Below are 122,230 nucleotides of genomic sequence, written 5' to 3' on the forward strand. Positions count from 1 at the left end.
CTACACTTATAAAATGCAATTCAATGCGGAAGTAATCCAAGTATTCAGAATACGTTACTCAGATTGCGTAACGTAACGGAATACGTTACAAATTACATTTTTGGGCATGTATTCTGTATTCTGTAACAGAATACGTTTTGAAAGTAACCTTCCCAACACTGTGCGCTGGAGTGCCCTAAAAGTAGGGGTGTGACTTTCGAAACCGACGTCTCGAATCAGTGTCGAGGCTTCGAAGCACAAGTGTTTCGAAACACTGCTTTGAAACGTGGTTCAAAACAGCCATGTCATGTGACCACTGCTTCAAAACATCGTTCAAAATCCCCATGTCATGTGACCAAAGTTAAGTGAACCTTCGGTGCATTTCACCGGTGTCTGCAGGCGTGCCCGCGCGTTCAATTAACAGTGTAGCTTTCTTTTAGGCAATAACCATGATGGTGTAGTGGTTAGTGAGGGTGTTTTTTGCCCAGGCTGCTCAAATGTGTTTCGATCCCCGTTTGATTTGTAAGGTATTGTTTCAGATCGTATCTGTTTATGTTTTCTTACTTCACCATTAACCACACAGTTTCCACCAAACTCTCAGAATGGTCAAAAATCGAGAGTTTTTATAAGAAGAAAGTGATTTAGAGAACACATAGTGGCAGCAATAAGATTCTCTTTATTGTGACTTCATGTGGTCTCCCATCCAGTAATTGACCAAGGGCATGCTGCTTAGCTTTTGACAAAAACTGAACACAGGTAACACAGCGAGCCACAAACTTTAAAGACTACATCTCCAATACGAAGCATTTGACAGATTTGTTTCACCCTAAACAGCTATGAGGTGTCGGAATTGTTTCAAAGCTTCGGAACAATTCGGCACAATTGCTTCGAACGTTTCAGTGTTTCATAAAGCCTCGCTTTGCCCATCCCTACCTAAAAGTCATTTAAAAGTCTAACCAAAGTTAATTTAATAACTGCACACAATTAAGACAATATAAACTCCCATTATATTATATTATATTATATTATATTGTGTTATATATTATATTATATTATATTATATTATATTATATTACATTACATTACAGGAAGGACACCCAAGAGATTTTTTTTCATTACAATTGTTTCATTACATTGAGTTATTGTTTGTATTTGTCGGAATTTAACCTTTGAGAGGGGACACTGTTCTATACATTTTAAACCTGCAATCACACACCAACACCCCGCCCCCAATACACACACACACACACAAAGTTTGCCTTTTGACCCTGTTGTGCATCACAGGCCAAAAGAATCTGTCTGGGTTTTTTTTGACCAAAGCAAGATGACTCAGAGGTGACACAGCTTCCTGAAACTTCCTGGAAAACCTCCACGTCTTTTGTGTAGTCTAGTGGGTAGTATAAGGACAAAAAAATGACCCATGGTTCTTCACTCATTTCCCTTCCTCGAGCTGAGAAAACAATCCATGTAACGGTGCCATCATCCCTCAACGCTCACCCTGCCTCTGCCCGAGGAGAAGCAGTGAAGGACAACCACTGTTTAGAAATGGAGAGAGAGGAAGAGAGACAGAAAGAGAGAAAATGAAAGAGAGAGAGAGAGCATTCTCTGTGTCATCCGCTCTAATCCCATTACGGATGAACTGCTCCCAGGACCAGGCCCCCTATCAGACAATTAGATACCAATGGCTCCCCTAATGGGTTTACCACGATGTATTACCTGGCATTGGCTCCTTACCTGGGGCCTGAGCTTGCACTGAAGAGAGGTCAGATACTATATGACTCTGACATGCGGCTCTAAACGTGTGGCCAGACGGACATAGAAGAGCTCTAATTGTAGATATTTAGTGCTGATTGTTGGTCAATCCTATAATGATCTAAAGATGTTAAGGTTTTCATTAAAGCCAAGGATGTGTGTGTGTGTGTGCGCGTGTGTGTGTTTAATAAACTGTCATTTACACTGTATACAATCCACATGATAAGGAATTCAAAGTGCAACGTGCAACATTGATTTTAGCTATATGTCCATAAATATCTCAGACTTTTCCCATATTGCAGGGCTTCCTGCAAGTCATTTGGCAGCGCTTCTAATAGCTTCCTCAAACCATTTAGTCATTTTATGAGTCATTTTACACTCGTACAAGACTGTAGTAGAGTCCCCTATGTGTGTATGTGTGTGTATGTGTGCGTGTGTCTGTGTGCATGTGTGTGAATGTATGTGTGTGTGTGTGTGTTTATACAATTGCAGGCTAGTCAGCACGTACCTGTCGGTGTGAGTCTGGGAGCTGGTACGGGGTTAACAGAGGGTGTTGTTACGACTCTTTGATTCTGCCAGGCAGCAGAAACCACAGTAAGATAAATGTTCTTCCTCCGAGCCCCTGTCACTTTGCATCCCTCCTGCCGTTCGCCGAGCCCACCGAGCAGTCCTGCTTTGGAAAGATGAGGGGTGTGATTTTATTTAACAGCTCATTTAACATTCCTGTTGAGGACATTTACCTCTGAAGTCTAATAGTGTGAGGTATGTGCAGCATAGCTCCTGCTGCTTCCAGCTAAAGGCAAGAGAATGGGGGGGGGGGGGCGGTATTTCTGTAGCAACAAGCTTAAATAAAAGACATTTTTCAGTTGCAATTGCTTTAATTGTGTGTGTGTGTGTTTCTGTTTGTATTTCAAAGAGAAGTGTTTCAATTAGGCTTTTCATTGCACATTCATGGTCCCATAATGGAAATCTGTAATGCGTTGGAATGAAATAATCAGAATTTATCAGACAATAGAAACCGAATGAAATACAGATCTTCAGGCTTTATTCAAAATCACATTAACCCCAGGGTTAACCAATTACATTCATGTTTCTCTTCGCCTACGACCACTGACTATTTGCACTTCTCAAGGCAGTGAAAGGAAGTGGTTTATTTGTCAATTTTATGCACTTTGCACCAGGTTGCACTGGGTCATTTTGGTAACCTCCCTCGACATACCAGAGCAATGGCGTGTGTGCTTCTCACACCCCCATCAAAGCCCCAAATATGGTGCTCAGGAAGATGGCTCTGTGCACAGCTGACAGAACAACCACCATTTTAAAGTCATCTGCATTATCCATCCGCTCTAAGAAATAAGCCTTTTGTTTCTCTTTTACCTCAACGTCTCTCTCTCTCTCCATTCCCTATCTCTCTCACCCTCGCTCTCTCACTCTTTCATCCTCTCTCTGCCTTCCTCTCTTTCTCATTCTTTCTTTGTTTTTACTCCTTCTCAGGAGGGGCCTGGTCTGGACAAGCTGCCTTAGCTTTGGCCTTGCTTCTTCCAACCGAGGCATTCTTTTATTTGCTTCCCCCCCCTCCTCTCCCTCTCCCTCTCAGCCGCTGCCTGCCTGCCCGGCCTGCCTGCCAATTTTCCTGCCAAACGAAGCAGAATTTGCCGGGGAACAAAAGAAGGGGAGTGGAGCACTGGAAAAGCAGCGTAGTCAGCCCCGGCGCTCGCTAACGACCCCACTCACCCTCGCGCCACTCCCAGCCGGCCCCTCCTCGGACGCTGCCGCCGCCGCGTCTTTTATCATCCATGATCCTCTTGCCCCAGTCTGGGGAGAGTCAGCGCGGCGAATACTTATTACATTAGGTCAGAGCGCGTCGGAGTGGAGCGGGGGGGTGGGGGGGGGGGGGGCCTGCTGGCCCTGTCATCATCACCACAGGGCAAGAGGGGAGGGAGAGCGGAGCCCAGTACAAACAGGGGGATACTCTGCAGACATACTCCCAGACAAAAGGCAGAGAGAGAGATACAGAGAGAGTGAGATGGAGACAATGAGAAAGGGAGATAAGAGAGTAAGAGAGAAGGCAGGAAAGAGAGAGAGAAAGATAGAGAGCATAGAATGTGTAGGAGAGAGTTAGGAGGAGGTATTTTGGGGGGTAAACTTGATTTCAAAGCTATTACAGTCTTTAGCACACACCATTTATTTGACTTTATGTGATTTGGAAACATCAGCAATTATCCGCATCTCCCGCCCACGCAGTCTACTCCCATCAGATTTCATTTCCTCTCATTGTCTCTGCAGGCCGTTCACGCCCTGCAACTAACTGCAAGATGGTCATTTTGTATGCTATACCTGTGTTTTTTTTCTGCATGTGTGTGTGTGTGAGAGAGAGTTTGTGTGTGTGTGAGACAGAGGGAGAATCTTTTGACATCAAGGTCACACATTTAGTTTCCTCATATGACACAGGGCATAGAATAAGCCATTGCATAGATAATTTGTGCATCATGATAATGTTCTTTTTTATGATAATGTTCCATGATTCTGTTCCTCCAAATAGTCATCCACTCCCAAGAAATGAGCTCATAAATAGTCTGCCTAATCAGGCATCGCGCCATGGAGCAGCACAGCTCTCAATAAACACCCAGAGTCTCCTCTACAATCTGGGATTGACATACGTAATCATTACAAAACAGTATTTTTTGTCCTCTCAGCTGTGTGGTCATAGTGTTCATGTTGTAGAAATTCTTACAAATATATCTATATATTTTTTTCAGAAATGAAAAAGACCTTCCTCCATGAATGTTCTGCAGTTCAGATATTCATACATTCAGTGTCATTACCAAAATCTGCCAAAACCATCTGAAAAGCCAGATTTACACATCATTCAGGAGGAAATGTTTGGCACCAAAGGAAAACAAAGCTCCCCTTTCACGTTGTAATGGATCAATGTAGTCCTCAGGACAAATGGCTAGTGTTTATCTTGGGGATGTTGCCAGCCTTTTCACAGGGAAACAATGGAAGTTTTCTTTAAAAGTAAAAGTATATGTGTTTTGTTGGCACATTATTTAATTCTGCCTTCAGGAGTCCCAGACATGCAGTTTCTCAGTGGAACTAGTCAGAACACTTTGTTCTCATTCATTTTAACTCTGGATTTTTGCTTTTGCACCCAATCCCTAGACTCACGCCGTTGGTCCACGTTACCCACACAGCAGATCTGAGGTCAGCACTAAAAATCCTCCAGGCACCTCCAGTCCAGAACAGGGGACTCAGGCTCCCCCTAGAGATACAGCTGCGACCTAAAAGGATGTATGGGGCCTTTGTGCTCCAATCAGAAGCTGTCTTTCCCTTAACAGGCAAGCAGATTCTGTGGACGCCATTTCACCCACTATGATAAAAGAGCAATCACTTGGGTTCGATGACAAGAACCAAGAGGCTCTAGTGCTTTATTTACGCCAAAACCTATGACCTCAGATTTCATCACGTATCAAGACACAGGATGAACTGCTTTCACTTGACACATCACTCGCTGCCTCGTGAGCGGGGGGGGGTTGGGGGGAGTCATTCCCCAGGCACCTAGAGCACCATTGCTGACAGAACCTAACGGCTGTACACAGCCTTGGCCCCAGCAGACACTGTCTTTAGGGATCAGCACTGCTGTTTCTCACCCCCCCCCCCCCAGCTGGTCTTGCCTGATCAGCAGAGAAAGTCTGGGAATGGTGCACTCCAAATCTGCACCAAAAGTGTTGATCAAGGCCATTAGAAATGTTCAAAGTGTAACGGGTGGAAGTGCTGAGCCAGCAGTTATTCAGGACTTGTTAAGAGGGTGAGAATGTTGATCAGATGTTCAGTTATTTATTTATTTGTGCATTTGGAACATAGATAGGCATTAATTCTGCTATTTTAAGTGTAGATGAATTGACAGTGTGCTTTTCACAAAATACATAATCAAATACATGCATTCCTGAGCATTTCAGGTGTACCCCCAAATGTTAGAGAGAAAATAATCTTTCTAAAAGTAACAAAGTATTCTAAAAGTATCCTCTCTCTCTCTCTCTCTCTCTCTCTCTCTCTCTCTCTCTCTCTCTCTATATATATATATATATATATATATATATATATATATATATATATATATATAGAGGCTCCATCTGCTGGTAGAGTTGGAAACTCCCCTCAACTTACGATATCTCAACACACCTGACACTGATCAGTGCCTGATGAGCTGAAGGGCCTTTTAAGGCTCAGAGACACGGTTAGTGGCAGAGTGGGGTTTGGGAGACAAGCGCCAAGTTGTGTTCTCCCTGGAGGTACAGGCTGTCAATGTGGATTACCTGAACATTGGAATACTTACCGCTGGATTGGCCACGGGCTGCAGCGCTAACTAAAAGTAAGGCTAAAGACTGTTTTCAAGAAGACACTTACCCGAGGAAATCGGGATTATTATTTCACAGTTGAAGAGACATTGTTTAAGTTGAAGACCAACCTTCTCCTTAGTTACCCTTTTGACGTACCTTTTCTGTCAATTCCCAAGAACTGTATTAAAATCTGGATTAAAAAATTAAAATATTCGAACACTGTGTCCTTGCACTGCTTGAACTGTCCCACTGAGAACCGTGTAGCCTCTCATGGTATCACATATGGTGGAGAATGCGGGCAGTCTTCAAGCGCTAATAGTGCATGTCAGAGGAGGACACCGAACATTTGATCTCCCAGTTTTCCACATTGGCCGTAGGGCCCCCACAAAACAAAATGGAAGCAATTTTGAAAGCCCTGGTGGCTGGCCAGCAAGCCCAGACGCAAGCGAACGTGGCTATCTTGGAGCAAAAGAGAGCCAATCTTCTGAAGACAGGAACTGCAATTGCAAAAACAATTGGCTGTCCGTAATGTCCGCCCAATAAGAGCGATTGATTTTATATCCAAGATGGGGGGCCACAGATGACGTTGAGGCGTACCTGCACACCTTTGAAGCTACAGCCACTAGGGAAGACTAATCCTGAGAATACGCAAGTACAACCCTCAGAACCACTGACTCCAGCCTGTCCTCTTGCAGGGATGGCAGGTGCCCAGGCTGATTCAGAGACTGGTCCAGACACTGGGGAAGAGAACATGGTCCCAGGGAGTGCTTCAATCTCCAGCGAGGAAGACGTCCAAGGCACCAAAGACACCCCCCCCCCCCCCACAGGCCAGTATGGTACAGCCCAGTTACAATATCCCACTCTTGCAAATCCTTTAAGAAATGTGCAGGTGATAGAGGGAGTGGTGCTAGGGGATAGGACAAGCCCTACCTACCCCCATTTTGCAGTAAACCGGGGGTTAATGTATCAGGTAGTACAGAAAAATGGTGAAGTGCATGAACAGCTCCTCGTACCCCACTAGGGCAGTGGTTCTCAAACTTTTTCTTTCATTCCCCACTTTAATCAAGGGGGCATTCTCGAGCCCCACCTGTCCCTCATCGCTCTAAGAAAGTTGTAGGTCAAGCTTAAAATTGTCAAATTTATTGAAATAATGACAAATTCTAAATATCCTCTTCAACAGAGTTAAAATCAGCTGGTGCTGCAGATATAATAATAAATAAATACATAACACACATTTCTGTTTTCCAGCAACATATTAGAAAGCATAGGCCATTTTACAACATTGTACAATATATTCAATGAAATACCAACATGCTGCATTAAATGGATCCATAATCCAGTCATACTGAGCACTGCTGGTTGGGAAATATTTTTGGAAATAAACTTTGCAGGAATGTGATGTAGGCCTACTGTTTAATACATGGGATCACAAGAGTGCCTCCCAATCAGACGTTTCAGCAATTTCGCTCAGAAATCTCAAAGGCATAATACTGTCGCGATCGAGTCGCCTGTCCCATACTCAGGTTTTTTTGGTGAATGCAGTAATCTTATTTGCTAGGTGAGGTAGGTGCTTGTCTTTGCCTTGTAACTGGACATTTAACTCAAATGTATCGTTAAGATATATCAAATATATTGCTAAGATAGGCCAGCTTCGTCAAGAAATGTTCATTAGTGAGCGTGCTTGCAGATTCAAACATGCGCTCTTCCTCCAAGAAGAGGCGACTCGGAGCTCAAACACGTGCGACAGCACTTTACCTCGGGAAAGCCACCTTGCCTCACTGTGAAACAGTACAGCCTTTTGGTCAGCTACCATCTCTTCGCAAAGTGCAGAGAATAGACGCGCTTTTAAGGGCCGGGTTTTGATGAAATTCACCACTCTCACAACAACGTTCAAAATCTCATGTAGGTCGGGACTAACTAAGCTGCCTTGACATGAGCGCTTCCCTGTGAATAACACAGTGCGTCCATTGCGCATCGGGTGCTACCTGGGCCCAGGCTACAGATAAAAAAATAAATTAAAAAACTCTCGTCAGTTTTTTCATGTCAGTTCGCGCCCCACCTGGCATGAGCCACAGTTTGAGAAACGCTGCGCTAGGGGCTCACCTAGGGGTAGAGAAGACGAAAGAAATAATCTTGCAACGCTTCTTTTGGCCAGGAGTACACAAAGAGATAGAGAACTACTGTCGGGGTTGCCCTGAGTGTCAGCGGGTGGCACCAAAGCCCACATATAGAAACCCGCTCATTCCCTTGCCCATTATCGAAACCCCGTTTGAGAGGATTGGACTGGACATCGTTGGGCCCTTACCGAAAAGTTCCAGGGGACATCAGTACATTCTGGTCATCCTGGACTATGCAACCCGATATCCTGAGGCCATCCCGCTGAGGAAGGCTATGTCCAAACAAATCGCCAAGGAGTTGTTCCTTCTCTCAACTAGTCTGGGGCTCCCGAAGGAGATATTGACAGACCAAGGGAGTCCATTCATGTCCAAGGTGATGAAAGAACTCTGTGCTCTGCTGAAGATCAAACAGCTGAGAACGTCAGTCTACCACCCCCAGACAGACAGGCTCGTCGAACGTTTTAACAAAACCCTAAATTCCATGCTGCGGAAGGCGATCGCGGAAGATGGGTGCAACTGGGATCAGCTGCTACCGTACCTACTGTTTGCTGTGAGAGAAGTACCTCAGTCGTCTACTGGTTTTTCACCCTTTGAGCTCTTGCTTTCTTACAGACCCCGAGGACTGCTGGACATCGCCAAGGAGGCCTGGGAGGAGCAACCGTGCCGACAGCGGACCCTGATCGCATGTCGGGGCCATGAGAAAGAGAATGAAGGCTGTCTATCCCATGATGCGTGAACATATGGAGACTGCTCAACGGCAACAGCAAGCCTCCTACAACAGATCTGCTCAACCCAGAGAGTTTAAGCCCGGGGACAGAGCGCTGGTCCTGGTGCAAACCGTTGAGTGCAAATTCCTGGCAACCTGGCAAGGGCCGTATGAGGTCATTGAACGTGTGGGAGAGGTAAACTACAAGGTGAGGCAACCTGATAAAAGAAAGCCTGAGCAGATCTATCATATTAACCTTTTAAAGAAGTGGCACGCCAGGGAGGCGTTGTTCAGCTGTCTACCCCCCACAGAGTCCAAGAAACCGGGGAGAGAAGAGGTTCAGGTGGGTCCAAGCCTGTCCCCACATCAACGGCAGATGGCCCTGGAGTTGGTGGATCGCAACCGAGATGTCTTGTCCTCCCTACCTGGGCACACGGGGGTGGTCCAACATGAGATCTGCACTGTGCCTGGCCAAACAGTAAACCAGCGCCCTTACTGCGTGCCGGAGGCTCGTAAAGGGGTTATTCAGGAGGAGGTAAGGAAGATGCTGGAGCTGGGGGTAATCAAAGAGTCCCAAAGTGCCTGGGCAAGTCCCATCCCATTGTACTGGTTCCCAAACCAGACGGGTCGGTACGATTTTGTAATGACTATCAGAAGATGAAGTGTCTGAGTTTGATGCATACCCAATGCCTCGATGACTTGATAGACTCCTTGGGGCATGCTCGCTTCCTAACCACTCTTGACCTCACCAAAGGCTACTGGCATGTGCCCCTGACCCCAGCGTCGAAGCCCGGAGTCGAAGGAGAAGACGGCCTTTGCCACACCAGAGGGGCTCTACCAGTATACCTGGCTCCCGTATGGTCTCCACGGGGCGCCTGCCACGTTCCAGCACTTGATGGATCGCGTCCTCGCTCCCCACAAGAGGTACACGGCGGCATATTTGGATGATGTGGTCATACAAAGTCCAGATTGGGCCAGCCACTTACCCCGAGTACAGGCTGTGATTGATTCACTCAGGGAAGCAGGGCTCACAGCAAACCCAAAGAAGTGTAGGCTGGCCTTCAGCGAGACAAACTACCTGGGGTACACCATTGGGCGGGGGTTGGTCAAGCCTCAGGAAGCCAAGTTGCGGGCCGTACAGGACTGGCCACAGCCCATCACCAAGAAACAGGTGAGGTCATTTTTGGGCCTAGCCGGCTACTACAGACGTTTTATTACTTTCCTGTTGTCCACAGGGCTGGCAAGCGCCATGGCAATGCGGACGGCCTCTCCCGGCGCGACGCTGCCTTCGCCTCCTTCACCCCGACGTCGGTCTCGAGGGGGGGGATGTGTGATGTCACGAGAGGCTGCGTCCTGGAGGGGCGCTACATTCCCCTGAGATGGCTGCAGTCAGACAGCTTTGGCTCCATCTGCTGGTAGAGTTGGAAACTCCCCTCAACGTACGATATCCCAACACACCTGACACTGATCAGTGCCTGATGAGCTGAAGGGCTTTTTAAGGCTCAGAGACACGGTTAGTGGCAGAGTGGGGTTTGGGAGACAAGCAAGTTGTGTTCTCCCTGGAGGTACAGGCTGTCAATGTGGATTACCTGAACATTGGAATACTTACCTGAAGGTTGGAATACTTACCGCTGGATTGGCCACGGGCTGCAGCACTAACTAAAAGTAAGGATAAAGGCCCCAGCCGTGGCACAACTGGCTGGGGCACCTGCACCGTAGGCCGGCGACCCGGGTTCGATTCCCGCCCCGTGGTCCTTTCCAGATCCCACCCCGACTCTCTCTTCCACTCACTTCCTGTCATTCTCCACTATCCTATCCTATCTGCAATAAAGGCATAAAAGCCCCCAAAAAAATGTACTTTAAAAAAAAAAAAAAAGTAAGGATAAAGACTGTTTTCAAGAGGACACTTACCCGAGGGAATCGGGATTATTATTTCACAGTTGAAGAGACATTGTTTAAGTTGAAGACCAACCTTCTTAGTTACCCTTTTGACATACCTTTTCTGTTAATTCCCAAGAACTGTATTAAAATCCTTCATTGTATTCCAACACTGTCCTTGCACTGCTTGAACTGTCCCGCTGAGAACCGTGTAGCCTCTCATGGTATCACAATAGTCTTTACCTCTCCATCCTTCACATCTCTATATCTACAGTATATCTTAAGCCCCGAATCTTTTTTCAAAAGCCCCAAATCTTTTTTTAGTGTTTTAAATTCCCGGCAACTCTTATTTCCAATATAACTTCCCCTCGGTTTCTCTATAAATGTCACAAAATGCTCTATTACTGAGGAAATATATCCCTTATTTTCAAAGCCCAATATTGAAAAATAATTTGACTTGCTACACGATCTATGCCAGGTCTCTGGGCTATCCGCTATGGTGATTTCAATGGTTAGATTGATTTGTTTAGATCCAGTGACAATGCTGCCTTGACAACGCTACGTCATGGCTTCGGTGTTCCAAAAAGCCTCTGTCAGAAGTCTGTCACTTTTACAGTCTGTGATAAAACACTTTGTGTACATGTTGTTGAAACGTTATGGATATTAGAGTTTTTCAAAAGACCATCCAGCTCCGTTCAAGCAACAGCATCGCCCAGTGAACTGACGGATGGTGTTGTTTCAGGTTGGTGAATTCACGTTAAGAGCTTTCAGTTAGTTAGGCAGGCTAACGTTAGGCTACTTGGCTAGCTCCCTAAATGCTTAACGTTAACGTTAAATGTCCTCGTTCGTCGGCGGAAAAGGCAAATTCAGTACTCTCATAGGCTAGCTAAGCCTACTGCAGAATAAGAAAGTTTTGTAATACATTAGGCTACACTGTTTTGAAATGTCAGAAAAACCCATTAACAGTCTGCCCATGTCAACTTTTCAGTGTCATATGTTGCACAAAAGAATGTTAACTGTTAGCCTACCTTAAAACCTTGTTGATATCCTATCCACCACCACAGATCTTATAATCCAAGAGTCCACATAAATATAAAAGTCATGTTCTGTTGTTTTGGCTGCCTAACTAATTATTAACTAAAAAAAAAAAAACATTACAATGATATATTGAGAGGAAAGGGCCCTTTCCATAAGTGTGTTAATCAAGCACCATGCAGTCTGCATTCATAATCTAGGTGCTTGATTTTATGCACCTGTGTAAAGGGACCTGATGAAACCTATAAATAATCTTGCTAAATTACAAAATTAATATAATTTAGAAACGCCTATGTCAAGATGATAATGCATTCCTTCTAAAATACCCTTGTATCATGATGACTGGCCATACTGTAATTATATCATAATATTATGTATATTATAGTATAAGATATTCTATATATTTGTCACACAGATGAGATCAGGGAAGAGGAAGAAGGAGAATAGCAATAATAAACAATAATGTCATATCAAACAATAGCCTAATGAAAATAAACAAATACTATAATATACAAACCATAAGAAACGCTTAATTAACTAAGTACATGCTAAACAGATATGAACAGATATTGCCTCTTGAAAGACCCAAAACTATAATTTTACACAGTGTGCCAGTCAGATACCTTGAATCTGTTGAATGTTAGTTTCACATTTTTTAAGTCTCAATGTGTCCATTAGTTTACACAAAATTCACTAAAAGTCATTATTTAAGGGGTTATTTAAAAAATAAATTAAATGGGCTAAGCCCCGAATGTTTACAATGTCTGGCTCCGCCCCTGGGGGGGGGGGGGAGGTAGATCACCAGCTTAGTTCACCTGAGGCCCACAATTAGTGCACAGCAGCTGCTGCTGCTCTCCACACACGCCACGGACCGCGCCTGCATGGCCGACAGTGTGGAAGCGGTGGAGGCACCCAGACAGAAATGACTCCTGAGATCTGAATGTTTCCCATTCCTTCTCCCATGCATTTGTGTTACCTGTCCAAGGGTGAGGCAAATCTGCATGCATCAGTGCAGAGGCGTCTGATGGACTGTGTGTGTGTGTGTGTGTGTGTGTGTGTGTGTGTGTGAGTACATGCGTACGTATGGCTGGAGGTACGTGTGTGTATTTTCATAATCACCATGTTCCACTGGCTCTCAGACAATTTCCCATTTGCTTTGTTATTCCTTAGTGTCTCGTATAATTCCAACCTTGCTGCTTCATATCGGCCTATTGCCTTCCCCACTTTGAGGCCGAGACCCACTGCACATGTAGTCGTTAATGAGATACAAGCAGCATGTGTGCTCTGAATCATGCAAGCCCCCTTCGACTCTCAACCGGGCCGGCTCCTTTTTTAATGGTTATTAAAGCAGTCAGAAGTGGCTGTGCAGATGGCTTCTCTGAGGGTAATCCCTAATAGGAGTATTATTGTCACGTGTTATGATGTAACTCAAACGACGCGCTTCCACCAACCACTTCCTCTGTGAGTTGTCAGAGGAGTCTGTTAAAAGCTACAATTTTGGTTTCAAAGAAAGTCATAGTGTTTAGTCTGTTTCTGCGATGCTAAAAACAACTCTGATTTGGTCTGTGGGTTTGTTTTAATGGGATAAGTCTAAAACAAACCACACTAGACATTTGAGGTATAGTTTAATATGAAGCCCTTTAATGCATTATGGTATGGTGTATGTTCACATTTTATGCTGACAAGACAATATTGAACCTATTATGTATGTTAACAATGTAATGTGGGAAAGAACACACTTCAAAACAGTTTGTGACTAATTACAAGGGTGGAGTGACACATTTGATTATAGAGTAAAAAATGAAAAACAACCATAAACAAAAGATGAGATTCACTCTTCACACCCTCAGCTTCTGGTCCACGTCCCATCTCATCAAAGAGCCTTTCACATCGAGACACATCTGCAGCTGGCAGGAATGAAGCATTGACTTTCTCTTGTCTTTAGCGTCTGAGGTTGCAGTGAGACCTTGAAAGAGCATCTGTATGCTGAACCTTGTGTGATTCCAACACGACCCAAGGGCCCCTGCTGCTTTGGTGGGTGTCTTTGTGTGACAGAGGCGTAGGGTCTGGAATTAATGAGATTAACACGATTATTCACGAGTTTTTAGTTGGGATTCCAAGTGGCGAAGCGGAAGGCTTTGTTCCTGTGCGCACAGGACTGGTAACTATGTCCCATTGCCATTAAAACGACATCTTTAGTCAGAAGCACTCAATAATAAAAATCAAATTGAGTTCCCCAAGAGTGAACAGGACCTGAATTGATGTCTGATGAAGAGTCTTTCTCACAATTCAAGAGTATAAAGTGTCATCTTTTCCTAAATTGCAGTGCGACCTTTAACTGAGTTTTGTTCTCTTTAACTATAGCCTACACTTACAGTTCAGCTCCAACTGCTCTCTCCTCACATCTGTCACATACCGTGCACCATCTTGTGTTTTTAAAATATGCACAGCTGTGGATAGCATTACATCCAGCTGAAATCAATCTCCATATGAATTTTTCTGTGCTCTAGTAGGGAAAAATGGTGAATTAAAGTCCAACCATGCTTATGGAGTTAGTATCTTTCAGAATCCCTTTTGGTCTCTCTCTCTCTCTCTCCTCCATTCTCCATGTTCAATAACAAAACAAAAAAACTGTCTTTCGAGGAAGTGAAGGTATGCATAATTTCAAAAGAAGTGTTTCAACTGTACCAAAACAAACCGGATCAATCTCACCGGCAGACACTGTGATTCAGAGAAAAACAGCCCAGGGCCACTCTGCGTTTCTGTTCTGGGCCTTAATCAAGCAGGCTTTTGTAGGTGATGTGTCATACTTGAACTGTGCAGACACAGGAGACTGTAAAGCATTGATCTTGGGGGTGGGGATGACATTTGTGAAGTGAGATGGCATTTATTCGCTTATTACCAGCTAAGCGCAATAGTTGCTTTGTGAGTTTTCCAAAGTGCACTGACAAAGGGACATGCTGTTTCTAAATCACTCTGTAGGTCACTGCACTATATCCTTAGTAAATTCAAGGTCATTCTCCATCGACTATTTATTTAAGTGTTTATGGTGAAATGCAAGGTCTGATCCATACAGGCTTGCAATAATTGACGTCTGCTTTCTTTCAGAAATTCTGTGTGTACTTTCACCTTCAGAAAGAAACAGGCTGAGACCATCAAGGTTATATTACCATGGATTCCAAATATAATCCTCCAGGTAACAAAACAGACAGACCCGTATTAAATAGACCTTGGATTTCTTCCCTGTGCCTTGTGGCTCGAGCAGAACCTATGTTTACAACATGTCTGCCCTACTCAGCCCACCCAAGCCTTCCACTGGAGAGGTGGGGCCCCGCACTGATCTATTTTTGGCCAGGCCCCTACCTCGGCCATGTTACAGGCTAGTACCAAAAGAGTCAGCAATCTGCCCTCTTTATCTCTCTGCCTTCCCCTGGCCCTTAACAGTCTGTGCTTATCAGCAAATAGATTACACAAGCATTGCCCACTCACAATGTCAGCATTACACATTTCTTTGAGAAGTGGAATGAGTCATTCGAAATACCTTGCCATTACCCCCGACTTCCGTCAGCATGGACAGTATTTTAAGTAGATACACCTATTATTTATGACTATTTTAAGTGTGTTACCATTATTTTAGATAAACGATTCTGTTCCGGAACATAAAATTTTTTAAAGTTTCTGGTTTTCGTTTTCGTTCCGTAAACCGGTTCAAAGTCTTGATTTTAAGTCTGATAATAGTTTGTGTACACTAATAATAGGATAGCACTACACTCTCGCGATATTAAACAGAGTTTGTCATGTATTTAAAAACACCCAAGGAGTCTTTTAAGCTGAAGCTAAGATCCTTCCTGAAAACCTCTGGGGGGATTGAGAGGTCTGTGAAATATCACTGCTTTTCTTCAGATGATTCTAGGAAGCTCTTAGTGTAGGAGTCACCCTGGTTTGGGCTACATCCTGCAAAAACAACTTTCATCGCTGCTTAATTGAAGAAAAAGGTCCCTGCAACTGACTTAGCAGGACACAGTTTGAAATGCAGGGCTTAACCGAAGCTGAAGTCTTGATCTGCGTGGATTAATCTGTCCCAGATAAAGACAACTTTCTAATGCAGTGGAGTCCCCTTTCTCTGCTTTGAGCCCCAGGAGGCTGTGGGAGACCAGTGATCTGACCATGACATTCAACAAAAAAAAAACAACCTCTCCACTCCTTCACTCTCAAACCTCTCCATTCTCTCTCTCCCACTCCCTCTCTCTCTCTCTCTCAAACTAACTCAAGGTTGATGAAAAATTGCTCTATTCTTTTTGATCAAGGCCTCCTTAAAGGTTTACATGAAGGCCCTTGTTGTTTTGAGGTTTTGCTTAACATCAGCACGATCAAAGATTTAAAGCAAGCAACATGATCATAAAAACTCAAATGAATGTTGGGCACGCAGAAGAAAGAAGGAGAGGCACATCTGGCGAGCAGACCCGGGCAGGTTAAGGTAAACAGCATCTCCTTTTATGGACATGAGCATGCCCTCTGCAGATTCAGAGGTATTGCATGGAACACCTTCAAAAGAACGTGAGGCTACCACATCTTGTTTCGATTTATCCCGAACCAGACTGCCTCTCACTGTCTCTGACTGGCTTTTTGGCACGCCAGTACGACCCTGCAAACACGGTGCCCATTACACACACACACACAGACACACACACACATTCACTCACATGCTCTTACACATACAGTTATACAGTACATGGTCACGCACATAAACTCTCTCTCTCTCTGTCTCACACAGACACTCTCTCTCTAACAGACACACTCTCTCTCTCTCACAAACTCACACACACACAGACACTCTCTCTATATAACATACACACTTTCTCACACTCACAGACACAAACTCACACACACACAGACACTCTCTCTATATAACATACACACTTTCTCACAGACACAAATTCACACACACACAGAGTAAGCACACGTTTCCGAGTGACCTTCTGGGGAACCATTAGGTGGGAGTAGATTAATTAGTTTGTACATGGCTTTGAAACCGAGGAGCAGCCTAAACCCACACGCCAGCCCGCCACACATCTGGTGCGGGGCATCTGGTGCCATACATCAAGCTCTCTCTCCCCTCGCCGCAGACAGCCGCACAGGAAATGTTGCTTTATCAAACCGGCCTTTTAAGATAATGTTATTTTTGCAGCCGATAGCCGGGCGTGGAGATGCAGTGTCCAGAGCAGAGGGTGTGGGGGGAGTGAGGGGGTGCACCCCCCCCCCCCCTGTCGTCGTGCGCAGGGGTGAGGGGTGAGCTGGAGCAGGCGCAGTGCTACACGTGCCAGTGGGAAAGGGAGGCAGAGTGGAGCGGAGGAGAGGAGAGGGGAGGATAGGGGAGGAGAGGCGAATGGAGGGGAGGGGAGAATGCAATCCTGAGGCCAAAGTGGCACGCCAAAGACTGAGCCCTAACAGGCAGTTGCCCCACTTTCCCAGGACTTTTTGTAAGTGCGGAGGGGGTGTTTGAGCTCTTTTTTTTTTTTTTTGGTCACTGCCTCTCTCTGCTGTCTGGATGACACTGACAAGAGTGGGAATGTGGAAGCAAGCGAGCAGGCAAGCGAAGCGAATTTATCTAAATCACAGAGGGGAGTCAACTTTTCATGTAATTAGCTCAGGCTTTCCTTTTACTTTATTTTGACTGTATAGAAACTCAGTGAAACTTCACTCATACTCACAAAGCATCTGTACTTTCCAGATTTTTAAACCTAAACTCAAATGCCAAACTGAATACTAAAGCACGTATACCACAGCGTGACCACCATTAAAACACAACAGATGCAACAAACATAGCACACCATTAGGTACATCACATGAAAACATTGCATTCCCGTTATTCGTTATTTCGAGCTGTTCCAAACCATTAACTGATGTGCGTCATGGAATCCTCTCCAGGCCAGCCTGTTGCAGTAGACCTTCAGCGTTAGCTGTTGTTGAAGCTAACCTGTCACCCTGCTGATAGGATCAACTATCCTGGTGAATCAGTATGAGCACAGCAATAAAGCAGCCCACTCAGGCTGTTCCCAGGGCTATAGGTCTGCCTATTAGCAGCGCTGCTTTATCATCCCTCATTAGCTCACAGTTGTACTTTACTGTGTTCACTGTGCTGGGATTTGGGTATATTTGCATTCGAATTGTACACTGTACCTTAGGAGACAGAGGTTTTACCTGCTGTTTGTGAACATAATTGTGATGGATTAAAAGGGTTTAACAGTAGATTTGTAAATTATATATTTTTGGTGCGTGTGGTGAGAATTAGAGGACATAATGAGGAGACATGGTTTATTAAGGTGATGCCACGTACCTATAACAGAGTGTTCATGGGTATGATGACGTGTTAAGTGTCAACACTATCTTAGTGTCAAACGTGACAAATTGATAAAATGGCAGAAAAGGAAATTCATTAGCCGCTTATTTTTCCGTAAGTGCTGTGAAAGGAATTGGCTCGTGAAGAACTCTCACCTGATTATTCTGATGCATTCTTTCAAGACAGTGGGGGTGTGAAGATTGAACGAGACAGAGAGAGAGAGAGAGAAAGAAACAAAGAAAGCTTCATTCTTTAGGATTAAGGTGGGCAGGGGGTGGTGTACATTTATGAACATGTAGGTGGGGGCTCTTTCTGTCTATCTGGTTTTTGTTATGTGAGCATGGGTAGAGGGGAGGGGAGGGGAGGGGAAGAGGGGTATTGTAAGGAAAAGCTATGAATCCCTTCCCTACCAATCCCCTTGTAATCCTAATAATCCTTGCCTGCATTCTCCGTCCTCTGTAATGCGTGCCAGATGCTGATAGTCCAGATAAACAGCCAACCTGAGTTTTTTTATCCAAGCTAAATAAGGCTTGGGAGCCGCAGGAATTCACCCCGCTGCGCCGCGAGTATGTGAATACATGCACGCCCGCACACACACACACACACACACACACACACACAGGAGGGCGATCAAAAGCACACAGCGCACAACGCTCGACTGTCTGACAAACACCTCCACCTCTGTACATGTGCCACATCCTGTTCACACGCACTCTGCGCTCCGCACTCACAAGTGCAAAAGATGCAGATGCTGTACAGTAACACACATGCACGTGGCAGTTGTGAAATATGCTTCATATTTCATAACACACACACACACACACACAAAAAATGAATAAAAAATGAAGCACCAAACAGACACAAACATGAATCCACCGTCGGCGTTGACTCCCCCTTGTCTTCTCGGCTGTTCTCCCCTATCTGCCTGTACAGTATATCCTTGTATTTCTGCTTCCAGGTGGTAGTGGTGCGCTCTGTTTGTGTTTGCTGTCCCCCCCCTCGTCTCTTTCTCTCTTCTCCTTCCCTGAGGGCCTGAGAGGAATGCTGGGTAGGAAGGAGCAGCAGTGGTGTATTGTATTGTTAAACCTGTATCCTCAGGGCTTTGAGCTGCATTGATTGCCTTCGCCATTCTCTAGTGAGGCAATATACGGGTGGAAATAGAGAGCAGTGATGAAGTGCCGTGCCACAAAGCTCAAGTGAGAGGGTATTGGCCAACCAATAATATGGAGGATCTGGCCGGGGATGAACCATTGGACCCACCTCGCCCCCATGATGCCAGTTGTTACAGTCATCTTCTGGGACCCGTGCTTATAACTTGGGGGGCGTGTGTGTGTGTGGGGGGTGTCATATGTGTTTTGTGACACCTAATTCCACTGGATTTAAAGCATTGTGACATCTTGCTGAAGTCAAAACCATTTAATGAGGCATGTTCTCAGAAGTGCTAAGAACACCTGCAAGTGTCGCATTGTTATTCAGTCGTGAAAAACACATAGCAAAAGAATCACAACATCAAAAAAAAGGATGGAATCAACACATAGCCTAAAGTGGTGTCAGTGAGTGCACGGCTGCTGTTAGTTTACTTGGTAACACTTTATAATAACTACACACAATTCATCATTTATTAAGCCTTTGTTACTTATTAGTTAATGGTTTGTTCATCATTAGTAATTTCTAATTTATCATCAGTAAAGCATTTGTTCACTCAGTTATAAATAGTTTGTTCATAGTAAATAAGCCTATGGGCTCTATTTTAACGGTCTGAAACGGAAGTGTCTTTGCGCAAAACGCAAGTCACTTTGTGGGCGGATCTTGGGGCTGATGCTATTTTACCGGCGGGATATTTGACTGTTGCGCCCGACGCAAATCTAAAATGGGGTGGTCTGAAGTATAGCTACATTAATCATGGGTGTGATTTGGGCGTAACGTGCAATAAACCAATCAGGGCGTCATCTCACATTCCCTTTAACAACAGGCACGCTTGTTCCATAGCTGATTGCTATTATGGTGGCGTATTTGCCAGGCGCAGCCAGGAGCGTTCACAGCGCTATAATTTTACTGTTCAGTTAGGAACGGTCAGCTATTGATTTTTCCTCTTGACATACTTTCCGATGTTTTGGGATCACTCTCACTGAATCACGAGATCATGAATGCTTGGTGATATTTTTGCTATGAACAATGTAATCTAACATTACCTCTCTATAGACAAGGCATATCTTCTGTCAGTTAATCTCTTCTCTCCCATGCTGCCGCTGGGGCATTTGGGTTAAATGGCATCGGCATGCAATTCAACATCACGTCTCCTTAAGTCATCTAATATTTCCTATTTTATGTCATCAACACATCCATGATTCGTGAAAATGTGTACGCTAGATTTATGCCTATTTTTTTCACATCTTAATGGACACCACACTGATTTCCCTCGAGTGGTAATATTATGTATGGTTTACCGAAATGGGAACTACGTAGATGAGTGGAGCGAAGTGTGCGTTGCGCAGCACAGGTGGCCTATGAGAAACAGTTTCCAAGTTGACCTAACTTTCAACTCTGCACAGTATCCCATTAACTGCATGACAATAGGCTATTTACAATATTTTCTGTTAAGTAGAGTTTGTAAACACTTTATCATCAACTTAATGCCCGCACAAAATTCGTTTGAGCAGGAGAGAGAATAACAATGAATGGGTGCAGCAACTACAGAAATTGTAGCCATACTTGCTGCTTTCTTGTACTATTTGCTGGTTAACAGCACATAAAAGCTGATTTAAGCTAATTCACTAACTCAAGACTTTAAGGCCATCATGGATATAAAACGTTTTTTGAAAATAACGAAAGGATGGAGGGAACATAACAACTTGGAGTTATTTCAGATGGGCTACAACAAAGTAGGCAAAATTGTGGTGCTTAAAACCTTAGCGCAGCTGGAATAATGCTTAGGCTGCACGCAATGTTTAAAGCCATACACAATGGTAAATTGGAACAAAACTAAAGGTAACTTCAGCCTTTATAGGGCTGTATAAAGTTGTCCAAATTAATAGGTCATAATTAGGCGTTGTAAAGATATTGCATGTAGATGTTGTACTATATAGGCTACTAAATTTTTAGGTCAAAAATGCACGAACAAAACCGGGAAATGGACAAATATTATCAAGGCTTTGAATGTTTCCGTCTGTGCACGGGGGTGTCTGTAGATTGGTGTGCAACGCATTCATTCATGCAGGCCTGTGGTCATGCATGCGCCCTTAAAATAGCATCTGCATTTGCGCCACAGACTTTAGACCAGGGAGTTCCTGGTCTGTGGCGGAATTGTTTTCTGAAACTGCAAAATATCAACAGTGAGCGCAATCGAATTCCCTAATTTACAGGCACTTACCTGTGGAGGGAAAATTCCAATATGCGCTGACTGCAAAATAGGAAAGACAAAAGCGCGAGTATACAAAGTCAATTGCGCTGGGACGCACGATAGAGCCTATCTAAATATATATTTTATATATATGTTATGTAAACATATCTAAAATATGTTTATACATTATTGTTAATACTTAATAAATGATGCAATCATTTGTTTATATGTTTTTGATGAAGTAATATTTCCATTATTTAACAGTTGTTACATACACATGCACTAATGATTAGTAAGGGTGAGGATACATATTTTATAAACCACTTTCTAATACTATATTAATTCATAATTAACTCAGGAGTTACAAGTGGTTAGTTAATTATATTTTGTGAGCACATCTAAAGTGAGGACATTTTATGCCTTGCAACACATTTACAAATGAGTTATAAAGTTTACACTTGCATTTATTAATTTAGCCGACACTTTCACCCAAAGCGACTTACACATGTCAATTAAATTAAAGGGCAAGGCCAAATTGGTGGACGCCGGGGTTTGAATCCCCAACTTTATTAGTTACTGCATGTTAACCCGGCTCCCTATCCACTACACTACCTCTGCCCAGTGGTATTACAGTCATTAACAGTCAATTCAAAAATAAAATATAGATATGTGTGTTTACTATGAACAAATCATTTTTAACTGTGTGTAAACATGATTTACAGATGTCAGTGTGTAGTAGAAGAAAACAGAAACTCTTGCATAGTTGTGGGGGTTTCTATCCAGGCCAAGGTAGTGTAGTGTATAAGGAGCTGGACCAGCATGCAGTAGCCTGAAAAGTTGGGGGTTCGATTCCTGGATTTCCCTGTTATGTCAATGTGTATGTAGCTTGTCTGCTAAATGAATGAATGTGAATGTAATCTTTACAACTCATTTGAAAATGTGTTGCAAGGCATAGAAAGTCCTCACTTTAGATAAACTCACAAAATATCATTAACTAACCACTTGTAACTCCTGAGTTAATCATGAATTATAGTATTAGGAAGTGGTTTATAAAATATGTTTCCTCACCCTAACTAATCATTAGTGCATGTGTATGTAACAACTGTTAAATACTAAAAATATTACTTCATCAACAAAAGATTATTGCATAATTTATTAAGTATTAACAATAATTCATAAACATATTTTAGATATAGGCTTATTTACTATGAGCAAACCATTTATAACTGTGTGTACAAATACTTTATTTATGAGAATTAACATAGGAACAATGCTTTACAAATGATGAACAAAGCATTTTGTAATAGTTTGCAATTGGTTTATAATAAGAAAATGATTTCATTATAAGTGGTTGTTTCATTACTTATTAAGTATAAATCATGTACTTACAAACATATTTTTTGAATAGGCGTATTTACTATGAATAAACCATTTATAATTTTGTGAACAAATGCTTTACTGATGATAAATTATGTATGAACAAGAAATTACTAATGATAAACAAACCATTAACTAATAAGTAACAAAGGCTTAATAAATGATGAATTTTGTGTAGTTATTATAAAGTGTTACTGTTTACTTTTTAATCACCTATTATGCAATTCTCAGGTATTAAAGAGCATCAAGGTCACGACTCTATCTTACTGTTCTCCATGCACACTCCAGATTCTGGATCATCTAATGAGTGAAATTAGGCAGAAAAAAGCAAACACCAAGGCTGAATATGCAGAGTGGTTATGGGAAATCGTGATGCCGATGATAATAAGGGCACGCTGGTATTGATCACAGTAATGACCGCACTCTGCAGGGACCAGCTCGGGGAGCAGATGGCGGATCCACCCATTTGAGATACAGACCCCTCCATCATTTCTGGCAGCCTCTGAAACGTGGCCCTAATGTCGCGCATTAGTCTTGATCACTTTTGCCAATCTGGAGGACGGTGCTGTCTTTCAGGGGTGACTCCACATGTCACCTCATCAGATGACATTGTCTCAGCGCTCCACTCCGTGCTCTTCCTATATTGGTGGGGAGAAACTCCAACAATGGTCTAAAAATGTGAAGTGCCAGATGGAGAAGATTAAGGGTGTTGCTTTACAATTCAGAGTAGACATGTGCATGTCAATCAAGGAATGTCTGTATGCAGCATGTATATTTCACAGCACACCGTAGCTCATACCAACTCAGTTGTATGCAGCAAGATTACGGGAGATGAAATGATCATGTCCTGGGGATAACTTAAAGATGCATGCTCGCCTTAACCTGCCCTGGCTCAGGGCTAAGATTGGCATTACCCCCCTATGAATGCACAAGTGGGAGATGTTTGTTGCTTCGCCTTAGCCTGAGAGTCTCCTTAGCCCTGGGCCAGCGGAGCTTTTAGCCTCGGGCTGAAATTGGAAAATAGAGAATGAAAAATAGTGTGTGAAAAGCTGCAAAGAATTCCTTTCCACGATTCATGGAACAATGCACACACAGTCAATTATGAAAACGTCATACAGTGGTCGCATTAATGTATTGTGAAATAATCAATGATTTGTCAAATCTACGAGGCATCAGATGCATTGAATGTCCTGGGCAAAGATATTAATCACCTTCTTGAAGTAACATACAGTACAACCAAACTGAACAGGACATGAAACTAAAGTCTTTGTGCCACAGACAAATGGATTTCTTAAGATCACAATACAGTATAACAAGTACAGTCCTGTAATAAACCATTGAGTTAATTGGCCATTGACCAGCTGTTGATATTTTTGATAACCCAAGACAGGTGCCCACAAAAAGCTTGTGTGGAATGAAATTAATGAGCATGCCCTCAGGCCAACCCAGGTCTGTGCTGACCACAGTGTAAGTGTAATTGACTCCAGGGTATGCATTTCTAGAAAGGGTACTCAATTTGCAGGTGTGATATGCTTATGTGTTAGACATTATTATGACCGCCGCGCAGCGAAGCGGCGGTCATATAGGTTTAGTCAGATTTTTTTTCTTTTTTTCTTTTTTTTTTCTTTTTCGCATGTCCAAATTTCCGTCAATGAGTCCCGGGACACTGAAAGACCGGGGTAGACGAAACTTGGTGGGCATGTAACCCCATATGGATAGCATGGAACCATCGTTTTTCGTTTTGATCTGTAGCCCCCCCGCTGGACTGCACCCCCCGAAAGGAGGGTAGGGCAGACACAGTTTTCTGTGAATATCTCGAGAACCGTAAGGTTTAGGAGGACCATTTTTTTTTGTAAGTTGATCTCAAGGGGCCATGTCAACCCATTCCATAACCACTCATTTCATGTATAGCGCCACCTAGTTAAACACAAAAAAGTAAAAATGAGGTGTTGTAATCGCAGGTATCTGTGACCTAACATAGTCAAAACTGCACGAAATTGGAAGTGTAGGATCATTATGACACCCTCTGAATGCACGCCAAGTTTCGTGGAATTCCGTTCATGGGGGGCCACACAATAAATTAATTTATGTTACTATACACCAACTGGCCTGTAGGTGGCCGGAGACAGTTTTCTGTGAATATCTCGAGAACCGTAGGGCCTAGGAGGTCCACCTTTTTTTTGTATGTTGATCTCAAGGGGCCATGTCAACCCATCCCATTACCACTTATTTCATGTATAGCGCCACCTAGTTAAAAATGAAAAAGCAAAAATGTAGGTGTTTTCATCACAATATCTCTGGCTGACATGGTCAAAACTGCACGAAATTGAAGGTGTAGGATCATTATGACACCCTCCGAATGCATGCCAAGTTTTGTGTACTTTCGTTCATGGGGGGCCTTACAATAAAATAATTTATGTGTACATTTAGTGACGTACACCAACAAGGATTCCCGGGACACTGAAAGACCGGGGTACACAAAACTTGGTGGGCATGTACCCCCATATGGATAGCATGGAACCGTCATTTTTCGTTTTGATCTGTAGCCCCCCCGCTGGACTGGACCCCCCGAAAGGAGGTTAGGCCAGACACAGTTCTCTGTGAATATCTTGAGAACTGTAGGGCCTAGGATGACCATTTTTTTTCCGTATATTTGCCTCCAGGGGTCATGTTAACCCATTTCATGTGCACACATGTGCACAAACAGATACACACGCACACACACACATTCACAGTAATCATACGTATGACATATACTCACACAGTAGACATATGTACGCTTCCATGCACAGGCACATACGCAGGCACACACACAAGCACGCACACACACACACACTCACACACACACACACCCACACACATAACATAAACATATCACAAACAATCAAGAATTTCTCAGAATTATGAACAGGCAAGATGGAGGTGGGGTTGTATAAAATGAATTTTACATGTGAAATCTATGAACTAATCATGTTTTGGGACTTGTTGTCTAGCAGATACCAGTGAGAATTGAGTGTGCATAATGCAATTTAGTGAGACAGTTAGAATCATATAGGCCTTTCAGCGTGATTTCTTTTTGTGGAAAAAATGTGCTGGACTGGGCGGCGGTCATATTTTGTACCGCTCTGCGGTACATCTAGTTTTATAGTAAGTGCAGGTCCTGTTGTAGATTATGACCTTTATTTAAAAAAGGCACCAGTGTCGATTGCCACCACCAAGGTCTCTCTTTCGTCAGTCTCATTCAGTTGAATCGTATGTCCAAGGAGCTTGACAGTGTTTCTTTCTTTCCACCCACTTCCACCATTGTGATTTTTAGACAGGGCTCACACATGCACAGTCTACAGAGAGCAGAGGTTCAGGTCAAGGAGAGTAATGACTCTCTCTCCCTCTCTCTTTCTCCCTCCCTCCTTCCATCCCTCTCTCCTGCCTGTGGCCTGGTCAGGCAGGCAAATACTGGGTCAGGGAGGTTGGATTCTCCTGGAATGTTGAGTGTTCAATCACAGAGCTGCTCACTATCAGGCAGAACAAGGTCTCTCTGACGCCAAAGGTCCACACAACGGTCCCTGTGGTATCACGCTGGTTGGATATGGTAGCTGCCCCAGCCCTCCACGCAGACGCAAACCTCATGTGTGAGAACATGACTCACAGGGTCAAGTTTAAATTCGCTGTTAAAGGGTGCCCCCTCGTCTCCGCGGTGACTTCAGCTCGCAGACATCTGCTGTGGATTAGGTCCGGAACATTCCCTCAAAAAAAAAAAGCCCACTGGTACCTACCACCTACCGTGTTGACACAACCAAGATAAATTGAAAGCGTGAAACCATCAGTCACTTCATTGTTAAACAGCCACGGGACATGAGAACGGGGCTGCCTTAACCATTTTGTGTGTTGGCTGTCTGTTCTAGATTCACACTTGTTCTTTGTCATTCTTTTGAAATGAAGACGAGGCCCCCTTCAGTGTTGGGGGCAGAGGTGCAGGTGTTGGCTGTTCTGTCCTGTTCCACTGCGTCATTCCGCCTGTCCCACCACTGGACGCCTTGGGCAGGCTGCCAGCGCTCTCCCTCACCGGCTTATTTTTAGGACACAGCCTCTCCACGTTGCACCGCTCTGCCTCTCCCCCTGTGAAGAAGAATTATCTCAAGTGGACAGCATCATTTAGTGTGTGTGGTGTGTGTGTATGAGAGAAAAAGAGAGAGAAAGAATGAGAGAAAGTGAGAGAGAGAGACAGAGAGAGATAGAGAGAGTGTTACATTACAGGCATCATGTTTCATGTATAACACATTGTTCTTTGCTGAACACCTCATGAGGTAAACTCATTCGGACAAAACAAACTCACACATGGCTTAAGCTCTCACAACTGACTATGCAGACATAACAGGAGCTTTTTGTTTTTGGTCCCATTTAACAGGTCCATGTCAAATCAGTGCTCCCTTTATGTGTAAGGACGAAATCTGAAGGAACCTTTAAGCTGTGTCAAAAGCTGTCCCAGAATATCTTGCCCTCTAAATAGAATTTTGTCTCATCTCAGATTTAAGACCTCAGATTTAAGGCCTCAGACCTAGCGATGTTATTTTGAATACTTGTATATGTTGTATTTATTTAGATTATTATCAAATAATAGTAGCTTGGCAATGTGTTTGTTTTTAACATGTTCAAGATTGAAGTGATAGGAGTATCACCTATGTAGTGGTTTGCAAAAATGTATAGGCTCCTTGTTGTGGAACTGCATATAGAGTTTCAGCACTGTGCTAAGGCTTGGATTTTCTTATTTGCTTTTTGGGTGTCGCAACACTGGAATTTCCATGTTTAAGATTGGTTACGAACAAACTATTTGTTCAACACACCTTTGTATTTGTGTTCCAATTCAGTCAACCCTTTTGTGCAAGATGCACAGGTACAAAAACAGCTACTGTATTCTCTCGGTCACGCTCCTCGACTTGTGATAAGACTGTGACAGCACTTGCACCTTGCATCAAAAACGAAGGTGAAAATATTCTGTGAAGGTGAAAGGTGAAATATTATTTGTCTGTGTCTGTAATCAGGATTAGGCCAGTTTTCACCACAGGGGGTAGCATGCATGTGCTGAGGAAGAGCTACACTTCAGAGCATGTCTGAATTGCAGGATGGAATCACAAATGATTTGTCTCTTTTGTTCAGATTGTGACATGGCCATGACAGTGCCTTGGAGTGCTGCTTCTGGTTCTTGTTTTTCTGTGAATGCCCATTATTGAGAAAACAAACAAATATATACAGTACTCTGTTCAATTAGGATACAGTGGTCATACATAACATGATACAATGCATGAGCTTGAAAAAAGAATGTATCAACTTTCCTTCAGACCACCCGGCCAATTAATGATTTCCAGAAGTAGTCAAACCTCAAGTGTGTGTATACACAATATGGGAAACTGCTTGTAGACTAGCTACAGTGGCTAAAACGCTGCCAGGAGGAAAAAGAGAAATTATGTGGGAACCCTTGCATATGCCATAAAGTAAAACTACATATAATAGCTCTGGTTTTGCATTCATTATAGTTCCAGACTTTTTTTCACTAATCTGGGAACAAATGCTTCAAAGGCTTTCCAAAAACTTAATGGGTCCCAATTTGAGTACTGAATTACTACCTATTCAAAACATCAAATTGAAAGGTTATTTTTAAAGGTAATGTTCTTATCCACTGGTTGAATAGAATCCAATATCTGAGAGGGTGCTTCACATTTTGAATGTTTGATTTTGTTTTCATTAGCTTTCCACATCTGTCAACTTTCCCATTTTGATATCATTCTGTTGAGGTTTGTTTTTCCTGTGTCAGGTTTTCTGTAAAAGTCTAAACATATGTATCCAGCGAAATATTGCAAAACAGCTCATCAGGCATAAAAAGCCTCTGTTTTGTGTCACTGTGAGAAATGGCAGTCTGCTGCTGCTAGGCATTCCCTCTTATGACTGGAGAACTCTCCAATGAATGTCTCCATTAATCAATGGAAATCCACTGCCAGATGGGTGTTCACAGGACCACAGACTGTCCAGGATTTATGCTATAGCTGAAGAGGAGTGGGAAAAATGCTGGAATCCCCAAGTCAATTAATAAACAGAATCTTTGATCTCTCCGTCTGACCCATCCATATCCTCCTGGTGTCTGACTTGAGCGTAACTGCTGGTGGACGCTTCCAGTCCAGGGTCAGGAGGTGAGGACTAAGAGCACCCCCTTCTCTTCAGTTCTAAATCAGAGACATGCTGTAAGGAGGATTTGTAACTTACTTTTCTGAGAGAGTAATTAAAATACTCACAGCCCCCTGACTGAGAGGAAGATTAATCTCCTGTGACACATCTCCATCTGTGGTATGGGTTGCCTGATGCTCCAACGCACGCACACACACACACACGCACAAACATACACACCTCCATCAGGACCCAGCCTCCTCTACACTTCACTGCTCACTTCATAAGAGTTTGGAGGGTAAAGTGTGTGTGAGTGTGTCTCTCTGTGTGTGTACATCCTGCATGCTGTGCTTTTAACTGGTCCAATAAGACCTGGAACGGCAGCCATATCCAGAAAGGTTCACATCAACCATCAGCTCATTTTCATCCAAACACTGCTACCCAGGGACAACCAGGGTGTCTATGTGTCTGTGTGCTACAGAGAAAGAGAGAGCACTTGTGTGCATGCTATGTGTGCATGTTCTGTGTGTGTGTGTGTGTGTGTGCCTGTGTTCATATCTGGGTAAATCTGTGTCCGATGCGACCTGGAGGGGCAGTCATTCTCATCACACTTGAGCTCATTTTCTACTGTCATTTAGGCCTCATTTTCATTTCATCCAAATTCCCACTCTGCAGGGGGACAGCTAGCTGATGCTAACCACATTCAGAGTGTTGGGGCTGGCAAGAGAGGGATGCATTCGGGAGTCGTGCAGACTACCCTGCTGGAGTTGTCAGCCTGTTTTCCCTGAGCAGCCCCCTCGTGGAGCCTGGAAAGCTTGCGTGGAACGCCTGTCTGCCTCCACTGGCTCCAGGCTGTCTGCTGGATGCACTGCACAGGTGCTGTTCACCCAAAGCACAGAGGAATAACACAACACCTCCCCCAGACCCCAAACACAGCCCCACCGTCATCAGCCCCACACACACACACACACACACAGACAAATATGGATACTGTCAGGATGCAGAGATGAAGTCACTCATCATAGCCGCTTGGAAAAGAGGAAAGACAAAAGTGTTGCTTCAGACTGAGATAAGTATGTAGATTGGCACTGACAGTTTGAATCTATTATACAAAATATGTGATTGATATGATTCATGGAAGCTCAGGCAGCAGTTACTTGTTACTTGTTATTCATTCGGTCATGGCTTCAGACTGATAACATGTACACTCCGGTTTCCATATAACCAAATAACAATATATGTGTTGCTGCTTGCAGTGCACCTTCTCCCACCGTCCCTGTTTGATCCCTGTCCTGCTGTCCAAGGAGTAGGCTCCACCACTGCAGCCTCAATCCGGAGGATGGGCAAGGTTGACCCTGCACTATATACAATAATCTGGACTATGGATGGAGCCTACTTGCTTCTTACCGTTCAGATCTTCTTTGTGAATTGAATTGTCAGATCCATTCACCTTTCATGAGTCTTTCTGGTAGAAATGGAAGTTTATCAAGTCAATGCCCTCTTCCTCTAGTCTAGTCTACAGCATTAGGTAAACATTAAAAATAATTTAATATAACCCAGACTCTTCTCACTACCTCAGAGCTCAAGAATGTTTTGACATAATTCTGGTCACACTGATTTGAATTGAACCCTTCTCTGTCATGCTGTTGATGGTTGGAGTACTACGACATGTTCCCCAGAGGTCATCTCTCTCCTGAGTTCAGCGCTACAGTGGCAGAGATCTGGCTGATCCAATTTGGGCCGCATTCAATCAAGCTAATTCTGCAGGGGGATGTGAAGGCGCGAGACGCTGTGCTGTGCTGTGCTGTGCTGTGCTGTGCGTGGTGTGCTGGAGTGCAGCGTTTGCAGCAGTGGCGGATCTTCTCGGCGAAGCATGTTTTAAAGGTCATGTTCTCACTGCATCGCTCTAGCCCGCAGCTTTCGCCGTGAAGAGGCCACAGCCCAGAAATGGGCTATGTAAAAATCATCTCCGAAGTCAGCAGTGATTTATTTTCCGAAGCCAGATGCCCTTGCACACACTTTAGACGCGGAGGTGGGGGTGTATGCTGCTACAAGCTGTTTTCTGTGGTAACGCTTGTTGTCAGGAGTAGGGACTGAGGTTGGCAATAAGTGATATATTATACATACAAGTTTAGGGCTACAGCTTACAAACACAGTTCTCAGTAGTATATATTTTGTGAAGGTACTGTATATATTCTGTCTATATTCTATAAGTATGTTGTTCATAAAATTCACCACCAATTATTCAATTGGTTATGCATTGTATTTAATTTTTTTTACAAGATTTATGTCATGTAACACCCTTACCCAGAATGACTTAGAGAGACACAAAACGAGGTTAAGAGCCATGCTCAGGAACACAACTGTGGCTGGGGATTGAACCCATGACTTCCTGTCTTCCACTCAGAAAAGTTTCCGAGCCAACAAACCCCACGATATGAGCATACCAAAGACATATCATTTTCTATAATCGTAGAGTGAAACTTGTTTCTAAGTTGACTACTTCATATTTAGATTTTCTGAAGTAGCTTACTTCATCCATATGCTACTTGTGTAGAGTGCAGTGAGACGCTAACTCTGTGAATTTCTGAAACTAATTATATAATCAGCATGAAGCCTCTGCTTGACATTGTGATGGCACAATGTAAGAAGAGACACTTTCCCATACGGCACTGCTGTGTTCATCTACTATGGCCGTCTGTGTGTGCGTGTGTATGCATGCGTGTGCATCCGTGCGTGTGTGTGCGTGTGGCGTGTGTGTACGTGTGTGTCTAAATATATATGTGAAGGTGTATTTGGCAAGAGGGCGGCAACAATAATACATTTAGACCTTCCATTAACATGACGGAGCTCAAGTGATAAAAAAGCTTTCACATCTCAATCAAGATTAACTCAGTTGTGAGGAACATCTTGAACATCTGAAGTTTTTTTTTTTTTATGTTTTTAACATTTGCATGTTATGTGGCATTTTAAAGGTATAATTCACATCCAATTGAGCTAAGAGATGGATGAGAAAGTGTGAGTATAAGCACACTAAAAGAGAAGCTACATCATGAAAGTATAAGTATATATGCTCTTTTGATCTCGTAAGGGAAATGTCTCTGCATTTACACACACAGTGATGTGAAGCACACACTAATCCCGGCGCAGTGAGCTGCCTGCAACAACAGCAGCGCTCGGGGAGCAGTGAGGGGTTAGGTGTCTTGCTCAAGGGTACTTCAGCTGGTCGGGGTTCGAACCGGCAACCCTCCGGTTACAAGTCCGAAGTGCTAACCAGTAGGCCACAGCTGCCCCCGTGAAAGTGAATATCAATATCCTTGTGGGATGGTAGCATCTGAGGCAGAAAAATGCAATGTGGAATTAACGCATTTCACAATTTCCGGGTTTCCGGTTTAGCTGAGACCTAAGGTTAATGGCACCTTGGAAGGATAAAACACTTACCTGTTCTTGTTGTCCTGTAGACTGTGCTGTAGAAGAGTGACTTTCTACAACTCTGTGTACTAAGGTTGGCAACCGTCCCGAATTGTCTGGGACATCACGTATTTTAGGTGATTTTGATTTGTCCCGTTAGGGACAGCTCCAGTTCAATCACAGCCTCATCGGCCTTGTCAAGCTGTCAATGGCCAATAGTAGGCTACTTTGTGGGTGTAGATTAGCCCCGTTAAAACCAGACTCTTCTCATTCGTAACTGAGAGTGGGTCTGGGGAAGGTTCGTTCACAGCCCATTTCCAAAGGGCGTTCCCATACAGACGCCGATCAAAATGCCTCGGACGCAATAGGAGAGGCCAAAAACCAATCAGAGCAACGAAAGAGACAGAGTGACGGAAACAGGAAGAATTAACCACTTTTTAATTAAACGTAGGCTAATGTACAAAGACATCGTGCCACACTGAAAGCTAATATTTTGTCATTTTACATCTGCCCTCTGTCAAACACAATTGCATTTTCAGCTCTGAACAAAACAGTTCACATTCAAACGAGCATTTTGTTTCATTCGTCCTTTCTGGCTGACCGGGACATATAAAGCAGGAATGGGAGACGAGAGACTGAAACATTCAAAGCAATTATGCCGGAATTGTTTCAAGGCAAACACTGAAGTGTAGCATTCGAGTTATGCTCGCATAGCACACCAATTCAAAAGTAGCCTATGTGTTTTCTGTCGGCTACGTGTCCAGTTACTATAGTCCTATAAATTAACAGAATATCAAACCGTTTTCAGTAGCCTACCACTGTTGCAGATATCACATAGGTATCCCTACAGCTACATGTTTGTACAATGTTGCATATTCCAACGTAAGGAAGCAGAAACGTCTAACTCCCTGTCTTAAACCAATGTGATATCAGCTTCAAACAAGCGGCAGCAGCCATGGTTGATGTTTTTTTTTTTTTTTTAAATCCCGGCTTCTTCAACAGGGTGTGCTATCGTCATCGTGTAAAGCCCGCCTCAAGGGTTCTGATTGGTGCCTCGATCTAGGAAAATTGGAAATGGCTAAGAATGGGTTCTTGGCCAGACGGACTTTCAGAGCGAATCTCGAATTTGCCGGAAGTACGTCTGGGTTTTTCCCAGGCTAGGTGTAGATACTAATCTGAGAAGTAGTGAGAGATAGAGTTCTTAGTTTTTTTGGAAAGTCATAATGGTTAAATCATTGTTTGCGCTGGTTGCACAAATTCTACCTTGCCGGGGCATCATATGCACCGTTTTCCTAACCAGAAACTTTATGTTTTATAGGGGTTTTCAACCTGCAAGTTGATCTTTAAAATACTGAAGGATTTATGTATGTGTCAAAGTTGAATAAAGAGTTGCCCTGTTGGGCATTTAAAGTATTAAGTTTCACGAGAGTGAACACGAAAGAGTGAACACGAAAGTAGCAGAATATAACAGAAGATGCCATTAGGACCCTCCCATTCAATTTCTATGAACTCTACCAAACGTTTGAAGTGCCTATTTATGGTAAAAGTCAGTTATCTGACTTTGGCATGAGATTATTGTGTTTTACTGAAAGAAAACAGTTTTTCCCCAAAATTATTATTATCTTGTAGGCCTGGTCCCAGAGTCCCAAGAGAAATCATGTTAACAAGAAATAAACTCATTCCTGTACCTGCATACCACTTAAGTACATTTACCATTGAAATGAATGGTATTCTATGGATTTAGGTGAAGAACGTGTACACATAAAACATTTTGGTCTGTACCATGAAGAGAAAACTGATTCAACTATATAAACCATATATTATCTGAAAGCTTAGACCCTCAGGATGTGATCTAACATGACATGAGACATGTCCCACCCTCCTCAATAGTATGCAGCCCATGCATAACACATTGGGTATTGGTAAATCGGGTATATGGCTGATACCTTTGGGTCTATGCTATTTAGGAAAAACTGGTTCAACTATATAAACCATATATTTTCTTAAAGCTTAGACCCTCAGGATGTGATCTAACATGACAGATCTAACATGTCCCACCCTCCTCATTAGTATGCTGCCCCATGCATTGGGTATTGGTAAATTAAGCGTATGGCTGATACATTTTGGGCTGTACCATGGAGGAAAAACGAATTAAACCACCACCATACATTGTCTGAAAGCATATACTCTCAAGATGACATGAAACTGACATGGGTTTTGACATTTGTCACCCTCCTCATGACATGATAGCCCAAAAACGGTATTAGCCATACACTTTTTACCAATACCCAATGTATTATGCTTGGGCAGCATACTAATGAGGAGGGTGGGACATGTCTCATGTCATGTTAGATTACATCCTGAGGGTCTAAGCTTTCAGAAAATATATGGTTTATATAGTTGAATCAGTTTCCACTTCAAGGTACAGACCAAAATGTATTGAATTGCATTAAATTAGCAAATAAGCCTATTTACATTACATTAAGCAGACACTTCTTGACCAAAGTGACTTACATATGTCAGCTATATTACAAGGGATCACATTGTCCCCGGAGCAACTTGGGGTTAAGTGCCTTGCTCAAGGGCACAACAGTGGAAGCCGGGAATTGAACCGACAACTTTCAGGCTACTGCACGCTAGCCCAGCTCCTTAACCACTACACTACCACCGCCCCATATATTTTATATATTTCATGCGTATGCATGCTTTTTAAACATATATATGCTGTGTTTACAGTAGTAGTATACATTTGAAAACAGTATATAATGGTTAATATGATTAATTCATAAACTTCACGTTTTCTAGAATTATCTATACGGACCTGACTTTTACCATAAACTGGCACTTCAACCAATTGGTTGAGCATGTTTTCAAAAAATTATTTCACCATGAAAATATGTATATATTTTTAATGTAAGTTAATACATGTGTTATTGTTTCATATGTTCATTTTAACATAATAATGAAGAAAAAAAAGTCTTACTTTTGAAAACTTGGTAGATGTGCCTCCACAAAATATGGCCGAAATCGCGTAAATTAATTTTCTTAAATCGCGTATGATGAGAAGGTGTGGCCTTCGACATTACAGAGGTACTGAGCAAATATTTTGTGCTTAACATGTAGTACTCAAGTGGTAGTAGGGCTGGGCGATAAAACGATAGACATGTAATCGATATCAATAAAAAATGCGTTCGATAGAACATTCGATAATTAAAAGCAACACACACCTCCCGCCTTACGTTGTCCATAAATAAATAGGCTAAATATATCTTGCATTGTAGCTAGTATGTGCAACTCTACCAGAGTAGACGATAGAAGTAGGCCTACCTCAACACAGCCTCTCAATGACTCCTTGCCCCGTGCGCGCGCGCTCTCTCTCTCTCTCTAGGTGCATCCCTCCTCAGCATGCGCATGTAATCCAAACATTCACAATCGTGCAAGACGACTGAATTGCTATTAAATCCGGTTAGCATCATTAGCACGCTGCACGAATTTGTTCAAAACTGTTGGATTCAAATTGACTGCTAAATTCTAATCAACTCAATCCCGATGCAAATGGAAAAGTATTTTCCAAGACTCAAACGGGCCTGTCCCAAGGAGAAAAAGTATTAATTTGAAACTTAAACACACGTGGGGAAACTGAACAGTCTAACCAGTAGACTTACTATATGATAAACTAGCAAATTACTTTGTTTTTCATGATTGTGTTGCTATTTCTTTTCCCTGTTTGCTTTGATTGATAACTGAGGTGATTCAAATCAGAGGAAGGTTAAGTTTAAAATAAAAGTGTTTAAAAGTGTTTAAATTGAACTTTTTTCCCTTCTGGTCCTTATCTGAAATAGATTTTTAAAAAATCAATAATTATCGATATCGACCGATATGAAATACTTATATCGTGATACAGTTTTCAGCTAGCCTGGCGGGCCATCCTATATCATTGACATGTATAGTCTGGCATCGAATCATTCACCTCACTTAATCCAAGGGGCGGGCAGAGAATTGTCTTTCAAACTGCCTAGGCATGCAATAGGCCAGCGCTACGACCATATCCGTATCCGGTCGGCAAAACGGCAAATACATCCTTCTTCGAAAGGAATGACTTAAGTGCATTGTGTTGATCTACTTTCAAAGAAAAGCACTTCCAAAGCAAAGTCCAACTCCTCCAAAGTTGACGCCAACGCCGATTCAAACAACCGCTCTTCGTTTGCCATAGCCACCTTCCTTGTTGTTCACCGTCGCAGGACGTCGTTATCCTGTTAAGCCCGCCTTAAGACTCTCTAACGAAATAGAGCGCTGTGATTGGCCGTCATCCACGGTGTTAAGCCAATAGAAATTCCTATGGTTCGATACTAGACGTACAAGCTGAGCAAATTAATTTGCCGCCGCTAGGGTGCGTCTAGATTCTAGGCTAGTTTTCAGCCATATCGCCCAGCCCTAAGTGGTAGATATGGCTCCATATGTTTAAACTCAAAACAATTGGATTTTTTGGTAAGATATGGTGTCTTAAAGTGTGCTCTAACAAACGGTTGAGCAGGCAGTTATTAATGGCCTGATAATACACAGACAATACTCAATACAGATGTGTGCCCAGAAAGACTGGTATTGCAGAATGTAATGTTGTAGCTTTGTTGTTCCAACCAGGAACATGACCCTTATCACTACATTGAAAATGGAAAGAAAATAGAATTCCTACATTGAGCTACTGTAACCATTTGTATGCATCAGGTTATTATGATTGCAGACACTCTAACCATCCTTTGTCTGATGTAAATATGTTGCTCTGCATTCAATTTCTGATTATGAGTATTGTACTTCATGTTTAAGATCATAACTTTCACTTTTCGTACATTGTTTTTACCTTGAATGTTCTGTCTGTTGACAGAACATTCATGAATACCAACATCAACCACTGTCTGCAGGAACTATGGGAGTAATGACTGATAATAAGCTAGCAATCACTAGGCGTGTGGCATATTTTCCCCTGTATAACATCAGGAACATCCAGGAATGTCAGGCCCTACCTGGCTGAAAACACTCATTACCGGCTCTGGTCTGTGCAATTCCCTTCTTTCAAGCCTGTCAGAATGTATTGTGAATCCTCTGCAAATGGATCAGACGGGTCTGGCTCGTCTTCAATCAGCCCAAAGGGCACATATCACTCTGCTTCTCTGTTCTCTCCAATGCTTCCCCATAGCTGCGCACATTGCATTCTGTTCAGTAATGCTTACTTATATGGACACGACCAGATCATCATCGACCAGACAACTGAGGGTGTTGCATGCATAAACAAGAGTTAATGATAGCCTATGCATAAATGGGAGGATGATATGACTGAAATGGCAGAAATTGTGTAAAATGCAGGTTAATGTCTGCAGTGTAGTGCTAGTTGACTAGTTTTGTTTACTCATGGCAACTGTTGATATGGACGGAAAACTCATGCTTTTAGCAGAGAACTTTAGCTTTCTCCCCTCTGGTAAAATTACATGTCCACTTTGGTTCGCAGGAAAAAACAACTATTTTTGTTGGTTCAAACTCTGAAACAGTGCCACATTCCGAACCGCTTTTTGTTTGGTCAAATGTTAGTTTGCGAATTGGAACAGAACCGGTTCTTTGTCAGTGGAAAAGGGCTATAAGTGAAACCATAGTTTGAACTATGGTGGTGCAACTCACATAGCCCAATAGATAGTTAAAGGCCCCCTATGCAACATTTTCAACTTAATAAAACAGTTTAGAAATCATTGTGATGGTTAAATCACCTGTTGTGGCGAGAATAACAGCTTTCCCTGCTCCCCCTACCGTCTCCTATAGTGGGAAAACCAGCCTTGCAAGATCTGCACTAGCGTCCCGAAGTGTCTGAATCAGGAAGTCCTGTAAGAAGCGAAAACGAGCTAGAAACACAAAATGCTTAAAATTCTTTGGACATACACACGTCCCCCTCAAGCACCAGTTAGCCATAATATGGCTTCATTTTTTAGATGTTCATCATGGCAGAGCCAGCGAAAATACCAAAGAGATGGTTGTGAAATATGCACCTCAAAGCTGTAGGGGGAGTTCCGTAGAGAAAATTCTGACAACAAAAGTGAGAAATTGGCGATGAAATGTTACAGAACGGCCCTTTAAACAACACTGGTGTTTCCCAAAACCATAGTTCCTACGAACCAACGAACGTTGAGAAAGACTTACAAGCTGGATTAAAACTTAATGGCTACTACTGTATCATGCCATTTCCAGAGTAAACGAGGAGGTGGGCATTAGCACACAGAACCACACCTAAATAACAATACACACTAGAGAACTGTTTCTGTACTGTATAAGACAAAAGTTAATTCAAAGCAGTCAATAACTTATGTCAGCCTATATGAACTTTAGGCCAGAAGCCACATGGCCCTAGAGAGAGAAAGAGAGAGAGAGAATGTTAATTTTAGCACAGTTTGTCGCTTCTGTTTACTCTTTGCTGTAAATATTTAACACACTGTCAAATGTGTCAAACTGAGACTGATAATGGGTTTTAACTAAAGAGATCTCCCATGACCTACCAGATGTGGGAAAAAAACACCTTATGCTCTGAATATTAGACCCATTTACACTTCTTTGAAAACCTTCGCAGCTCTATATATTTTAGTCCTTACGAAGACTTACACTGGTTAAAAATGGAGCTCTTTTGAAATGGTTTTATTTGAGCACCATAAGAAAATCGGGACAAAAATGGTTCTCATCCTTTATGTGCTTGGGTTTGTACTCCCAGTCAGTCTTGGACTGCTTGGAAATGAAACATATCAAATGCTTCTTTTATATACGTCTATTCATTTTTTGTTGCTATCAGCTACTTTTACTGTACCCAACTGGGTGTTAACAGTGTGGTGAAGGCATTGGCACGTTTATTTGCAATATGGGGAAGTAAATAGATTTGCATGAACACAAGCAAAAGGATCTTTTCTCAAGCACATCCAGAATACTTTGCATTGTGACAGAGATGTCCACTCTCTCCTTTCAGCCAAGAGACAAGTAAAGTTGAAAGACTTTGGCATCCTTTTTGCTTTCTGTGAAGGGAGTTATGTGCCTTCTTCCTTGCTGCTTGAATGGGGAAAAAACAGCAGTTGTCCAGGGCTACATGATAAACACGAGAGTGAAAGAGAGCGGCCTGTGTTTGTATGTCTGGTTTCACACGCAGCATAATGTTACGGTTCTGTTTCTGTCTTCATTATTATTATTTTCTTCTTGCATAGGAGGGTTTTCTGAAACCTGAACAGGTAGACAAGGAAAATATCTAGATTTTGTTTTTCCTTCGCATTTCTTTTTTGGGTTTTGCTTCCCTAGGCTTTCTTCACTTGTAGAATCCAGAGAAAGACATTTGTCAGACTCAAGATGAATGCTACATTCTGTACTGTATGTACATCATGAGGAGTCAGTCAAAATGGAATCTGTAGTTTCGATGCATACTGAAGGCATCTTTCTGTCATCTCTTACATCTTATAGCACCCCTTAATGTGCACAGAGAGAGAGAGAGAGAGAGAGAGAGAGAGAGAGAGACTCCCTCCCCACAATATGGTTCTAATTATATAATAATGTCTAGGAGAGTTCTAAAGGAAGTCAGGACATCTGGGGATATCAAACATTAAAAACTGCATAAATGGGAGCTACGGGTGCACACTTTCACATTTTTTTGTCAGTCTTCATAGGGCCAATTAAAATAAAGTAACTCCATCTACTGCAGAGGACAGAGGGACCCAAGACAAAAAGTGAGGATTTGACTTAACTATTTTCAACCATGCCACAATAATCTGTCCTTTCCATTAAATGTATTGATTCCTTTATGATTGGACAAGGCAGGGAAACTCCAGAGATAAAGTTATATGCACTAGGTTTTTTTTTTATCTGCACTCTAAGGTATACATGAAAATGTGTTCATAATGAGGGTGGATTCAGAGCTTAAAGAAAGATGAGGATGTCCATGACACCTGCCATGGAAAGTGCAAAAAGAAGTATTTTCATTGTTATGCTGATTCACAAATAGTTACACAAATATGTTTTTTTTTACATACTTCAGCAAAAACTCAGCTGAAAATTCAGAGTCCTTTCTTAAAGATGCAGTGACACTCTGATTAACCTGATTGACTGAAGCGTTTAATGTGGCACAGCCAATATATATACCTCAGGAAATACAATTTAGCATCACTTGAAAATGGAATTAAACTTAGTTTTAACCTCAGATGTATCAGGATCAAACTCCATTCTCTTAAACCTAAAAAGACAGATGCATTTACAACAAGCTAGCCATTGAGGCTTTAAGCCTCCACACTAATAAACCCAACTCCCAAGCCAAAGCGAGAAGAAAAAAATGTGATATTCTATGTCAGGTACTAATCTTGGTTTCATTTTCTCAACCACCCACTCCAACAAATGAACCATGGATAATGGATATGTGTGTTGTTTCTCAGTAGTTCTATGGATTATCACCTCCTCTTACCTAGAGATTCAAGTTTTCCACTCAGATTTCAGATTAAAATTGACTTGATTTATTTAAACAGTTTTAAATTATACATCAGTTCTGAGACAAGGTGCTGAGGGCTGTTAAAGCTTAAAACGCCCTCAGGCCTTAGTGCATGCTAGTGCACTTCAATAAGATCATATGTCCCATAAAATAAGGCACCAGCTCACCACAGATAGGTATTTATTTACAAAGTCCATTCATGAAGACATACTGTACCGTACATAGTCTTGTCCAAACCAGGAAGACATGCCTCTGAAGAATGGGGATATATGTGTGCATGAATGTGTGTATGGATCAGTGTGTGTGTGTGTGTGTGTGCGCGTGCGCGTGCACGCGATTTGTGATGTGTGGGTGATAATTAAGTGTTTAATTAATCCACACCTTCCTGAAATGTAATCTCTGTCGGAAGTTTCTCTCTCTCCATACCAGAGTTTCCGCTAGAAAAAAATGGTGCCGGTCAAAGTGACCGGCAGAGGTTTCGTTTTCCGGACATTTTGATGATATGCCGGTCAAATATCCTATTATCCCTTCTTAATTAGTCAAACTGAGGAAAACTGGAGACAGGCTATATATGTAGCTTAAAGAATTACATAATCTGTATAGAATGCAACATGTTCATTAGACTAACCTAACATGCCTAACAAGATCTAGCCAGTATCTTTTCATGGACAGCAAAAGTCCGCTTCGTTCGTTGTTTTAAAAAGGCTACATTGTTTGTTGCTGCTACCAGTGGTGACTGTTTAACTTGCACAGATGTGCACAAGAATGAGCGCTCACACCACTACCCCCCAATGCTATGCCTCTTTATTTTCTAACAATGAATTAAGAAATGTTTCCTATTCTGGGAAATGTTTAGTTTCTTTTTCTTTCGGCAGCGGTTCAATGATACCGTTTAATTGTGCCAGAAATTATCCGCGGACCAGTAATCGCCTCGTCGAGGAGGCCCTAACCCTGCAGATCATAGACAGAGAACGCATAAACCTACTGTATGCTTTGGGTAAAGAACACTTTGCATGTCCAATGTAAATATAATGCATATAATTCTACACGGAGAATGACAGTGTCTTGGAGCGGCCGCACCCCCCGCAACTCCACTTCCAATGTCACTGATTCCGACAGATACGCCCGACACTTCTGCTTTTTATCTGGTGGTGGTGGAGTTGACCGGACATCTGAGGCTTCAGACGTTACCAATTTATCATCATCCATCGCGTCTGGCCTCTGAAAAAACGTTTAAGGCTAGTCTGCCTGGGCCTGGCCATGTTTGAACCGCCTCTCATTTGTTCGTTGTTTAACATGGACGTTTTAAGCGCGCGCTTACTATTTGAAATGCAGCATAGGTTATGCGTGTTGTTTAATAACGTTCAAATGGTAGAGCCTGTTCATTTAAAAACATAGCAAGAGGACGTATAATATAGGTTTAGGCCTACATATTAAGGCTTATTCTCAAATTCAGATTGCGTTAGGGGACGGGATTATTAGCCAATTTCAATCGGACAATTTGACCGGAGAGATTTAATTTTGTCGGACATTTCATTTTTTTTCCGGCCAATGTCCGGTAATTACCGGACAACGGAAACCCTGCTCCATACTATAATGCCACCTGCTCTGCGCCATACTATAATGCCACCTGCTCTGAGCGGCTCTGCCACTCAGTAGGTTATAGGTTTCCAATTAAAGAGCTGTACAGTTTTTCAATGTAATTTGTTACCATATAATAACAGCTTCAAACTCATTTTGATGCTACACTGATTTAAGTCTCAGATATTGCTGATGTGCGCCCGAAATTCCTGGTATTGCACTATGTAACACATGTTTTCAAGGGTAGGAGCATTACCCTTTTTATCGGCTTGAGATTAATTAGGCGCTCCTGTAGCACTAATTTGGTAACCAGTATGTTGAAATTTAACAAAAAGAGGAATTTCTACATTGCCTTAATTGAAATACTAGTGTTTTTTATCTTTATATATCTGCACTTATCTGTTCTAGGACCGACTTTGGATCTGATTGTGGGTAATCCAGTTTCCTACTTCCTCTATAATACACACACATACCTTCTTCCCACTGTCATCAACTCAGAGGGTGTGTGTGAGAGGTCTTAATTACCAACAAAAACAAAAACAAACTCCCTGCACAGGGAGTCCAATTTTCCTTCACACAAATTACATGTCTAGTGCAATGGGTTGTCCTTTCTTTCCAAATTACAAGCACTTTTCCTCTTCTCTGAAGTTCAATCTTAATGGGTTTGCTGCCTTCAGATAATGGGGATTCTAGGTGGATTGGTTGCATTAACTTGACGAGGAGGAAGAGGAGGAGGAAAACATACTACCAGTGTTGGTAGAGCAGCAGTAGCCATGCAGTCCCAGACTATTCAGGACCTCCTTGAGGAGTGAAGCATGCTGTATCTGGATGTAGTTATAATTCCGAGTTACAAATGAGCCAGGAGTTATCATCAGTAGTTATATATGGCACACCATATATATTTACAACACAGGTTTTTTTTTTTTAGAACTGGTCATGCACAGAGCTCTAGTTTGTCTTATGTTTTATTCACAGTACTAATAAATGGTGGTTCTATACCAGCAGTTTATAGCCATACGTTCGTGTGTGTTTGTGTGTGTGTGTGTGTGTGTGTGTGTGTTGAGGAGGGAGTCTATTGATGCAGCTCAAATTTTATTGTTTCTTGAAAATTACCTGCTGCATAAAATGGAGATGGGTTGGGGGTGGGGCAAACAACGGAGTAAGAGATAAGGACAAATGAGAAAGAGCTGCTTGAAAGTGTGCATCACCAGGGTGTATTTGCGGTGTGAAATTGCAATTATCTGGACAAGCGGCGAGGTCCTGGCGTCCGGAGGGGGCAACACAAATGTGTGGCTGGCATGTAATTAACAGATAAAACTGTTGGTTCATTAAATGCCTGTGCGGTGTCATGGCTCTGTGGCGGCGCTATCGATTGGCGGTGCTGCTTCAGTGCTCCGCCCACGGCCCAGGAGTTCTGACACTACATCCATCACAGCCTCCCGACCACCAGCATATTTGCAGAATTTTAATTAGCTCTACGCTAAATCCAACATTGTTAGGGTTTTTTTCTACCTTTCTCATTTACTTGCATTTACTTTTTTACTTTTTGGAATAAGACAACACATAATGCTAATGGTTTTAAGGAGAGTGCAATGCGGAAGGGAGACAGGTGACGATATGAAGAAAAGAAGAAAAATTAGCACTTAATGGGGAGAGATGAATCATGCACGGCAACAGTGGCACAATGTCACCTTGATGAAAGTGGAATAAAAAACAAACCCATGCTGTGGTCATGGTCATGCATGGTAATAGTTCAACCTACAGTATTTATGGACCTCTGCATACAATACCTGTTCATGTAGACACAACAAAACCATTCAATGGTGTTACGTTTTTACCATTTGTAATGTGTTTAGTTTTGCTTTTGCAAATTCATCTTCCTCTAAATATTTTGCCATTTTTTATAAACCCTGCAGCAGTTCTTTTCTCCTGAGTGAATGCATTCTCCCCATCCCATCTCCCTCAGAGTACCAACTACTGACTGCTCTTTTGAGCGACCAGAGGAAATTAATATGTGGCTTGACATATTCCATTACTTAAAACTGAGAAAAAAAGTCACATCACACATCTACTGGCTGTTAACACTGCATTGACAAGGAAAACTAGGTCCTGTTACTCTTTGCTAGACATGTAATATCTGTGAAAAGCTGTGTGTGAAGTGCGGAGGAGGCCATATGAACAGTGGTAGCCATTTTACTTGTTCCTGCAATGTGAGTTCGCCCTGTACAGCTTCTTTATCAAAGGGACAGTCCAGAGTGAACTGGCAGCTGGTGTCCAAGGACCTCAGGTATTATATAAGATAATGAGAACCTGTGGGGTGAGGACCGTAGCTGTGCAAAACCTGATGGCACCTCTGAGACAGGTTTAAGCGGACGACAGGCACCACTCGACATCTTTTATTTAGATGGTCCCTGGTTGGATGTGGAACGTGATTTACATATCCATTGGCTCCTGACTTCTCATTCCACACATCCAACCCTGTTGGGGCTCTTTGTGATGGTATCATCTTCATCGGCAGCCTTGGCACATGCTCTTTTAAAGGCTACTACAGCTCTGTCGTGTCCAATCCACTGCGCACAAGAATTTGGCCATTCGTTATGTCCTTATCGCAGAGTGTATGTGCATAAGAACTGATTGGTATCATTTATTTAAGAAGATGGAGTTGGACTTGCTGGCTAAGCCATTCTGCCTCTGAAACAGGCTGAAACAGGATTTCTTGCATAGCTGTTTAAAGAAGAGCTGAAATATGGATGTGACTCACTCAACTTCTCCCACATTCCCTGATGGAATAATGCCTTTTTAAGGCATATCTATCACTGTATTCATGCAATCCAATGCATGGAAATTCAAAAATCCAGTATTGTGCAGAAGATCTGCACATATGTTTTGTCAGATATACATTTGTTCTGAAATAACATCCAAAATGTCATGCTTAGGCTTAGTTTGTGAAAACTTGAAACTCACCTCATACATTACAGGATGAACTGTGATTATCTGAGTAGTTTATCTTTATAAGACATTGTGTCATTTCACAGAACTAATGGCCATTTCAGCCAGGACCACTTCAGTCAAGAGAGAATGTTTATTTCAATTTGCACTAAGCTATCTATGGCTCTGGTCCGACCGTGTTGACCTCCCTGCCCTTCCATGTGCATACATGGAAAGCCTGAGGTGAGCAAGTAGAGACAAGACCCCCACCCCCCATAGGTACAGAACAGAGCAGGCGTCAATGACAACATACATTGATCAAGTCAGACAGGAAAGAAAGAGTTGGGATGGAGGTGAGTCTCAAAGTGGCTTGCAGTGGCATGAAGTAATGCAGCTTAAATAAGGTGCCCAAAACAGATGTAGCCAATCGTAGGCATAGCAGGGGATCAGCTGAGCTGTCAGCTGACTGTGCGGCCTGCTTCAACTGACGCTATGCTTAATTTGTGAAGTGATTGCTTGTTACTAAAGGCCAAACTGATTGTTTGGATAATATGCTCATGTTAATATAGAGCTGTGCTTCATCAGCTTCATCATTTGTATGTGCATGTGTGGAGAAACGATATCATTGGTACAAATTGCTCTAACAATATTTTCATTCTGATAATTGCCTTACTCTCCCTGAGGACTCTCACTCAATCTCTCTGTCTCTCTTTCACAAACACACACTCTCTCAAACACACACACACACACACACACACACACACACACACAAACATATCTGAAGGTGACCAAATTAAGCTGTGATGTAGGACTTAATTACTTGTGACCTTCGACTGATGTTGCCTTATTGTTCCACAGCACTGCATGCAGCTTGTGGACTTAATCACTTTGGCCTTGGTCTGTGGTTGCCAGGTAACCAACTCATTTAACTCCTCAGTAATCCCCATTTAGAAATTCCTGCACCATCCATCCCGCAAGCCCTTATTTACTGTAGCCTAGAGAGTGAGGCAAATTCACATTGTGCAGTGAGCACCATGGCACTACAGTACAGAAAATCTGTGCAGCAGACCCTTCTGACACTGTCAGGAGAAGGTCATCTGTACAGGTCAATCACTGAATCCAATTAAGGAGTATTACATTACACTGCATAATATAAAAGGAGAAGAGGAAAAAATGAGATTATGAGAAGGGGAAAAAACAGGGGTGACTTGAGTGAACTCTAAAAGGTGACGTGTCTGTGTCAAAAGGCAGGGCTTGAGTTGTATTATGTAGCTATCAGATTCAGAGTGTGATTAATGACTAGCTTTGCAATTATCCTAGAGATGTCTGCCTGCATAGTGCATACTATGGTGTCTGAAAAACGCTTGGTATGCATGGACGTCTTCATCACAACTCATTCTTCTCCTTGCCTGACAGATGTCAGTATGATGCTTATTTTATTTGGAAATACACATGATCCATTGGCCCATTTGTTTCTGATTAATTACCAAATTGTTTTTATACACAGTGAAAAAGAATGCAGTACTCTGAATCTCTTCAGAAAAACCAGATCAACACTCACATGGTAGCTGGCACACTAAGATCTGCTTGAACTGTTCTATTCTACGTGAGTCGTTATTGCTGCACTAACATCCTAGTGGCACTGTAGCCTACCTTTATTGCACCTTTATTGTACCTTGATTGTTGTAAGTCTCTTTGGATAAAAGCATCAGCTAAATTACTAAAATGTAAAATGTCTTATTGGCAGCGAGAAGTACAGCGGTGAAACGCTGTTGAAGTCATATTCTCACCGCATTTAGCAACTGGTGAGGCTGGGAGAGATGAAACCAAAGGTGGTGAATCAGAGGTTCAAATGAGGAATGCAGCGCATGTCACCTGTCCCAGAGCAAAGACAGACGAACCTGTGACAGAGTAGATAAGGGGAAACAAGGAGCCTGGGGCACAGCCCTCGCTCTTCTGAAAATCTAGCCTATATTTCCAAAAATCTGCTCCTGTCGGTAAATGATGGGTGCAACTTACACCATATTCTGTGTACGTTTTATCCACCTAATGGTCTCTAGTGTCTTAATTCCTGCTCTCCTCCAGTGCAGCCCAGTGGCTGTGTTATGTGCCTGATGATAAAGTGGAAAAGCTAATTAGGATTGTGTGCGTATAACAAAACTATCGATACCAATGTCCTTGATGGTGACCTATTTCACATTCCACATTAACATCACAAACTTTTCATTTTGGGACATTCTGGAAGGATCTGAAGGTTCAAAATTACAGTCAAAATAAAGAAACAGTTTGGTTTCAAAATCACATTTTCTGCAACCATGAGCTTGGAAAGAAAAAAATGTGCATTTGAGCATTTGAGTTGTGATTTCATGAGTAAACTGGCACTTTGTTTCGATATCTGTTGGTTTATTTTCACTCATTAAGACTACGTTTTCCTCAGGGATATGTCATGTTTAAATTGACATGTCAAATGAACTCATCAGAAATATGCTCGGCACTGATGATCCTGACAGTAACATAATGAAGCAATGGGTTAAGCAAAATATTACTTGCGGAAGATAATGCCTCCAACTATACTGAATGCAATTAGTCTTTCCCAAATAGTTGTTACAACACTGCAGCATTTACAGAGTTGCATCATTTATCCAATGATTATTTTCTGTGCATTTCTCTTTGAAGACCTAAAATGTGGAAGAATACAGCAATATACTCGTTTGAGCTCATTTAATCTAGTTAGTTTCTTACAGACTGCTCTGTCATCATATTCCAAGACACTGTAGGCCTACCTTTCAGTTTAATAACTACTGGATTAGCTAGTCTCAATGCACTGATATTAAAGTGGAATAGGCTAATCATTGAAAGTTGGATCTAGGCCTACTACTCGGTTTACCAAAGTTTTGATCTTAGATATACAAACAGTGTGATGTAACTGTCCATTCAGCCTGGCTCCTGTCCTCTTGCATGTGCACTCTGGTTTGCTGACTACAAAGTGAGATGCTCTGTGTGTACCAATGGGAGTTCTGCTTCTGTAAGTGGTGTGGCAGCACTAGATGAGCATTGCCTTGTCTTTCTTCCGTCTTTAGCTGAAGTTTTGTCTCAGTTTCATGTATTTGCCTACTAGGTCAAATGTTATCCAGCCCCACAGACATAATTTATTTTTCCCGATTACTGATCTAAATACTACTCGTAGACTTCCCTTGGAATTGCTCTCAGAATAATGACTAACACTGACGAGTTTTCATCCCCATGTGCTTTCCTGTCTTAAGGGGTAAGACTGACCCCTAGTGTTGATAAAAGATTTAAAAAATTGGTTATAGGAGTAAACTGGGTTAGACCTTGCACACAGCGTTAAAAATAAGAGACATGTTATGCATTTATCTCTTCATGTTTGAATAATCATTTCCTTCTAAAAAAAATATTTAATTTGTAAAAGGTCTGTAATAAATGAATGAGTGAATATATTGAGTGATAAAGGCATCCTTTTTCCCACTCTCCCTCCTCATGTTTTTTTCTTTGTTCTTTGGCATCTCCCAGACACCAGGACAAATTAAGCCCCATTTGCTATAATGTTCTACAGTAAAATGGGGAAGTTATCAGTGGTAGCTCCACTAGATTAATTTCACGGTTGTGCTTTTGGAGTTAATTATTTCTGGAAATAATAAGACTCTCTGAAATTATTCCTTTAAGTTGCCATTAATACTCATACTGTACCTCTGCAATTAGCGGTGGGGTATTTTGGTCACATACAGCATATTCAACACACTGCATTGTGTGATTTATCATGGGTCTTGCAGATTTTAATCTTTTCTTCTGGTAGCTTCTCTAAAAAGGAATTATATAAAGTGCCCTACAGCTACCAACATGACTACATTAAAACACTGTATAGACGGAACATGGTTCTTTATTGGCTCTGGGAAATCTAAATGTCCAGCAAAGGATCTTTCCTACATAAAGAATCCTTGGTTCTAAAAGGCTGTGAAGCTGACAGCTAAAGATCCCCTGATCATCCCAGGTCTCAAAGTGCTACCCTCAGGGACTTTTCTGTTGAGCCAACCCATTGAACCCTGGAAGCAAGCCTTACAAAGACACTTTTTTGCGAAAGAGACTTTTAGTTATCAGGGTGGAGTTACAATTCCATTCCCTTGATTAGGAACATTAAGTAAGTGGAGGGCTTCGTGCCTGTGACCTCACTGACTTCATTCTTCCAGATCACCCTCGCGTGAGGTTGAGGCGCATTCCTTTGGAGGCGGGTGGTACATTTCACACCGGACCCAGATTTACCGGAATAGAGCCTGCGTACTTCAGCACTCAATTAGAGACCACACTCATCACAAAACCTGCCTGACTAATCTCTCTGGTTTGCTATACATGAATGTGAGTTTCCAGTGTGTGTAAAATGGCAGAACCTTGAATGTATAATATGAGCATATGAAGAGGGAATGTCTAATTACAAGTAATGTTGTAAAGAATGCGCAAATCAGTAAGCTAAAAAATAAATAATTCTCTGCCAGTGACAGGCAGTTCAGTTGAGTGTCACTCACACTCCTCAGTTGTATTGAAATACTTCACTGACAGGCCTTGTTTGATGCAGCCACACAGAACAGGAACAGGATATTTTCATGTTTTTTTTTTTCTTTTTTGGAGGGTGCGGTGATGGTTTTGGGGGTATTTGCGGCCTGAGGTTAAAGAGCTGCATTCTGCACAAGTTGCTCTTTCTTTGTTGGCTCCACAAAGGAGAGAGAGAGGGAGAGTCGTCACTTTGGTGGATATTCAAAATAGAGCCTAGTAACTTCTTCAAGATGGCACTAATTGGCCCCGCTGGGAATTTGGAGTTGGAAATCCTTCATGTGACTTGTGCACTGCTCTCAAACATAAGCTCTTGTGTCGCAGATGAAAAGACACTCTCCACTGCACGATCTTCTGATTACGATGAGAGTAATTGTGATCTAACAAGATATCATAGTGGGATTCTTTTAATACACTAAAACATTTGATCATTACAACAAGCCAGAGACTATTTCCTTTCCAAGTCCTTGTCCACAGGAGGTTAAGATATGCATGTGTAGCAGAATCTCACCCATCTAATTATGTCTTCTGAGCCAACATCAGAGTTTGGGTCTATATTAATCCTACTGATCAGCAACCCTGTTTGCCTTTAAAGATTATTCATTGCTCATCAATATTAATTTCAGACGGTGGTTCTTAATTTGGATACCACTTCAATATAAAGCAATGTTGGAATACAGAATATTTAAAGTGGTAATTGTTTCAACCTTTCCATTCACTGAACAAGCAGATGGATGAGTGAAACATCATAAAAATGAAAAAAAAAAAACACAGATATGCCTAAGAACCACATGCCATGTTCATGAGTGAACTACTATACCTGCAGTAAGTTAGTCACATGTGCAGTCAGTGATGTACAGTATGCTTGCTATGCCATGCACGCAGTGCAACAAAGACACCAGCAGAGGGCTTTGGAAAGAGCAAAAACATTCACCCGGAAGCCGACAATCCCTACTCTCATGATGTCACTCGCTTGAGCAACATGGTGAGCCACACCTAGTTAATCATCAACTCCTCAGTGCTAAAACCAAAATGAGCCACAGCCTGCTGTTCTGACACACACACACAAGAGGAAACATTTATTTAACAAACAGGTATATAAAATTGAGAACTTTACAACAAACTGCATATACGTACATATTTACCCATTCTGACACCAAACCAAAGGTAAACTCCTTCTGACTCTTGCTATGAAACTGTGTTATATTTAACACATGTGACACATCATAAACTCTCTTCAAAGTATTTAAAAAGGAGAATTCCAAATGAAATTGGCCATTAAGAAATTTTTGGAGTACCAGTTTACAGCACTGTGTCACGATACCCCCAGTGCAAATATAGAACTTGTATTAAGTGCAAAAAGCTTTGAAGAAAAACAAAACATTCTGAAAGTACTCACTTCATCCATTAGAGGTCTACGACATTATGAAGAGTTAAAGATCAGCAGCACTTACACAACACAAACACATACAGTAAACTTGTCATCAAACCAATACTTGTTTGCAATGATGTCTCTCCATCCGGAATGAATACCTCATTCTTGAGTGCTTATACTGTAATCCTGACAATAAATCTATAATACAGCAGCACTCAGAGGTGGAGTCAACACTGAGTTTAGAAAGTAAAAGTCCTTCTATGTATTTCTTCTGCCTGTGCACGTAACACAGGTGATCACTAATTAGCTGACCTACTTGACTGAAGAGATGTGCTAATTTTGATCAGCTGATTTACTAAATCTTTGGAAAAATAATTTGGCAGGATTTTTACTTTCTGAACCCGGGATGAAAGTAGAATATATAAACTGATTCACCATATCATTTTCGGTTTTAAGTACAGATATGAGTTGGATTTACCATCCTCTCATCTTTCTACACCTTTACAGCTATGATATGACTATGAGGTTGTTCAGTTCTTAAACAGTTGTGACTCAAGGTGTATATAACTTTAACAACATTAGTTTCAATTTCCTATGTAACTATTTGAAAATTACCCTTGCGTTGTGTAGTGGTGAAAAATAAAACATGCCATCATGTTTTGTGCACTGTCATCATTTTTTGTTGCAAACCTCTGCCAGTGTTCTGAACTTTGGACCGAGGGTGTTCAGGAAGTCCAGATTGTCATTGGGGTTCTGGTCGCTACAGCAACCCACTGAGCCAGCCACAGAGCCCTCCCCCTCAAAGCCGTACGAGTGAAGAATGTCATCTGCGTATCTACCATCCTCACCTGTGCGCAGGTAATTCAGCTTCTGCAAATGCACAGCAGGACTGGGATTAGCACTGAATGCCCATAGGACTTACAGCAACCACAATGAAACTATGTCAACTCAAGAGCATAACCAGATAACCACATAACCAGCATAACTACAAAAACATGTTTATGTTAATGTTTAGGATACATAAGTCTTCTGTATTGTCAGAATGTGTTTATAATTCTCTCACAGGAACTACAGGTCATTACTATAGCTAAAAGCCTGACAAGTGACAATAGGTGCTCACCATGTCTAAATAGATGCCATTTGTTCTCCATGTTTGAAGAGTGGCTTCGTCCCTCTGGTTAAGAAGGAACACATTGTTCTCTGACCTGAAGTCATGCTGGCTGTTCATGTCCAACATGTCTGAGGGCTGCTGCAGGAAGGGCTGCTGGGAGTCCTGCCAGGCTCCTGCCATGGAGCTGGCGTTCATGACTCCCATGGAGGTGGCGTTCATGACTCCCATGGAGTTCATGGTGTCAAACATGCCTTTGTCCACTGCAGCACCTTTCACTGACTGATCTATGCCCGATGTGGGCACAATAAGAATGTTGGAAACCTAAAGCGTGTGAAACAAAAACAAACATGTTAATGGAGGCCATCAGACTTTCCTGAGATAAATATGACATCGTAACTGAAAAGAAAATCACATTTCCAATGCAAAGGAGGTCAGAAATACAATCTGGCATAATTTTTTAAAGTATGTTGCTTTCAACATATCAATTGTTAGCTATGTAAATTAGCATGGATTATTTTCAGGCCAACGTAACAGTCAATCAAGAAAAAAACTTGCACACCATTATTTGCCGTTGAAAAATAAATAAACAAAGTGTTTAATCCAGGGGTCTCAAACTCAAATGAGCTGGGGGCCACTTCTGCCAACGTCATTTGATTGGAGGGCCGCGTCAGTGTTAAAGAATAATACAAAAAAGAATGGCAAATACCTAAAATGCAATGTTTTTTTTTTTTCAAATACTGTATTTTCAAATACAAAACTGCAAACAGAAAGTGCAAGTCTTTTTATCTATTTTTAGACACATTTGCTATAAAATAATGATAAAATAAATATATATATACAAATTATGAAAAGAAACAAAAAAGCATAAAAACAGGTATGTGTGTGTTTCACACCAAATAAAAATATTTTCCTCTTATAACTTATTTAAACCTGGCATATCAAAATTTCAAAAGGCCATGGCTTGAATAAAATAGCCTGGTTAAATCAGTTCCTATCGTGGCTGACTTTGTAGTTCTTCAGAGCTGCCTGTACCATATCCATTACGGACACTATCATCACCATTACCACTGCCACCTCGAGCTATTTTGGGCAAAGGGTCAAAATAAGCATTGTATGCTTAGTGGACACCGTCGTACGCAAAGACGCACCTCCATTCACAGACGCACTATGACTATCACTGTCAATAGACGATCGATCATAATATAATCTCCAAAAGGCAGATATTCTCCTTCAGAATCAGAATAGGTGAATAGCATAGCCTACCCAAGACTTCATCACACGTGAACGTTTTTTCAACATTTGGTGTAGGCCTATTTCTGCTTCAATTTGTGCGAAACTATGGCCTGCATCGCTTCTGCGTCATTACAAACAAATGCACGTCATCATGTTTCTCGCGTGTAGGCTAATACACTGTATTTCCTGAAAACTGTGTGCAGCGATTTTGGGCTTGAATTAACCTCTGGGTGTCTAGCAACTAGTGGAGGAGAGTACAAATGAGATTTGTTACTGTACGTCTATTTTAATCAGTGTCGTTGTTTATTGTAGAGTTTAATGTTGTTACATTATTATTTTGAAATAGGCCGCGGGCCTATTCAGGCCAATGCATAAATGTATGAACAGATGCAGTGCTTACCTCCTCACCCGGTCCTTCAGTGTTGGATTTCAGCAGCATTCCGCCACTCCCATGTGCATCAACATGCTTTGGCGTGTCTTTCCCCGTCACACAAAAGAAAGCAGCTAGGACACCTTAGAGTGTGAAAAAAAAAACCACGAGTCACATATGACGAATCGCTTGTGCAACAGTGATGGGATAGTGAAAGTGATTTCAACATGCACCACTCTGTGCAGTCCGTTATTTCTGCAAGTAAGTAAGAGTGTGTGTGCTAGTGGGTGTGTATGCTTGCTTGTGTACACCTGCTTGTCACTGTGGGTTGTACTCACAAAGCAGCAGGAGCAGGGCCAGGCCCAGCAGCATGGCCAGTATGCCTCCGACCCCCAGCGCAGTGGACGTCTGGCTGGCTACACACTGATTGAGTTGACAGCGGCAGATCTTCACTTTGACCGTCTGTGTGTCTCCCTCACCCTGTAGGTCTTTGACCAGCACAGGGATTGTGTACGTCGCCCCCGTGGGAAGCTCGCCTGCCTGCTGCAAAGTGGCTGCCGTGTCTAAGAAAACACAGGTCAGTTATATGTTATTTGACCGTGCATTTGGGGACTGAGGTAAAACCATTGCAATTAGGAGCAAAACTGAAGATGTTTAAACACTAACAACCCTGTCAGCCCCAACCCACTGCCACACTGTTCAATCTCACGATCACACATCACCTCATTTTATGTACAGTTAGAAATTAGCATATTAATTTTTATGGAGCCTAGAAGTGGCCATTGCAACACATTTTTACATTGGAAACTGATATTTTACTGGAACTGTAAATTCATTTGACTTAATATGTCTCTTGTTTTAATTAAACAAGAATACATTGTGGGAATTAAATAATTATAATGACTGCATGATATGATTAAAACAACAGCCCGATTTAGTAAAACCTTCACTCAGAATGGCCACTCCTGGGCTCCGTTTTTTCCCCCATCCTTTACTGTATGTTACTATTGTAATTGTGTGCACGTTTAATGCACTCCTGATTCTTGCCATAGGCTGATCTTACTAGGAATGATGGTTGTGATCATCATAACACAATTGCTCTCATTATCATCTTAAACCTTACCATTGAGTTTACTCAGTGTCCATTCGCCTTCATAAGGCTTTCTCAGTTCAAACAGGAAGGGGGAGGAATATGGCATCTTGTCCTTGTCCTCTGCCACCAACACCACAGAGCCCAGCTCCCCCTCCTTCTCACACACAATCAGTTCGTGGGTCGGGAGAAGTGGAATGTTGTCATTCACATCCTCAACAATGATGAAAACGGTTCCTGTTCCTGTTTTAGCACCTGACAGAACAAAGCAATACATATTTGACTGAATAGGATTTAGTGTTCTCTGGTACCTATGCATCATTATCAATCCAGCTGGCTCTGTGTAATGGCACCTGGTTTTGTATGTGTCACTTGGTGGGGCAGGATTATTCAGATTGCCTGAAGGATTTTGATCCACCAGTACATGTGAAATAGAGGTCATCAGACTCCCAGATATGACTGACAAGTGGTAACCACACCCAGGCTTCAGGGGCGTGTGGGTCTGTGGTTCAGACTATGACTAATGTGCTGTCTGTTGTTGGTGTCAGCAAGATAATCCTCATGCAGTCATGGTTTACTCACTGGCATCAACTGCTTTCACGGTGATGTTGTACATGTCATTCTTGACTAAGTGAGACTCCCTGTCCACAGTGTTGGTGATCTTCAATTCGCCAGTGCTCTCATCCACTTCAATCCAGGAAGCTGGGTCTGAGATCTCATAATACCTGCAAGACAACCATACAATATCATAGGAGCAGTTCACTGATCATGTTTGATGAGGATCTTCCTGGCATCACAGAGAGCTTGGTAAACATGTCAAATTCAAATTCGAGTAAATTTATAGCCACTGTAACTGATTAAGATGAAAGTCCTACTAAGGGATGGGTAGGCCATATCAACAGACAGTGTTTGTACACAGACACGATAATAAAGTTCACATGCTTCTGTTACAATGAGTCATTTACACACAAGACATAGCAAAGGTGTGCCTCCGCTGTTGAATCTGTTACCATAGCAACAGTTATATTATAGCCTATGTAATGCAAGACGGAGTATATGTAAGTAAAAAAAAACACATATTACAAGCATAACAGGCTTACCTGATTCCTGTGCTACTACTGGTCTCTGGGTCTTTTGCTATGTATTTGCCAATGACTGTACCATTCGGCAGGCCCTCTTTGATTCTCAGTGTCAAGTTTGCGGGCATGAACTCTGGTCCCTCGTCCTCATCCTCCACATTCACGTCTATGGGGATGGAGGCCCAGCTGGCCTGGGTGCCACTCAACTTTGCTTCGTTCCGAGCCTGAACCTCAAGCTTCACAGCTTTGTTCTTTTCATAGTCCAAGGGCTGGAATACAGACGATGAGGAATGTTGAGTATTTAGTAGAGCTAAATCCAGGGTAACACTTTATTCAGGTAGTCCACTTAGAGAGACTTGACAGATGTTTCTAGAAATTCAGTCAGTTCAATGAAGTTCAGTCTTTCAAAGAAATACTGAAAATCACCTTAACCAATCCTAACCCCTAACCCCAACCTTATTTTGTTGTTAACAGTATCAACAGACATAATAGACCATCCAAGTAAAGCCAGTAAATTCAGCAAAACTAGATGAACCACACATACTGCTTTCCTATGAGTGCTAAGTTAAGAATATCTTGTCCACACTGTTATCAGCTATAATGATCAGATTAGACTTGTATGTTCACACTATTAATTCCTTGCATTCCATATCTACATGGGAACATGCTTGCTATGCAGAATTGCAATTTATCTTACTTGTGTTTATTCCATTGTGAGATTTTTTAAATGTTTTGTATAGTTAGAAGTTAGAAAGTAGAAGTGTGTGTTTCTGTAATTAGATGTCAAAACACCAATGAAAAATGATTTGTTATAATTATTTTAAAAGTTATTATAAAAGTATTAAAAGTTTTTATAAAATTATTTGTGTGTAATTATTATAAAAGTATTTGAATGATATACTTTCAAATCCTCAGTCAAGGCTTAACATGTAGGAATTCCTGTCAGCATTTTATGAATCAGGTACATCAGGAAAATCACCTTTGTCAGGTACAAAAGTCCCTCATTTGTGTCTGGGTCGGTCTCAATCCTGAAAAGGCCAGCGTCATTGCCCTTGGTAATGGCAAACACAGACTTCCAGTTGGGTGTTTTTGTCAGGTCTTTATCTTCCACTGGGATTCTGAGTAGAAGAGTTTTTCCCTCTACATTTTCTTTGACATTTACACTAAGCTGTGAGGGAAACAGAGAGTTTGAGAACAGTGTACATCTACAGTAGCTAATTCATAGAATTCACAGGTGCGTTAGGTATTATTCCTAATTACTAATGTTTTGCATGGATGTGCGCTGGTGCGCTTTCATGGAGGATAGAAGGATGGTGCGTTGTGCACCCGCCAATATGACTGTTGACAATGCTCTCTTAAAATAACATATAAACAACTCACCATAGACTTCCGACCAGGTTTCTCTTGGTCAGTGGCGTAATGCGTTTTAGGTGGTGTACAATAGTGATTTTTAGACAATGCGCTAGGCCACTCCCTAGGTTGTTAATTACCACACCCCTGGGCGCATTGTTTAAAAAATAGACATGCAAAATAAGAAAATAAACTTTGCACCAGGTGGAAAACGAGTTTTACTCCATGCGCCAGTGTGCAAAATAGGGGCCATCATCTAAAATATCACTATTTATCATATTTAAAAAAGTGAAATGTATTGACTTAGTATTTAACTAGATATTAACATATTATCTCATTAGACCAGAGTTTATCTTTAACTTATTAGACTGGAGTTTCCCTTTAACTAAAAGACCATATTTGAACCAGCCATAGCATTAATCATTTTGTTTTCCTTGCCTATAAGTGTGGATACTTACAGAGGTCTTTGAGAAAACTGGTGGGTTGTCATTGATGTCTTCCAAAAGAATCGTGGCTGTGGCTGTGTTGAACAAACCATTTGGTGCTCCATTCATGTCTCTTATCTCCATGGTGATGAAATGCTTATCTTTCACCTGCATAAAGGAGATAGTGAAAGGGTTTATCACAAAAGGGTTTTCACACATACATTCACGTAGTTGCAGATTTGTAAAAAGTTCATTAGTTAATATTTAGACTTTTCTTTTCCTGAGATAAAAAGTTGCTTTGAATGATGGAGTCTCAGGTTACCTCTCGATCCAGTGTGGCAGTTTGTGTCTTAATGACACCTGTCTGAGCATCAATAGAGAACAGGTTGTTGCCATCCAAAAGAGTGTACTTAATCTTGGTGTGCTCTGTGCCAGCTTCATCTCGGTCTGTTGCATTAACGTACCCAACTACAACACCTGAACAAGGGATCAATAAAGAATATTTGAGTCATTAAATTGTTATAAAATAGACTGATTGACTTTTGGTGTTGCTATATAACCTATAAATATTTTTTCCGAACAACTAGGTATAGATTTGAAGGTTTTGAAATCTATTGATGTCACAAACAAGAAATTATTGATTTCAGTACTAATTCCTTTCTAAAAACCCTTTGAAAATACATGAATTTGGGTGGTGGGTTGTGAATGATCAGATGATAAGTAAAGATAATTCTGAACATGTCATAGTTTAAACAGAAATACCATCTTCCAAAACACTTTTTAGGTCTTACCTGCACTCTGTTCCAAAACAGAGAATTTGAGTGACCCAGTGAATGTTGGGGCATTATCGTTCACGTCGGTCACTTGGACTGTGAGAGGCAGAGGTAGGTCAGTCTCCTTATTAGTAAACCTATCATAGACCTGGACCACAATCTTAAGTGACAAAAACAACAAAAAAAAGGACAAAAAATGAAGAGCAACTGTTACTATAATGAACACTGACAATCTGACAATCCAATAATTATGCTAATTATGACAATCCAATAATTATGCTAATTATAACTCCTAAATAAACTCTGAAATGAGATGTTATTATCATTGAGATATCAAAGGTATACAAAAAATGCAGATTGTAGCTCACTGCAGCCGACTATTAGGTTAAGTTTATAATGTGGCTGGCCACCAAGCGTCTTCTGCCCCACGGCTGTGCGCGCTATCTAGTTTTGTTGGTAAACACCTTTTTTTTTTTCTCTTACTTGAAATTGAGGCCATTCCTCACGGTCAACAGCACTGTGGGCCCTCAGCATCCCAGAGAACTTGTTCACAGTAAATACCCCCACTGGATCCTTGTCCACTCCAGGACCAGAAATGACATAGTACACAGGATGGCTGGCAGATGAATCGGATCCAACCTGCACAAAAAAGACAGTTGATATATCTCATAATGTCAATGACAAGCAAATATGGCTAAATAAGCAGCACCACAAGCTAAATTTTTGTTCGAGCACTCTGCTAGAATTACAGTTTTTCTCAGTCATGATTCAGTAGATTTTTCAAATCATCATTAACGTTTGCACGACAGTAACTGCTTTTCTCAAAACATTTTGTGCAAACAGCAACACATAGTGGATTACCTGCAAATGCATGTAAATTGCTCAAAATGCTTACTTTATGTCTCAAAAGCAAATATTCATGCCAATCAACATGGCAGTCCCATCATAATGACACCTTCCTCTCACTGTCATGAACAAGATAGTCAAAATGCGTAGCCATGTCACTATTGTGGTTTACCCAGTGAACCTTCTTATGAAAATGCACAAGGCTGCTTTTTCCTGTTTGCCATTATCAATTTCAAATGACAAATTACTGTATGTGGGAGATTGTAGGAAAGAATCACATTTTGAGAATTTCAATTTTGTGCCTCATTTCCAGAAATACACTTGACTCCATAAACATAAAACATTACAAAGCATCTTACCAGCTCAATATCCTTTGGAAGCCCTGAATTGTCATTTTCAACAATGCTGATGGGAGGAGGGCTCCATCTTCTTTTGAAGCGTCTTAGAATTCCAGTCTTTGGGGGCTACAATGTATGACACACACTCATGAGACACTACATATGAATTTGAAAAACATTAAATGTCCTTTAGTCCAGAGCCACCATACCAGTCAACACTACTGACATTAGTTGAGTGTAGATCTACCTGAGTTGACTTCTGGGAGATGTAGACATCCATTTTACTTTGCCTCCCATCAGTGTCCTGGGCCCACACTGAGAAGTGCCTCCCAGTGGAGGGCACCTCGGTGCTGTGGAGAGCAACAATGGTGCCATCTAGGTGTATGGCAAAGTCAGGGTCACTTGTTTCAACACGCTTTAGTTGGGAAGCACAGCCAACTACATGAACTGAGAAGGGTAGGAAAATCAGATGTTAACATGGTGGAGAAATTCTTTGCTTGTAGCTATTATGTGGATCATTGAGAAAGAGAGAGACAGAGAGAGAGAGACAGAGAGTGTGTGTGTGTGAGAGAGAGAGAGAGAGAGAGAGAGAGAGAGAGAGAGAGAGAGAGAGAGAGAGAGAGAGAGGGAGAGAGAGATTAATGGTATCCATAAATGAATGCTTCTAAATGCCTCTTATTCTCACCTTTTGACAGAACATGACCCGCAATTATTTCTTGGGGAGCCGTAGCATAAAAAGAAGGAGGAAAACAAGACTTGCCACATGCACAGAAAATAATCTGAAATACAACAATATGGCACTGTATAAGACTGATGACTTTACCATCTTCAGCATCAACAGATAACAATGTAGACTTCAGTGTTTTTATGGAATTATCTTTTTCTTTACACAACTATGTAGAATCCATCAAAGATTAACATCAAACACGTTTTTGTCTCTTAAAAGGGTATTTCTCAGTCACTAAAAGAAGTAGTTGTTACTTACCTCTACACTGAAGCAAATCCACAATATCATGTGATGAGACATGCTACCAACTTCTTGACTCTTCATGGTCAAAACAACAATGATTCACTGAAAAAGTAAAAACAGGATATAAGGGTATATACTGTAGGTGTTTTTGGGTGTGTATGGGCGTGGGTGGGTGGAGTGCATCTGCTCTGTTTTTTCCCATACCTTCATCTGGTTGAGTAGCAACACGCTACACACACACCTGTTTTGAACACTCACGGCATAAACTCTAGCTTGTGTTTGTTCTAGTGACGTACACCAGTTTCGCCCGACTCCACCCTTGTAATCTGGGAAAGTGAAAGAACTTCCGGCCCGGCGGGCACCAACATGTTGCGTTAGCACTGTGGCGGTGTAGCTTTGGGCTACAGGCAGGCGCGCCTGCAGGTGTACGTCCGTACGCACTGTGCGTACCATCAGGCTACTCAACAAGAGAACATTTCCTGTGTGTGTGTGTTTTGGCCGACCATACCTTCCCAACTATGGACAGTATCCCATTAGCTGCATGCCATCATGCTACAATTTACAATTTTCTATTGAAGTTAGTGAACACGGGTGTGCGTACCATAGCATTAATTCCTGCAGGCGCCCCTGCAGGGATGTCACCAAGGGGTGACCATGGGTAGCTGCGCCCACCACAACATAAACTCTGGCCACCCCTGGCTATGTCACACCCATTATTCTCTGTTGAATTACTCAAGGAGTACTTATCACACATAAATCACACAGATATCACGTGAAAGAGCAGAACCTGAGCTTTCCAATTATATTAGCGGCTGTTGTGATAAACGGTTCGCCAGAAAATTAACGTTGGATATACATGGCATTTAATCATATTTCCATTGTGCACACAGCTATCTCCACAACCTCTCGGTGATATCTTACAAGCACTTTGGTCAAAACAAACCATATATCAAAATAAACAGCAGACCTTACCGAACACTAGGATAGGCATAGGATAATAATTCCTCGGTACAGTAAGTGGATCCCGAGTAGGCCTAATCCGGTTTTGAAATTGCAGCAAAATTCTACATGTTATCCAACTTTGGGCTGAAATTCTAATAGCAGCCCAAAATAATGAACTTGCTTTGCAAATCAAAGAATCATAAGTTGATCATGGCATGCACAGATCTGTGCTTTTGAAATAGATCTTTCTACCAGCATGCTTCAGGTGGCATGGATGCAGACACAAAGTATTTTTCCCTAATATAAAGGCTGATCTAAGATATATGCAAGTATGATCACATCATACTTTCCCAGATAGGCCTATGGGTAGGCTAGACTTGAAAACGGATATAGCCTAGCATATGAAGAGCTCTTTTCCAAAACGCTATAAATCCATTTTTGTCAACATTAATAAGTCATGTTATTTAATTGTGTTTTTCAGGTCATATCAATAAAAGTGCAGTTGTGTTGTTTTAAAAAATGATTTATGAAAATGCATTAAAATGGAGGATATAGCGAAATGGAGAAAAGGAAATGGAGCCAAACTCTTCCTATGTGATAGGCCTATGTGATATATTACTATTAATTTAAATACCCCCCCCCTCCCCGTTTTGGCGTGCCACCCCAAGATTGTGTGGTTTATGTACAGTGTTAGTGCCTGCAGCGAAGGTGTAGCCTAAGACTTCATCAGAAATATAATGGAAATTATTCATTTATTGGTTGATCTTTCTTAATAAAATTGCAAAATGAGCACTGGTTGTGACGGAGATGGGTAAAAGGCAGATAATAAATTCCCACCCACTGGAATGTATTATCTGTGAACACACATACACACTAGGTGCAGTGAGCACACACACACACACACACACACACACACACACACACTGGGAGCAGTATGAAATACCAAATAGCAACATGATATTTGTGTTCCAGTTTCTTAGAGTATTTACAGTATTCTCAGAGTCAGACTATGGTTACTAAGCAACCAAAAGAGCCTTTTCCCCATCTGCCCTGTATTTACTCTGTGGTGTTTCTGCTCCAATGTGGACATGTGACTTCTCATCTAAGTGCTGTGGAATGTGACTGGGAAAGGAGCTCAAGTGGGAGAGGCTTGAGTCAGGCAGATGAACTCGCGGTGTCACCCTGAGCAGACTGATAAGAGAGCCACATTTGGAGACCGCAGCCAAAGCTTTTGGGTTGGCTGAGTGCACAGCACAGAGAAGCAATTCCTTTCAGAGAAAGTCATATTAAAGGAACAGCATGATGTATCTCTAAAGCTGTCTCTGGTTTCATTACTATAAAGCTGTCTCATTCCACCTTACATTTAAGTCTTTGCTAAAGTGGTTTCAGGAAATCTGAAAGTGGAGGCTACTTGTTGCTTCTGAATTGTTTCCCATGAGAACATTATGAAAAGTTCATGAAGAAACTTTTATGGTTTTGTAAATGATCATTCAGGCTAAAATACTATAGAACTCACTGAAGCAACATGGACTGAGTGAGCACTTACAGGTTAACATTACCTCTAGTGACTTGTCCACGGCCTGATAAAACATATCTTTAATGTATATCAGTATGACTGGGTGTGTCTCAGCTGTTTGTGTGTGTGTGTGTGTGAGAGAGAGAGAGAAGGAGAGAGAGAGAGAGGGAGAGGTGTGGCTTAAGTAAACAGACAATAAATTCTGCCTTCAGCAGATGATATTCTCTAGTTGCACCCATCTGGTGGTTAACAATGGGATGGCATATGAGGGATACGAGGGGCCCTATCATGACATTCTAAAGTGCATCGTCACTCGTCAAAAGTCTATTCAAATTTAGTAGGATGTCCAGTTCACATTGGGAGGGGTTTCGTTCTCAAAAGTGGAGCGCATGGCGTAACAAGGTGTTCCTAGGTCTTTTAATCAGTCATATGGGTGTGTTTGGCGCGTAACATCATTTTAAACCAATGAGAATGACATCTGTCATTCCCTTTAACGGCGCAACGCGCGATATGTCAAATAAATGCATCGGTATTTTGGCATTCAACGGCGCATTTGAAGGAGGCTGCTTGTGAGACCGTGGAATAGTCATTCTTAAACCATGCTTTACTAAAACCTAGCATAGCCTTCACGCATTTGCACTCGTCTATTATTTGAACTCATTGGCAAAGTGAAACTAACTTCACCAAGGAGTCAGTCAACGACAAGACAGTTATATGCAGTTACTTTCACTATTGACTAACAATGGGTTACCATCGAAAACATAGGCTGGAAAAAGCAACACTTACCCTAATGTTGCTCAAATGACTGAATAAAACAACATTTATCCTGCAGAGGAGTTGCTTATATCTCGTGACAGTGCGTCTTCAGCTGTGCTCCATACGTGTCTCTCGCCTCTCCCCTAATCACTTTTACCCGTCATTACCAATTTGCAAATGATGGTGAATAACTACTCATCATGAGATGTACAGTATTTCATAATATCTTTATTCTAATTATGTTTACCATTGTAATCGTGCAATTTGTAATGCTTTGCATGGACGTGCGCTGGTGTGCGTTCATGAATGATAGAAGGATGGTGCGTGCACCTGCCAATATGACTGTTGACATGCACTCTTAAAATAGCATATGAACAACTCGCCATTGACTTCTGACCAGGTTTAGGTGGTGTATGATAGCGATTTTTAGACAACGCGCCAGGTCCCTCCCTAGGTTGTTAATTGCCACACCCCTGGGCGCAATGCTTAAAAAATAAAGGTGCAAAATAACGAATTCAACTTCGCGCCGGTGAATAACGAACTTTACGCCATGCGCTGGTGACCCAAAATACAGCCCGAGGGGTCCAGAGATCCTGGTACAGCTTACAAGGGTAACAGCTAGTGTGGGGATTCTAAGAATCAGATTGAAAGGTGAAAAAAAATGTTTGCTTTTCAACAAAAAAAGAAGCAATCATGGGATTTGGGATTGAGAAATCCTTCTAACAGTACAGATTAACTTTGTTAGGATACTGCATTATGGGCATCCCCAACTGTTTGACAGCACCCTCCTTTTCAGTGTAAAGTGTGAATGGAGGGGGTGTCTAAAGCATATGCATTCGACTCCTATCAGGTGTAACAATCTGACTAAGTAACTGTGTCACTGAAAAACCAACATTGACTTGTCTCATGTAGTGCATTCACCCGAGCTGTCTGAATTTGAATAATTGAAAAACAAAATATTTTGTACATTTCTGATGTTCTGCCCTGTGGTGTTATGCCAGAGAGGCAGAAATGTAAACTTACAACTGAAAAAAACAGGTCTAGTACAACATGCTTGTCCACATACTTCTCATTGTTTGAGTCGCTATGGCAATGTTATCTTCTTTTTATCTCATTATCTGCCTGTGAGGAGTGGCTTTGTTATTCTTTACATCTTTGTATTTGTGTCTCACTTTTGTCTCACTCATTTTTCAGCTTGATTCACAAACTTTCATATTTGGTTGCATAATGCCAATATACGTTATTTCTTTTTTTGCCCTAGTGTGTGTGTGTGTGCGTGTGTGTGTGCGTGTGTGTGTGCGTGTGTGTGTGTGTGTGTGTGTGTTTGTTTGTTAACCGATAATAGATTCCAGTGTGTGGGAATATATTCTCTGCCTCTCCTTTATTTAAAGTAAAGTAAGTAAAGTATACTTTATTGTCCCCAAGGGGAAATTTGTCTTGGGCTTCACGATCACTGCATCACACATACACAGCTCATACATAGGCAATTAAAGAAAAAAAAACAACAGTTACACATACAGCTCCACAACAGTTACACATACAGCTCTACACCAAAAAAATACTGCACACTGGATAACATATAGGTAGCCAGCTACCTATCATTGAGGATCTTTATGGCAGTTGGGATAAAGGAGTTTTTGTATTTATTTAATCTGCAGTTTGGTACTCTAAAGCGTCTACCTGAGGGTAGGAGGGCAAACTCCTCGTACAGGATGTGTGTGGGGTCTTCTACAATTTTCAGTGCCTCCCTGAGGACTGACTTTTCATAGAGTGCCTGCATGTAGCCCTGGTCTGGATGACCTACAATCTTCAGGGCAGTTTTGACCAGACGCCCCAACTTGGACTTTAACTGAACTGTCAGATTGCCATACCAGGTCTGCATGCCATACTGTATCACGCTCTCTATTTCATTAGAACACACCCCACACCCATTTTGCTCATTTTCGTAAGAAAGATCAACCACAAGTAAATTTCTAAAGAAGCCTTTCTGTCATATTTCCCATGAAGTCTTACACCTTCACTTCAGGCTACAACGCCACACCAGTGCCAAAGCAACATATACCTGCTTTGTCTTGCTAACAGTGGGAGGAGTCAGTTCTGTAACTATGGGACTCACCCTTGAGTACAGCGTACTGCCTAGGCTGTAAGTTAATGATTCGTTTGTTTTTCAGATATGAAACCAAATGAAGTCACAGTTGCTTTTTCATGACAGGCAAACTTGCTAACTAAGTCATTCACATACATGTTCTGATTTATCCTTGAAGCTATCCGTTGAATACTGTAAGTCATTTGCTGACATTTTCTGCACATAGGCTATTTATCTCTGAAGAACTGCTTCCAATATTCACCAGGCTTCTTTTCATAGACTTTCATGTTGTTAATGTTCTAGGTGTTCTTTGAGTTTAATCTTGCATGTGTATTGAATAACTGTTTGACCCGAAGTACTTTTTAATCATTAAATATCTAGGTGATATTGCACAGGGGTATACTCACTTATTTTGTATTGTTTATTGGCAGAAGCCATTAAATGTGTTGTTTACAATACATTCATTAATTTACTTGACTTGCCTTGACTTCACCCATGAATGAGGATCCTACACTTCACAATGGACTTCTGTCTGCTTCACCATATCAATAATTAGTGCCACACCTACGGTAGGCTACTTTGAAATAGCCTGTAAAAAATGCTAGCAGGAACTTGCAGTTTTAGGAGAGGGAAAGCTGTAAAACTGCTAAACTCAGGGACTGAGATGGGGCAAACAGAGAAGTATTAAAAAATAGAGAAGTATAACTCTCCTCAGTTAAGTTAAGCATAGGGGTGTCGTTACTTTAACATGGCAGAACGTTAAGTAAAATCTGCAGTCTGGTGAAAAGTATGCCAGAAAGGCACCAAACAATGAATTAAAGTTTGCAAAACATCAATGTGCTGCAGCAGGTGAATTGAAATCGTGACACGATTCAGATCCAAGACCACCTGCAAATAAACAGGCCAGTGGTGAAGAGGAGGTGGGGGCACATTCCTAAATGGTTCTACAGGCACACACACACACACACACACACACGCACACTGCTCTTGAGACAAATGTTAGATATTACGCAACTGTGCACTATGCCAGGGGTTGGGATGACACCAAACACCACTACTGCAACTGCATATTGCGTTATCTCTATCCTTTAAAGGTGATTAACCCTATCGAAATTGGGTGTAGTAGACCATAATGTGGGCGCAGTTTGACTTGATCAAGCGCCGCCCATTACTGTCCCTGCCTGTGTTGTATCATAAAAGTATCTCCCACTTTCTCTTGTTTTAGAGTGGCATTTGGAGGATTTTTCGACTGGAATAGGCTAGATAGGCGAATTGAAAGGATATTTGTCAACGAATCATGGCTCACGCAACGTCAGTTATACGACTTATTGTGCCCGTTCTGATACTGGTAAGTAAGAAAATATCGACAACTTTGGCTTAGAATAGCCTATTCAGGAACAGCAAATAACGGAATGTTGAGTGACATTCAACAAGTAGCGTAGGCTAAAAATCATTAAGTTCTGGACAGAGTCTCTGTTAAGAGAAGTAGGCTACGTGATGTCACGTAGCCTACTGAAACTCTCCGAACTAAGGAGCTCTGACTGCAATCTCAATTTGTCACTTCTTTGTTGTGACCTGCCAACAGAGCTTTTACGAGGAATCTACACAATTTTCAGTTTCACAACTATTGTGATTTGCCTTTGGCTTACTGTTCTGATCGAGGAGTTCAAAGCTATTTCACGAGCTGTGCCTGTAATCTAAACTGGAAGTTTAAAGGAGCAACCTTTGAAAATAGGCTACCACTGAATTCATTTTCATTTACATCTAACAATGATACTTTTTTCACGGTTACCCTAGATCATTACAATAATGCTAGACATGTTATGCATCTCGTTTTTAGATTTTACAAGTCCAGGGGTATGACAGAGGACTACAGAAGCTTCAGAGGCAGAAGAGAGAATGGATCATTCCTCCCAAGAAATTGATGGAGAATACGGACTATACTAAGAAGGAATACATATCAAAAGTATGAATATTTTTAGTATCAAAAAATTATTCTGTAGTTAAGTTACTGATGTTAAATCACACTGTAGACATGCAATGCTTGGAACCTTGCACCTTAACTTGTCTGTATTAATTTTTTAAAATCTATTAAATGCAACCTCCTTGCTCCAGCAACTGATAGACAAATTTTAGGTTTAAAGTAGGCCATGCTGTATCTTGTCGTCATTATGTATTGCATAGTATATTTGTATCCCTTCTAGCCTACAATATTAGTACGTCTAGCTTAGTTCAAGAGTATTGCACTGTTGGTCATTTAAAGCTCGGTTTACACTTTCACTAGTAGCCTACACTGATAATTTACACAAGTATGCTGTAGATAGTTGCCACATGTAGGCTACTGGATTTCCCGGGATTGTTTTCTTTTTTGAGTGTCCCCGATAATTAATAATATTTTCCGGGATACGAATTGTTGGTGAAAATGAACGTCTGATTATCATTTCTGCTAGTTTCAAATGAAACGGCTATTCGGTTTTGTTCTTGGTTGTGTTTATCGTATATCAAATCCTATGTAGCCTACGTACACAGACATAAAAGGCATGCTTTTTGTTGATTGGCAGCAAAAATAGGCTTTACCTTAGGCCTATTACCTAGCAACTGCCGCGCAACCACACTGCCCTACAAAGGCTAAGAGCAGTATCTGCACTTTTTCACTTTTTTTTGCACAAATAAGAAGTACATGGTCTGCTCTTCAATCTGTTAAAATTTAATATGGCTACCTAACATATTTCTTAGCTAAATTTACATGTTTAGTTTGCAGTCTGTATAGAAAAGTAGAGTGAAACCAAGGCAGAGTGCAGTACCTTGATGTCACTTGCCATTACTGCATTCTGCCTTTGTTTCACTTGTCCTTACTCTAATTGTGTGTGTGTGTGTGTGTGTGTGTGTGTGTGTGTGTGTGTGTGTGTGTGGACTGGGACTAAAAAAAGCCCTGGACTTTCTTCTAAAAAGGCACACCATTCACACTCACACACACATTAGACGGACTGGGATTAAAAAACGGCCCTGGCATTTTCACCAACCAGCGGCCCACACGGGGACGCGCATGCACGCGCGTGCATGTGCCCGCAACACACAGATATAACTTCACATGCACGGACATAATACGTTGGTAGCTAACTGAACTCTAACTTTAATATGCATAAAGACTGAACCAAGAACATGGATATATCAATGCACAACTCCAAAAATATGAAATATGAAAATGAAAAAAGAATAGCCTAGAATAGGCTACATGGATTTATATGCAACGTCACGAAAACATGCGTGCGCAAGAGGCAGAAAGCACCATAGAACAGCATAGAGCAGTGCTCTCCATGAAAAGAAATTAGTTTTTGTGCCGAAAAATGCACCAATTCGAAATCACGATGGTTAGAGAATGTTCAATATGTTCAATATCCCTAAAGGAATGCATGTCTTCGCCAAAAATGACAAAATACGATGTTAATGCAAATGAACGGCAAACTCTGAAATATAGCCTGAATTGAGATGTTATTATCATTGAGACAACAGGGGACGAGGGGTATATAAAAAAATCCGATTGTAGCTTGCAGCAGCCGACTATTTAAGTCAAGTTTATAACACTGTGGCACCAAGCGTCTTCTGCCCCAAGGCTGCGCGCGAATGTAGGCCTAGTTTTGTTGGTAAACGGGAAACCCATCAGAGCAGCCGCTCCACAAACGTGTCTTAATTAATGTCATGCAGTTAACAAGGTGCGAAGGAGCTTGCTCATCAGCATCCAAGTTCATTATAGGACCTCTTTCTCTGTCGCCATCAGCATAATGGCTCCCACACACAGCTGCGTGCATCGTTGCTGGAGACGCATCCCATTCACTTTACATGGGCTCACTGATCCGTTGCCGAACTGAATTGTGGGTCTGTTGCGTCGCGTTTCTCCCGCCGCTCACGTTGAGGAGTTCAGCTGTTGCTGCACTGACAGACGGCACCGGCCAATCAAGCCAATCTACGGACGGCAGCAACCAATCACATTACGGTTTTACTTCAAGTCATTTGCATAGCTACCGTCGGGAACACCCACTGGCATGCGTTGACGGAATGCAGCTGTGTGTGGGAGCCGAAAAGGCCTCCAAATTATCCTGTGACAATCGTGTCCTTAGGCGATTATTGATGAATTTAGGAGTGGAAAAACACATGAGTACATGACAGTGTTAGTAGGAATTCATTTGCTAACCATATTGTAGGCACAGGTAAAGAGGTTTAACTGCTGGAGAAGGAAATATCAACAGATTGCACAATTCTTGCAGGTAGCAAATTTCTTGCTCACCAGGTTTATTTCTGTATCTTCCTATATCTCCGCGGCATCATCAAAGTCCGACACTCTGACTGTATACTCGTTTAGAGGAGACTTTTTCAGGCTGTCCCAGTGCTTGGCGAGATGTGTCAATTCCGACTGTAGATTTTCAACCGTAGCACCTTCACTGAATTTAAGCAGACATTGTCTTATTTTTCGAAGTGCATTTGGGGGCAGTTTATTAGCTTTTATAAGGGAAAATTCCGAGGATCAAGGCATGCTAGATCGGCAATGTAGCCTAACTTTTGTAAACCAATAATAAAAAAAATAATACAGGCAGCATATGTATTGTATTCCAATTGTAAACAATGCACTTTTAAATCATTTGATTGAATAAGGTTACAAAAGAATGTAGACTGATGTAAATATTGAGGGTCACCATGACTGTAGTGTAGAGACTCATGTCTGGTATAAATACTGATCAGGTTCCTACTATAAAGGAGGGAAAGGGAGTTAGATAAATGGCTTATTCGAAGAGATATTGTAAAATCGTCTTTACGATAAATGGGCCGTGCAAACCCGACAAGCATGCCGCTCCGTGATTGGCCGGCCCACGAGGGTCCGCGGCCCTTCTGGCATCTGCCCAAATGCCAGACCGTCCAGTCCGTCACTGGGTGTCTATCATGATACAGTCTCACAATATTAAATGCCAGTGGAAGTATCATATTCATTCAAAATAGTCAGTCAGATTTTACAAAAAGTAATTAACATATACTTTGACAAATAAGCAGCAGTGTGCAAAGGTGTCAAAGGTTAGGTTGTGCAGCAATGCAATATTGCTTGACATGAAAGTCTACAAGAATACCCGATTGATTTTGTTCCATTTTTACATAAATGTTTATAAATGACAGTTGACAGTATAAATGAGCTGCCATTGTTAAGGCATCAAGCAGCATATCTTCACTAAAAATGTAGTAAGTACCTCCTCAATTAATATAAAAACTGAGTGATTACGATCACTTGCTATACTTACTGCAAAATGTTATTGTACGGCCATGTAAGTATAAGCAGTAATGCAAAGGCAAAGTGCAGTATAGCCTATAAAACTACCAAATTTTGCCTAAATGTCAAAAAACAAAATGTTTAATATTCACCTCACTTTGATCTATCTAATGATACCCCTTGTTGTTGAATATAATTTTATGCTTATACTTGGTGTAAGAAAAACACAAAAAGCGTTTTTTCTCAGTTTGGCCTTTTTGCAGATACTGCTCTTTGGCTTTGTATAGGGCAGCACAGCTATGACCCCTGACCCCAGACCCCACTTTGTAGTTACACGCGCCTGTCTAGCTAGTTGCTCTGTAGGCTACTATAGAAAGGGACAGCAGCAGGGAAAGGAGTCCAAATCGAGTGGGTGTGTCTGCATCAAGTGCATCAGGGCAAATATAAGTAAGATACTATAGGAAATGTTTCAACATTGTATATCGGCTGCTACACAGTAACGCCGCTCTCACCATGCGCATCACGCACAAGGGCACCAAGGGACAGAGGGGGAACCTAAATGTAGCCAATAAATAGCGTAATTGATGTCAAAATGCAACAATTCCGTGTTACATGCAAGCATGATCATGCAGCAGATCTAACTTGAACGTTACTTACTGTAATTAATTGGGAACGCATGAGTGCGCGAGAGGCTGGCAGGTTCCAGGTGGCTTGTTGTGATATCCCCTTTTTAATATAAGAAACTTATAACTGTTTGTAACAACTTAATATTATGCATAGTATTGTTAATATTGAGTTATCAATTTGGCACAAACGAACAATTAAGGCTAGAGTTTATGGATCAACCTTATATCTCACAAGAGCTGGAGGGTTTTATGAGAAAGCTTAGACTGAGCGACCTTAAAGTGACAATGCACCATTATGTTAAACAGCATAACATTTGCAGCATTTCTTAATATTTATAACTTCATAATTTATAACATTTTTTATTTTATTTATTAATTTATTTTATTTTATTTTATTATTAGGGCAATTCCATGCAAAGGTCATCCTTACCATGGAAAAAAAGTTGTGCATACGCAAATAGAACTGTTGTGAAAATCTTCATTTAGGTCTATATTTTATTGTTTGTAACTGATCTGATTGAATTTGATGGAGAATGACACTCTTTTTATATCATAAATATGGTGTGCAACCATACAGAAACAACATTTTTCACATGGTAATATTATACATATTTAAAAAGTGGATAAATGGACCCAAGGTTCAAACAAATTGTGTCATTTGAAAAATTCCAGATTGACAAGGGAATGGTAGAGCAATGTCTATGCTCAGCTTGCCTTTAAGAGCACAACTCCTTACATTTGTAAGGCTTTTGTTTTTAAGTCAGCAAGTTCCATGGCCATGTCACATCCATAACGTTTTATAGGAAAAGTTTATGCTACACATACAGTGTTGATGCGACAATGTCCATCGTGTCTGTGCAAAGCTTATTTATATCAATGTAAAGTGTGATGACCAAATTGTGCCCCTTTCTTACTTTTAAAACCTTTAAAGGAACCGTATGTAAGAAATGTATTTCAATTAATCATAAAATGGCCCTGATATGTCACTAGACATTAAGAAATCATGTTCATTTCAAATACTTCTATCACTGACAACAGTAGTCCGGCCAGGATATTGTCATTTAAAAAGTGAAGTTGCAGCCCTCAACTGATGTTGATGTTTTGGCCTGATACACCACCCTCCACCTATCTACTAATCACAAAGTCAGTAGTGTTTCGGCATCCGTGTTGCCAGCTCTGCCAGTCAGGGGGCAGGGGGAGGGGATACACTGCTCTACAGTAATTTAAAAGTGATTGCAGTACCAGTTTTGGCCACAATCTTACATACGGTTCCTTTAATGGTGCGTTATGGATGTGACTTTATGGATGTTACATAATGTGAATTTACAAGACTGGGGACTTTATTATACCTCAAAGCCGATAAAATGTCTGTTCTGGTGGCATGTCAGTTTCAACGCATTTCAACTTAGTGTTTACAATTGACATTTAAAAGATTATTAGGATGATCAAAACCTCAGGGAGGCCTTGCCTAACCATTAGCAAAACAAACATAATATTAAAATACCTCCAGTGATTAGCCTAGCCATAGCCTATTTTCAAGTGGCCTAATAACGAAAATCTGAGCGATTATCTTCCTGTAACTGTCATACTGTTGTTGTACAGTAACTGGATTATCGTGTTAGCTGGTGAAGATGGCTGACTTGAAATGTTCCGGAAATGTTGCTGCTGCAGCTGGCGTCTTTAGGGGAAAGTCCGTAGGAGTCGATTGCCGAGTGTGGAGTAACACGCTCTGGAAATTCACAATTTCGTTGATGTTTTTTTTTTTAAAAAAAAACATTGTCCAGTATTTCTTTCGAAATTGAAATGAAGTTGTATGGACTGGACTATGTTTTTTTTTTTTTTGTAAAAAACGGCGACGAAATTGTGAATTTCCAGAGCGTGTTACTCCTCGGGATACTTCGGTTTGGCTTTAGGGACCCTCTACTCACTACCACGTAAGTGTAATGTTGTTTGGAACTGTAGAAGAGGTATAAAAATAGCGTTTTGTAGCGGCGAAATGACTTGCCCTGGTCACTTCCAGGCTAACGAGTTTTGACTAAAAACGGTAAAATCGAACTTTCTCAAAACACATCCGAATGACATGATTTTGATGTCAACTCAACGTATGTACTCCTAATCATCCGTAAATTGATCTAAAGTGCATTTTACTCTGGATAATTCCTTTAAATGTGACGCGATATGACAGCATTTAAAGTGTCAGGTCCTCTGTAGCTAATACCCACAGAGTAACATGAGTAAGGGCAGCAATAAACTAGATGTACCGCATAGCGGTACAAAATATGACCGCCTCTCAGTCCTGCATATTCTCTTCGCAAAAATAAATCACGCTTGTCAATTTGTCTCCATCTCCTACTCCTGCAACTCATGTGCATATAAATAAGTGTGTGCATATGTGAGTTTGGTTTTGTTTATAAGAGTGTGTGTGTGTCTGTGTGTGTGTGTCTGTGTGTGTGCATGTGCATGTGCACATGCGTATGCGTGCCTGTGTGTTTATGTGTCTGCATTCATGTGGGTGGGTGTGTGTGTGTGTGTGTGCTTGCCTGTCTGTATGTGTGCTAGTGTGTGTGTGTGCGCATGTGCGTGCGCATGTGCGTGTGTGTGCATGTACTTTATGTGTGCAAATCACAAATGAGTGGGTATGGGTTAGGTTGATGCGGGCTCTTGAGACTAACATACCATAAATATTTTGTTATCTTGGGTGCAACGGTTCAGGTAGGGCTAGTTATTTAAGGGAGTGGCCACCAAGTTTCATGTTCCCTGGTGTTTCAGTAACCCGGGAATCACTGACCAAAATTGATGACGGTAAAAGAAAAAAATAAATTTATTTTTTATATTTTAAATGACTTGTTGTCCTGATTCTTCCTGTGGATCTTAGTGGGCACTGATGAAGCAATAATTTCATCGCTAGTTTTTCATGATTACTATTTCAATTGTTTCATATCAAAATTCACTACTTAATCATGTGTTTTATGTAGTTTGTCGAGGACTGGTTCAGACACGTCACATCCATAACGTGAAACCGTCACATCCATAACGCCAGTTTTTCCTACATAATGCTTTACGAAAATGACGCATAGTTTCAAAACCACACTTTTTGTGTTCATTCAAGTCTCCTTCATGCTACATATATCATAGTTTCGGCAGTTCAAAATTCACAGAGTTTGTAGAAAACCTGTAATCTCTCACAAAAGTGTGTCCATTTCATGTCACATCCATAACGCTGATAAAATGCCTTGTATTCTTAGGATGAAATTGATTATATGAAATTTGAGGATTTCTCAGTATTCAGAGGACAGAGGTTACATTAAAAGTTATGCAAATTAATTCACTGATACTAATTTTGCCCCCACTCTAAGGCATTTTGTTTACCAATATGAGTCCAATTGTCACATCCATAACGCTGGAACTGCCCATTATTATAATTTTTTTTGGGGGGGGGTTCCGGATTTTCACAAATCAAATGGGGCAACCCTAGCTGTACATCACCAGACTCTCATGTCTTTTCAAACAGATTCGCTCTGATGAAGAGACACGAACCAGCATACGTTACTATCTCGAAGGCAAGGGAGCAACTGAAACTCCAGTGAACCTTTTCACAGTGAATCCTGAAAATGGCTATGTCAGGATCAATGGAATTCTGGACCGGGAGGAGACATCTTCTTACTATGTGAGTCTGTTTTTCACACTGGCTGAGGAATGGACTGGTCATGAGGCTGTGGTTGGTATAATGAAGTTGAATTTGTGGTGTGTGTTTTTTTTTTAGTTGAAGGGAGTGGCAAAGTTCAGAGATGGGACACGAGCAGAGAAAGACATTGATCTGGTAATAGAGGTTCTAGACCAAAATGACTGTCCACCTGTGTTCTCTTTTGAAGCATCTCAAACTACTGGTGAAATTAGTGAAGCAAGTGCAATTGGTATGTGTTTTACTTTGCAGATATCAGAAATTCTACCTCAGATTAATAACTGGTGGTTATACTGATGACTTTTGGTGTATTTCAGCTACATATGTGATGAAAGTCAGCGCCACAGATGCAGACATGCCCAACACTCCTTACTCACAGATAGCCTACACCATTGTTGAGCAAAGCCCTGCAGGGGGCAGCATGTTCTACATCAACCAGGAAACAGGAGGGATCTATGTCAACCTGAAAACTCTGGACAGGGAGGTGAGTGTCAGACTGTTGGGTGACTGTGTGACTTTCAACCACACTGACTGTAATGTCAAAATATGCTGACTCAGAGAATTCAGATGTTCAGTGTTCGAGAGCACAGTGTCACAACTTGTAAGTCATTGTGCAATCGAGGGATCCCACTCCCACTTCTATCCTTCCTAACCTCACGACTAGAAGCATAATTTGAATACCGTAAAACTCCAATTAATAGCCCGGGCTTTTATTTTCCCAAATCGCCAAACTGCACAGGCTAGTATTAGAGACAGGCGTCTATATGAGACAGGCCTTTAATTCCCTTTACACAAAACTTTTCCTCTGCAAAGATGGAAAATATTATCAAATTAATTATTTCATCTTATGTCTACCTATATGACTAGGCTATCTGATGACAATTACGGATCATCATTCATTTAGTGTTGAGATTTTGTTCATTGTGAGATACAGTAAGATCCAAATAGCAGGATAGCCAGAACAGATGAAACACGTTTTAATTAAACGTAATCTACAAAGAGATCGTATCACACTGAAAGCTCATATTTTGTCACTAGCAAATAGCCTATATCGGTCCTTTGTCAAATACAGTTGCATTATCAGCCCTGACCAAAACTGTTCAGGAATTATTTATGCAAAAGTGGAACGTGCTTAATGTTTCATTCTCCCTCCTTTTCGGCACGAATGAAACAGCATGAGAGAGCATGAACCATATTGTTCCTCCCGTTTTGTATTTGCCAAATTTGAAAACAGTCTAGGCCTACATTCAAATAGCCTATACTTCCAGGCTCGCAGGAACATATTTGTGACCAGGGGTGCTGAATAACAAAATAATCATGGATGTCCGACGATTTCTCCCCCAGCATATGATTCGAATTTAGACAGCTAAATACGCCATTTCACCGCCGTGTATGAGTAGGTCTAAGAGTGAGAAGTTTTATAATGCCCTGGGCAGCCACATTTCACTGCAACTATGCGCAGCACTTGCCACTCCGACTCATCAATAAAAACTGCGCGCACACAGCAGTCCCATAGAAGCGCACTTGACTTTACATCATTAACCTATTTCAGTAGGTTATATAGCCAGAGAATGTCCGTAGACGGGCTAGATATAGCCTAGTCTAAGGTAAATTCCTTTTCTGACTTCTTTCTCTTTATCGCCATGGCATTTAGAATAAAGAATAACGTTCGCGAACCGTTCTGGTTTTGTTGCCAGCATAAAAACATGCTTACCATAGGCCTATCCGCAAATTTTAAACACAAGGGATGAATTGAACGATGACGAAGTCGGACATATAGGCATAGTTCATATTGGAAAAAAAAGTTATACAATTTGGAACTCTAGCTTTTCCCCACCGCAGTCTTTTAATGCCATCTAATCATAACGTGCGCAGTCTGCGCCATACTTAAGCCCAAATCTCAATCACAGATTCGCAACGAGATGAGCAGCAACTTCATGCAACATTCTAAAACCTTGCAACTGTGACCAGACATGTGAATGCTTTGCGACGGCTTGTAACGACATGCAACATCTAATTCACACTGCTGTAACCTCCTTTCTGTAACGGTTTTGTGTCATTGCGAATCTTTAAACAGACGATCTGACGGGACGAATATTTAGAAGATTAAATACAACCCGAAACTAAAAAACAGACCAGGCCTCTACTGGAGACCGGCCTTTAACCCAAACCTGTAGCCACGCCAGGCGTTTAAAAGAGACAGGCGTCTCTTAGGGACTCCGCGATTATTTGAAGTTTTACGGTACCCCAAATTGTTACACTGTTATTGCCTCTGGCTTGTCGTATGTCTCTCTGAAGCCTTGTTTGTCTGGTTTGTAACATGTGCAGACCCATGACACATACACACTGACAATCAAAGGAACTGACATGAATGGAGGTGCAGGAGGGCTCTCGGGGACTGGAAAAGTTGTTATCAAGATTCTGGATGTAAACGACAACATTCCAACTCTGGAAAAGAACTTTGTAAGAAATTATTCACTCTAAGATACTCACTACACTAGTTTAGAATACCAAGTCCACGACAGTAACTCAGCTGTTTTTAACATTACATCACATGAGAATAAGTAATTCTTTTAGAAAATCATATAACATAGAGGAACCAACCGTGTTAGATGCATTGCACTTTCTGTATACACATTGAATACCTCTTTAGAAGTGAATTGCTCTAACCTCTTCTTTTATATTCATAGTACGAGGCCAAAGTAATGGAGAACACAGTCAACGTGACAGTGTTGAAGATCCAAGCAGTAGATCTCGATTTAATTCATACCGATAACTGGCTGGCTGTGTACACCATTGTCTCTGGAAATGAAGCAGGATACTTCAGCATCACTACAGACACCCAGACAAATGAGGGCATACTGGTGTTGAATAAGGTGTGACACTGAGACGTCACAGTAGTCAATTCAAGTCAAGTTTATTTATATAGCACATTTCATACATTTAATACAAAAGCAAAGAGTACTAGTAAATAAAAGCATAGAAGGGCAATAGTTAAAGAATAGTTTAAAAATAGAGAATAATTAAAAAGAAAACACAAAAGACACCAGGTAGAATAATAAAAAGACAGCTTCAGAATGTATAACTCAGTGATAACAGGAAGTACATTTGAACAGTTTCTAAATCATGTTTTGACATCAGCCCTACATGTTTGGCTTTTTTTTTTTGAGGTGGTAAAAAAATATTTAGTTATTACTTTCATGTGGCTTTGGCAACAAAGAAGCTCCTTTCTTGTAGATATGATTTGAGCCAATTGATAAGTATACCTGCAAATCCAACCCAGTGTTCTAGTCTGTGTAGTAATATGTTGTGATCAATAACATCAAATGCTGCACTAAGCTACCCACTGCTACCTGCTCTTCCCAGCAAATCATCTGCATTTTGGTGTTTGACTGACACCATAGAATCTTCATCTATTTCTATGCTTTTGTCATGAATGGTCAGAGAAACTGAGAGGGACAGAGTGAAATATTTCAGCAATCTATGGACATGAACAACTATTTAGAACAGACAAGGTTGTTGTATTTAGAAATTAAAGCATTTCTTATATTCTTGGCAGCCCTTAAACTATGAAGAACTGAAAGAGGTCAACCTGCTGGTGGCTGTTTCCAACAAAGCGGAGTACCACTCCTCCACCATCATCACTCAGTCCAAGACTTACCCCATCAAGATCCATGTCCAAAATGAGCCGGAAGGCCCTCACTTCCGACCTCAAATCAAAGTAGTGACAGTCTCAGAGGACAGAACCACCATTAACTTAAATCAGGTCATCACTACCTACAAGGCCATTGATAGTGACACACTGATGTTTGCCACCAATGTCATGTAAGAGCCCTTTTGTATGTTGTTTGTATTGTGTATAAAAAAAAAACCAACTAAAATATACTGCATTACATTCAATATACGATACACATTGATGTGCATATGATTTTATTGCCTTTGTGAATGATTTGTTAAACAATTCTACTGCTGTAGACTAAATGACACATCAACACTACTAATGTGAATGTAACATTTTATCTTCATGTTTGCTGTGGTGTTTATGGCTTTCGTTTTTCAGTTATGCCAAAGGAGAAGATATGGACAACTGGATAACTATAGATCAAAACACTGCTGAAATCAGACTAAACAAAATTCCTGACCGAGAATCCAAGCACCTGGTTAATGGAACATACTATGCCAAAATCATTTGTATCACAAAAGGTAGGGATTGTTTGAAACTTTGATTTACACACATTTGGTCAAAATTACAACTGCAACAAGCTAGTGCTACAAATCAGAAATGTACTTCCCAGAGATTTATAAACAATGAGTTTGATTAAGTGTATTAGGAGTCAGACGCTTTGAGTAAGCCATTTACTCACAATCTGTAATATTCCATCTTAGATAGCACAGAGAAAACAGCCACAGGAACCATCGCCATTCAGGTTGAGGACTTCAATGACCATTGCCCAACGTTGACCAACACGACCCAGACTGTGTGCTTTCAGGATAATGTGGTGTATGCCACACCCATGGATAGGGATCCCTTTCCCAACGGAGCACCATTTGAATTTAAAGTCATGTCCAACACAAAAGAACAGTGGACTGTAGAGCGCCTGAATGGTGAGTATTTGCATAGAGTCACGGCCAGATAAATTATTACACGGGGAATGTTCCCTCAAACAAGAAAACTAACTCTCCTTTCTGCTTTGTATTCTTTAACATATTGCTAGTTGGAAAGATAGTGAATAGTTTTGAGTATTATGTCTTTGTCTGTGTGTGTGTGTGTGTGTGTGTGTGTGTGTGTGTGTGTGAGCAAGGGCGTCGGAGGTATTTCAAACCTGCGTGGAGCAAAGTAGCGGGGTAGTTAGGAGGTTCTCCTTCAGGATTTGTTTTAACTGAGTAGATGTGATTTCCATTATTCTGGTGCATTCTAACAGGTGGCCTACTGGAGAAGGGCGATTCCTTTTTTCGTTCACATTACGTCTTTACTGCACAAGTAAACCTGGCTGAGCTGAGCATGCTTTCCAGAGTGACAAAATTGCACTGCATTTGGGTTAAACCACAGTTTAAATTTTGGGTGGGTAACAACAAAGCGGTCAATTTGGATCAAAATTGACATAAACAGAAAACACAGAAAAATCGGTATCAGTTTGAGTTGCTGCAGCCAACAGCCAGGGATAGGCAGTATTTCTGGTAGGCCTACTTGTATTTCAAAAATTGTATGTTGTCTTTGTATTTTATTTTGTTGAAAAAATGGCTTCGCGTTTTGTATCAAAATACTTTATAGGTGTGTATTTTTGTAGTTGTAGTGACATCATAAAAGTGCAAAACAATGAATACAGCCTCTGACTCCTCCATACGGCTCTGGGCCTATCGCTTAAAAGCAAAATGGAACACATGGAACTGGTTAAGTGGTTGTCCTGCAACATTGCTAATGCATTGATGATGTAAGAGACTCTTTGTACCAGTTGACAAGTTCAGACATTTTGAGTGCATCTATGATACAGCATTTAGGATATGAGATGTAACAGGCAAGTCAGCATATTGATCTGTTGACTGTTTGCAGGTAATAGCATATCTCGTAGGCAGAGAAAAGCTGTTGCCCTCAAACACTGTCCACTTACAGTAATCAACAGAGTCAGTGCACTGATGAAGGAAGAGATTAAATTGAAAGATATGAAAGGTTTGCAACATTCTTTTTGTAGTCTAAATCCAAAGAGTAAGACAAAGTAAGTGTTCAAAATAAAACTTCACCTTTATTTACAACCAAGATACAGAATAGGGTAGACTAGCCATATTTCTGAATAAAAGCTACACTGTTACCATACTTGTGCTCATGTGCTTTGCGTTTGCTCTGCACTTGGGTGCAATAATTCTGCCAGGAGGTTGCGGTGAAAACTTGACATGCATCGTCACTGATTTGGGTATTTTCCTAAAAAAGATAGGCGGAATTGATTCAATATGGTTGCACATAAAAAGACGCAATGAATAAATTGATACAGTCGCCCATGTGTGTGTGAGAGAGAGAGAAAGAGAGATTTGCACTCATCTGATCATTCTGTGTGATTTTTTGTTTGTTTGTTCACTATCAGACACCACAGTGATCTTGCGACCCAAAGAGACTTTGTGGCCAGGCTTTTACAAGGTTTTCCTGCAGATCGAAGACCAGCAGGGAAAATACTGTGCTGCTGATGGCCAGGTGTTAAACATGGAGGTGTGCAGCTGCGCCGCTGGCACCAAGTTGTGCCTGCCACGAGAGGACAGGGGGCCCACTGCCGTCCTGGGACCCGCTGGCATCCTCTTGCTCCTCCTGGGACTCCTACTGCTCTTCTGTGAGTGCATTCAACTCACGCACAACTCACGCACAGTACAGTGTTTAAGTGGTTTGTGTCACTTCCACGTTAGTTACTTTGAAATTGTAAAAAGAAATAAGAAAACTGGCTAAATTAGCTCTAGAGAATGCAACCAAGAATGCATGCAAGTTTGTGTGATAGCTGTTAAGTGAATATGGTATACAGAACAGATATTGCTTGTCAACAAGTTGTTGTTGTTGTTGTCACAGTGAATTTAGCCAGATACTGTCAGATTACTGATTATTTGACACTAACACTTCAGTAATCAGTTTAACTCAATGGCCTCCTCTTGATAAAGAGGCTAGTAGATGAAATTCAACCTCTTGAAAGGTGTTTGGAAATAGCTTCATCAAAACATGAGGAACAGGGGGAGATTCCAAGTGTATGCTTTACTGACAACCCTGAATTATGAGCTCAGAGTAAGTGGCAAAGCTCCTAATACAGGTAGAAGACCTCTGTGACTATTTTGCTTTGGGGAATGAAGCCACAAGGCTCTGCTATTATGAGGGTTTACCGCTTATTCTGATCTTGTTCTGAGGTTTGTCACTAACCCACGTTCTTGGAATACACTCCTTACCCGTGTGTTTCATCTTGCTGGTGCATTAGTTGCTCATTTAAGTTAAAAAAAGAGAACTCTTAAAAACGTTTAAATTAAAAAAAAAAAAAATCTTCGATGGTACTAATCCTGTGCATTTGACATGTGCTTACAACTTGACAGTGCTGCCCCTCCTGCTGTTGTTCTGCCTGTGCGGTGGTGCCGGAGCTGTACCCAATGGTTTTATCCCCATGCCCTGGGGAGCCAAAGAACACCTCATCGCTTATCACACTGAGGGCCAAGGGGAAGACAAGGTATCGGTCACGCGCACTCCCAGAGGCAGGCCTTCACTGTCTTTCTAATAGTGCATAGCAGCCAGGGAGGTTCAGATGACATGAAACAGACTGCATGACGTGATTGACATTTCACTGAAATGTGTGGTTTTGACTTCACAGGGAGTGCCTCTGGTGACCATACCAACAGAAGTGGATGGTGGCCACATTCCGGCCATTGATGGAGGCGGAAAAGGTTTTGGCACCGGTCTTGGCCTTCATGTAGACAAAGGAATTACTAATAATGAGTATGGACAGCAGAAATGGATTTCAACAGTGGGCACTGGTGGAGGAGGATTTGAGTATGGGTATGGGATTCAGCAACATGAACACAGATATGAGGGGGTGTCCAGCAAAACGGGTGCATTTGAAGGCATTGCATTATCGGAGGGGTTTCTTCAGCAATATTATTCACAAGTGAGTTTCTTTATTTGTATAGTGTGTGTGTGTTTGTGTTTGTGTGTGTGTGTGTGTGTGTGTGTGTGTGTGTGTGTGTGTGTGTGTGTGTGTGTGTGTGTGTGTATTTTACTTTGAAAGCAACTCAAACTTTCCCAAACATGTCTCTGAGTCTCAGTTTCTTTACTTTAGAAAGCCCACTGCATTCATGATAAGCATTCTCCAAAAGATGCTCTGCTCATCTCTAATTATGAAGGCCAGGAGTCTCCAGCGGGCTCAATAGGCTGCTGTAGTCTCCTCGAGGATGACCAGGACCTGGACTTCCTCAGTGACCTCGGGCCTAAATTTAAGACTCTGGCTGACCTCTGTGGTGGAGCGGCGCTTAAAGTCGGGTCTAGTACGGTGACGGTCACAGCTTCTCAGCCTTCAGCAGCGCACGTGGCGAACGTTGATATCAGCGGGGATATCTCACGGAGCATTAATGCTGCTAAAACCGAGGCCACCAGCCTGGCCACTTCATCCACCCTGATCCAAGGAAGCACACTCTCGTCAACCCGTCCAGCCACCACCAATGTGCAGCTTCAAGAGAACTTAGTCGTTCCAACCCAGACACTGCTCATCCAGCAGCCAACTCTCTACTATGCTGCTGCCCCACCTATGTACGTGGTGGACCCACAGCCCCATCAAACCCTGGTCGTAGGTCCTGCTGTCAATGTGGGTGAAAACCTGATCATGGTCGAGAGAAAGGCCGCCACAACAGGATCTGCCCAGCTCCAGGGTGTGCGTCAGGGGGTGCTCGGGGTGGAGAACCTGCACGGAGCCCAGAGCCTGGTTCTGCTGGAGGGCAGGGCTTCTGCGGCTGGTGACCCTCAGCAGATTATTGGCACGTTGGGGAAAAGGCAAGTGGTCATGGTCGAGACAAGTGGTCAAGGAATGAAGAGCGGCTCTGTGAATCGAATCGGTCATGGTGAGAGTTACACTTCTGGTAATGTCTCACTCTCAGGGACAGCAATGAGTGCTGGGAGTGGGAGGCTGCAGTATACAGGCAGTGGAGGTCCGATTCAGGTGCTGCCATACCAAGGCCATCCCAGTCAGAGTGTAGACGTGAGAGGCCAAAGTGCCTCTGTGAATGTTCCACTGGAGGCTATGCACGAAGGCACACACAAAGTGGTTGTCCAGGAGAGGGTGTCAGTCACTGAGAGAAATATCCAATCCAGTAGTACAGCATAAAATGCTAAGGCTTCAATTATATATTTTGCTCCAGTTTATCAAGTTAAATACATTAGACCTATAGGGAGACCAGTGGCTATCTGAAGAATTACAAAAGAATATCATTAGAATGCAAAATAACAATATTATTGAATGCAAAATGAAAAGTTAGTGTTACTAGGATTAAGCATTAACTCCATCAGAAGGCAAAGGATCCGGACAAAAAGAAGTCTTAAGATTTCTTTTGACTTTAGTACAAGATTTAAACGTTTTTAAGATACACACAACCTCCTCATTAAACTGTATCCAGCACTGTATTTGTTGCTTTACAAGTATTGTATTGAAGATCATGAATCATGAAGTGTAATTTTTTGTATAATAATGTAATGTTTCTATAGTTGTTTCCCAAGCATAAACAGTATAATGGGTTTAGGTTTGCTGTAATACACTGCTTATTATTACCACTAGAGGGTGCTACTGTTCTATGCTACTGAATGACTTCCTGTATGTCATTACCGTAATGAATGAATTAGAAGTGAGTTTGAGCTGAAAAAATAAGGTTAACTTTTTCAGAAGAATAAGGTTTGCTGAAGGGTGCAGAAATGTAACTGACATTTCAATAACTTTTTAGTTTGATATTTCCAGTTTTTTGTTTTTTTACTTGAAGCTTTATGCAGAAGATGTAATATATGTTTAAATGTGCTAAATATAGATTCTAAGTCATTTACATTCTTTTTATATTATTTGGTATTTTTTCACTTACTGTACCTACCACTGCTGCTTTGCATATTTAAAACTGGTCTGATAAGCCATTGGAAAGCTTGTAAAACAGCCATAGGAACAGCGTCTATTCCAGGCTACTCTAATTCGGACTGCTCAGGACTTCGACCTTGGGTGTCTTAAAAGGTGCCTTATAAATAAAATGTATTATTATTTTTTTATTATTATTATTATTATTATTATTATTATTAATAATAATAAACCTTGCTTTACTAAAACCTGCCTTTGACTAGCAGAGTATAGCCTACATGCATCTGCACTTACCTATTATTTGAACTCTTAGGCAAAGTGAAATTAACTTCACTGTGGTCTCATAGGCCAGTGGTTCTCAAATGGGGGTACGCGTACCCCTGGGGGTACGTGAAGGCACTCCAGGGGGTACGTGAGATTTTAACCCTTAGAAGCCGATTACGCAAAGTGCGTCAAAAAACACACCCTTTCTTCTCTTGTACATTGCTCCGCAACTGTTCATAGCAGCGAGAAGCCTTTATTGTGTGACAGAGAAGAAGTGGGGCATTCCAACGAGACACTTGTCTGTACATTAAAATATGAAGATTAAAAAAAATCATGAAATTGAATCAAATTGCATCATATTTACAGTCTCTGCGTTCATCTGCGCACCCATTACTCTCGTTTGAATTACTCGCGAACCCGTGAACGCAACACGAGGAGACACAGGGCTATATTGGTACCAAGTATGTCGATCCTTCTGGCTTATGAAAACAGACGAAGTGACTGCAAAATAATAACGTCATGTACAAAAACTAATTGCACACCCATTACTCTCGTTTGAATTACTCACGGACCTGTGATCAGATAGATATGCCACGCATGTCAGATGAAAGAGGAGACTAGGGGTGAACGATTTTGGAAAAAAATCTAATTGCGATTTTTCTCACCAATATTGCGATTGCGATGCGATATGCGATTATTTTTAAGCTCTTTATCTTCTGTCTTATTCAACAAAGACAAGCAATATATTATTCTATAGTATGACTAACACAAAATTAGATAAGTTAAACATAAACTGTTCTTTCCTGGAGCCCAGGCCTATGTTATGATGGCATTAGGTCATTGAATAAGATTGATGAATGAAATATTTTTTATTTAACTACTTTAATCACATTAGTAGACCTATATTTGTTGAACTTCCAGCCTTGTAAACATTTAATGATTCTGATTCGTTTCTATTTCATGTAGATATGACCTTCTTTCGTTAGTTAACAAATAGGTCTACATGTAGTGGCACTGATACGGCTTCTCCTTGTCCTGTGCTCTCCATACACGCGCGCGCGCACGCCCACACCCACACACACACACACACACACACACACACACACACAGACCCGCTCCTCTCCTCTGTAGGCTACTTGCACGTGAATCGGAACAAACTACTGTAGATTGTTGTTGCGCAAATAAATGCGGCCGAATGACCGTTCGGCTCGGTGTTAACTAAAGCATCATCAAGACCGCAGCGCAATACGCATGCATGCAAATTAACTAGTTTGTTCATATCACAATAAAGCCAATCGAGGAGACAAAACTCTTTAAACAGGCAAAGTTATCAGCAGTTAGCAGCATGTATGTAGCCTAGAGCCTTAGCTGGTAAGCTAATGTTAGAACAGCTGGGATAACATTATGCATCAATTCATTTACCTGTGAGATGAAATGTTTGTGCCGCCAACCCCCTTGGATATCGCAAATGCCCCCACTGTCACTGTACTCCAGTAAACAAAGTCCCCAGTGCACAGGTGAATGGCTGCTGTGCAGCCTTAAAAGTCGTGGAGTTTTAATTGTCAGCTGGACAAGTGAACGAAGTTACCAGCCAGAGTAGCAGCACAGGGGAATTATGAACTAGAACCAGGGACATGGTAGGTTCGAGCAAAAGGTAATGAAGAGGTTTATTTTTAACCAAAGTAGCTCTACTGATCAGACCTTTCTTGACACTGTTAGCTGGTCCTCTTGTTTACGTTTTTTGCTTCTTCAGTGGTCAGTGAGAAGAGTCGGTGGCGCGTCGGCAAGCGTTTTGGTGACGTCACATATTACAAATCGCAGCCTTTGCGGTTTGAAAATCGTGTTTCATCATATCGCGATATTATCGCAAATGCAATAAATCGTTCAGCGCTAGAGGAGACACAGAGCTATCATTTGATAGCAAGTACATCCTTCTGGGTTATAAAACAGAGGAAGTGACAGCAAAATAATAACTTCATATAGCTCGACTTACCTCACGTTTTTGTCTGTTTTTGTGGCAAAGCATGGTTATAATCCAACGCTATTGTGTGTTTCTCTATGGCAAAGAATGTTCATAATCCGGTTTTGAGATCCTAGCAAATTCCTGCATGGCATTCAATTCAAGGCTCACATTGCATCCCAATTTGTTCGACAAAGAAACACCTTTTTTGCCTTTAATTTGTTCTGGCAACGCAGTAAAAGGTTGTAGAGAATCATGAGTGCAGAGAGGCACACACGTAAACTTGGGTCAAGTCAGGTCAGATCAGTTAGTGTTCCAGATATGGAGCGCAGAAAGGTAATTTTAATCACTAAATAAAAAAATGGCATTTATTTCTGTAAGGCGCACACCACATCTGTAAATTGCTCAGCCCCAGAGAATCCCTCCACCGTGGCAATGATATTGCCAGATTCAGGACAGTCTGCCCTACACACACATGAAATGCATGTAGAGCTGTGAGCTTGCTGTGGTGAGATACATGTCAAAATATAAGATTTTTTATAATACGCTTTTTATATTTGAATTCTTTAAAAATCTAAATAAAATCAATGCTAGCACTAATACCTGAAATGATGGCAGATCTGGATAGCCTAGACTCTGCCGGAAAAAAAACAATATATAATATGTGTGTGTGGCACTTACAATGACCAGAATAAATCTTTTATGAATAAAGGTAGTGAAAATGCCTTTAAAAACTAAGGGTTAAAATATGCATATGTTTAAAAAGTAGAATCCATGCAAAAATACTTTAAAAACAATTATTTAATAAATATTTCAGGAAAAAATAAGTTGTATGTGTATGTGTTTATTAGTTCCAACATTAAATAAATTAGACACTGATGGCACAGTGCTCTCTTTTAAGCAGGGATGGATTACTGCCTACCGGGCCCAGGCTCAGGGGCCCATGGGGTCAGGGGGCCCTAAAGCCCAAGCTTTTGCATGGAATCATTGCCTCAATATCAACAAATCAGGATGTAGGCTATTGAATGTAGCATTGGCCTTCCCCAAAATGCACCAGAATACAGGAAATCACATCAAACAAATTAAAAAAAATTCTGGGGGAGGACCCCCAAACCCTCCCTCCCACATATGCGACAATTAGTGGGGGGCCCTTAATACATCTGGGCCCAGGGGCCCGAAAGTTCATAATCCGCCCATGGTTTTAAGTCTTTTTTTCTCAACTAAAAATGCTTTGCGCTGGTTAGGGGATACTTGGCTGAAAAAATATTTCACAGGGGGTACATCACTGAAAAAATGTTGAGAACCACTGTCATAGACAACGACAAAATAGTTCTACAGTTATTTACTTTCACTATTGACTGTCAAGGGGTTACAATCGAAAACATAGCCTGAAAAAAAGCAACACTTACCCCAATAATGAATGATAAAATAAAAATCCTGAGGATATTTATCCTGTAGACGAGTCATTTGGGACTTGTTGCTAAGGGCTGCTTACATCTCGTGACAGTGTGTCTTCTGCTTTGTGTTATACGCCTTTTGCTTTAGACCAGGTTTTTCTCAGTCAGTGGCGTAATGATTTTTAGAGGGTGTAAGATAGCGATTTTTGGATCATGCACCTGACCACACCTATTTTGTTAATTGACATGCCCGTGGGTGCAATGTTCAATTGAAGTGGAGTTCATGACCAAAAATGCATCACTGAATTGGGTGTAAGATTTGAACAACATTTGCAATGCGCTTGACACCATATTGTTCCGGGTGTAAGAGTCGATAGGGCCCATTTGTATAATGTGAACCAAGTGGGACTGGGGTTGGTAAAGGATATCCCCGTGGCTGTAATTTGGCTGTATAAAGTACTTTATGTAAAACTATACAGAAACCATGGTGATATTGCCATATTGTCTAATGCATTCAGTATAAGGGGATTGCTCAACAATGTTTTTTTTTTCCCAAGCAATCCTTTATTAAGCTTATAAGCTAATAAAGTTTGGCCTGGCTCTACCCACTAAAGCCTTGATCACACCTTTACCACTCTCTCTCTCTCTCTCTCTCTCTCTCTCTCTCGTCTACTCTGAATGCACCAGAGTAAAAACATTAGACATACAACTCCAAATAAAAAAAAGTTGGGACGTTGTGTAAAATACAAATAAAAACAGAATGTGATCATATTCAAATCTCGTAAACCCAGATATAGCTGCAAAAAGGTAATAGGCAACATATCAAATGTTGAAAATTAAAATGTTGACTACTTCATGGAAAATATATGTTCTCTTTAAAATCATGCCCTGAGAGTGCCTGGCTCCTCTAGCTGTTGGCTGCAGCAACTTGAGATAGCACTGACACTGATTTTTTGGTTTTTTTCTCCCTGCCGACAGTACTCAGTGACTTCGAGAAACAGTATCTATGTGAAAAATGGCCAGTTTTCCTTTAAAGCATCAGCTGAGGTGTTTACCTAACACACATACACAGGCCTACTGCACAGCTATGTACCAGCTAACTACCATGACACTCAAAACCAACTCATCTACATCAAAGCTGGGTTTGAGGCTGCACAGACGCACAACTGAAAACTTTGTTTGAGTGGGCAAGACACAATGCTTGAGTGGGTTTGGGGTCATATCAATGGATGACTGCATTATGCAGTATGAAATTGTACTGTAACTATTTGATAGCGACACACACCGTTGTCCAATCAAAATGATTATTTGCTGGGAACGAGAGCTAAGACAGACCAAGACCAAGACTAAGACACGGAACACAATGCACACAGGGCAGGTCAAGAAGACACACACACTACACATACAGGGGAGGACGCAGCCTCCCACACAAAAAGGATCACACACGAGGGAGAACTAAAAGGGAAACATGTTACAATAAAGACGCTAACATTACACACAAAACTAAGGAGAATAACGACCCAAATGTTCGCTCTCGTATCCCAGGATCCCCTGCGCGGGAGAACGCGAACACTGTCTTTTTGCGCCGACGTTACAGTACTATTCTGCCTTTGTCAGATGTGTACAGAAGAAGACATGGGGGTGACGTCAGGTAATTTGGTAGATCACAAAAAAACTTAAAATCCGGAAGATTTGCACAATTGATACCTTTTTAATTTCATATTTTTATTTTTATTTTATGGCTCCCATGCTTATAAACATGGCAATTAACATAGAAACATAGAAAAATGTCCCATTTCAGCTGATTGTTTTGGCCCATCAGATATCATCTGCATCAGATAGTCACTATTCTTTCCCATAAAAAGTAGCCTATAGTGTATTGTTACAATATTTTAACAATGAACACACAATTTATAACTTATCACATCATACAAGCATGTTTTGTGTTATATCATTAAAGTTTTAGCTGCAGTGCCCTTATCACCATCAACACAAAATCAACATGCCAGGTGATTTTCTTGCAAGTTTTGGGTCCAATGTTTTTGTTTTTTAATCGTAACCCCACCTATCCTTGTTATCTCACTCAGACCAATCAAAATTGTTGTTTCTAATAAAGGACACTTACCATATAATAACATTGTTGGTGATTGCCTTCTAATATTTAAAGAGTCCAAGATGTAAAACCATATTTTTCCAGTTTTACCTGATGTCCCAATTTACCTAACTTCACCCTACTGTAAGTGCATCTGATCAAAATCTTTTGACAAGAAATAAATCACAAAATACAGTTGATTTCATTGTCTTGCCATTACTAATGTTGTGCATATTATACACATTAAAACAGTTTGACTATTTTCCAGCCATATCATATCAGCACAAATAACCCCTTCATATAGTGTGAATTTCCAAGAACTGTCCTATGTCCCTCTAGCTATTTGAATGCTCTAAAGTCTACTGTCTCTAGTGGTTTAACTGTGTAATGCAACACTGCTGTTTCAAGGAGAGAGACCGGATACAAGAAGATGCTCTGCATCTCCTTACCTTTAAAGGATACAAAACGTCTATCATTTACGTGTTAAAATATTTGATTTTACTGCAAGGACTTGTTGTTTTAATATTCTAGGTAATTAGTGGCGCTTCTTTGCACAAAAACAACTCTGCCTCATTGCCCGGAATAATTCGAATTCTACATGGGATGGAAATACCTGGGATGTGAAATCAAGGACCGCTAAGATGATGCGGTTTATACTGGATTGCCTTAGGCCGACACGGCAACGGGCTGGCGAAAGGTAATGCTCACGTTAAGTCCATTTTGAAACGACTTTGTAGGTTTCAATGGCCTCTCTGACATTGAATAAGCGCAGATCCGATGAAAAACACTGATTAGCCGTGAACATGCCTCCTGCTTCTCCTTAGTGAGTGAACAGAGTGAAGCCACGAAACAAATCATCTTGACATTAGCCTACGTATGGACGTGACAATAACTAGATTTATTGAAATCTAGTGAATGATTTGCCCTACAATAATTTCCATCTTAGGTGGCAGCGACTTAAGTCAGTCAGGACACGGTGGATGCGAATCATGACAACCATGACCAGACGCATATTAGGGCAACTCCTGAAGTAGGCTCCATTTGTGTCCTAACATGACCAGATGGGTTATTTCCATTAAGTTGACTAGTTTTAGTTTATGTATTTATGCATATTAATTTTGTTGTTGAGGTGTACGGTCTGAAAGAGTAGCCTATAGGATGTTTCTCCTATCAGAACCCCTTTTTCTGTGAATGACTGACTCATACTGAGTGCGGCACCTTGCACATGCTCCGTTGAAGCTGCACCAACACACAAAAACACGCGGACCCTTGCACACACACACACACACGCACACACAGAAAGAGAGAGAGAAAGAGATTCAATTCTAATAGCCTTAATGATTTTAGCTGATACTGATTGTGTATTTATAATGCCTTTCATCCTGGTGTTCAGGGACATCTCCCTGGAAAAGGTGGACAAGGAGAATGATGGCACTTCCAATCATCAAAGCAATGAAATCCAGGTATTATGATTTTATATTGCTATAGAATGCTTATTGCTTATTGATTAGATGTTGGATCACATGCATTTATAATCTAAACAAACTGAAAGTTTAATAAAAGAAGGAAGAAGGAGATGTTCTGGAGTTTCTCTGAAAGCATAATTAGCATCGATACCTGGGCAAGAGTGCAGGCTTTTCAGCATGAACTCTTCAGTGTGCATCCTCTACCGTCTATTGTGGATTAACCGACTAATGTTGAGCAAACAAGTTTGCGGACCAAACACATGTTAAAACCATGAATTTAATTAGTTGTAACTGACATGAAATCATTTACAGTCAGGACCACTTTACTCAAAATAATAATTGTATTTCTATTTGCAACAAGTTACATTTGGCAGTAGCCTATGGCTCTGTTCTGAGACCACCTTCCCCCTATGAGCCAACATGGAAAGCCGAATACAGAACAGAGCAGGCACATGAGGAGGAGTTCAGGTGGAGGTGGGTCCCGAAGTGCAAAGCAGCAAGCGGTTAGAGCAGTTTAAGTGCGGAGCCCCGCAAACTCTCTGCCAATGTGCTTATATAGTAAGCCGTCAGCTGGACCACTAACTAATGCAGTCAAGTTAGAATAAATTAACGTAACACAATGTAGGACATTTTTGGTTTTTACAAAATTCTTTACAACCCAATGTAGGACATTTTTCATTTAACACACCCAATTCATCTCAAACCGATTAAAAGGTTCAAGCTCCAACAACGTCTAGAGCAATACCAGTAGGGACATCAGCAATGTCCGACATTCCATACTTAGTATTGTAAGCCAGTATAGCATCAAATTAAGTTTAACACACACACACACACACACACACACACACATAATCATGATGAGAGCACTGGTATGTTGACACTGAGTCAAGTCTCTGAGTTGGCCTATACGTTTCACTCATGTCTTTCTGTGTGTATATATATATATATATATATATATATATATATATATATATATATATATATATATATATATACACAGAAAGACATGATATATATACACAGAAAGACATGAGTGAAACGTATAGGCCAACTCAGAGACTTGACTCAGTGTCAACATACCAGTGCTCTCTCATCATGATTATGTTGGTGCCGTACTCACCTAATATTGAACTTATCATTATGACTGTCACTAGCGTTGCTAGCATAGAGGTCATATAGGAATTGTCAAAGTTTTTTACTGCAGGAACGTTAATCTTACACCAGCTTAATGTTATGTATGCCCATAGGTAAAATAACGTTAACGTAACGGTAAAATAACGTTGAGTGATTGAGGCTAGTTTGATTGTTGGTGTGTTTGTGAAACATAAACGTGGTTACACCAAGCACCAGGGGCGTCGGACTAGGGATAGAGGGCCCTTGAAAAGTCTGGAATATATTTTATTTTACCTGGGTTGAGGAGCATGGGAGCCCATCAGCACTGCCTATGCAGGGGCACAGGATCTTGTGCTACGCCCCTGCCGAGCACATTGATAACAGCACTGTCCATACTGACAGGAGCAAAGTTAGTTAGCCACAACGCTAATGCGACAGCAGGGCATAGATAGGCTACCTGTCTACGATGCATCCTAAACATTGGGCTGGGACACTTCTGCTTGCTAAATAGGTTTTCAAATTGTAACAGAATTACACACTGTAGCCTAATATAGCAAAAATAATGGCAATTTCGTCTCTCCATTTGTTTACAGTTCAGTTCAGAGTCTCCATTTTTCCTTTTCAAGCAGACCTATTTATCCATCGCTGTTTTAGGCCCCACGTCTTTCCCCCTATGGATATTAGAAAACTACCAGATTGTCCGTCAAGTTCTATTACTGTAAGAGAATCATAAGGCTATGTATCTTGAAGTTCCAGTATGTGAGAAACTTGATGTGCCTAAATACTGTATCTCCAACCTCAAGTATGTAGCTAGTAAGGAAATAGAATTCTTATTTAGAGAAGGGGAGCTTCTACCCACTGTGGAATGCAGAAGGGGATGCTACAAGGAAAGGAATTCCTCATTGTGGTTCATCGAGAATGTGTGTATGTGTGTATGTGAACGTATATGTGTGTGTGTGTGTGTGTGTGTGTGCGTGTGTGTGTGTGTGTGTATGTGTGTGTGTGTGTGTGCGTGAAGGTGATTGTCTGTGTGTGAGTTTGTGTTCGTGTGTGTGTGTGTGTGTGTGTGTGTGTGTGTGCGTATGTGTGTGTGTGTGTGTGTGTGTGTGTGTGTGTGTGTGTTAGAGTAGGCTATGTGTGTGTGTGTTCGTATGTACATGTACATTTGTGGAAGTGTGATGTGTGTGTGAGTGTGGGTCTATGTACGCCTATGTGTGTGTGTGTATCAGGGTTGTGCACAATTCGAATTCTGCTTCCTGTTTGCTACCTCAATTGAAATGCAAGTGAAATTCAAGAATTGAATTGGAATTTAAGAGCCAGTTTCAATTCAATTCTGGAATTTTGCACAAGCCTGGTATGTATGTGTGTGTCTGTGTAAAGGTGTGTGCATACATGTGTGTGCATACGTATGTGTGTGTGTGTGTGGGGGGGGCTTTTTGGATATTGTGTTAATGCATGTAGCCTAACTTTTGACTCGTATGCCCGATTTTCAAAAATGAGGTACTATTGGAATCCTTGGACCCTCCCCTGTCTGTTACCGTTGGTGAAATTGAGCCAGTACGTGCATTTCAATGAGAAAAATGAAAATCTTGAAATATGGCCGCCATCTTGGATTTTCCATTAGCCAATTGGACAAATTGTTTTAGTATGCCCTAGAGAACAAATGTGCCAAATTTGATGCTTCACTATTTGCACGATTCCACTGAAAAACCGCTCTTAGCCGCCCTACTAAAAACAAAGACCTGACACTTTTATTTCTTAAAAAAATAGATTACTGTAGGCCTATATGATATGCCTTTCATTAGGAAACTAGATAGAATATAAGTATATATACTCTTTTGATCCCGTGAGGGGAAATTTGGTCTCTGCATTTATCCCAATCCGTGAATTAGTGAAACACACTCAGCACACAGTGAACACACAGTGAGGTGAAGCACACACTAATCCCGGCGCAGTGAGCTGCCTGCAACAACAGCGGCGCTCGGGGAGCAGTGAAGGGTTAGGTGCCTTGCTCAAGGGCACTTCAGCCGTGCCTACTGGTCGACAACCCTCCGGTTACAAGTCCGAAGCGCTAACCAGTAGGCCACGGCTGCCCCCCAGTAGGCCACGGCCCCAAATAAAGATAGATAGATAGAAACAAAGATAGTTAGGCCTATTCAAATACATAATGCCCCACCTTAATCAGAACCTTGTTATGGGAGAACATTTTTACATTGTCTTTGTTAAAAATGACTATCGGCCGATATATATCGGTCATCGGTTTTTGAAAAACTCAAACATCGAAATTGGTATCGGCCTTCAAAATCCCATGTTGGTCATGCTCTATAGGACATGGAGCCAATTAACAACCGTGAATCATATTTTGTACTGCTATACAGTACATCTAGTTCAGAATTATTATTCATAAGGTCTCTTATGAACCCCCACCCTCTCTATGTGTGTCCTAATCTGACCACCAGGAGCTTCACGAAGAAATGGCTTGTGAGGAGCTTGGCTTGAAGGAGGAGCAGGAGCAGCGCCATGAGACTCAAGAGGAACTGGAGAAGCTGGCAAAGCAGAGGACAGAGCTGAAGAAGCAGATCGAGCTGATCCAGCAGCAGCGCAAAGAAGAGAGACAGTTGGTGAGCCTCAGTGACAATATTCTCATGAACCTTCAACATAATTAGAGATTATTCATCTATTTATATTATTATCATTATCATTGGTAGTAGCAGCAGCAGCAGCAGTAATGACAGTAAAGTTCAAATTTGCTCTGCTTGCCATAGATGTGATTTTGAATACCATTATTTTACTTTCCTCAGTTCTGTTCAAACACATAAAATGAGTGGCTTTTGCTTGGGAAGAAATACACAGATTGTTTCTCTTTGCTTTAGAACATGTTTTCAAGGACTGACACAACCTAGGGCTGTTTGTCGCAGATTACTGACATACTTAATTGTTTTTGCAGCTGCTTTCCTTACAGGAGGAGCAGGAGGAGTTGGAGCAGAGCGTGCATGAGTACGAGGAAGAGCTGTCCCGTGCCCAGGGGGAGCTACAGCGCCTGCAGGAGGACATCACCCAGACGGAGCGCAAGGTGGAGGGCGCCAGGGTCCGCATCAGCCCTCTGCAGAACTCCATTAGCCAATCGTATGCCGAGATTTCACGGGTTGGTGTGTCTTTGGTGAGGTCCCCCTTGTTCTAAGCTTTGTCTTCCCACTGTCTGACCACGCTTGAAATGGCTGCTTGTCCTAGTCACCTCTTCTGGCTGCCTATGGAGCGAGCAACGTGATGGTCTAAGGTGAACGTGTGGCCCAAGCTCATTGGATGGCTGCTCATTGGCTATCAGCAACTGTGTCTTACATACCAGAACTTACTTGCTGCTCTGGGCAAGTAAGGAACCAAAGTGCCATCTTCATAGGAATCAACTGTTTATCGCTTAAGACAGTTTCTAGGCATGGAGATGTATAGAAACAGATGTACAGGTTTTTTTTGTTTGTAGCATATGTAAAATATTTAGCACATGCAGTAATGGGTTGCAGTAGCTTTATGAGTGCTTGACCTCATTTCAGACCTAAGAGTTCCACTGCAGCTTTCCGATCTTCCCATGTGCAACAGACAGCTAAGCAACAGCCAAGTACAATACACGCAAAGTACAGTTTCATGCTTTGGGTGCTATGCTATGCTAGCTAGCAGATATGAGTAGCAAAATCCCTCCCACATCACCTTTGAGATTATTTTGACTATTGTTCAAATAGTCAAAATAGTTAAATAATGATGCTCCGTCTTCTAGTTCAGGATATGCCACTGCTCTGTAATAATGGTTTTGGTTGTGGCCATTTTGGTGGCAGAAAGAGTGCTTCAGGGCCAGGATATTTGGATATTTTGCAAATGTTGCAAAGTATATTTAATAAACTATATTTTTAATATAGTTGTTTTTACAAGTGAGACAAGCATTAACTTGCCACTTTTGTAGAGACAAGCTAAAAATAAAGATTCTACATCTAATATTTAGTTTACCATGCATACCATGCATAATCATGCATGGCATGGTCTTAGTGCTCATTATTTAGGTGTGAAATGGAATGTTTTACATGTGCTAAATGTATATTAGTGTTACAAACTACAAGAAGCATAAGGATAGCATAATGAGATGAGGGCATGTGAAAACCTGCATGTTCCAGAGGTGTAAGTTCCTCAACGGTCATGTGCATCTTCTCTCCGTCTCAAAGTTGTACAAGTGATACCCTGCCAGGATTAACTGTGTGTTCACTGGACAAAGTGAGTGTACGTCTGTAACACTGTGTGTCATCTCTGCATGTGAGCTTACTTCAGGGATAGTCACCACACCTTTTCAGCTGGTGTTTTCATGATCATCTATCAGACTTCAGAAAAAAAGGGGGCATGATTTGGAATGGCCATATATCAAATGTAATGAATGTAAACACACGAGTCACGAGTCATATTTCTCACCGTATTCAGAGTACTCCGACAACAAGTATCACAGACAAAGTCATCCAATCTTATCCCCTTTTGCCATCACATAACAGGTGTCGTGTCTTTTGACCAGGCTCAACAAAGACTTGGTGAGCTCATAGCTGAGCTAATTGCCGTTGAGGGACCTGTTGCCATAGGCATCAGCCACCAGCAGGGAGGAGAAGAGATCCACACAGAGGACGCCACCGAGGAGGGGAGCCAGGGGGACGAGGGGGAGCTGAGTGAGCAGGACCTGCAGCTGCACATCGTCGATGACGAGGAGCTGTGCGGCGAGAGCGCCAGGGAGGAAGAGCCAGACAGGCCCAATCCTGCAGACAACCTGGTATGAGCACACACATACCGCACTCACACACTGCGCATGTGTGCATGTGATCTCTCCGTCGGGTGTTCTGCCACTAGCTGGCTGACCCCTTTCTTATCTCCACCTCCACATATCTGGCCCTTCTGACAGAAAAGCAGCGGATCCTCTTCATTCACTGAAATCACACTCACTGAGGTGAAAGAGGAAGAGGAAGGGTCGTCACCCAGGTCCATCACACCACAGGTTTGCCAATTTTAGAACAAACATTTAATGTAAATCAGATATATTGTGTTACATATTATACAGGAATGGGAATTATTGATAAACTCCTGTATTGATTTTACCTGGGCTCTATTCACCCATCTTAGACATTTTTGGTTCATTTTCTGGTCCAATATTAAGTGAGAATACTATTGTAAGGATGGCACAGACGCTTCTCAGGAATTAGAATTGCGTTGGCCACGAAAGGTTTAAACTTGTCTTGAACATTAGAACAGAACGGTGAAGCAGTGGTAAGGTAAATATTATGAGAAACTATGATTAAGCTGACTCCATAAATTAAGACATTAGCTTTGAATAATTACCAAGTAGTAGCAGAGTAGTGGCATGACATACAATGAGAGATATATAAATGGTGGTAGAATGATGATTTATTAACCAATATCCATAAACTTAAATGTAAAGCAATATCACTTCAATTGAATTTGAGGTAAAATTCAGATAGGCATATATACCATAACAAGTTGGATGCCAGTTGAACAAAGTAAGCTTAACCAAATAACAAATTAAAAACATAAACTTAACAAATTATAAAACAAGTTAGATGTTAAATACAGTACATCAGATAAAACAGTACATAAAATATAAAGAAAAATAAAACAAACTCCAAAGAAAGGAGAGAGAGGGGGGGGCATAGAGCAAGGGCTGAGAAACGCCTAGCCAGCCCAAGACAAGGAGAGCAGAACAGAAGAGAATCTGTGTTCTTATCTTACATCTAAAACAACTTAACATATTAACATATAGACGCCATTCTACTGGAAACCCCTGAATCACCAGGGACTCTATCTTATCTGAGAGCACAGGGTGTGGGCACATCTCATCAGAGAGGGCATACAATATCCCAGATTACAGAAACTGACAATGTTGTATTTCTCGCATGGAGACTTCTAACATGATACCAAACACGAGCAGATTATCATTTCTCCTTTGACAAATACAGTTAGAGTTCAGGTATTTTCCTGTGGTCCAGGAGAGGCCCGAGACTGAGTTAGGCCTTGAGTAGGGTGACCATAGCTGAAAACAGTGACTTTCAGTTCATTGTATGTACGTATCGACAGGGGTACTGTGATTACAAAGACTTTTGTCAATATGGAAACCTTCCACTGATTTAGGTATGCAAAAAGGCTGGTCTTACACTATAACATGCAACTGCAAGTAAGATAGGGTTGTGGGTAAAAAAAATCCCATTATGATATGGATGCTTGTACAGTATATGTTACCCTCAATGGTGAGCCAGTCTTGGTATTTCTCATTTGGCAGATCGACTCTCCTGACTTAGAGGAGGATGAGGAAGAGGCATCAACCGTCCAGTCCCTCATGACCCAAACTAGCAGTCGCACCACGCTTGGGCAGTTTGACTTTTATCATCCAGACCCCTTCACTGACAGTGAGTAATACTGTTTTAGAGAAGTACTCATTTTGATCAAAACAACGAACACATAAACACACTATGTTTTCACATATTGAACACATTTATTTCCAACAGATGACATGTTCAGAGATGACTTGTTTCCAAAAGTGGAGGTTGCTGGTGAGTATAATCTAATTTGTTGTTTAATTTTGGAAATGATTTTGCTCTGGGGCCTCAGGCATGAAACATGTGTGTACAAATGAAAATAATGCTTTGCCATTTGCTTTGCCAACATTGGTATGAATGACAAGGTCAGGGTGATGTGTGTGTCCAAAGCATAGTGGTCAGCTGGGTTGTACATCTGTCTATAGAATCTGCAAATTGATAACACCATTTGGTGATAAAAGACCCAAAACATTTAATTTAATCATGTGAAATGTTCTCCACAGATTCTACCGATGGATTTTTCAGTGATCCTTTCAAAGGCACTGATCCATTTGCATCTGATAATCTCTTCAGCCAGTTTGAAGGAGAAGAACAGTACCCACCTGATGACCATCTTGACCAACGTGAATCTGAGCCTGAACTTTGTGTGCCTGAAAGTGCTAACAATATGGATGATAAAGAGTATTTCGTTGCTGAATCTTGTTCCTCCAATGAAATAGGGCACATTGGAGATAGGTCCCAGGCTGGAGACCAATTTGACAGCACTGCTACAAACCCTGATTCTAATGCTCTTGAAACCAGGGGAGAATGTGATGGCTTTGAAATAAGCATGTCCATCTGCTCTGAATCTAGTCACACAAATTATTCCCCAGTTGACCTAGCTGATCAGAACACTTACATAACACATCATGAGTCAAGTGTCACTGAGAACCCTGGCCCCATTGAGCTTAGGGATCCTACCCCTTTAAGTATTGCACTCTCTGGCGAACAAGAACGGAAATCAGTGGGTCTTGAATTAAACAATTCCTGCCCCCTGAACGTTGATGGTATTGATGAGGAACAGTGCGGACCCATGGAGTATGTCCTCTCACGCCCACAGGGCAGTGAAGTCCATCGATGTGACCCCGATGGCTCTGAGCGCAGTGGCTCTCCACTGATGGACACGGGGATGTACAGCCTAGCAGAGTCCAAGGTTCAGGTTCGTAGACACTTTAGCTGTGAAGCAAGTATGGCACTATGCATTGAGACCTCAGAGGCCACATCAAGTTGTTCTGAGCCCTTTTGCTATGGAAATGACATAAATGGGTATCAGTTTGAAGACTCTGATGTCTGTGATGAAAACCATTTGAATGTGGAATCCAGTCAGAGGATCAGGGTTTCATCTGTTGCTCCAAAATTTAGTGATCAAGAAGGTACTTCTCGTAACCTCAACACCACAAACTGTGATGGTTGTGTCTTTGAACTTTGCCATCACTACCCTACTGCTGCTGATCCTGACACATTGAGAGCTAGCAGGGAGGGCTCCGGATTCAGCGACTGCGCCTCTGTAAATTCTCCAGCTGATAACAGTTTTTGTGATTATGAATTTGTGGAACATAGTCCCCTCAGTCCTCAACTCAATAATGGCAAAGTTGATGACATGGATGGAACTGGAATGAATCAGAATAATCATGATAGTCCTGACCTCACCGGTTCAAGCAAGCAGGAAGTCAGTGAAACTCAGTATCGGTATCCTGACCCATTTAGTCCAGAACAAAATGAAGCTGTCCACTTTAACTTTGTTGGGTTGGATGATGGGGAATGCAATATTTTAGTTCCCATTGAGAGCTTTGACTTAAAAGCAGGTGGTCCTTTTAGTCCAGACGCAGCTGACCCGATAAGTATGAATGCTAACTGTCAGCAGGTAATAAATCTAGACCCATGTCATCTTGGTCTTAACAATATTTCCAGGTCTGATCCAGTGGGTTCAAAACACACAGATTATGAATCTTTTAGTTCAGAACCCAATGACAGAGCTAGTTGTGACTCGAGTGGCGGTGAGCTATGGGACACAAAGGCCTCCAGTTCCCTGGGCAGTGATGATTTTTCCAGTCCAGCTCAAAAGAATTCTCACATTCCAGACATCAGTGCTGTAACACACTGTGACAACTTTAATAGTAAATCTGAGGACTTTGTCTCCCACAACTGCAAGCTATTGATGAACTCGGGACCATCTGAATTTAGGGGTCTGAACTCTCTCAGTCCAGAACCGAAGGCTGACTCTGGGGGCTACCATCTGAGAGAGTATGATAGTAGCTGTTATAAAACCAGCAATGCAGTAAACTGTGACTTGCGGCCACCAGAACTAATGCAGTTTGATCCCTTCAGCCCTGAGCCTAGTGATGCAGAGATGTGTGATGTAGGTAGCGAAAGCAACCATTGTTCTCAATCTGCATTCTTTGAAACTGCATCTAATGGGCCAAGCCAGTTCTCCTGGGGCTTGGAGCCCAGCATGTTCACCACCAGTGACAGGAGCCATAGTTTTGAACAAGTAGAAAGATGTGAATACACACCTACTGGAACTAGTTCTGATGACTCCGTGCGAGGTCACCCTTTTGATTCAGAGTCCAGTGAGACAACTGGTTGGAGCCTCTCAGAGTCTGAAACGAGTAGGCTAAATGATCAGAACCCAGAGGACACTAGAGAGAGAACGACCACCTGCTCTGACTTCTCAGAGCAAGATGGCTGCTGTTCAGAGCTGAACAAAGTGGCACGTTCAAGTCGCCATAGTTCTGTGCCTGACAGCATTGCGGAAATGTTGTTTGGCCCTGAGCTGAACGCAGCCAGGTTTTATCCCTGGGATTTTGAAAACAGCAACACAATTGTATGTGACAACCATAGTCCAGAAGAAAGTCCTGACACCATCAAATGTGAGTTCGGATTAATTTCAGGTTATGACATCAATGGCAGTGTTGCAGTTAACTCCGGAGCCTCTGAAATTCCTAACCTAAGATAGGTGAATTGTGGGCCTGTTGGTTTCAAAGTGATTAAGCTGGATGTTAAATGCTGAAACTCATGTTTGACTGGAAGATAATGAAACAGACAGCACTTAGCCTATACAAACCTTTGAATGATTAACACTATTAAACTTTAAATGGAATAGTTAATAATATTGTGAAAAGAACAGTGTTGTGCATTCCATTGGAGCAGCAATAGATTTCATAGCCGTAGCTGTGATTGTTTTTTTCTTATATCTGTTTAATTCTTGATTTGGCCTAAACTATTGTCTAGTAGCATTACTAAGGTAACGACTTCTGTGCCACCACGCCTGTGTAATTGTTTTGCTCTTCCTGTCCACAGTAGCCACACTGTTAATACTGTACATTTTGTTTAATTGTATATAGCCCACTCCACACATTAATGTACGGATTGGTAATGAAATGTAAGTAAGTAGCCTAGTAAATAATAATAATATGATTAATAATAATAATAATAATAATAATAATAATAATAATAATAGTTTTTACCATCGAGATTAAGTTGGTTGTAAACAAAATAAATTGTGTTTCATTCAAAATGTGTTGTCCTTGCAGCTTTACTAAAATGAAGGCTATCCATGCCATCACACATGCACCACTATCGGATCTGATCTGGCTCCGGAAAATAAGCCTAGTAATAATCTCATATCTAATAATCGGCCAGTTTAATTGAAGATGGATGCCAGTCCCATGCAACCTACCAACAGTAGCCTAAAAGAAAGGACACAGACCTGTGCAAAGAGCATAGAATAGCGTGAGATGTATTTGGTGTTCCACGTGTTCGTTTTTAATGTGTGACGTTAGACTCAAACCATCCACTCAGAGCGAGCTTGCTTTTGGAACCACCTTTCTCTGACGTAGGAAAACAACACTCAAGCTGTGACGCCTGCTACGGAAGAGAAGTGTTTGCTAGCAGTGTAATTTATCCTCTAAATATTCAGCGTGATATATTTAGGAACGGGGCGTCCAATATGTTGTGTAATCAAAACGAATACTAGTAGTAGGATTAGAATTGTTTTCGGTAAATGAATGTAGATCACTGTCTTATCAAGAAAATAATTTTAACGTTAGTTGGCTAGGTAGCTAGAAGCTAGTTTTCAGTCTAAACATCTGAATAGGCAGGTCCTTTGTTTCGGAATGATCCATATTGATAATCCGAGACAGTAAACCTGAGTGACTAATTTACCCAAAATGAATTAGCGAGTTCAAGAGTTAAACCAGTGATTTGACTCTGTTTGTTTAATTTGTCACGGAAATAGTTGTAATCAGACCGTGATAGAGGAATTTACGATCGCTAAGATTTGCTAGCTAGCTGGAAGAGGGAAAGGGCTTGGAGTGGTCATGGGCAATTGTCTGAAATCCCCTACATCAGACGATATTTCGTTGTTACATGAATCGCAGTCTGACAGAGCTAGTTATGGTGATGGCACAGACCCGGATTTAGAGCCACCTCCACCTTATGAGGTAAGTGTTTTAGGTGTTAGCAATAACATCGCAATTACAACGACGGAACAGTCTTGGCTTGTTGTTTAGGCAGGTTAGCATTTCTGCCAACCAGCTAGCTATTTATAGTCGGGTCATTTCCGCATATGTGCAAAGCCTTTTATTCTTTGTGTATTGATTGATCTGTGTTATGTGATGTCTAATGTAATGGACGAATCTTTGTAGATGTATGTTTAATATAACACAAGGCATTTAAAAAAAAAAAAAAACGTTGAGAACACAAAACTTGGTCAGAACTTATAGAAAGTTAAAACAGCTATCTCTAGCTAACGTAAGGTTACTGACCTAGATAGACGCTGGCTAAGTAAGTTCAGACACTGCTAGATTGTGATGTTTACTTAACTATATAGGTATGAGTGATGCAGGTTAGCACGAATTATTTATGGCCTGTGTTAGAAATGTTGACAGCCTCTCCCCAAAATTGAATGTGTCAGATGTGTTGATGAAGTTGAAAAATAAGATAACTTAGGGGAAATGTGTAATAGAAGTTGGCCTAGCAATACCTACCCTATCATATCTACTTATGTGGGCCTGAAAGGTCTACCATCTTGATTGACTTTCCTGTCAGAGTCAATCTCAAACAGAGGCAAGGCTATATAACTCATATTTGGCAAAGCAGACACTTCTTAAGTCCATTGTCCCTATCTTGCAGGAGCAGGCCCACATGCCTGTGTACCACCCCACACCCAGTCAAACATGCCTAGCCACTCAGCTCACTGAAGAGGAGCAGATCCGAATCGCTCAGCGCATAGGCCTCATCCAACATCTGCCCCGGGGGGTCTATGATGGGGGTCAGGATGGCTCAGAGAAGAAAATTAGAGAGTAAGTACAAGCTGTAGCAGATAAATGCAGTGACCAATGTGGTGCGCGCAACAAAGCCTTATAGTATACAAGGCCTTTATAGTTTGATTATAGTAAAGCTACAGTGTAATACCTGATTACTCTTTTGCAGGTGTGTGATCTGCATGATGGACTTTGTATATGGAGACCCAATTCGATTCTTGCCATGCATGCACATTTATCACATGGACTGCATAGATGATTGGCTGATGCGCTCTTTCACCTGCCCTTCATGCATGGAGCCAGTGGACGCCGCTCTCCTCTCCACGTACGAGACCAACTGACCGTGGAGTGGACCACTCTCCCTACTTCTTCTTCTTGCTCTTACGCCCTCCTTCAAAGCTCTTAGTCTCAATTTGACCCAGACTTCAAACCCTATGTGGGGACACATCAATGAATATAGGGGGTGTTGGGGGGTGGAGGGGGGGGGAGTAAAAAGACCCCATTTCACGCAGCAGCCTGTGTTGCTGCATGGGAAATGGCTCGGTATGCTTTGGGGCTGTAAACTGTGGTTAGGTTTTGGTCAATGGTTTCCCTGCGTACATGCTGTGTTGTGTGGCCAGCTGGCGTGCAGTCTTGTGGTTTGCATAAACATTGAGGATCATTTGTCTTTAGCTCTTAGCATTATATATATTTTATTTTGTTTTGTTTTACTATCTTAAAAAAAAAGGATTTGTCAAGTTAAAATCAGTTTTCAAAGTCAAGGTCTAGATCAACGACTTGCCGAAATGTTTTTTTTTTTTTTTTTTTCTGAGCCTAGGACCAAAAGGAATTTTGAATTCTAGGTTGAAAACCAAATTTTAGTCCAAGAGCAGGTTTCATGCCTAGAAAGACCAATCCATATTTCTTTCTTCCAGAAAGATGTTGACTGTCTTATCTCCTCTGAGCTAGCAGTGCAGAGAAAGGCAGTCAAGTGAGTCGTGCCTGCCGTACTTTTCAAGCAAACATGCAATGTTCTATTGAGACAAAAAGAAAACTTCATTTCTATTTGAGTTGCCCAGTTTTTCAGGCATCATTTTATGTCTTAACTCTTCTAGTCTTCAGAACTGTGTAGTACTTTGTCCACAACTGGAGGAGTCGAGTCACTCTCATTCAGCCAATGTAAAGGGCTCATTTGCGCATGGGAATCAGGAACAAGTAGCCACCGGTTTGCAAGTACAGTAGGATTGCTTGCACATACAAAACATATATATATATACAGTATATATATATATATATATATATATATATATATATATATATATATACACATACATACATATATATATATATATATATATATATATATATATATATATATATATATATAACCTAGAAAATTGCACTTTACATAGGTTAGTAATGGGAATCATATATTTATGTACAGTATAACCTTAACCTTGCACTAACCTTATTTTTGTCACATAGGTCACTGTAAATAATTCTATTAATGCTATTGTTGATCAGTATTTATGTGACATACTATTGGTGTACATTTCAGATGATGAAGTGTTACAGTAAACAATCTATTTGGGTCACATCATCATACACTACACTACTGAAGGCCTTTTATTGAAGTGTCAGTTCCTAAATGGGTTTTTTTTTTTTGCATTATATCCAAATGTGTTGGTCACCCTATATATCATAGCAGTGTACAGTCCCATTCTTTTGTGTACAGTAGCAGTACATTTGAAAAAGTAAACCAATGAGATTCATACACCCTTTCTGTCAGTTTAGAATATTATCATCATGATATGAACAATACCTTAGGTGAAATATACAGTGAATGAAAACTTGTGATTGACAGTGTGACAACAACAAAAACAAAAACTAGATATTTCTGCATTCAGGATGTTGAAATTAAAATTTTGGATTATTGTAGAATTGCTCGCAGGTCGAGCTGAAGAGGTGGCATGGCTGTAATGCTACAGTGTTATTTATTATGTTTGGGTTAACTGACAACATAGGCAGCCACAGATGAAAAACAGAGAAGTTGAAGATAAAATATTTTTTGCATTATTATTATTATTATTATTATTATTATTAGGAGATGTAAGATCTCGCTCTCAATCAGCTCTTCTATGTCAATTTTAATAATTTACTGACAAGTGATTTTACACTTTCTCCTTGTCTACATTATTGTGGTTGACAGCTTGTGTTAGCCAGACTAACATTTGTAGGGGCGTTTGTAGCTTTATCGGTTGACCAATTTATTTTATTTATATTTAATGTCTCTTTAGTCAATATATTTGTTTTCTTTTATTTTCCAGAAGAGTAGTATAGGATTTCTTTTGTCTTTATAGTTAGCCAAGCTTTGACCATTGACACTTCAACTCTGCCCATTCAGTAACCATGTAATAAAGATCACATTAAAGATGATATGAACATGCTATAGTGGCAAGTGATGTTATTGCTTGTATAGATGACCGTAATACTTGCAAATTAAGTTTCACAACCAAATGTGTGTGTGTGTGTTGTGGAAATTTGTGTTTTGGGGTAATTTTACTATATCAGATAAATTGTCAATCTGTCTTTTTTTAATGTTCAGAAAACTTTTTGAAAACTTTTCAATTTACAGACTTATGTGCATAATTCATGAGTCTTGCACCCCTAATGGATTCTACACTGGTTGTTGATGGTCATTAAATGGGTCAAGGAAGTATTTTTACAATGGGTGCTTTACGTTAAAGTACTTTATCATCATTTTTTAAAAAACAAAGTTTTTTTTCTCTAAAATCCCAAAATCCAATCCCACTGTGATTAAATGTAGGCTACAATGCATCTTTGTGTTCCCAAAGTCTTATCCATTTTGGTATTTGTTGTGTTCCTGTGGCAAAGAATGGTAATGCTGTAGCAAATCCACCTATTGCTTCACACACAGACATGGAGTAACCTGCTTCAGTGGCTATAGTGTTTAAGCACTCTCATGGAACAGCGTATTAGCCCTGTGGTGTTGTGAAAGCCAGATGCCTCGCTGGGCATTTCCTGGAAATGTAGATTTCTGACCTCCTGAGAACTTCCACAGGTTGCTCCATGCCTTTTCTTCTGTAGACTATGCAAAGAAGTTGAAATACTGATCCATTTGTGTCACATGCATGGTATTACCAAACAGCCTCATTGTAGACTGGGACCAAACCTTTCCCACATTTTGACATTACTGTTGTTGCAGAGTTATTTACTCTGAGTAAGGGTGGTCACAATATAAAAGTTCAGAGCTAGTGATGTTAAACCAGGAATAAGGAAACACTTACATTACACACAACTTAGTCAACATATTTGCTTTTATTTTGGTTTTGATTTCAATCTTAACAATTGTTCAGAGTATTCTACATTCACCAAACTGTCTTTTGCTGCTGTTGTTACTTATACCTGAGATGCATTCACCAATCATGGTGGTGCTAAGACTGGTTGTGCTCCAAATGTGCAACAAATAAAGCCAGGGCTCTGCTCTGCACTGTAAATTCAAAGGAGAGTTGCCGAGCTACTGTTAGATTCATTGGGAAAAATAAGATGGTCCAACCAATTAAATTAAGTGGGTTTGTCTTTAATTTAAATAAGATCAAGAACCAAAAGCATAAACATTTAAATATAAACTTCGGCTGACCACAGATGCAAGTCATCTGTAATACCATGTAATGTGTTCCAGCAATACTCAAATCCAACACTCATGAAGCAGTTTGTGCCATATCAAGTCATACATGCACTAATCCAGTGTTTAAGGCTTGGTCGCAATTACCTGTTAGTTACTAAAAAGACGTCTACCAAACTCTGTGTACACATTTTGAAGACGTGTTTCACAAATTGCTTGCCAAGTCGTATACCTTTAGGTGTCAGAAGACTGAACTGTGAGCTGTTCTTCCTAAGGCTTGTACATTCCATGGAACGTGACAGGAGTGATGATATCAACCTCGGCCCTGGCAATCTCCGAGAGGTCCTTTGCATTGAGGATGAGCATGTACGTCGGTCTCACGGATGCCGGGGCCACCACAATACTCAAGAGCACACCTGGAAATTAATGTTTCATGTGCTGTCAGAAATCTTTCCTTTTTGATTATGTTTACTGGGACGTGTGTGTATAAAATGAGTAAAAGTATGGCTTTAGTGTAAAAGACCTGTAAATGATCTGAGAAATAAATAAATAAACTTGTGAGTTCACACGCACCGTCATCCTCATCTGTGCTGTCAGGGGTCTGCACAAACAGGGGCTCAGAGGGGTAGGAATCTGGCTCCTGCCATACCCAGGTCTCCTTGGTCCTCACATTCAGCTTGCAGATCTGAAGTCAACATAGTAAATAAAGATTGATCAAAACAAAAATAGCACTGCATGCAAGAAGCTCAAGCACAATTGCATGGTTTGAGTTCATTTGTGTTTTGCTTTTGTTCACTTTATGGTCTTCCGTCGGGTGATTATACTGTAAATCTGATCACAATTATAATTAGGTACATACCCTGTCTGGAACGAAATGGTTCAGGCCCAGGGCATAGGCATACGTGTAATTCCTTCCATTGCACATTTTGTAATTGATTTGGGGGAATTCAAAAGCTATGGACAAAAAAAAGTAAATGTCATAAATTACAACTGATCCTAATTTTTAACATTTGTTATAAATTATTCCTCTATCTTTTCTAATAATGTTTGTTTAAAGATTTGGCAAAGAAAACTTTGACTGACATGGAAGTGATATAAAAGCCACCAGTGGTCCTCTTACCATTGTAAGGAGCGGAGAATAGCACCTCGGGCTCCAACCAGATGGTACCATCTTCGCGCATCACTGCAGTAGCAGTTGTGTAGTTCAGAGTGATCAAGTTTGTCCCCTGTTCTTCCTGTTGATGTTTATTCCAGACATTCACATACATGCGTAAACACACACACACACACACACACACACACACACACACACACACACACACACACACACACACACACACACACACACACACACACACACACACAGAGACAGACTTAATTAGTGATGTCAAATTAATTGAGCCATTGTAAATACACTTTTTTGCTGTAAAATGTGAAAGAATGGTAAAAGAAAAGAGCCTTTTTGACCAAATGCAGACTTTCACCAGCATCACAGACTTAGTCATCCTATGTAAATACTAAGTAAAAATGCCCCAATGCTTTTTAGGATGCAGACAGATGGCGAAGAACTCACCTTGGTGACATTCAGGGGAATGGCGTACCTGCGCACCTCAGGGTGAGGGGCCCGGACGGCATTTCTTTTCACGTCCTCCCAGTTGGAACGGAGATTCGCCAGCCACAAGAAGTTATACACAAACTCAGGCCTACACACAACACATAGAAGGGTATGGGTGATCAATGTGTATAATCCATGTGCTTAATCCATAAATTAGAATAAACCTAGGTAACATGCTTCTTCTAGGCCTATAATTTGTACCTTGTGTACAAATACCAGTCCAATTATTGGACAAGAGTTTTGGCAAAGATGCAGGATACTTATGTCATCAAATGAGCTTGTATATTAGATCAAGAGATTATTTTCCTGACGTTTGATAAAGGCTTCATGCATATGCTTACCCTTTCCAAGTGCACAGATCCACAATAATGCAGCCTTGGTCCTCATAGCAATTGATGTGATGGAAAAGGCCCATGGAACCGGTCCTGTACTTAATGTCAATGTACTCTGGATTATTCTTCCTGGCAATGTGAAACCAGGTCTGTAAAACATAGAAAGGCATATTTCAGAATTCACAACGTCCAGAAAACAAATGCTGAGAAAGTGCTGGTATTCGGAAATACTTGAAGTGAATTGAGTTTCCACTTTAGTCATTTTTGCGTTATCCTGCTTACAGACAAACTGCACCAAAAACCTCCTTGGTGGGAGCAACAAACCAGCCACCTGCATTATGACTGTGAACCAGGTGCTCCGACACTTACTCCTTTCATGTCGTCAGACTCAAAGCAATCCATGTATTGGGTCCCACGGACACTCCAGGCCCCCAGGAATTTCAGCAGGTTGATCTTGATGGGTGTCTCCACAAATACAAAGTAGTTTTCTGACATCCCAAAGCTGTGAAAGTCCAACCCCACAAATAGAAAGTGAGTACAAAAGTACAATTGAGTACAAAAGTATCTTGTGTAAGTGAATGTGTGCAATGGTGCTGCACCTGTGGACATAGGATGGCTTAAACCGCTCTGCGCTGGGGAACTGTACCACCACCTGAGCCTTCTCCACGCAGTCAGACTTATCTGATGATCATGCACAAGTAGAGCACATATCACATGCTAGTTTTAGGGATCAGAGACACAATACTATACCAAACCAACACATGGCATCTGGTTCTGCATGGATTGCCATGACAAGCAGAGACAAGTCGCCTGGAAACGCTGGAAGATCATACCTTTCTGGGTTGGTGGCATCTTGACAATGTTGTAGGCCAGACTTGCTCCTTTTCCCATGCAGTTGCCAATGTTATAGACTGTGCCATCCCTCTCAATGTGGGGATGTGCTGTGACTCCATTGACGTTCACAATGCTCATGAGGTCCACCTTAATTAAATTATTGAATGAATAAATCAATCAATTAATTAATGAGACCTGATGTGCATGGTGGGGAATAAATGTGTATAATTAGTACCAGTGAAATTAAGGGAAATAAATCCAGTTTAGCTAAGAATGAAACATCTGTCAGTTGATGGGATATACCTTTTTGAGAGTGTCCAGAGTGTCTGTGTTGACTTTTGTAATGAAGTTGGTCTCTGTAACAGCATAGTAATCCTCCCCAATTGGATAAACATTTACCAGGCAGTTGTCAGTAACCTCAACACCCTTGAAGTAAGAGAAGAACCTGCAAACATTTCAAATTCCTAGAGTTACTGAGTGGTTCATTTTGCAGTCATTCATATCACAACGGAATGGATTTATGTCGAATTTTTATTGTACTATTGACAGAAAGAGGTGTAGATGGTACCATGAGGACTTGTAATCTTTTACTTGGTACAGTATTACCTGTAAGGAATATAAATGGATCATTACAAACCTGGAGAATATGTTTTTGCAAGGGTCAGGGTAGGCAACTGTGCCGAACTCAGTGATCACAACGCGCTTCTCTGTCATGGCACGCACATAGGCATCGGTCTTCACAAACCTAATTCAACCAAAAAAAGCAGGCACTTGCATTTGGATATAATATATGGGAGGTAATCATTCACATATTTATATACATAGTTTTGGTATTTATAAAAGTTTTATCACTAATACTGAAAATGAAGGACTTAATTTGATTTAATATTAACAAATCTATTCGTACTTGCGCATGTAGGTGACCTGTCCATTATTGAAATCAAATTTGTGCATTAGAGCCTGGCCATCAAAAAGATGGAGGAAGGGTTCATCTCCTACTTCAAACAGGCCTGGGCCCAGACGCAGCAAAGCGCCCCTCAAGAAGGACGGGATCCGTCCTGTGGACAGGCCAGAAAGGAATGTGAAAAGTCATGTGGTCAATTCGACTATAAATAGAAATGAACCTTTGTTTTAGTTAATGGAGGGAACGTAAAGGCTTACCAGTGACTGTTGCTGGGAGGGCCTCTCCAGTCTCCTCTACGGTTTCAAAGATTTTCTTGTAGCCACCAGCGGGGTGTTCAAATCTGCTCTCCAAATAGAACAGAGAAATCGGTTATCACTCAAACCTCTGCATAGATCATCACTCTGGTTTGTTGTGCTCAGTTTGTCAAAGTGAGACATTGCTCAGGCAGTCTACAAATGGTCACCAAGTGGTACTGAATGTCCAAAACTCTGAAAGATGGGTGCTATTTCTATTTCTATTGTGAACTCTTTCAATCTAGTCCATACAACTTTTCATGAAAATATTAATGTTCACTCACCGGCTGACCATGGTTGCCTCCTTGATGTGAGCTTACTTAGGTGGATTGTGGCTGGAGTATTAGAACCCTCAATCTTGGGTGACCATTGCAGCATTTATACCAAGAGCTTCCCTCATACGTAGTAACTCAAGACATTATTGCCTCTCTCTTAGCCAATCAGATGACTGTCTGAACAAGAATGCTTTTGTTTCCAGTTCTTGAGCCTGTGGGTACAATAGTCACAATCTCCTTCAGGATTTAATTCCCACAGCTATAGCCAAAAGTGCTTCTGCCGACAAGCGTGTCGCAATAAAAAATAATTTCAGGATTGTACAACCTTTTAAGAGTTTTACAGAAAAAGACGGACATGAGCCGCTTGGTCTGTGAGCTTTGAGATCCAACATGCTTTGTACATGTGATTCTTTATTTTCTTCGCTGGTTCCATGTCTTAGTTTCCTTTACTTACCAAATACTTTAATCAGCATGACACATTAAACAAAGACACACACACACACACAGGCAGTCTACACGTTTTCTTTCATGAAACTTTGAGTGTAAATGACACTGAAGAGGTAGATATCCTTTAACACTGTACAGTACCACGTATCATCTGATTTACTAGGCGAAACCAAAAATTCAGATCTGGTCCATTAAAGCAAAGGGAGTGCTGTAGGAAACAACATTGTGGTTCAAGCAGCCGTAGAGGTCATGCGAGACACCTGCCTCGTGTTAAACTGCCCTCATTTGATACACTTAGAATGCACGTGTCAGCCTGGCGTGGATTACACTGGACATGAGCAACGAACAAGAGCAACATTGTTTATTCACCAAGGACAACAAAAGCAAGAAATCATGACAAGAAAGCCACGTTAGTAACTTTGTGGCCAAGTAGGAATCTGAATTACTGTAACTATCTGCATTTACACTCACTAATATGTCAAACTGACTGTTTTAAACTCACTTTTGTATCTGATTTTTTTTCTCCCTCAGAATTACCTTACCTATAGCACAAGGAATATAACACCTTTCCTGTGTATGTCTGACATTAAAAGTGGTACATTAATTTGCATGTTTGTTAAGTATTTACAGTTAACTTTATTATGTTATGTACATATCAATAAGTATGCATGTTCGTAGGCTATATGTTGACAACAAATTAATATTCACCATAGGTATTGCTTTAGCCTGAATACCAGGGGTTATTGTTGCTCAAGCACTTAAAAGGGTGGCTTTGAATTACATTCCATGTCAGATTTGTATTAACTCTGTCAGACTTGATTTAGACTCTCGTAGAAAGTCTTTTGACATAAACAAATGCAAGCAAAAAAGTAATTTTCTCCATTTGTTCACACAAGTACGGTGCACATTCTTACTTTCTTTCTTTCAAAGAATAGATAAAGCATACTGTTTTTATAGTGGATGGAATCCACTATCTTGAAATCTCCTGGCTTCTTCTTCTTCTTATTATAACCTTTTCTTTTTACCTTTTCAAGAATGAATGCGACTCTAACCACTTAACGTACAGACATGTTGAAATAACCGTTTTGTAGGTCTGGAGTTGGACAACAGAGTAACTTTTTTAGATTTTCTTAAAAGTTTATACTTTTTGAGAAATAGGGGATTAAAAATGGTAAAAAGCTAATTTTTCCCCCATAGACTTGAATGGCTGTGATGTCATAATGGCCTAAAGCCAGCTGCGCTCGTTAAGCTCCCAGAGTAGTTCCCGGGCTAATTAGAACACTGGCACAGGTATCACCTGTGAATTCAACTGTCTCAGCTTCTAATGCATACAATCTGGTGCTCCCTAAAACTACACATCCTGTTTAAGTGTTTCCTGTGTGTCAAAATAAAAGTCACAGCCATATCTCATGCTTTGCGCATTATATCTCCAGAACGGTTTGACGTATATGCTTCAAATTTGGTACAAGTGTTTGTATGGACTCAAAGATGAAGTGAGTTTATGTTGGAGGTCAAAGGTCAAAGGTCAAAACAATGAACACTCTGAGTGTGATATCTCAAGAATGCCTTGACATACATGCCTGAAATTTGGTATGAGTATTTGTATGGATTCAAAGATGAAGTGAATTGATGTTGGAGGTCAAAGGTCAAATGTCAAGGTCAAAAACACCTTGAGTGTTATATCTCAAGAACGCCTTGACACACAAGGTCTTTTGGTACGAGGGTTTGTATGAACTCAAAGATTAAGTGATTTAAAGTTTTTTTTTCAAGGAATTTCCCCACCAACATTAAGCCAGCAGCTTTCCATCCACTATTGTAATTCCTCTGGCATTACATTCTAGTTTTAATTATTATTATTATTATTATTATTATTATTATTATCTATACTTTCCTATGTCATATAAAACTGTAAATTCCTTGTGCTGCCATAGGCCTATCAAAGGGGGTTGGTCTGGATGATGACATAAGACAGTGTTTCCCAAACTTTTTTTCTGGCGACCCACTTTTTAAAAATGACAGACCATCGCGACCCATTTCACTTCAAATCTACCCTGCAACCACCAATATTGTTTTAGGTCACAGTTTCTCCAACTTTTCTATGCCTCCCCCAACCAAACATTGCTATAGGATCCCTGCTTTGAACACGGTTGTGTTGCATTTTGAGCACCGATCAGCGTGAAAAGTTGGAAATGACTACTGAAAAGATACGTTTTAATGCACATCCGAGAGTAGGGGAAATTTTCGCATGTTGTGCAGTCGTCATTCGTCAGCATAGTAAGCTGTTCCTGTATTTCTAAAAAATAAATGTTGTAGGCTACGTTGCGTTGTAGACAAATGGGTCCGTACACTGTGGACGTCAATTCCAATGTAAACAGCAAATAACTCAAGTCGTTATATTGTATTGTTGTATTATATTATATTGTATAGTCGTTATATCAGAACAAGAGGCGTTTGCGCAATAGCCGGAAGAATGCGCCTTGGAGTTAGCGAGGTAGAAAACGAGAGGAATATTGTTTAAAATGCCCATTTAAATTGTAGACTATAATGCACTGTTGTGCATTTTAAATCAGAAATAAGAATGTGAGGAGGTTGCTATTAACTTTAAAGATTGCATCTGCAATCGAAACTGTATGCAAATTGAATGGCCTTATGTCCGGTCTATGGATGTCTGCTTTAGTTGACAGCGCGGTCACTAGATTTGAATAGGTAAAGTTGAGGAGCTGATCTATTAATGTTCGTGCAAATAGGCGGATTCGTGTCCCTTGCAGTTTGCAACTTCGAGGTACATGGCAGGCGCCCCACAGAACGGTTTGATTTTGAGAGGTAGATATCCATGCTGGCATCCCCTCTGCGATGCGTTCGTCCCCCAGTTTCATGCGCCAGTTTCATGAGCTTTTATGACAAAACCGTGACTGTGGTAGTTAACAATCTACATCCTAATAGAAAACTGTTAGCTTTCTTGGTATCAAATGACAAATGGTATCAGTTAGGCCTATAACACAACATAAATTGTGCTGGCGACCCAAATAAAATCTCCTGCGACCCACCCGTGGGTCGCGACCCAGACTTTGGGAAACACTGACATAAGAGATTGGGTATGGCCCTAGCTAACATTTCAATGTATTTTTTATGTCTTGCTTTATGTGGATAAAGGGACCACTAACGGTTGTCACTTTTCCTCAACTCGGATTCTTATCATCTACAGGAATTATCAGATGATTTTGCAGTTGTGGGGCATATGGCGAACAGGAGACTGAGCTCAGGGAACTGTGTGGAACTGGTTGTGGGAACATGCCAATCTCTATGTATGGTGAAGGGTATGTAATGATGTGGGGCTATTTTAAAAATCTGCCTGCCTCTATGGGAAATTCACATAGGGGTGTTTTTTCCCCTCTGTATTTTAAGGAAGAACATTTATTTATTTACGATACATTATTCATTCACAAAGAAAATTGGTGTCCTTAAAGGTTGGATTTTTCCTCATTTTTAATAAGGCACTAAGATCAATCAACTTTAGCATGGGTTTTGTAAACTTATGAGCACAACCGTATGTGAACACTGACAATTTCTACCTTATCCAGTAGGTGGGGCTATTGGGATATGTTTTGGAAACGTCATCATTCAATATGGCGTGTTCTGCATGAATATGGTAGGATAGTTAGTTCTCTAACATAGCTTATATAAAAATAGTTCAATTCAATGTATTGCTTGGGGAAAGAACAGTGGACAAAAGCCAGTTTACACTAAACAGGTGTTTTGGATGCATCTATTGTTTTTCTATTTTGTATGTAATAAGACATGCAACTTTTATGACACAACTTACCATACTTACTTACTACTATGCACACATCATGTAACATACTCATAACACAAACTTATCATAGCACATATACACATCTACTAATAGGACTTTTTCATATTTTTTACCTCACATTTTCATGTCAGACGCATAACACTACTCACATATAAATTATCCTCTGGGACACTCTCCTGCTGAAAGACACATTCCTACTGAATTGTGTCCATGAAATGTCCTTACAAAAATGTATCGTTATATATTATTTTCTTATGACCCGGTAACACTTTATAATAATTACACACTATGAAGCATTTGTAAGCTATTAGTTAATGGTTTGTTCATCATTTGTAAAATATTGTTCCTACAATAATTCTCATCTGTAAGTTATTCACAAACACAGTTATAAAAGTGTTATTATTGGTACATAAGCCTAGCCTGACGAGTCAGACCCACATTAAAATGTAGGGTCTGGGCACTCACCGTTCGCAGTGCTCAGTCCGAGGGGCGGGATAATCGGTTGTCTTTCAAATTCTCTCTGCACGCAATAGGACAATGAGTCCCATGCGTTTCCCACCAGCGGAGCTAGTTGGCTAGTTCAAACTTTTGCCAACTTAATAAAAGCTTAGGGCCTAACTCATGTCACACTGTTTGCCAACAGCAACATTATCTTATTTGTTTTTAAGTAGCAGGGAATTCAAGCCAAACCGTTGCAACTCTGCCATCAATCATTATGTTAAGCCCGCCTAACAACTCTATACACTATTTGATTGGCCTGATAGAAGTTTAATTTTTCAAGCTCACAAGCCAACTGAGAGTTGCTAGACTAGCCCTGGCAGCAAATGTAATTTGCTGCCGCTAGGGTGCGTCTAGATTTCTAGGCTAACATAAGCCCATCTAAAATGTGCTTATTGATTCAAATAAAGTGCTGTAAAGTGTTACCACATTTGGAATGTTCAAATAAGTGTTACTTCATACCAAGTAAGATTGATGATCAAATTTTGTTTTATAGTGTCACCATGGCGCCTCTATGAGAGTTAATGCATTTCAATATTATTTTTTTCACCCTGTGGTAAATGTTGATTCCCCTGTTGTGCTTAGTTCTTATGCACTAAACAGAAGTAGAAGTGGATGTCAGAAATTAGGTTAAAACCTCTTTAGTCATCTGACCTCATTTGGAATAGCAGAAGCCTTTCAGAGATCAGCACGACTGATGGCCTTTTTGATTTGTCTGTGTGACTGTGTGTATGTTTTTTCCCATCACAGAATTCCTAGGTTTCCTGTCCAGAAAGATTATCCACACACACACACACACACACACACACACACACAGAGAGAGAGTGAGATGCTTTCTTCCTATACAAAGTACATGTGGTTCTAAAGTGTGTCTAAAGTGCTTATAGTGCGGTCTGATGAAGGGGAGGGCCTACAGTATCACTTAGTTTGCATTACAGATGGCCACAGTCTATCACTGATACTTCCCATGAAGCTGCCATAGGACGTTGGTTGAATTCGCTTTCCTTAATGTTGCAATTTATCTTTGGAGATTATTTGTCAGTTGTAAACAATACACTGATTAAATCCCTTTGGTTAGTTGAACAGACATCATCTGTCTGTATTGTTCTAATCAGTCCCACATACTTAAAGACTATGACTTAGATGGGAATTACCTGACTTTCTTGAGTAAAGCAACTCTTTCTCTCTCTCTCTCTCTATCTCTCTCATTCTCTTTCGTCACTCATCATTATTAAACAAATGTAATCCTGGGGTATACCGTGCGGTCACCAAATAAACAAGCACATTCATGCATTCACACACATATGAGGCTAAGACCAGGCTTATGGGTGTCAATATTAAGCCCAGAGAGGATCCACGCATTACCTTACTGGGCATTACAGTCTCAACATCAAGCCGACCTGTTATGGTCAAATCAAAATGGGTCAGAGTGCCCTGTCCATATGACCAACCGTAGTATTGCTGTAGTGCAGTATGATGTGACTCATGTGCTGAGTCAGGTTGACCCATTCGCATTGCAGTAATAGGATGTACATGTTCATCAGTGGAACATCTTCACTCGGCCTCAGGCAGTGAGGAATACTAAGCGACCCCACTAGTTGATCAAACTTGCCCTGACTGTCTATTTGTCTGTTTGTCTGTGTGTGCGCGTGTGTGTGTGTGTGTGTGTGTGTGTCTGTGTGTCTGTGTGTCTGTGTGTGCGTTTGAGGAGACCTGTATGTGTGAGAGAAGAAGGAGAGAGAGAGAGAGAGAGAGAGAGATAAGAGAAAAAAACAGAGGTGATTTTTTTGCACCCTCTAGCGTTTCCTTTCAGCACCTTAAATTCCATCCACTGTTTCCCCTGAGGGGTCAACAACCAGGTGAGCGCGCCACGGAGGACAATCTAGGACAGAACATTTGGCCCCGTAAGCAAGGTTGTGTGCACTTTCACATGCTTTCATCCTACTGAGGCATTCTGCCCTCATGGGCAGACACCAACCACCATGCTGCATAATTTCTCTCTGTATAATGGCCTGAATAACATTTCTGCTATGTATGGTGGGAAGGTGAGGTGAGGAGCTTACTGAATCAGCTGCAGGGGTGCTGTCTGTGGTGACTGAGGAGACACCAACATGCAATGCAGATGATCCCAAAAGTCACTTGCACTGACATTCTTTCTGAAATGACCTTGACATTTTTGGTTCTTCACATTTGAATTTTTGTTCAAATCGCAAGTGTACACACACACACGATACAGATGAAGAGGAGCTTCCCAAACTGGTCCTGTTTTCTCACTGCAGGTCTTGCGGAGTTTATGTGTGTGTGTGTGTGTGTGTGTGTGTGTACAGTACATGGAGAGCTCCGATTCACTGCATATTATCTTCGTTGGTTCATCAGTTATTTGTGTTCATCAGTTTATGAATCAGTTATTTGTCTCTATTGCATCTCAACCTTCATTTTAATAAGAGGTCAGAATATGATAAGCTTATATGGTTCATATTTTTGTTAAATATTTTAGCAATACAATACTTTCGTCTTATTCTACTCAAAAAAATACAAAGCGCTTAGAAAATATGGTTATATCAGTGCTGTCTATAAGCAACAACAAAAAACAACAGAAGACATCCTTGCCCCGTTCTCCCACTCTGAAAATGTGAGCCCATCACTTGGCTGCCGCAGAGAGCTAGAGTGGCACCGGGCATCTGTCTGCTGTCCCCTACTGAAACTACTCTCCCCGAGCTACATCTCAGTGACACAGCAGAGGATCCAGCCACTGGGTCACACACACACGCAAAGTGCCTCTCTACGCAACATTCCACAAGAAGGATCATGGAGGATCAGGGAGACGATGCCTCATCTTTTGTGTGTGTGTGTGTGTGTGTGTGGGGGGGGGGGGGTGTTAGTATAGGTGTGTACTTAATCTTTAGAATAATTAAGTTGTGCCTGTAAAATAGTCCCAAATGGAACCTAGCCTCTCACAGGTTTGCTTTCTGTAGAAGCTGTGCTGACATATGATGCGCAAGTTCCCCAGTGTCTCATTGTTACTCCACAGGATTCTCCCACTCAATCCTTGACATGCCTAATCCGCCCCTGCCTGTCTGAATAATCCCATTAGGCTTTATTGTATTCCAAAAGAATAACAGACTTTGTGTAAATAAACTATTCCTGAAAGCTCTGGGACTATAGCTCTTGCCTCAAGTGGCTATTTTTTTGTGTTCAGCCCTCTTTTCAAAAATGAGCAAACACATTTTCTTTTTCATGGAGGATGAAAGTGAAATTGGAGGCAATAATTGGTGGGCATTGTAATACTGTAATACTCTCCCTGGACACTCCAAGATAAGGATGCAAATATGGAGAATTCAAATCAAATGGGTGTGGGTGTAGAGGTGGGGGGTGGGGCTAGCTTTCCTAATCTATGATTTCAGGGGAATCTACTGCAAGCGCAGATCCAATTGTCTTGCCTTCACCTCAGAACAAGATTTTATTTCATTATCACGATTACTGTTTTTGAGGCCATTATGGTGGTTTCCTCTGTATTAACATAGTGGTCCCCCAGCTTTACATGCCCCCCTCAATTCTCTTCCTTTAGCCATGGGGACTCAAAAGAGGTCACTGCCACACTTGCTGACAGACAGCACACAGACACAGTGAGTACGTGTTACGCAATGTTGCCCTTTAATTATGTAAGGAGCGATCGTCAGAAGTGTTCTTCAAAGAGAGAGGAAGTTTGCCGGAGTCCCAGATGAGCACATGCAAATCAACACTTTGTTTTCCTCAGAAGCCTACTGCCACTGTAATTGTTCCTCCGGAGGACGCCGCTTGTCTTCGTTGTGTTGTGCCACCACAGCGTTTGACATGGAGAAAATGGGTATACTTATCTCAACACTTTTTTATACAGTAAATAAGTCGTGAGTGGTTTGTCCATGTTCTAATCTGTAGCAATGTTCCTTCAAGCTCCACTTTCTCAGTTTCCCAGTCACCATACGACAGATTGTGCTTTTCATCTTCAGGGAACTATTTTGATGACACTCATCTTTTGTTGCTATTGAACTCCTTGCTCCTGAGCATTCCAGTGGTTGAGGTTTTTTTTTTTTATCATTTATTTATTACTTTGTGTCAGACTTCTGACTCCATTTGTCCTACCACTGCTCTTTTCCACTTTGGCAGAATGGATGAATAACAAGAATTGTGGACATGTTTGATGGTACGTCTATTGAAGTTGTCACAACGATGTGCACTTTTGCACTGATCGCTTTATTCTCTGTTCTCAGTGTGTATCTTTCATCCTCTTGC

At 41.2% G+C, this 122,230-nt stretch overlaps 5 protein-coding genes across 6 annotated transcripts; 3 read left to right on the top strand and 2 right to left on the bottom strand.

Annotated features, from left to right (window-relative positions):
* Positions 1–51,044: 51,044 nt before the first annotated feature.
* Positions 51,045–61,221, bottom strand: LOC143133708 (desmocollin 2-like protein). The gene is made up of 17 exons (XM_076293528.1): positions 61,159–61,221; positions 60,970–61,056; positions 60,670–60,763; positions 60,232–60,431; positions 60,006–60,110; positions 59,284–59,439; positions 58,819–58,960; positions 58,350–58,504; positions 58,061–58,195; positions 57,232–57,420; positions 56,274–56,521; positions 55,756–55,898; positions 55,207–55,428; positions 54,422–54,646; positions 54,114–54,226; positions 52,490–52,801; positions 51,045–52,239 (listed from the first exon to the last, which is right to left on the bottom strand). Exons 2-17 carry the CDS (start codon positions 61,033–61,035, stop codon positions 52,042–52,044), a joined length of 2,703 nt encoding a protein of 900 aa, XP_076149643.1. The 5' UTR covers positions 61,036–61,056; positions 61,159–61,221; the 3' UTR covers positions 51,045–52,041.
* Positions 61,222–66,351: 5,130 nt separating this feature from the next.
* Positions 66,352–85,573, top strand: LOC143133710 (desmoglein-2-like protein). 2 transcript variants are annotated; one of them, XM_076293530.1, is made up of 15 exons: positions 66,352–66,448; positions 67,480–67,602; positions 68,095–68,220; positions 75,646–75,801; positions 75,898–76,048; positions 76,134–76,300; positions 78,145–78,279; positions 78,507–78,692; positions 79,376–79,641; positions 79,877–80,019; positions 80,203–80,421; positions 81,894–82,133; positions 82,873–83,003; positions 83,145–83,438; positions 83,610–85,573. In XM_076293530.1, the coding sequence occupies exons 2-15, from the start codon at positions 67,552–67,554 to the stop codon at positions 84,645–84,647; spliced, it is 3,303 nt and encodes a 1,100-aa protein (XP_076149645.1). In that variant the 5' UTR covers positions 66,352–66,448; positions 67,480–67,551; the 3' UTR covers positions 84,648–85,573. The 2 variants fall into 2 exon arrangements, with proteins under 2 accessions (XP_076149645.1, XP_076149644.1); XM_076293529.1 differs by lacking the exon at positions 66,352–66,448 and having other exon boundaries at positions 67,300–67,602.
* Positions 85,574–97,638: 12,065 nt separating this feature from the next.
* Positions 97,639–103,427, top strand: LOC143135007 (uncharacterized). The gene is made up of 5 exons (XM_076295733.1): positions 97,639–98,463; positions 98,593–98,685; positions 99,982–100,108; positions 100,208–100,252; positions 100,522–103,427. Exons 3-5 carry the CDS (start codon positions 100,039–100,041, stop codon positions 103,011–103,013), a joined length of 2,607 nt encoding a protein of 868 aa, XP_076151848.1. The 5' UTR covers positions 97,639–98,463; positions 98,593–98,685; positions 99,982–100,038; the 3' UTR covers positions 103,014–103,427.
* A 480-nt stretch (positions 103,428–103,907) lies between these two features.
* LOC143133711 (RING finger protein 11) lies at positions 103,908–106,583 on the top strand. Its single transcript, XM_076293531.1, has 3 exons — positions 103,908–104,499; positions 105,191–105,360; positions 105,491–106,583. Exons 1-3 carry the CDS (start codon positions 104,377–104,379, stop codon positions 105,660–105,662), a joined length of 465 nt encoding a protein of 154 aa, XP_076149646.1. The 5' UTR covers positions 103,908–104,376; the 3' UTR covers positions 105,663–106,583.
* A 2,556-nt stretch (positions 106,584–109,139) lies between these two features.
* On the bottom strand, positions 109,140–112,696 carry rpe65a (retinoid isomerohydrolase RPE65 a). The gene is made up of 12 exons (XM_076293532.1): positions 112,635–112,696; positions 112,365–112,472; positions 112,031–112,172; positions 111,727–111,874; positions 111,493–111,574; positions 111,263–111,395; positions 110,903–111,042; positions 110,520–110,649; positions 110,067–110,181; positions 109,806–109,900; positions 109,520–109,631; positions 109,140–109,362 (listed from the first exon to the last, which is right to left on the bottom strand). The coding sequence occupies exons 1-12, from the start codon at positions 112,679–112,681 to the stop codon at positions 109,217–109,219; spliced, it is 1,398 nt and encodes a 465-aa protein (XP_076149647.1). The 5' UTR covers positions 112,682–112,696; the 3' UTR covers positions 109,140–109,216.
* Positions 112,697–122,230: the final 9,534 nt, after the last annotated feature.

Source organism: Alosa pseudoharengus, unplaced genomic scaffold (assembly GCF_046254945.1).
Source record: "Alosa pseudoharengus isolate Yale_2024_CS ecotype anadromous, Long Island Sound unplaced genomic scaffold, YU_APseudo_1.1 YU_APseudo_1.1_scf_2, whole genome shotgun sequence".
Taxonomy (NCBI): Eukaryota; Metazoa; Chordata; class Actinopteri; order Clupeiformes; family Clupeidae; genus Alosa; species Alosa pseudoharengus.

Bases quoted from the DNA above. Each gene is read 5' to 3' on its own strand.
- LOC143135007 (XM_076295733.1), top strand. From the start codon at position 100,039: ATGACCCAAACTAGCAGTCGCACCACGCTTGGGCAGTTTGACTTTTAT. The intron at 100,109-100,207 runs GTGAGTAATACT...TATTTCCAACAG, and splicing joins TCCAGACCCCTTCACTGACA to ATGACATGTTCAGAGATGAC. The intron at 100,253-100,521 runs GTGAGTATAATC...TGTTCTCCACAG, and splicing joins TCCAAAAGTGGAGGTTGCTG to ATTCTACCGATGGATTTTTC.
- LOC143133708 (XM_076293528.1), bottom strand. From the start codon at position 61,035: ATGAAGAGTCAAGAAGTTGGTAGCATGTCTCATCACATGATATTGTGG. The intron at 60,111-60,231 runs GTAGATCTACAC...CATACATTGTAG, and splicing joins TCTCCCAGAAGTCAACTCAG to CCCCCAAAGACTGGAATTCT. The intron at 52,240-52,489 runs GTGAGCACCTAT...GTGCATTTGCAG, and splicing joins ATGGCATCTATTTAGACATG to AAGCTGAATTACCTGCGCAC.
- LOC143133710 (XM_076293530.1), top strand. From the start codon at position 67,552: ATGGCTCACGCAACGTCAGTTATACGACTTATTGTGCCCGTTCTGATA. The intron at 68,221-75,645 runs GTATGAATATTT...CTTTTCAAACAG, and splicing joins AGAAGGAATACATATCAAAA to ATTCGCTCTGATGAAGAGAC. The intron at 78,280-78,506 runs GTAAGAAATTAT...TTATATTCATAG, and splicing joins CAACTCTGGAAAAGAACTTT to TACGAGGCCAAAGTAATGGA.
- LOC143133711 (XM_076293531.1), top strand. From the start codon at position 104,377: ATGGGCAATTGTCTGAAATCCCCTACATCAGACGATATTTCGTTGTTA. The intron at 104,500-105,190 runs GTAAGTGTTTTA...CCTATCTTGCAG, and splicing joins AGCCACCTCCACCTTATGAG to GAGCAGGCCCACATGCCTGT. The intron at 105,361-105,490 runs GTAAGTACAAGC...ACTCTTTTGCAG, and splicing joins TCAGAGAAGAAAATTAGAGA to GTGTGTGATCTGCATGATGG.
- rpe65a (XM_076293532.1), bottom strand. From the start codon at position 112,681: ATGCACAAATTTGATTTCAATAATGGACAGGTCACCTACATGCGCAA. The intron at 111,575-111,726 runs GTATGATCTTCC...CATGATCATCAG, and splicing joins GATGCCACCAACCCAGAAAG to ATAAGTCTGACTGCGTGGAG. The intron at 110,650-110,902 runs GTAAGCATATGC...TGTTGTGTGTAG, and splicing joins GATCTGTGCACTTGGAAAGG to GCCTGAGTTTGTGTATAACT.